Source organism: Molossus molossus, unplaced genomic scaffold (genome assembly GCF_014108415.1).
Source record: "Molossus molossus isolate mMolMol1 unplaced genomic scaffold, mMolMol1.p scaffold_m16_p_10, whole genome shotgun sequence".
NCBI lineage: Eukaryota > Metazoa > Chordata > Mammalia > Chiroptera > Molossidae > Molossus > Molossus molossus.
Genome location: NW_023425345.1, coordinates 22,103,825 through 22,248,003, shown reverse-complemented (window position 1 = coordinate 22,248,003; position 144,179 = coordinate 22,103,825). Strand labels below are relative to the sequence as shown.

The 144,179-nt window shown below is 40.3% G+C and overlaps 3 protein-coding genes and 1 non-coding gene across 4 annotated transcripts; 3 read left to right on the top strand and 1 right to left on the bottom strand.

Annotated features, from left to right (window-relative positions):
* Positions 1-33,140: 33,140 nt before the first annotated feature.
* Positions 33,141-33,269, top strand: LOC118624868. The gene has a single exon (XR_004958530.1). It is a non-coding gene; the product is annotated as a small nucleolar RNA SNORA30/SNORA37 family (small nucleolar RNA).
* Positions 33,270-46,516: 13,247 nt separating this feature from the next.
* Positions 46,517-66,007, top strand: FOXJ2 (forkhead box J2). The gene is made up of 11 exons (XM_036251381.1): positions 46,517-47,571; positions 53,279-53,625; positions 54,814-54,888; positions 56,128-56,196; positions 56,380-56,520; positions 56,969-57,167; positions 59,839-60,243; positions 60,654-60,755; positions 61,300-61,509; positions 62,097-62,195; positions 63,285-66,007. The coding sequence occupies exons 2-11, from the start codon at positions 53,293-53,295 to the stop codon at positions 63,371-63,373; spliced, it is 1,722 nt and encodes a 573-aa protein (XP_036107274.1). The 5' UTR covers positions 46,517-47,571; positions 53,279-53,292; the 3' UTR covers positions 63,374-66,007.
* A 2,732-nt stretch (positions 66,008-68,739) lies between these two features.
* C3AR1 (complement C3a receptor 1) lies at positions 68,740-79,204 on the bottom strand. Its single transcript, XM_036251382.1, has 2 exons — positions 79,143-79,204; positions 68,740-70,731 (listed from the first exon to the last, which is right to left on the bottom strand). The coding sequence occupies exon 2, from the start codon at positions 70,719-70,721 to the stop codon at positions 69,270-69,272; it is 1,452 nt and encodes a 483-aa protein (XP_036107275.1). The 5' UTR covers positions 70,722-70,731; positions 79,143-79,204; the 3' UTR covers positions 68,740-69,269.
* A 30,934-nt stretch (positions 79,205-110,138) lies between these two features.
* On the top strand, positions 110,139-121,263 carry NECAP1 (NECAP endocytosis associated 1). Its single transcript, XM_036252900.1, has 8 exons — positions 110,139-110,243; positions 114,963-115,063; positions 115,221-115,325; positions 116,013-116,094; positions 116,931-117,039; positions 117,133-117,316; positions 119,017-119,119; positions 119,449-121,263. Exons 1-8 carry the CDS (start codon positions 110,149-110,151, stop codon positions 119,495-119,497), a joined length of 828 nt encoding a protein of 275 aa, XP_036108793.1. The 5' UTR covers positions 110,139-110,148; the 3' UTR covers positions 119,498-121,263.
* The last annotated feature ends 22,916 nt before the right edge of the window (positions 121,264-144,179 follow it).

The window sequence follows — 144,179 nt, the reverse complement described above, 5'->3', positions numbered from 1 at the left end:
GTTCCCATAACCTCCTTCTTGGTATTGACTAATTTGCTAGAATGGCTCACATAACTCAAATTGTAAAAGAATGTAACTCAGAAACAACTAGATGAAAGAGATGCATAAGGATAGGTATGTGGCAAGAGGTGTGGAGCTTCCGTTCTCTCTCCAGGTGTGCCACTCTCCTCACATTTCCATGTTCACTAACAAGGAAGTTCTCTAAACCCCATCTTTAAGTGCTTTCCAAAAGTCACCTCATTAACATAACATAAGACACGTTTTTCACTCTCAACACGTACTAAATTCCAAGAGTTCAGGAAGCTGTGATTCAGGAATTATGGATGAAGACCAAATAAATATGAAAAATATATGTTGGTCGGATGAATCTGACCCAAATCACAATATCACAACCATTTTTGTCAAACCATCACATTTGTCACATGATCTACTGCCATAGTCTTCTTTTTTAAATATATATTTATTGATTTTTTTAGAGAGAGAGGAAGGGAGAGATAGAAACATCAATCGGCTGCCTCCTGCACGTCCCCTACAGGAGTTGAGCCCAAAACCCTGGCATGTGCCCTGATCGGGAATTGAACCAGGACCTCTCAGTCCATGCCATGTTTCTCAGTCCACTGAGCCACACCAGCTGGGTTGCCATAGACTTTTAATCAGTTTTAATGACTTCATTCTTATTCTTCTTATTTTATTTTTGTTACAGATGTTTCTCCTTTTTTACCCCATTGAAACCCTCCTTCCCATCCCCCCCTGCCCCGTCCCCAACTTTGTTGTCCATGTCCATTGGTTATGAGTACATACATGTGCCCTGGCCGGTTTGGCTCAGCGGTTAGAGCGTCGGCCTGCGGTCCGGAGAGACCCGGGTTCAGTTCCCGCTAAGGGCACGTACTTCGGTTGCAGTTTGTCCCCGGCCCTGGTTGGTCATGCGGGTGGCAGCCACTCGTTGTGTCCCTTCACGTCGATGTTTCTCTCACTCTCTCTCTCTCTTCCTCTCTCTCCCTCCCACTCTATCTGTACAAAAAATGGAAAAATGTCCTCGGGTGAGGATAAAAAAAAAAAAAAAAAAATGAGTACATACATGTAAGTTCTGTGGTTTATCTCTTCCCTCCCCCCAACCCTTCTGAGGGTTGTCAGTCTGTATACTTCCATGTTTCTGGGTTTACCCTACTCCTCAGACTGTTATATTCATTATATTCCACAAATAAGTGAGATCATGTGGTATTTGTCTTTTTCTACTTGGCTTGTTTCACTTAGGATAATACTTTCCAGGTCCCTCCATGTTGTCTCAAAGGATAAGAAATCCTTCTTTCTTATAGCTGCATAGTACTCCATTGTGTATATGGACCACAGCTTTTTTATCCATTCGTCTACTGATGGATACTTGGGCTGTTTCCAGATCTTAGCTATTGTAAATAGTGCTGCTATGAACATAGGGGTACATATATTCTTTCTGATTGGTGTTTCAGGCTTCTACGGGTATATTCCTAGAAGTGAAATCACTGGGTCAAATGGAAGTTCAATTTTTAATTTTTTAAGGTAACACCATAATGGTTTCCATAGTGGCTGCACCAGTCTGCATTCCCACCAGCAGTGTACTAGAGTCTCCTTTTCTCCACACCCTCACCAACACTTGTTTGACATTCTTATTCTTCTACAATTCACTTTTTCACAGAGGTACCAAAACTGTATCTGTCCCCTATCTCTTCTTTCTGCCTTATTGTCTACCGCTATTCCCTTGATTCACTAATCAGCAACCATATAGAAATTTTCTATTTCTATATCAAGTTCATTTCTGATGAAGGGCCTACCTGGAGATGTTTACACAAGATCTTCAAATGTCCAGTTCTTCCTTGCCGTTCAGGTCTGAGCTCAAAGCCACTTTCTCAGACAGGCCTCTTTGTCCGGCTATCTATCTATGTTCCCTTCCATACACCCACCATTTATCACATTTTCTTATTTTAATTTTTTGCATAGATCTCATCATTATCTGAAATTTTTTCTTTGGTTATTGTCTGTTCCCATTATAACAGGGATCTTGTCTACTGACATATTTGTCTCATATACTTAATGTCACTATAAGTTGCATGAGTTCATTAAATATTTTGGATATTAACACTTTATCAAATGTATCATTGGAGAATATCTTCTCCCATTCAATAGATTTCTTTTACATATTGTGGATTTTTTTTCAGTGAAAAAGCTTTTTAGTTTGATGTATTCCCATTACAAAATTGTTTTTTGCTTTTGTTGTCTTTGTCCTAGGAGACATACAAAAAAAGAAATATTGCTAAGAATGACATCAAAGAGTTTCTTCTTCCAGGACTTTTATAATTTCTGGTCTTAATTTAAGTCTTTAATCCATTTTGAGTTTTTGTATGGTTTGAGAAAGTGGTCCAATTTTCCCATCACCATTTACTAAAGAGACTGTTTTTACTCCACTGTATATTCTTAACTCCTTTGTCATAGATTAACTGATCATATCATTGTGGGTTCATTTATGGCTCTTAATTCTGCTCCATTGAGCTATGTGACTGTTTTTGCACCAGCACAATACTTTTTAAATTACTATAAATTTGTAGTATAGTCTGAAATCAGGGCACAAAATACCTCCAACTTTGTTCTTCTTTTCAAGATTGCTTTGATTATTCAGGGTCTTTTGTGGTTCTATATAAATTTTAGGCTTATTTGTTCTAGTTCTGCAGAAAATGCTATTGGTAGTGATTGCACTGACTCTCTAGATGGCTTTGGGTTGTATGAACCTTTTAATGATATTAATTCTTCTTATCATGAGCATGATATATCTATATATCTATATATCTATATAATTTTTTTTAGAAAGAGATGAAAGGAAAGGGAGAGAGAGAGATAGAAACATCGATGAGAACATGGCTGGTATGGCTTACTGGTTGAGTATCGACCCGTGCACCAAGAAGTCGCCAGTTAGATTTTCGGTCAGGGCACATGCCCAGGTTATGGGTGTGATTCCCAGTGGAAGGCATGTAGGAGGCGACCAGTTGATGTTCTTTCTCATCTATGTTCCTATCTCTCTCTCCTTCTCCTTTCTTCTCTCTCTAAAGTCAATATAGAAAAAATATTTTTTAAAAAAGAGAAACATTGATGAGTGAGAATAGCATCAACATTGATCAACTGCCTTCTGCATGCCCCCTACCGGAGATCAAGCCCACAACCTGGGTATGCGCCCTGACTGAGAATCAACCCAGTGACCTCTTGGTGCATAGGTCAACACTCAACCACTGAGCCACAGGGATTATATATTTTTCTTTGTGTCTTATTCAGTTTCTTTCATTAATGTCTTACAGTTTTCAGAGTCCAGGTCTTTCATCTTCTTGATTAAATTTATTCCTAAGTATTTCGTTCTTTTTGATGCAATTGTAAATGGTATTATTTTCTTAGTTTCTCTTTCTGATAACTATTAGTGTACAGAAACCACAACAGATTTCTGAATATTAATTTTGTATTCTGCAACTTTGCTGAATTTATTTGTTAGTTCTAATAGTTCTTTGGTAGAATCTTTAGGGTTTTCTATATATAGTATTATGTCATCTACAAATAGTGATGCCTTTTATCAATTTAGATGCCTTTTATCACTCTCTCTTTTTTTATTTGTCTGATTTCTATGGCTAGAATTTCCAGTACTATGCTGAATAAAAGTTGTGAGCATGAGAATATTTGTGTTCTTCCTGATCTTAAAGAAAGAGATTTCATAAAACAAAGAACTGGTTTTTCAAAAAGATAAACAAGATTGATGGACCCTTAGACTCACCAAGAAACAAAGAGAGAGAACCCAAACACACAAAATCAGAAACGAAAGAGGAGAAGTAACATCTGACACCACAGAAATACAAAAGATCGTTAACAACTACTATGAACAATTATATGGCAACAAATTCGACAATCTAAGCAAAATGGACACATTTCTAGAAACACATAGTCTCCCAACACTGGACCGGAAAGAGAGAGAAAACTTGAACAGACCAATAAAAACTAAGAAAATTGAAGAGGTAATCAAGACTCTCCCAGCAAACAAAAGCCCAGGCCTGGATACCTCACGGGGGAGTTTTACTGAACATTCAAAAAAGAACTAACACCCATTCTCCTCAAACTATTTCAAAAAATTCAAGAAGAAGGAAGACTTCCAAACTCATTTTATGAGGCCTGCATAATTCTAATTCCAAACCCGGGAAAAGACACTACAAAGAAAGTAAACTACAGGCCAATATCCCTGATGAACATAGATGCCAAAATCCTGAACAAAATACTAGCAAATTGGATCCAGCAATACATAAAAAATTTATTCACCATGACCAAGTGGGATTCATCCCAGGGATGCAAGGCTGGTACAATATTTGCAAATCAATAAATGTGATACACCACATAAAGAAAATGAAGAATAAAAACCACATGATCACATCAATAGATGCTGAAAAAGCATTCGACAAAATCCAGCATCCATTTCTGATAAAAACGCTCAGCAATGTGGGAATAAAGGGATCATATCTCGACATAACAAAGGCCATATATGAAAGACCTACAGCCAACATCATACTCAATGGGCAGAAATAAAAGCATTTTCCTTAAGAACAAAACAGGGATGCCCACTTTCGCCACTCTTATTTAACATTGTACTGGAAGTCTTAGCCACAGCAATCAGACATGAAGAAAAAATAAAAGGGATCCAAATTGAAAAGGAGGAAGTGAAACTGTCATTATTTGCAGATGACATAATATTATACATAGAAAACCCTAAAGACTCCATCAAAAATCTACTAGACTTAATAAATAAATTGGGCAAAGTTGCAGGATACAAAATTAATGTCAAGAAATCGATGCCATTCTTATACACCAATGATGAACTCACAGAAAGGGAAACTGAAAAAACAATCCCATTTACCATTGTGGCAAAAAAACTAAGATACCTGGGAATAAACTTAACCAAAGAAATAAAGGAACTATTTGCAGAAAACTACAGGACATTGAAAAAAGAAATAGATGAAGATATAAAAAAGTGGAAGCACATACCTTGTTCATGGATTAGAAGAATTAACATCATTAAAATGTCCATATTACCCAAAGCAATCTATAGATTCAATGCAATCCCCATCACAATACCAATGACATATTTCACAGAACTAGAACAAATACTTCAAAAGTTCATATGGAACCAAAAAAGACCCTGAATAGCCACAGCAATCTTGAAAAAGAAGGACAAAGTAGGTGGGATCACAATACCAGATATCAGGTTATACTACAAAGGTACTGTATTCAAAACAGCCTAGTACTGGCATAAGAATAGGCATATAGACCAGTGGAACAGAATAGAGAACCCAGAAATGGACCCAAGACATTATGATCAATATTTGACAAAGGAGGCAAGAGCATACAGTGGAGTAAAGACAGCCTCTTTAATAAATGGTGTTGGGAAAATTGAACAGTTGCATGCAAAAAAAATGAAACTAGACCATCAACATACACCATACACAAAAATAAACTAAAAATGAATAAAGACTTAAATGTGACCTGTGAATCCATAAAAATCCTAGAAGAAAATGTAGGCAACAAAATTTTGGACATCACATGCAGCAGAATTTTCACTGATACATCACCTAAGGCAACAGAAACAAAGGAGAAAATGAACACATGGGACTACATCAAACTCAAAAGCTTCTGCACAGCAAAAGAAACAACCACCAAAATGGAAAGGCAATCCACTCTATGGGAGAGCATCATTGTCAATGATACATCAGATAAGGGGTTAATTTCTAATCAATATAGAGTGCTCATACAACGCAACAAAAGAAAGACAAAGAACCAATTAAAAAATGGGCAGAGGAGCTGAATAGATACCTCTCCAGACTGGACATAAAAATAGCTAAGAGACATATGAAGAAATGCTCAACATCACTAATAATCAGGGAGATGCAAATTAAAACAACAATAAGGTATCACCTCACACCTGTCAGAATGGCCGCCATCAACAAATCATCAAACAAGTGTTGGGGAGGGTGTGGAGAAAGGGGGACTCTAGTACACTGCTGGTGTTAATGCAGACTGGTGCAGGCACTATGGAAACCATTATGGTGTTACCTCAAAAAATTAAAAATTGAATTGCCTTTTGTCCCAGTGATTTCACTTCTAGCTTGAAACACCAATCAGAAAGAATATATGTACCCCCATATTCACAGCAGCACTATTTACAATAGCTAAGATCTGGAAACAGCCCAAGTGTCCGTCAGTAGACAAATGGATAAAAAAGCTGTGGTACATATACACAATGGAGTACTACGCAGCTGTAAGAAAGAAGGATCTCTTATCCTTTGAGACGACATGGAGGGACCTGGAAAGTATTATGCTAAGCGAAACAAGCCAAGCAGAGAAAGACAAATTCCACATGATCTCAGTCATTTCTGGAATATAATGAACATAACAGTCTGAGGAATAGGGTAGACCCAGACACGTGGAAATAGGGTACAGACTGACAACCCTCAGAAGAGATAGTAGAGAGGGGAGGGAAGAGATAAACCACAAAACTTATATGCATGTACGCATAACCAATGGACATGGACAACAAAGCCGGGGACGGGGTGGAGAGTGTCAATGGGGTAAAAAAGGAGAAACATCTCTAACAAAAATAAAATAAAATAAAATAAATAATAAATAAATAAATATCCATTAAAAAAAAAGAAAGAAAGAGCTTTCAGTTATTCACTGTTGAGTATGATGTTAACTGTAGGTTTGTCATATACAGCCTTTATAATGTTGAGATATGTTTCCCCTATACTCAATTTATTGATATATTTTATCAAGTGCTTGTTCTGCATCTATTAATTAATTATCTGCCATGACGAAGAAATTGCCTGAGCTAAAGTCGACCTTACTCCTACTGAGATGATCATATGATTTTTATCTTTCATTTTGTTTGTGTGGTATATCACATTGATTGATTTGTGGATATTGAACCATCCATGTATCCCTGGAGTAAACCTGACTGGAATTCTTATTTTACTGAAATAATGATTATCCTCCACTGTCACACCCTTGTGAAAAGGTACGGCTTCCCTGAAAAAAGTGGACATTCTTATATCTGGAGAAATAAAGGTAGGTCCACAAAAAAGAAAACCAGAACTCTTACACATATGTATAAGGAAACTAGACCCTGCTCCCTTGGACTTTGAGTATAAATGTATGTAAGGATTCAACCAAGAGGTACAAGGTGAAGTTGGCCTTGACAAGTGAAACCAGGCCAGCAGCTTCTCAAGAAGGCAGTTCTGTAGTGAACTATCTCACTAGAGGAGAACTCTCTATTACTCATAATTCTTGTAATATTTTTTTTCTTTCTTTCTTTCCTAGTTTTTGGAAAGTCTTGCAATAACATTCCAGGCTTATCTCAACTGTATTAAATATTAGGGTATTTAACCAGAATTTTAAAAAAAGGAAATCACTCCGCATGTTCCTTCCCTTAGACTATACAAAGATGGTAGCTATAGTCTTTAGCAATAATTTACAAAGGAAACATATTTTTTTGTTTTTCAGTTCACTTTCCCTACATTCCACTGCAACCTCTCTACTAGAACTTTCATTGCAAAAGACATGGGTGAACTAACTGCAAAATCAGTGACCTCCTTAGCTATTATCCAACACAATCTCTATTCATTATTTAAACTAATGAATCCTCCTAATCTTTTTTGACTTCCACACCATTCTCTAGATAATCTTCAACTTTTCTAACTCTTAAGTCTACTTTTTTTCCCCCATTGGTTCTCCCCTCAATAAATGATTCTTAAATAATGGGTTCATCTTTGATCAGATTCTCAGTGGTTTCAACCTTTCCAACAAAAGAAGATGATTTCCAAATCTATGGGTTTTACTCCAAACATTCTTTTGAATTCCAGATCATATTTACAATTGGGTGCTGTGAATCCAATAACTGTAAGTACTTCAAGCCTAAATGCCCCAAACTGATCTTTCAAAGCTGCTTCTGCTCTTCCTCCTGTAATTGAATTGCCCACTTTGGCTAATGGCATTAATAATTATCTAGTTCCTAAACTAAAATTATTGGTTCTTCTGTCACTTTCACCTTCTACCTTGTCAAGTCCTTTCAAGTCTGTTTTTAAAAAATGTTCTCCCATACCAGACTAGTTACTGAAAAAATCAGTCTTGTTTTGAAAAGGGTGCTGTGACATAAGTGAAGAATGAAGTTGATCCCCTTCCTCACATAATACATAAAAATTAACTCAAAATGGTTCACAGATCTAAACCTAAACTTTTCTGACGTGGTTAGACAAAGTCTTTTTTTTTTTTTATCCTCATCCGAGGACGTTTTTCCATTTTTTGTTCAGATAGAATGGGAGGGGGAGAGAGATAGAGGAAAAACATCGACGTGAAAGAGACACATCGAGTGGCTGCCTCCCACACCACCCAGCCAGGGCCGCGGACAAACTGCAACCGAGATACGTGCCCTTAGCGGGATCCGAACTTGGGTCTCTTGGGCTCGCAGGCTAAGTACAAGTAACAGCCCTGGCCGGTTTGGCTCAGCGGTTAGAGCATTGGCCTGCGGTCCAGAGAGACCTGGTTCCGGTTCCCGCTAAGGGCATGTATCTCGGTTGCAGTTTGTCCTCAGCCCCAGTTGGGGTCGTGTGGGTGGCAGCCACTCGATGTGTCCTTTTCACGTCGATGTTTTGCTCTCTCCCTTCCACTCTATCTGAACAACAAAAAAATGGAAAAATGTCCTAGGGTGAGGATAAAAAAAAAAAAAGTACAAGTAACAAAAGAAAAATTAGAGAAAAACTTCTGTGTTTCTCTTGGCCAGTGTGGCTCAGTGGATTGAGCATCTTTCCGTGGACTGAGAGGTCCTGGTTCGATTCCAGGTCAGGGCACATGCCCAGGTTGTGGGCTCGATCGCCAGTAGGGGGTGTGCAACAGGCAGCCATGCAGTGTTTCTCTCACATCAATGTATCTCTCTCTCTAAAAAATCAATAAAAACATATTTTTGAAAAAATGACCCATCAATGGAAGCAGCTGCAAATGGTTACTGGGCATCTTTTTGGGTGATAAAATGTTCTAAAATTAATTAATGCTTGCTCATCTCTATAGATAATCCTTGAATTATAACACTTTAAGTGAACTGTGTAGTATGTGAACTATATTTTAATAAAGGTGTTATTTTATTTATTTATTTATTTATTTATTTATTTATTTATTAATCCTCACCGGAGGACATTTTTCCATTTTTTGTTCAGGTAGAGTGGGAGGGAGAGAGAGGAACAGAGTGAGAGAGAGAAACATCGATGCGAAAGGAACACATCGAGTGGCTGCCACCCGCACAACCGACCAGGACCGGGGACAAACTGCAACCGAGGTACATGCCCTTAGCGGGAACCGAACCCGGGTCTCTCAGGACCGCAGGCCGATGCTCTAACCGCTGAGCCAAACCGGCCAGGGCTAAAGGTGTTATATTAAAATAAAAGTCTCCCAGATGGTGTGGCTCACTGGTTGCTCATCACCCATGCACTAAGAAGTTGCCGGGTTGATCCCTGGTCAGGGCACATGCTCTGGTTGTGGGCCCAATCCCTGGATGGGGACATGCAAGAGGCGGTAAATCGATGTTCTTTAATCTTTCTTCAATAAAGAAAAAATAAAGTCTTTAATAGTAAAGAAAAAAAAAGTCCCTTAAATCTGTCTTTTATTAAAAAGATTTTTTTTCTTTATTGATTTTAGAGAGAAAGGAAGGGAGAGGGAGATAGAAATATAGATGAGAGAGAACATCGATTGGCCACTTTCTGCATACCCCACACTGGGGATCAGGTCCACAACCTGGGCGTGTGCCCTGACCGGGAATTGAACCAGTGAACTCTTGGTGCATAGGTCAATGCTCAACCATTGAGCCAAACTGGCTGGGCTCTCTTCCATTCTTTTTTTTTTTTTTTTTGAATTTTTTTTCTTTATTGATTTTAGAGAGAGAGGAAGAGAGGGAGAGGGAGAGAGTGATAGAAACATTGATGAGAGAGAACATCGATTGGCCGCCTCCTGCATGCCCCTCACTGGGAATCGGGCCTAAACCCTGGGCATGTGCCCTGACCGAAAATCGAACTGGCGACCTCTTGAGGCATGGGTCCACGCTCAACTGCTGAGCCACACCAGGTGGGCTGTCTTTTATTTATTTATGCGCATAGCTACTGCCTCAATTTATAGTGAATAACAAGTCTCAGTTTCTTTAATTTCCCCAACCCTCTTTCCCCATTATATACCTCTACATCAATGGATAAGCAAATGCAGTATATCATTATACCTTTTAATACAGATCTATTCTAAACAAAACATGCAACATGTGAACTCTAAAGGATAACATTTACAAATATAACCACATAAAATTTTAAAAATTTTATTGTAATAAAACATCAAAAATTTTTAATTTATTGATTCTTAGAGAGGATAGGGGGAAGGAGTGAGGGAGAAACATCAATGTGAGAGTAAAATATTGATCGACTGCCTCCTGCACACCCCTGACTGAGGATTGAGCCCACAACCTGGGCATGTTGCCCTGCCTGGGAATTGAACTGGCAACCTTTTGGTGCATGAGATGACACCCAACTAACTGAGCCATGCTGGGCAGGGCAAACATCAAACAATTTTAAAAAAGCCCTGGCCAGTTTTGCTCAGCGGTTAGAGCGTTGGCCTGCGGTCCGGAGAGACCCAGGTTTGGTTCCCGCTAAGGGCACATACTTCGGTTACAGTTTGTCCCCGGCCCTGGTTGGTCGTGCGGGTGGCAGCCACTCGATGTGTCCCTTCACATCGATGTTTCTCTCTCTCTCTCCCTTTCTCTCTCTTCCTCCCATCTCTCTCCCTCCCACTCTATCTGTACAAAAAATGGAAAAATATCCTTGGGTGAGGATAAAAAAAAAAAAAAATTGGCAAAATGTGTTCAACTCATATGACAAAGGCTTAATTTTCATAATACGGAAAGAGCTCTTTTAGAGTGATAAAACAAGTGAACAGTAAAAGACAAAAATAGACCAAGCACAGGAATAAGCATTCATATAGGAAAAATCAGTAATGGCCTAAATGAAGACATCCAAACTTACTAACAATAAAATAAATGAATCCTAAGCGAAACAAGCCAAACACAGAAAGTCAAGTATATGATCTCACTTATTTGTGGAATATAATGAACATAACAGTCTGAGGAATGGGATAGTCCCAGAGACGTGGAAGTGGGGTACAGACTGACAATCCCCAGAAGAGGGGGTGGTGGGGGAGAGATAAACCACAGAACTTACATGCATGTATGCATGACATGAACAATGGACATGGACAACAAAACTGGGGACAGGGCAGGGAGGGAGGGGGAGGGGGGAATCAGTGGGGGGAAAAGAGAAACATCTGTAACAAAAATAAATAAAAAATAAAAATAAAAAATAAATAAATAAATGAAAATAGCCCTGGCTGGTTTGGCTCAGCAGTTAGAGCAACGGCCCATGGACCAGAGAGACCTGGGTTCAGTTCCCACTAAGGGCACGTACCTTGGTTGCAGTTTGTCCCCGGCCCCAGTTGGGGTCGTGTGGGTGGCAACCAGTTGAACTCTCTCACATTGATGTTTCTCTCTTCCTCCCTCTCTTCCTCCTGCTCTATCTGAATATAAATGCAAAAATGTCCTTGGGTGAAGATTAAAAAAAGAAAGAAATGCAATTGTATATAGACTTGAAAACATATCTAGGTATACATTTATATTCAAAAAGTAATATTTTTTCATTGTAAAAAATGCAAAAATACACAAATGTGCTATTTAGTTTTAATATAAACCATGTTAAAACCTTTGAGGGCATATACGCATATATGAATACACATGTTACATATATACACACACATTTAGATTAATACATACGCATGCACTCTGTATATCTGTATATTTTTGTAAGTGGCATCATATAAATACATATATAATTTCACTATTGTGGTATTTTTTTACTCAGCAATAAAACATGGACAGTGTTTTACATTCATGCTTTTAGATATGCTGCACAGCGGTCCCCAACATGATAGGGGTACCACAACTTATTGTCCATTTAGGTTGCTTTGCTATTGCGAATAATGCTGCAATAAACATTGTTTTGCATTTATCCTTGTGAACTTTTGAGTATTTAATGGGAAATATTTGTAGATAATAGAATTGCTAGTTCAAAGGTACAAATATTTTAAATTTTGAAAAAAATTTCAGATTTTTCTCTCCTAAAGTACTATTTTTTATTCGTACCAATTGTATAAAGAGTGCTTTTTTGTGGTTGTTATATTCCCAACACCAAATTGAATCTTTTTTTTTTTTTATCCTCACCCAAGGACATTTTTCCATGTTTTGTTCAGGTAGAGTGGAAGGGAGAGAGAGGAACAGAGAGAGAGAGAGAAACATCGATGTGAAAGGAACACATCGAGTGGCTGCCACCCGCACGACCAACCAGGGCCGGGGACAAACTACAACCGAAGTACGTGCCCTTAGCAGGAACCGAACCCAGGTCTCTCAGGACCGCAGGCCAACGCTCTAACCACTGAACCAAACGGGCCAGGGCCCAAATTGAATCTTGATCATTCTTTTTAATTTGTCCAATCCTAGGTAAAAGTAAGATATTATTTCTGTGTTGATTATCAGTGAAGTACAGTATATTTATATAAGAGCATGTTTTTGTTGTAGCTGATATTTGTGTAATCTGCCTCCTCATGGAAGATACCAACCATTACTTTTTAAAAGGCAGCGGTGGCCCTGGCTGGTATGGCTCAACGATTAGAGCGACGGTCCTTGGACCAAAGAGTCTTAGGTTCATTCTGGTCAAGGGCACACACCGCGGTTGTTATTCGTCCCCTGCCTTGGTTGGGGGTGTGGGGGAGGCAGCCAGTCAATGTGTCTCTCTCACATCAAAGTTTCTCTCTCTCTCCTTCTCTATCCCTCCCTCCCAATCTATTTGAAGATAAATAAAAAAATGTCCTCAGGTGAGGATTAAAAAAAAAAAGACAGTGGTAAAAAGTATTGCTAGAATGATCTCATTCTTGCCTGGCCAGTGTGGCTCAGTAGTGAAGCATCGACCCAGGTATTAGGAGGTCGCTGGTTTGATTCCCAGTCAGGGCACATGCCCAGGTTGTGGGCCAAATCTCCAGTGGGGGGCATGCAGGAGGTTCTCTTTCATTTATGATTTCTCCCTCTCTCTTCCTCTCTAAAATCAGTAAAGAAAAAGAAAAATTAAAAAGAAAAGAAATCTTAAAAAAAAAAAAGAATAAGCATGCTTTGTTTTGTAGTAACAAATAACAGTGAAAAGTATTTTTAAACACAGATCAGATTATATCACAGTTATGCTCAAAACTCTTTCATAATTTGCTGCCCACAGAGTAAAATTCATATTGATTAATAACGCACTTAAGACATCATACAATTTACCTCAATTTCCATCCTCTTCATTTACTCCTATCTAATCTGGTCACGCAGATTACCTCTAGACTCTTTTTATTATTATTTCCTCTGCTTGAAATTTGGTTATTTACCCTTTCTGCCTGTTGCCATACTTTCAAGTCCTCTCTCAAATGTCCCTCCACTTGCATTCTTTTCAACCCTCAGAAACAATTATGTTCCCCTGAATGCTTACACAGTAGCATTTGTTTTTTACAATTCTGTTATAGGACTGATCATAATCTTGCTATGTATTATAGTTGAGTGCAAACATTAAATCCCTTTGTTTTCTTCCAGCACTCAGTAGAGGGCCTAGAATCATAAAGTTTGCAGTTGTCCAGGGAGAAGGATTGTAGGCAATAATATCACTGCAGAGTATTGGAGACGGAAGCACAGGAGACATGGGACTCAAAGTCCAGTGGGGACATCACATAACATTGTGCAGATTATGTCTGCACACCCCAGATTAACATTCACATCAGAGTTCACGTGAGTGCTCCCTGGTAACCTGGTGGTGCAGAGCTTCCTGTCAGCACAGGGTGGGGGCGGGGACTTGGGGAGAGAAACAAAATTCAGGAAGGAGGAAGAGGTGTGGCAGTGTGTCCGGGAAGGCTTCCTCTTTGAGAAGGTAAGTTGAGAAAGACCTGAAAGCTTTGTAGTAGTTGCCCTGACAAAGTAGGAGGTAGGGAGAGAGGAGAAAATAGTCTTCTAGGTTTGAGAAAGGGCTTGATCCTGCAGAAATTTCAGCATAGCTGAACAATAGAGATGAGAAGAAGCTAGGAAGTAGCAGGGATCATATCACAAATGGCCTAATATGTCAAGTTAAGGAGTTTGAACTTTATTCTGAGTACAACAGAGGACTAGTAGATTAAAAATATTAATAACATAAGCAGATTGGAATTTTTTTTTTTTTCATTTATCTTCCCATACAGCTGGAGGGAGGGAGAGAGAGAGAGAGAGAGCAATATCGATGTGAGAGAGACACATCCAGTGGTTGCCACCCACGCAACCCCAACCGGGGCTGGGGAAAACTGCAACCAAGGTACGTGCAGCAGATTGAAATTTTCAAAAGATTACTAATTGTACTAAAACTAGTTAGAGGTTTTTATACTAATAAGTGACGATGATTTGAATCATACTGGCAGTGAGCTCAGAATATCAGGTATCAAAACGAATTAAAAAACACAGCTAATATAAACCTCTGTTTTTGAGTAAATTTCCTTGAGAGGTAGATGTTATGATTTCTTGTTTGATTTTGTTTTTCCTAAACTACAGATGAGAAAAATGAGACACAGAAACAATGTGACAAAGCAAGAAAAATAATACAGAAGCTAACCTTGGGGTTTTTATTCAGTAAACATTTATTGAGCAACTACTCTATATTGGGCCTTCTTGGCACAATTCTCTGTATACTCACAAAGAGATATCATGTTGTTAATCGCCTAAACCCATTGCTAAACCTCTAGATATGTGTTATCTGATCATAGATAAGTGCCTTTCTGCAGGCTGGTGGCCCTTCCTGTAGGAGAGTCATTAGAAAATATTTCAGCTAATCTCAGTTTGTTTCTCCAGAACAAAAGCAAGGTTACATATTCATTAGAAGATCAGGTACTCACTAACTTGGTATTTGCTCCTCTTTAGCATTCTTGACCTTGGAGTCTATTGGTTTTAGAAAAATAAGCTTATGTTTATCCACTACGAGAAGCCTGTGTGGGTTGACCTTTCCCTTTCTTTTTCTCAGGTTGGAGTGAATTCTGCTTCCTCAGGCCTGGCACAATTTTCACTAAGGGGATCTTCATGTTTAGGACTTACTCATTTTCATTTCTAATTTTGTTTCATATCACTTTCTCTCTCCTGCTTGACTATTCTATTATTACCACCACTTAGGAGCCATAGATATAACACTTTATTTTTTGTATTTTTATTTTTTGGTACGTGCCCCTAGCGGAAACCGAACCCAGGACTCTCTGGTCCACAGGCCGAGGCTCCAAACGCTGAGCCAAACCGGCCAGGGCCATAGATATAACACTTTATAACCTAAGAACAAAAGATATTTGGAATGATGGGTAGCAGACAAAGAGAGGTATCTGGGAGAGAACATAAGCAAGAAAAGGGCAAAAGTGAGGGAGGTTCACCCCAGCCCCGCCCGCAGGAAGTACAGAAACCCCCACAGATGAAGTCCTCTCGCTGCCGGAAGACCCTGGTTCCTGGTTAGGATCCAGAATTAGATTCTGCAAATTCTAAAAATTAGATCATCTCTAAAGTTCCTTCTGGTTTTAAAACTTTGGAACTCTTGTAAGAGTTCACCAGCATATCTACTCACAAGGTTGATTTGAAAGAGAACTAAATAATTATTTACTACAATTAGGGCTGAGAACTTGAAAGTCAAATAAATCTGGAAATATTAATTTAAATTTCTGGGACTTCCTACAGTTCCTTCAGCAGATTCTCGTAAAAGTTATCCATAACATTAGCAAACTTTTGCCTCTAAATTTTGGTTCCTGTTATAATCCAAGCATCATACATAAGACAAGAGTATTAGCTAGGGAATTTGTATAAGTTGTGCAATGTGTTTTGCAGAAAAGTAATTTATTCTTCATATGAGGTATAAAAGAAGCAGGTATAGTTGCCAGGTTTAGCGAAAATAAACAAACAGAAAGCCATTAAATTTGAATTTCAGCCCTGGCCAGTGTCCTCGGTTGGTTGGTCATCCCCACGCACTGAGAGGTTGCTGGTTTTATTCCCAGTTGGGGCACATGCCCAGGTTTCGGGCTCTATCCCAGGTGGGGGATGTGCAGGAGGCAACCGATCAATGTTCAACTCTTACATCAATGTTTCTTTTCCTCTCCCCTCCCTTCCTCTCGCTCTAAAAATCAATAAAAATGTTAAAATATATTTTTTAAAATTTGAATTTCAGATTAACAATGAATAATTTTTTTTTTATCCTCACCTGAGGACATTTTTCCATTTTTTGTTCAGACAGAGTGGGAAGGAGAGGAAGAGAGAGAGAGAGAGAGAAACATTGACGTGAAAGGGACACATCGAGTGGCTGCCACCCACACAACCCAACCAGGGCTGGGGACAAACTGCAACCGAGATACACGCCCTTTGTGGGAACCAAACCTGGGTCTCTCTGGACCACAGGCTGACGCTCTAACTGCTGAGCCAAGCCCGCCAGGGCAACAATGAATAATTTTTAAGTATAAATACAGTAGTCCCCCGTTATCCATGGTTTCATTTTCCTTAGTTTCAATTGCCTATGGGCAACTGAGGTTCAAAAAAATGAAATAAAAAATTCCAGAAATAAGCAATTCATATTAAAGAACATTGACACACATGCCCACAACGTGGGCATGTGCCCTGACCCGGCATGGAACCCACAACCTCTTGGTACATGGGTTGACACTCAACCACTGAGCCATACCAGCTGGTCATGTTTTCATTGGTTTTTTAGAGAGAGGGGAAGGGAGAGAGAGATTGAAACGTCAATGTGAGAGAGACACATTGATTGGCCGCCTCCTGCATGCCCCCAACAGGAGATGGAGCCTACAACCTGGGCATGTGCCCTGAGTCCATGGGACAATGCTCAGTCCACTGAGCCACATTGGCTGGGCACAATTCATAAATACGTTTTTTTTTATTAATTTTTCAGAGAGAGAGAAAGGGAGAGAGAGAGAGAAACATCGATGTGAGAGAGATACATGGAATGGCTTCCACCTGCACAACCCCAACCAGGGCCAAGGACAAACTGTAACTGAAGTACATGCCCTTAGCAGGAACCAAACCCAGGACTCTCTGGTCTGCGGACCGACGCTCTAACCACTGATCAAAACCGGCCAGGGCGATCATTTTCTTTTTTTAAAAAAATGTTTTTTATTAACTTCAGAGAGAGGAAGGGAGAGAGAGATAGAAACATCAACGAGAGAGAGAGACATCGTTCAGCTGCCTCTTGCACACCCCCTACTGGGGATCAAGCCTGAAACCTGGGCATATGTCCTGACCTGGTGTAAGGGACGATGCTCAACTAACTAAGCCACACTGGTCAGGCTGATATTGATAATTTTCAATCCATATGTTGATTATCCATAGAAAAGTTAAATCTCAGTCACTCAGCATAGTTCTGGTTCATTTTTCCCTGCTGTTCATCTGTTTTAGCGATAGAAATGAAAAAATAAATTCAGTATTGGATGAAACATGATTAGAAAGGGAAATCTGTTAGAGGACACTGAAAAATGAATATATTATTGTTTAGTCATACAATAGCTTCCATGGGCACAAAAAATGGTCTTTATATTGGGCAGCTTCAGATATTAGAAAGAATTTATTGTATAAAGTGAAAGGCTTATTACAAATTGTATGACCTGGCTGAGTTATGCTTTATGCTTCCGATCTGCAGAATGGTGATAGGCATTGAGTTGTTAGGAGGATTAAATAATAGATGTTAAAGTTCTTTGAAAATTGTGAGGAACTGAATTGCTATTGCTGAGTCCCACACAATGTAGAAAGTGAGGATTCTTAAACCAGAGGTCATGCAATAGCTCATCCTGTCAGACTTTCCTCAACTTATATGTAGGGAGGGAAATCAATGAGTGTCATTTACCCAGGAAAATGACTTCATCACTTTCCAGGGTAATCGCTTAACTTCTAATCTGGACATTAGGCAGCCTATTTTTATATCCTGTTAAGACAGTTATGTCAATTTCAGTTCCTATTTGTTTTCTGAAGACTGCCCACGCCCCTGCTCCTCCAATGGCTGTAATACACACACAGCTTCATATTCTCCATCAGGTTGTGATGCCTTCCTTACAATGAACTTGTACCATTGTTCCTTCCAACCCACAGATGCTCCTCCTTAACGCACCAGCCTAATAACATGAAGTAGATTTATATATGCCATACCATTTTGCATACAGTTTTACATTTCCAGTGTAAAATCTAACATGTAAAATTTGACTACTTTGGTCACATGTTTTTTAATCCATTAGCCTTCAAACTGTTTTTGTTGTTGTTGTTGCTGTTGTTTGAAAGATCTACTAACATCCCCACCAGAGTGGTACAGTTATTAGAGTTGATGAACCTACACTGACACCATTATTACCCAAAATCTATAGTTTACATTAGGGTTTAGTCCTGGTGTTGTACATTCTATGGGTTTGAATAAAAGTATAATGACTTCCATCTAGTATTATAGTATCATACAGTGTAGTTTCACTGCCCTAAAAACCTCATCAGGTTTTATGCTTGACCTCGTCAGGCCTGCTGCACTCCTCACCCATTTTTAATGATGTACTTTTTCAGATCTTAAACTTTCATGTGTTTTCTTTCTTAAAGTTGTTTTTCTTATGAATATAAGAAAAAGGGTTTGCTCCCTTTTCGTTCCCACCTTTCTTTTTACTGCTTTCTTCTACTTCACAAAAGCAAAGTTAATCTCTAACTCATTTTGAATTGTTATTGTGGTGCAATAGGCACAATTTGAGAGTGCATAGCTCCTGAGGGAGAATGCTATGCCAGTCAATGTAGCACTGATGGCCAATAAAGGGGCAGCACCATGTTATATCCAGTGCTACTCAAAGTGTGATCATCCACGGATGGGTAACATCATCATCATCTGGGAGCTTGTTAGGTAAGCAAATTTTCAGCTTCACCCCAGATCTGCTGAGTCAGAATCTCTGCAGGGTGGGACCAAGAAATCTGTTTTAACAAGCTTCCAAGTGACTCTTTTTAAAAAAAATTATTGATGAGAGAGAGAGAGAGAGAGACAGATGCACTTATTCATGCATTCATTGGTTGATTCTTATATGTGTCCTGACCAGGGATCAAACCTGCAACTGTGGCAGATTGGGATGGCGGTCTAACTGAGCTACCTGGACAGGGTCAAGTGACTCTTAATTGTTCTAAACTCTTAAAGGTTTAATTTTTTTATGAGCTTTTTTAAAATTTTAATTTGTATTGATTTCTTATGGAGAGAGAGAGATAGAAACATCGATGTGATATACCCCCCACTGGTGATCGAGCCCGCAACCCAGGCATGTGCCCTGACCAGGAATCAAACTGGGACCTCTCAGTCCATGGGACAACACTCAATCCACTGAGCCACACCAGCTGGGTTAAACTCGTAAAGTTTTAGTAAGTTCTGATAACCCACTACTATCAGACCAGCCTAAACTCGTAGTTTTAAAAGCATCAACTGGTAAAGAAATCTTTGACTATCTCCCCTTAAATAGTTTATTTATTTATTTTTCTAAAATAATTTAGATAGTCTCTTCCTTTCTCTATGGTTCCTTCTTTGGGCCTTTACTTATGTACCCCATCATACCCCAATCCTGAGACAGCTTTCCTTTTTTCTTTCTCATCTTTTGCCTAAATGCTCTCAAGCTTACTCTTGTCTCTTGAGGGTTTTGGCACTTCATTGCTGGTACCATGACAACACTTTCTGGACTAACTAATTACACCGCTTGCCTAACCTGAGAGAGAGCTATGGCAGAGTCTCATTTCCAACAGTCACAAACCCATAGTACTAGGAAGGATGCCTCAAAGGTACGCACTGCCACCTGGTGGCCTGCCGCTAAAGACATCGGGCAACACCAGATGTTATTAGCAATAGCAATTGGCCTGAAGGTGGATTTGCAAAAGCACTAGACTTGGTGGAACCCATAGTGTTAGCTTCCTCTTATTTGGTAATAGCATTTTCTCTGGCTGAAAATATCTTCCCAAATTAATTTTTCTCAAAATTCTTTGCATCTTTTGGACTCCAGCATAAATGCCACTTTTTCCATGATCCCCTTTCTGATCTTCCAAGTTAAGAGTATCTTACTTCTCTAAGAGTACTACAGTGTAAGTTCAGCATTTCGTTTGTACCTCTTATAGAGCTTCTCACCGACTATTCCAAACTATTTCTCATCCTCTAGTGCTTCAAAAACTCATACCCCAATCTTGAGACAGCTGAATATTGCACTCATCTGCTGACCACCTGAGGCACTTTCCTGGAAATTAAAAAAAACCTGATTCATTCTCTTAGTTATACTCCTACTGTTATCATTCTTGGTGACTTCATCATCTATGGAAACAATTCATCCCATACCCTGGCCTCTCGGTTTCTCATCCACTCATTTCCAACCATCTTGTTTTCCAGTCCACCTCAGTAATTATTCCCATGGAGACACTCTCACCCTGGTCATTAATAATAAATACACTCCTTCTAAAACCTTTGTTTCTTGCATCTCACACTGATCATCACCTCATTTTCAACAATTTGATAAAGTAGAATCCCTAAGCTATTAACCTTATAAAATGTTCACTGCCTATCACCCTTCTTCGGTTTTTACTTTCCATATCACCCAACATAAATTCTTTGATTCATCATGCTAAACACTCATCTGCATAAACTTGCAACTCACTGGGAAAACCCAACCTTCAGTTATATCTAACTCTACTCTGCTTGCATGCACTAACCATATAACTAAAAAGAGCTAGCTGGAGAAAGATCCTCAAATGTGCTAACTGGTCTCACATTAAATTAAGATAATCATCAAAAGTGGGCTCTTAGTAGTGTTCTGCAAAAGCTCTATTTTCCCAAATCAATTCACCCCCTATTCTCCAAAAAAACAATTTAACACCTTTTCCTCTCCTCAATTTTCCAAGATCTCCTCTTCTTTTTTCACTCTTAGCTGACAATCTCATTTCTTATTTCATATGAAAACCTAGAGAGAGGAATTTCTCATGTTCCTATTCCTAATTTGACTATCAGTATCCACACACTCAAGTTGCCTCCTGTTTAAATGGATAGCTTGTCTCCTGCTCTCAACTCAAGACCTGCCCCTTCAATAGAGAGCTGGATCCCTTTCCCTCTCCCCTTACTCAAGAATTTTGTCCTACAAATCACTGCAAAAGTACACATCTAAGCAAAATACAGAGAAGTTCATGGCCAAGCAAAAAAATAAAAGGAGAATGAGGTTGAAGAAAAAAGTTCTAGGAGACTGGGGAAAGGGAGAAAAATTGTTAGAAATTTGTTTAGTGTCCAGTTGATTTGTGTATTTTTGTTATCACTTAATTTGTAATTTTTGTTTCAGAAGAAAATATTCATGTTGTATAAATTTCTGATATCCCTTGATGTAGAGACTGATGGGGAAAGTATGATGGGTTTGATTTTTATATCAAATCATCAGGCATGGAGAAATATCTCTTAGAAATGTTAAAATAAATACAATGCTGTTTATTTATTTATTCATTCATTTATTTATTAATCTTTACTCTAGAATATTTTTTCCATTTATCCTCAGATAAAGTGAGAGGGAGGGAGGGAGGGAGAGAGAGAGAGAGAGAAACACAGACTGGCTGCCTCCCGCAAGTCCTCGGGAGGAACCACAACCAAAATACGTGCCCTTGACCAGAATCAAACCTCTGATTCATTGGTCTTCATGCCAATGCTCTAACTGCTGAGCCAAACTGGCCAGGGCAATACTGTATACTTAAAATACAAAAAAAAAAAAAGAGAAAAGAATTTTGCCTTAAAAGTATCTCTCTTATATCATTAAAATTTCCCCTTCTACCAAATCCATACCATAATGTCTTAAAGACTTCCCCTTAGATAAAGACAAAATTTAGAAGAGTGGACGGTTCTGGCATGGTAAGATTCTAGAGGATAATCTTATAACACCTATGAGAGTCTATTTCTTTTTATTTATATTTTATTTTATTTATTTATTTTATATTAATTTATTTTTGTTACAGATGTTTCTCCTTTTTTCCCCATTGACACCCTCCTTCCCATCCCCCCACCCCGTCCCCAGCTTTGTTGTCTGTGTCCATCGGTTATGCATACATGCATATAAGTTCTCTGGTTTATCTCTTCCCTCTACCCACCACCCCCTTTTCTGAAGGTTGTCAGTCTGAACCCTACTTCCACATCTCTGGGTCTACCCTGTTCCTCACACTGTTATGTTCATTATAGTCTACAAATAAATGAGATCATGTGATATTTGTCTTTCTCTGCTTGACTTGTTTTGCTTAGGATAATACTCTCCAGGTCCCTCCATGTCATCTCAAAGGATAAGAGATCTTTCTTTCTTACAGCTGCATAGTACTCCATTGTGTATATGTACCAAGAGTCTGTTTCTTAAGCAGAGTGGAAGGTATCAAGGTGTTCATTTTAAGAATGCTTACCTTTTTCACAAAATGGTGCTGAAAGCAAAGAAGGAAGTCCCTTGCCTTTCCTAAAGTTGAAGCCAAAGTGAAGACTTTGAAGGTCAAGTAGGCGGTGCTGAAAGGCATCTATACACTGTGGCTCCAAAGCCAGGTCAAAAATCCTCCAAAGAACGTCCCCATGAGAAACAAGCTTGATTACTGTGCCATCAAGAAATTCCCCCTGACCACCAAGTCAGCCATGATGAAGACAGAAGACAATAACACACTTGTATTCATTGTAGATGTCTAGACCTCCAAACACCACATCAAAAAGACTGTAAAGAAGCTCTGTGACAGGCCCTGGCTGGTGTGGCTCATTTGGTTGGTGGGTTATCTCATGCACCGAAATGTCGTGGGCTCGGTTTCCAGTCAGGGCACATACTCGGGTTGTGGGCTTAATTCCCAGGTGCATATGGGAGGCAACCAACTGATAGTTCTCTCTCAAATCAGTGTTTCTCTCTCTCTCTTTTAATCTCCCTTCCTCTCTCTCTCGAGTCATTGGAAACATATCCTTGGGTGAGGATTAAAAAAAAAATTGAAAAAGTTCTATAACATTGATGTGGCTAATGTCAACATCCTCATTAGGCCTGACCGAGAGAAAAAGGCAATCCAAAGATTGCTTTGGATGTTGCCAACAAAATTGAGATAATCTAAACTGAGTCCAGCTGGCTAATTCTAAATGTAAATTTTTCACCATAAAAATTATTATAATACACACATATATATTCTTTCACAGAAATGAAAAATAATTCTTCTCTTGATCTTAAGTTCTTCTAAGGATGAGCACCTCATATCTATGCTCTCTTTAAAGTAAAATTTCTTGGCGCTCTCTCTCTCTCTCTCTCTCTCTCTCTCTCTCTCTCGCATGCCAGTGACTTTTCCTTCCTCCTCTTCTCACCCAGGCCCATTACCTTTGCCTTTCTCTCTCCTAAACTCCAAGCCCCACCCCCCTTAAATGTTTTTCTTTATTTTTTATTTTTTTGAGAGAAAGAGGAAGGGAAAGAGAGATAAAAGCATCTATGTGAGAAAGAACCATCCATTGGCTGCCTCCTGCACATCCCCTACAGACCCGTAACACGGACATGTGCCCTGTCTGGGAATCGAACCAGGACCTCTCAAACCATAGGACGATGCTCAATCCACTGAGCCACACTGTCTGGGCCAAGGGCCCTTCTTTTGCCCCTGTAATTTGTTTCCTTTGCCTGTTTCTTCCACAGTCACCTCTGTAACTTTCTAAATACACTTTCTCTTATAATTTGGAAAAAAAATAATAAAGTAACACTTCTCCAATTCCTTAAATCATTCTCTATTAAACTTTCTCCAGTAAAGCTTTTGCCCCGTCTGGTCTACTTGAGCTACTCCTGTCAAGGTCATCAACAAACTTCACCTTTCCAAATCAATCAGTTCTGTTCCTTTTTCACTCCATCACTTAAAAACATAAAATTCATCACTCCCTCCTTATACAAATAAATTTCTTCCCTTGGTTTTTGATATACCAATTTGTTTATCTTACTGAATTTTCTCAGCATGTCTAAAGGCTGAGTGTCTCCAAGGATCAATCCTTAAAACTCTTTTCTACATACACTCATTCCCTGGGCTCTTGTCCAGCCTATGGCTTTATTTATTTATTTAAATAATTTTTTTTGTTTGTTTTTATTGATTTTAGAGAGAGAGGAAGGGAGAGGGAGAGAGATAGAAACATCTATGAGACAGAACATCGATTGGCCGTCTCCTGCAATGCCCCACTGGGGTTTGGGCTCACAATCTGAGCATGCCTTGCCCGGGATTCAAACCAGCGACCTCTTGGTGCATGGGTTGATGCTCAACCATTGAGCCACACCAGCAGGGCTAGTCTATGGCTTTAAATACCATCTCTCTCCAATTTAGATCTGGTCTCTTAGCTGCAGACTCGGATGTCTCCACATGAAGATCAATGGGAATCTCAAACCCAGAAGCACTCTAGCCTCCTGGTCCACTCTTCCACTCGTTTTCCCTCCTCAATTACACAAGCCAAAAATAGAGAAACTAATATCAACTTCTGTATTACCTTCAAGTCCCATGCCCAATTCATTAGCAGGTCTTGCCTGCTGAATCTGTTGCTTCTACTACCACTGTTACCACCACCTTTGCCCAAGTTACCATTATGTCCACCAGTACAATAGCCAGTAACTGATCTCTCTGCTTCTACATTTGTCCCCATACAGTCTTTCTTCAACCAACAGGAACAGTGATCTCCTAAAAACATTAATCTGCTTTTATTTCTTCCCTGGACAAAATCTTTCTAGTGGCCTTCCATCATATATAGAAAACAATGTAAATATCTCCTCATGGAATACTAGGCCTTACATGACCTGCCTCTGGGCTGCGTCCCCAAACCTCATTTCCCAACATTCTTCTTGATGCCCCATACTTATTTCTTGCTGTTGTTTGAATGGTCTGCCAGCAAAATGCAGCCTACCATTTATTTTATGTTGTTGTTAGTTTGTTGTTTTAACTTTTTATTTTGAGATAATTACAGATTCACATGTAGTTATAAGAAATAATGTAGAAATATTACATATGCATATAAATAATACAGTGATCTCATATACTCTTCGCCTAGTTATCCAATGGCAATATATTGCACAACACAGCACAATGTCACAACCAGAAAATTGATACTGATAAATCTACTCATTTTATTTTAATTTTACCAGTCTTATATGCACTCATTTGTATGTGTAGGTTTTGTTCTATGCAATTTTATCACAAGCGTAGATTCATTCATATGACCACCGTTACGGTTAAGATACAAAACAGTTCTATCAGAAGGATCCTCCCCCGCCCTCCCCAAGAATATCCCTCAAGTTTCCCTTTTTTTTTTTTTTCTGTTTTAATCCTCACCTGAGGATATTTTTCTATTTATCATCAGATAGAGTGGGAGGGAAAGAGAGGGAGAGAGAGGGACATATCAACTGGTTGCCTCCCACATGACCACAACCAGGGCTGGGGATGAACCACAACCAGGGTACATGCCCTTGGCCAGAATCGGACCTGCGACTCTGGTCTGAGGGCCAACACTGGCCAGGGCTCATGTTTCCCTTTTATAGTTGGTCATCTCTCCCCTAATCCCAACCAGTGGCAACCATTAATCTTTTTTCCATCTCTATAATTTTGTCATAAAAAAAGTGTTATATAAATGGAACCTATCTTAGTTTGGGCTGTTATAACAGAATACTATAGACTGGGTGACTTAAACAACAAACAGTTCTCACAGTTCTGAAGGCTGGACGTCCAGGGTCAGAGTGCCAGCATGTTTGGGGTTGTTGAAGGTCCTCTTCCTGGATTACAGACAGCCATCTTCTCATTGTATCTTCACAATGTGGAGAGAGAGCAAACTAGCTCTCTGGCCTCTTCTTATAAAGGCACTAATCTCATTCATGAGGGCTCCATCCTTATGATCTAATTACCTCCCAAAGGCCCCACCTCCAAATGCTATCACATTGGGGATTAGATTTAAACATATGAATTTTGGGGGACACAAACATGCAGTCGATAACAAGATCATATAATATATAAACTTGTGAGATTGTCTTTTTTTTCACTCAGCTTAATTCCCATGAGATTCATCCAAGTTGTATGTAACAATAGTTTGTTCCTTTTTATTGCTGAGTAGTATTCTATGGTATGTATGTACTATAGTTTGTTTTAGCATTCATCTGTTAAAGGACAATTGGGTTGTTTCTAGTTAGTTCTCTACTGTAACAAATAAAGCTGCTGTGGCCCTGGCCAGGTAGCTTAGTTGGTTAGAGCACCATCTAATACACCAAGGTTGCTGGTTCGATCCCCAGTCAAGGTACATAAAAGAATCAACCAATGAATGCATAAATAGGTAACAGAACAAATCAATGTTTCTCTTTCTCTCCAAAATCAATCAATAAATAAAAATTTTAAAAAGGTGCTACAAACTCTCAAGTATGAGTTTTTTAATAATTATGTTATTTCTCTGGGAGTGCAATTGCTGTCATATAGTAAGTGCATGTTTTATAAGAAACTGTCATATTCTTTTACCAGAGTGACCGTACCATTTTACATTTCACTATTAATGTATGAATGATTCAGTTTCTTTGCCTCTTCACCAGCAAATGGTGTTATTTTTTATTTTAGGCATTCTGATAGGTATGTAGTTATATCTTATTAGGTTTTATTTTGCATTTCTCTAGTAGCTAATGATACTGAGCATCTTTTCCTGTGCTTATTTGTCTGTATATCTTCTTCAATGAAATGTCTGTTCATGTCTTTTGCCCATTTTTTTTAACTATTGAGGTTTTTAAACAATTGTTTTATAGAGATATAACTCATATACAATAGAATTCACCATTTAAAGTGTATACTTCAGTGGTTTTCCTTCTAGTATAGTCACAGAGTTGTGCAAACAACACCACAATCAATGTTGGAACAATTTCATACTATACACATTAGCTATCACTCTCCAGTTTTCCCCAAACTCCCAGCCCTAGACAACCACTGATCTACTTTTTAAAAAATCAATATTTAATGTTTTAAAATTGATTTTCTAGAGAGAGGAGGGGAGAGAGAGATAGAAACATCGATGTGAGAGAGAAACACTGGTTGGCTGCCTCCTGTACATTCTCTACTGGGGATCGAGCCCAAAACCTGGGCATGTGCCCTGACCGGGAATCCACTGAGCCACACCGCCGACTGGGCCTGTTTTTTAAAAAATCCTCATCCAAGTATATGTTCTTAATGATTTCAGAGAGAGAGGAGGGAGGGAGGGGGAGAGAGAGAGAGAGAGAGATCAATGTGAGAGACAAACATCAACCAAATGCCTTCCATATGCACCCTGACTTGGAATTGAACCCACATCCTGGGTACGTACCCTGATCAAGAATCAAATGCACAACCTTTCAGTGTACAGGACAATAATCCAGCCAACTAAGTCATATGGGCCAGAGCTCTACTTTTTATCTTTATAGATTTGTCTATTCTAGACATTTCATATAAATGAAATCACATGATATATGTTCTTTTGTGACTGGCTTCTTTTACACAATATGTTTTCAGGTTCATCTATGTTATAGCATGTATCAGTACTATTATTTCTTTTTATTGTTAGATAATATTCCATTGTATAGATATATCACATTTTATTTATGCAATCATCAGATGGTTGACATTTGTCTTGTTTCCACTTTATGAAAAATACTGTTATGAGCACTCAAGTATAAGTTTTTGTATGGACATATGTTTTCATTTCTCTTGGGTATACACCTAAGATTGGAATTGCTGGGTCATATGGTGATTCTATGTTTAACCTTTTAAGAAATTGCTAGACTATTTTCCAAAGTGTCTGTACCATTTTACATTCCTACTAGCAGTGTATAGCATTCCAATTTCTTCATATCCTTGCCAACACTTTACAATGTCTGTATTTTCAATTATAGACAACTTAATGAGTATAAAGTAAGATCTCACTGTGGTTGTGATTTGCATTGTCCTAATAGCTAGTGATATTGAGCAGCTTTTCATGTGCCTACTGGTCATTTGTATATCTTCTTGTGGGAAGTACCTACAGAGCTCCTTTGTCTAGTTTTTAATTGGGTTATTAGTCTTTTTATTATTGAATTGTAGTAGTCTATATATTCTAGATACAAGTTCTGTGTGTGTGTGTGTACTTGTCAAAATAATCTCCCATTTTGTGGGTTGTCTTTTCACTTTCTTGATGGTATCTTTTGAAACACGTTTTTTTTTTTTTATCCTCACCCGAGGACATTTTTCCATTTTTTGTTCAGATAGAGTAGGAGGGAGAGAGAGGAAGAGAGAGAGAGAGACACCGAGTAGCTGCCACCCACACAACCCAACCAGGGTTGGACACAAACTGCAACCGTGGTACATGCCCTTAGCAGGAACCAAACCCGGGTCTCTCTGGACCACAGGCTGATGCTCTAACCGCTGAGCTAAACTGGCCAGGGAGAAACACAAGTTTTTTTTGTTTTGTTTTGTATTGTTTTAATCTTCACCTGAGATTATTTTTTCATTTATCTTCAGATAGAGCAGAAGGGAGGGAGGGAGAGAGAAAGAGAGAAAGAGAGAGAGAGAGAGAGACATTGATGTGAGAGAGACTCATTGATTGGTTGCCACCCACACGACCTCAACCGGGGCCTGGGAATAAATGCAACTAAGGTATGTGCCCTTGGCTGGAACCAAACCCAGGACTCTGGTCCACAGACCAACGCTCTAACTGCCGAGCCAAAGTGGCCAGGGCTGAAACACAGGTTTCTATTTTTTCTTTATTGAGAGAGGTTCCAAGAGAGAGGAAGGGAGAGGGAGAGAGAGACAGAAACATCGATGAGAACATCAATTGGCTCCCTCCTGCATGCCCCCCACTGCAGACTGGGCCCACAACCTGGGCATGTGCACTGACCGGGAATCGAACTGGTGACCTCTTGGAGCATGGATTGACGCTCAACCACTGAGCCATACTGACTGGGATTATTTTAATTTAAAAAAATTTTTTTATTGATTTTTTTAGAGAGAGAGGAAGGGAGAGAGAGATAGAAACATCGACGTGAGAGAGAAATATCAATCGGCTGCTGCCTACACGCCTCCTACTGGGGATTGAGTCCACAACCTGGGCATGTGCCCTGACTGGGAGTCCACCTGGACCTCTCAATCCATGGGACAAAGCTCAATCCACTAAGCCATACCGGCTGGGCAAACTTCATTGTTTTATATATGTCTATCCAGTTGTCTTTGCACCATTTATTGAAAATACTATTCTTTTATTTTATTTTTTTTTTATCCTCACCCGAGGACATTTTTCCATTTTTTGTACAGATAGAGTGGGAGGGAGAGAGAGGAAGAGAGAGAGAGAGAGAAACATCGACGTGAAAGGGACACATCGAGTGGCTGCCACCCGCACGACCAACCAGAGCCGGGGACAAACTGCAACCGAAGTACATGCCCTTAGCGGGAACCGAACTGGGTCTCTCTGGACCGCAGGCCGACGCTCTAACCGCTGAGCCAAACCGGCCAGGGCGAAAATACTATTCTTTTGAACTGTCTTGGCATTCTTGTTGAAAGTCAGCTGAACATAGACACATGGGGTTTATTTTAGGACTCTAGGTTCTATTCCAATGATAATGTCTAACCTTGTCAATATGTGGTTTGTAAATATTTCTTTGTAGCCTGTCTTTTCACCATCATCACCAGGTCTTTTGCCAAGTCAAAGCTTTTAATTTTGGTGAGGCTCAGTTTATGTTTTTCTTTTTATGGTTTATGCTTTTGACATCAAGACTCTACATGTTTTTGTAAATAAAGTTTCACTGTAACACAACCATGCTCATTTGTTTCCATAATGTCTGCGGCTACTTCAACTTATAAAAGTGGAGTTGAGCCCTGGCTGGTGTGGCTCAGTTGGTTGGAGCATTGTCCCATACACCAAAAGGTCACCGGTTTGATTACCAGTCAGGGTACATACAGGTTGTAGGTTTGATTCCCAGTTGAAGTGTATATAGGAGGCAACTAATCAATGTTTCTTTCACATTGATTTATGTCTCTCTTTCTCTCTTCCCCTTCCTCTCTCTCTAAAGTCAATTTAAAAAGAAACATATCCTTGGGCAAGGATTTAAAAAAAATAAAAGGGGAGTTGAATAATTGTAACAGAGACCATAAAGCTTAAAATATTTACCATCTGGATCTTTATAGAAGAGTTTGTTGACCACTTGCTCTAATGTGATAAGCCTTAGGGCCTTTCCATATGTTATTCCTTCTGTCTGAAATATTCTTCCCTCAGATCTTCTCATGACTGGGTTCCTATGATCACTCTGGTTTCTGCTCACACTCATCTTAGAGAGGCTTTCCCTGACCATATGATTAAGAATATTCAACCCTGCCCCGAATTCTACCATTTATGTGCTTATCTTGCTTTATTTTTCTTCATAGAATTTATCATTTTTTTCAGTAGACTATAAGATCCATGAAGATACTCCCTAGTATTAAGTGAGCCTGTCTTATAATAGCACTCAAGAAATATTTGAATGAATAAATGTCATAGAGAACTATCCCATCTTTCCAGATAAAATAATCCTATTTATTTCCCCATAAGTTATTTTATTAGGGGAATAATACTTAAATAAAATAACAATATGTCTGATTCCCACCATGATTTGTATAAGTGATATTTATGTGTCATTTACCTCCATGGTATGCCCTAACATATCAAACTGAGGAGTTACATAGGGCTAGATTGCAAGAATGATAAAAAGTATTTAAATTTGTTTTCTAACTCTTAATTTCTTTCTGATCTCCCCTTGAACCTGAACTGAAATCCAGTGGGTAGATAATAATGTAAGTTATCTTTTTCACATGATAATCAACTGCTCTTGATCCCTTGAGATCTGAACCTCTTGATCTGTCTACTAGGAGAACAAGGTAGAACAGAGGAAAGAGAACTTTGGTATAAAAACATTGGTCATAGGGCAGTTCTAGCACTCACTAGTTGTGTAATCTTAATAACTTATCTCAAGATCTTACACCTTGATTTCAAATATCTGCCTCACAAACTAATGTATGTAAATAATAATAAATTCCTATTATTTAACATCTTCTATATGCCAATATGAGATGCTAGTCACTCAAGATACCAGTTAATTCTCAAAGAACAAGCTTATTTAATGTCTGTCTCTGTGTGATCATGTTGGTAAACCTTTGACTTTAGGCAATACATGATTTAGCTACCAGATGATGTCTACCCTACCCCTATGTCATTCCAAAAGCTCATATATTACTTAAAAATATCTTTCTGTGGATATTCATCACAATGTTTTGCAGGTTATATGACCCACACTCTAGACTCTGCTCTATAAGAATAGCTCTTATTATTGTACATATTCATATATCACTTGATATTACTCTTCACACTTATATGCCATGGCCCTTTTCAAAGAGATTCCCTCAAGATCACTTGTGTATACTTTAACTGAGGCCTGTTTGCAGTTACAATGCTGAACATGGGTGTTTTGTCATTCTTATCATTCTTGATAATAAAGCACAAAACGCCACAAATGGCAAATACTAATTAAATGTGAATAGAAGTGTGGGAAGGTACATAGTCTGTTGGCTACAATAGTCTCTCCCACCACCACTTATGTATGCATGTCATATGTTATCAAGACAAAAGTTTAGGGAGATGATATGTATTATGATTATTAATATAACCATGACAAAATTTGATTTCAATCTGACATACGCTCTTAATACTCACATCGTGCTTGTTGCTCTCCATCTCTCTGCTATACTAAGAATTGACTCTCCCTCCAATTCCTCTTCAAGGTACTGCTGTCTGTAAATTGTAATTGGCTAGTTATTTATTTACTCTACTTAAGCTCCTTAAGAGGCTGTGACTTAGGCCCCTAACCAATGGGCACACCAATAAATACTTGTGAAAGAAAGTAAAACCTCATGTAACTCTGATGTTGTCTTAGATGAACTCAGTTCTGGGGTCCTTGACAAAGCTCTTTCCATTTGTTCAGTAGCCAGTGCAAATAATTTTATCAACTTAAGGTTCTGGGGAAAGACGAGGGAAAGAGCTGAATATGTTGAAAACAGAACCTCTGCACTGAGTCATTGCTCTGTCAACAACTAGCACAGTGTCCCCATTAGCAAAATAAGCAGGGACAAGATTAGGTGATCCTGTTGTTACAAAATTCTGCAATTTAATGTGGCTTATTTTGTCATATAAAATTTAAAATTTTTGAAATAAGTCCCCTCCTCATAGTTTCACCTTAGCCTATACTGCTTCCATGAGCTGGAGTAAAGTGGGGAATCGTGATTTTGCTTAACCATTTATCAAGTCTGAGTTTGTTTCCTCCTCTACCAGCTCTCCTGGTTTGGGTGGACAGTTTTGAGGATCAGCTGAGATACTGCTCTATGTTGAAGCACCAGAATCAATTCCTGAGTTTATCTGGAGGAGGAGAATTAGGATAGACCATTCCTTTTACTATTCCACAGCCTCCTTATTACTTTTTCCTTTTCCTTTCTCTCTATAACCTTCCCATTCCCAGTTTCACCTCTCTCTTTTCCTCTGCTACTTCTTGTCTTCTAGGTCATCATTTGGAAAAAAGCAAACAAATCAAAAGCCAAAAACAAAACAAAAAACCTCCACAACTATTTGAACTGAAATAAATATACTTTTCTTTTAAAAGTGAGATGCTCGCCCTGGCCAGTTTGGCTCAGCGGTTAGAGCATCAGCCTGCGGTCCAGAGAGACCCGGGTTCGGTTCCCGCTAAGGGCGCATGACTCGGTTGCAGTTTGTCCCCGGCCCTGGTTGGTCGTGTGGGTGGCAGCCACTCGATGTGTCCCTTCACGTCCACTCTATGTGTCCCTTCATGTGGATGTTTCTCTCTCTCTCTCTCTCTCCCCCTCCCTCCCACTCTATCTGAACAATAAAATGGAAAAATGTCCTTGGGTGAGGATAAAGAAAAAAAAATTTTTCTTAAAGTGAGATGCTCTAGCACTGTCACAGGTCCTCCCCCAGGCAGTGGGACCAGGATTTGGTAGCTGGTGTTGAAAGAAAACCCTTGATTGCATCCTTGCCCTGGGACTGTGCCAGTGGCAGCTATCACTCAATGGCACAGAGTCTATTCTGTAGCATCTTATTCAACATTGTGCCTTTCTCCTGTTGCTCTAACCAAAACAAACAAACAAACAAAATAAATAAATAAAAGTGAGGTGCTACTGACTGGCTGGTGTGGCTCAGTGGTTGAGCATTGATCCATGCACCAAGAGGTCACCAGTTTGATTCCCAGTCAGGGCACATGCTCAGGTTGTGGGCCAAATCCCCAGTGGGGGGTGTGCAGGAGGCAGCCAGTTGATGTTCTCTCTCATTGATGTTTCTATCTCTCTCTCCCTCTCACTTCCTCTCTCTAAAATCAATAAAGAAAAAAAATTTAAAAAAAAAAAGAATTCAAACATTTAAAAGTGAGATGCTACTTGGTTATTTGTAAAATTAACTCTGATAAAATTTTCATAAAAACCAATAGAAATTCTAAATTTAGTCAAATATTAAATGGGGACAAAATTAATAACAATATTTTGCCAAAGTAAGTAAGCACTTGGGCTTACTCTCTCTTTCTCTCACACTTCAGGAATAAAGAACTGAATGAATCCAGCATCGAGTGAAGGAATGAATCCTAACTTTCTAAGAAGACTCCAATTTCCATCTTGCAAAAACCTACAAATCTAATCTCACCTGCATCGCACTTAAACTCCTGGTAGACATCTTTCAAGACCAACACAGTTCCCTCTTCCTTAGTCCAGTTCCCTCTGCCTGGATCATTCATCTACGGCTCCCTCACTTCCTTCAGGTCTCCCTGGTAAAAAGATTCTTCCTCAGAAAGGACTTCTCAGACTCACTTCTTTGCTTTCCCGCAATTTAATATACCGGTCTCCTCCCCGTTCCCTACTTTATATTTCCTTCTTAAGATTTATCGTCTGGCATTTTATTATATATCCATACATTTTCTTGTCTGTCCTTTCCCTAGTGAGCTCCGGGAAGATAGGGTATTGTCCACCTGTTCCCTGTGGGGTTCCCAGCACCACGGGCAGGGCTTTGGTCGCCGGAGGTGCGCAGGAAATCGAGATTCTCTCTAACACCCCGAGGCTACTTGCTAGCTTCTCCAGGGCCGCAGGGCCCCTCTCCCTGGGCTCAGCCCGACACTCATCACCACCCACCTCTACCGGAGCCCAGCTCCGACGCTCGTCCTCCCGCCTGCCGGCCACTGGGGCAGCGCAGCGCACCCACCACCCGGACAGGCCACTAGGGCTGGGCCCTGCGACTCCACCCAACCGCCCAACTCCGGGGCCACCCACACCTCTGCGCTGGTTCCAGGCCACCGCTCCCGGGACTGGCAGTGACAGCGCCACCGCGCTTCAGCCGGCCCCCTGAGCAGCCGTTAGCCCCGCGCTGCTCCGAAATGCCAAGGATTCCGTTTCGAATGGTCCGTTGACCCGGTGGAGAAACGTGACTCGGCTTGTCCGGCGCCCTTCGTCAGCGAGACGCACGCGCCCCCTGGGGTCGCAGCGAGGGTGCGGCTCGCGAGTCCCGGCCCCGCGGCCCCCGCCCGGCTTCTCGCCCGCACAGCGAACTGACCACTGCGGCCGCCTCCTTCCGGCCCCCGCGGCGCCCCCACGGGCATCTTCGGGCGAAGGAGCGAGGAAACCTTTGTGGGGAAACAGTTCTGGGCCCCACCATCCTGAGCGTCGCTGTTGAGAGGGTGTTGGCATTTCTGCTTTAAGAGATACCCGCTCCCCCCGTCGTTTCTCCCCCAACCTCCACTCCCGCCTCCCCGAGGTAGTGACCCAGGTGTCGCGGCCGGGTGGGCCGGGTCGGGGCTGAGAAGGCCAGGGGGGAATTCCTGGTAGTCCTTGGACCCAGTAGCTCTATTGTGATGCAGAACCCAATGCTTTTCCCTCCACCTCCTCAGTTTGGGGCTTAGGAGGTCGCCCTCTGCAGCCTCCTGGGTGCTGTCCAGGGGAGGGGAGGGCCCCGACAGACACAAAGGTGTTTTGAAGGGATTGTTCTCTGAACCTAATTGTTTGGTGCCCCCGCCATGAGAGCTTGGCCTTCAGTAAAGGGTTGAGTCAACAGTGACTTTTTTAGAAAAGTCTACACCGCACTTCTCAAAAGAGAATATCCCAGTGAACAATACACACATGAAGAGGTGTGCAACTGAATTGGTCGTCAGGAAACTCCTAATTAAAACCACATGAGAGTCCACTGGATGCCCACCAGAAGGGATAAAATGAAGGAGGCAAAAGAATGTCAAACGCTGGAGGGGACTTGGAGCATCCCGAACTCTCATATACTGTTAATGGGAGTGTAAATGGATAAATTGGTGCAATCGCTTTGGAAAACTAGCAATATTTATAAAACATAACATATTCCTACCCTATGACTCAACAATTCCATTTGTATGTATATACTCAATAGAAATACATACACATATAACTCGAAAAATGGGCATTAGAATGTTCATCTCAGCAGTATTCATAATAGCTCCAAACTGGAAACAATCCAGATGTTCATTAAGAGATGAATGGATAAGTATATTGTGGTATATTCATACAATGGAATAAAAGACAATGAGAGTGAATGTAGTACAGCAACATGCGACTATATGGATGAATTTCATAAGACTGAGTGGAAGAAACCAGGTGCAAAAGAACATATTGTGCATGCTCCGTCTGGGGAGCACACCCAAGACTTTCCTGACCACCTTTTATTACCCCCATCCCCCAGACACCTTACCTTTGCCTTTCCCTCTGGCTCCAAGGGCCCTTCTTTAGCTTCTGTAACTTATTTCCTGAGCCTATGCAGTCCAGCTGGCTTATTTATACCTTTATAACTTTCTGAATAAACTTTCTTTTATTGGAGGAAAAAAAGGAGCATATTGAATGATTTTATTTTTATAAAAGTCAAAAACAGCACTGGCCAGTTTGGCTCAGCGGTTAAAGCGTCGATTAAAGCGTTGTCCTGCTGTCCAGAGAAATCAGGGTTTGGTTCCGCTAAGGGCGTGTACCCTGGTTGCGTTGGTCCCAGCCGTGGTAGTGCGGGTGGTTGCCACTCGATTTGTCCCTTTCATATCGATGTTTCTCTCTCTTCCTCTCTCTCCCTCCCACTCTATCTGAACACAAAATGGAAAAAGGTCCTCCGGGGAGGATTAAAAAAAAAAAAAATCAACTAATGGTCCCGCCAGTGTGGCTCAGCAGTCGACCCTTGCACCAAGAGGTCGCCAATTCGATTCCCGATCCGGACACATGCCCAGGTTGTGGGCCTGATCCCCAGTGAGAAGCATGCAGGAGGCGGTCAATCGATGTTCTCTCATCCATGTTTCTATCTCTCCCTCTCACTTCCTCTCTCTCTAAAAATCAATAAAGCAGCGGTTCTCAACCTGTGGGTCGCCACTCCTTTGGAGGTCGAATGACCCTTTCACAGGGGTCACCTAAGACCATTGGAAAACACATATTTCCGAGGGTCTTAGGAACCGAGAAACAGCTCCTCTGTCTGTCTCCAGGTGGGTCCACCCACATGCAGATACGCCCACATACAACATGAGGAACTGTATTAAAGGGTCGCAGCATTAGGAAGGTTGAGAACCACTGCAAGGAAGAAGAAGAAAAAAAGAATCAATCAACTAATGAATGCATAAATAAGTGGAACAACAAATCGATATTTCTCTCTGTCTCTCCCTTCCTCTTTCTCTAAGATCAATAAATAAACAAAAAAGAAAAAATCTGGACTCAGAAAAATAGTGCACATTTGTGCTGGGAAGCAAATAATTCCATAATTTACAGTGTAGATAGTATCTCTCAACACTCAAATAGTAAGTCCTTCCTGGCTGTGAATCTCAGATTGTAGGTTAAAGACTTTATTTTCCATCCACTGCATGCAGAAGATATCTTTTCATCTAATACCATCTATCTTTTCAATCTTTATAGGAAGGCAGGTTGACAGGAAATCTGCTTTCAATTTTAAAGGCCTCGGGGTATTAAGGAGACAATGGTAGCATTTTCACAGGCAGTAGATTCCCAGGTGGGTCTGGGAAGCATCTCTATATCTCAATTGATGGCTGGATTAACTCAGGTGGTGAGTGTAAAACATTTTTCGAGGATCATAAAATTGGCATAGGAAAGGTCTGGCATGTTTAGAATTTGTCCAGCATTGTTTGTAAACGTCTTCTCATTTTGGTTTGGTTCCAGTCACCTACTGTGTATCTGACACTGCCAGGCACCAGAGACAGAACGATGAATAAAAAACACTCTCTACACAAGGTATTTGTATATGATTAATGCCCTTCCTTCAGACAAATCTTTACAGTTCTCTTCACTTCCACCCAACCTCGCCAATTATTTTATGGTGTCTTTAGGAACCCACCAGCTTGGATACTGCAATCCAGGGCCATCCTTAACTTTCCACATGAGAGCCTGTTTCCCTATCCTTCCCTCAAGGCAGGGTTGAACCCCACGTGCTTTTCCTTTCCTCTGTCATTCATTCTTTTAAGTAACCTAAGTAAATGGCAAGTCAGGGACCAAAGGCTCATACGAATTTAAATTTTCACGTATATTCCAGAAAGTAAGGGTACACGCAGACTTCGTTGAGTAAACAGGAAACTATCGATCCCATGCAGGAAATGACCTTCTTTGAGGGCAACCAAAGTGCCGCAGATTTTCCCCTTTCTCCCTTCAGTTCCCTTTGAAACTCATTTCCGGGTTTCAATCAGTTTGGTCCTTCCCCACAACAACACGGTCGGGCTGGTTCTTCCCAGTCCCACCCTTGACATCCCAGCGAGAACGGCCAAGAGGCTCTTCTTTCTAGTGGACATTTTCATGCTTCGTTTCACATCACTGCGAATCTCAACCAATCGGTAGTTGGGGTAGGAGGTACCAAAATAATCTTCATTTCCTCCCCAAATAGCCACCCCCAAGTTGCGTCATCTTGATGGATTACTGAGATAGCCAATCAACAAGCAAACTTGGGCCCAGCCTACCTTAAACCCAATCAATTAAAATGAAGAAGAGGAATTGGGGCGGAGAATGGAAGTCTTGCCCCTCTTTTGGAAATGGTTTGGAAAGGTGCGTCCGGCCCTCGTGAACTTATGATTTTTTACTAGCGATCACTACATACTGTGTATCTCAAACACCCCAGTTGTGACTCCGTTCGACCCCCCCTAAGATGAGCCCTACCCCTCACATCCCCCCTCCTCCCCAGTTTAGTAGAGCACATCCCTACCCTGAGTCCTCGGGGAAAGAACCAAACCCCAGTGCCCGGTGCTTTACACACTCCTCCCCGTGCGGGTAGAGTCGGGGGAAGGAGAGACTGCAGCGCCTGGCGCCAATCTTTCCATTCAGTGCGTCTCTCCTTCCTTCCCCACGTTCCCGGGTCGGAGCTGACACGGGAGTGGGAGGAGCTGAGTGTCAGCTCGGCTACGGGAGCGGCTAACGCTTCTTAAGGTGGAACAGAACTGTTAGGTGGCTGGGCCTCAAAACAACTGGCGTGACATCCTCCTGCTTCTCAACCTCGCTTCCCACGGTTTCTCATCTCTCTCCCCCTGCCTTAGTTTTAGTTTTGTTTTTAACAAGAATAAACAGGTTAGGTAGAGGATATAAAGTTAAATTAATAAAACTTAAAATAATACACAGTTAATGTAAAGGAAATACAGACACCTGGAGAGAACTTTTCCCTTAGAATTTAATCCCTTCTGCTGTGTTCTATTCTGAGATGGCCTTTTAAAGTAGCAGCTAGGGGTTTTCTGACGTGCAAATGTAATCTCAAATTTTGCCTGATAACTCTCTAAATGTGTATTCCGTTTATTCTCTCTTTACTAGATATGACTACAACCATTAAGGAAGCAAGGACCTTGTGCCAGTGCTGAGAGTACCTCCTATCCTTTTACCACCAGTCCCATGTAGCTGGCAGAGTGGAGGTGTTCTATTTCCTGGGCTTGCAGTCTTGTCTCTGGCTCAGTCTTCTAATTTGTAAAATGAGGATAATAATACCTACCTTCTAGATTTAGTGTGAAAAAACAGAAGATGAAGAGTAAATGAAAACATGATGTAATCTGAAAGGTGTAAACAAACATTAGATAATATTATAAATACAAAGCATATAATAATAGCAAAGATTTACATTGCCCTTACTGTGTTCCAGCACTTTTAAAAACAATTTATTTAGCCCTGGCCGGTTTGGCTCAGCGGTTAGAGCGTCCGCCTGCGGTCCTGAGAGACCCGGGTTCGGTTCCCGCTAAGGGCATGTACCTCGGTTGCAGTTTGTCCCCGGCCTTGGTTGGTCGTGCAGGTGGCAGCCACTCGATGTGTCCCTTTCACGTCGATGTTTCCCTCTCTCCCTCTTCCTCTCTCTCCCTCCCACTCTGTCTGTACAAAAAATGGAAAAATGTCCTCGAATGAGGATAAAAAACAAAACAAAAAAAAAAACAACAAAAACAATTTATTTAGTAAAACTTCAGACACATACAGAAGTCGAGAGAATAGTATTCAAAACCAAACCAAACAAAAAAACGTGTTGTAATAAGCAACAATGGACCAATCTTTTATCATCTATGCCTTTCTTCCCCATCACTTGATTAATTTGAAGCAAACTTCAGGAATTTCATGACTAAATACTTCCATATATATTTTTAAAAGATAAAGATTCTTAAAAACTAACAACATTTCATGAGCACATCTAAAATATAACAATAATTCTTTTTTTTTTAATCCTCACCTGAGGATGCTTTTGCATTTATCTTCAGATAGAGTGGGAGGGAGAGAGAGAGAGAAACATCGATGTGAGAGAGACACATGGACTGGTTGCTACCCACATGACCCCAACCAGGGCCGGGGACAAGCTGCAATCAAGGTGCGTGCCCTTAGCGGGAACAAAACCCTGGACTTTCTGGTCCACAGGCCCCCCTGGACTCTCTGGTCCGTAGGCCGATGCTCTAACCACTGTGCCAAATCTGCCAGGGCTAACAATAATTCTTGATATCACCACAGTCAGGTCTGAAATTCAACCAAGTGCTTCATAATATTTGTTCCAGTTGTTTTGTTCAAATCAGGATTTCCCAAAAATGTCCACTTATTGTATTTGATGGATATGTTTCTGATCCATATATATTGCATTTGGTTAATACATGTTTGTTTGTTTTTAATATTTTTTCTTTATTGATTTTAGAAAGAGAGGAAAGGAGAGAGATAGAGAGAGAGAGGGAGAAATAAACCTCAATGAGAGAGAACATTGATTGGCTGCCTCCTGCATGCCTCCCACTGGGGATTGGGCCCACAACCTGGGCATGTGCCCTAACCAGGAATTGAACTGGCAACCTCTTGGTGCATGGGTCGATGCTCAACTAGTGAGCCACACTGGCCAGGCTTAATATATGTTTTAAGACTCTTTCAATCTCTAGGTTCTTCTTTCCTTATACACTTATTTAAATGAATTACATGCATGAAGTCGCATGATCCCCCCACAACACTATAAAGTAGGAACTATTATTATCCCCATTTTACCATGAGACACTGAGTAACTGAGCAGTTTAATGACTTAAGTTCTCAGTTACTGAGTGCTAAGCAGAGATTTGAATACATGAATGTTATCCACTATACTATGTTTCATATAATACACAGATCTTTAATGCTTCCAAAATGTGTATTGTGCTATATTAGTCACCAATATTATGAAGAAGTACTTTGCTCAAGGTCAATTAACACTCATGAAGAATTTTATTATATGTTCCATTATACAGAAGGGTGGATCCTTCTCTACTGATTCTTTAAAAAATTATTTATTTATTTATAGATTTTAGAGAGAGAGAGAGAGAGAGAGAGGAAGGAAGAGGGAGAAAGAGGGAGAGAGAGAAACATTGATTCATTGTTATTTATGGCTTCATTGGTTGATTCTTTTTTTTTTTTTAAATTTACATTTATCTTCAGATAGAGCGGGAGGGAGAGAGAGAGAAACATTGATATGAGAGACACACGTCAAGTGGTTGCCACACACACACACACACACACACGACCTCAACGGGGGCCAGGGGACCTCAACGGGGGCCGTGGACAAACTGTAACTGAGGTGCGTGCCCCTAGCGGGAACCAAACCCAGGGCTCTCTGGTTCGTGGGTCAATGCTTTAACCGCTGAGCCAAACCAGCCAGGGCTCATTGGTTAATTCTTGTATATGCCCTGACCGTGGATTGAACCTGCAACATTGGTGCATTGGGAAAACACTCTAACCAATTGAGCTATCCATCCAGGACCTGTTTCCATTATTTTATTTTATTTTAATTTATTTATGTATTTATTTATTTATTCTTTGTTTTTGTTACAGATGTTTCTCCTTTTCCCCCCATTGACACCCTCCTCCTCATCCCCCCACCCCATCCCCAACTTTGTTGTCTAGGTCCATTGGTTATGCATACATGCATATAAGTTCTGTGGTTTATCTCTTCCCCCTCAAAACCCTTTTTTCTGAGGTTTATCAGTCTGTACCCTACCTCTATGTCTCTGGATCACTTTTGTTCATCAGTTTATTTAGTTCATTATATTCTACAAATAAGTGAGACCATGTGGTATTTGTCTTTCTCTGCTTGGCTTGTTTCACTTAGCACAATACTCTCCAGGTCCCTCCATGTCATCTCAAATGATAAAAAATCTTTCTTTCTTACAGCTGCATAGTACTCCATTGTGTATATGTACCACAGCTTTTTTTTATCCACTCATCTACTGATGGTCACTTGGGTTGTTTCCAGATCTAGGCTATTGTAAATAGTGTTGCTATGAACAGAGGGGCACTTATTCTTTCTGATTGGTGTTTCATTCTTCTTAGGGTATATCCCTAGAAGTGAAATCACTGGATCAAATGGCAATTCAATTTTCAACTTTTTGAGGTAACATCATTGTGTTTTCCATAGTGGCTGCACCAGTCTGCATTCCCACCAGCAGTGTACTAGTGTCCCCTTTTCTCCACACCCTCGCCAACACTTGTTGTTTGATGATTTGTTGATGGCGGCCATTCTGACAGGTGTGAAGTGATACCTCATAGTTGTTTTAATGATTAGTGACATTGTCTATGTCAGTTGTCTGATGATTAGTGACATTGAGCTTTTTTTCGTATGTCTCTTGGCCATTTGTATGTCCTGTTTGGTGAGGTGTCTATTTAGGTCCTCTCCGTTTCCATTTTTTTATAGTTACAAATAATGCTGCAGTACTATCCTGTATATATCAAATAATTTCTTGAACTTTTAATTTTTCTTTATTTAAATTTAAATTTAATTTAATTAAAAAAATCTTTATTGTTGAATATAGAATGTATTACAGATGTTCCACATTTTTCCCCCATTGACCCCCTCCTCCTGCCTTTTCCTACACTACTGTCTGTGTCCAGTGGTTATGCATATAAGTTCTTTGGGTTATTTCTTCCCACCACCCCCCCAACCCCTTTCCCTTTGAGGTTTGTCAGTCTAGCAATGAATTTGTACTTCTTAATCTCTTCACCTTTTTCACCAATCCCCCAAACCCCCCTCCCATTTGGCAACCAACAAAATGTTCTCTGTATCTATGAGAATGTTCCTGTTCCACCTGTTTATTTTGTTTGTAGATTCCATTGTTGATAGATATGTATTCATTGCCATTTTGTTTGTTCATATATTTTATCTTTTTCTTCAAAAAGACTCTTCATCATTTCATATAATAACGGTTTGGTGGTGATGAACTCCTTTAACTTTTTCCGGTCTGGGAAACTCTTTATATGGCCATCGATTCTAAATGACAGCTTTGCAGGATAGAGTAATCTTGGTTGTAGGGTCTTGCTTTTCATCACTCTGAATATTTCTTGCCACTCCCTTCTGGCCAGCAAAGTTTCTTTTGAGAAATCAGCTGATAGCCTTATGGGAACTCCCTTGTAGGTAACTAGCTGCCTTTCTCTTGCTGCTTTTAAGATTCTCTCTTTGTCTTGAACCTGTTGCATTTTGATGATGATGTGTCTTGGTGTGGGCCTCTTGGGGTTCATCTTGTTTGGGACTCTCTGTGCTTCCTGGACTTGTATGTCTGTTTCCTTCACCAAGTTAGGAAAGTTTTCTGCCATTATTGTTTCAAACAGGTTTTCGATTTCTTGTTCTCGCTCTTCTCCTTCTGGCACCCCCAAGATGCAAATGTTGGCACCCTTGAAGTTGTCCCAGAGGCTCCTTACACTCTCCTCATTTTTTTGGATTCTTTTTTTTTTTTTTTTTTGCTGTTCTGATTGGGCATTTTTTGCTTCCTTAAATTCCAAATCGATGGTTTGCTTCTTGGATTTACGTACTCTACTATTGAATCTGTGTAAATTTTTCTTTATTTCAGTTAATGCCTCCTTCATTTCTGACTGTGCATCGATAATTTCTGACTGGTCCTTTTTTATGCTCTTGAGGCCCTCACTAAGTTCACTGAGGTTCTCACTGAGTTCACTGAGTATCCTTATAAGCAGTATTTTGAACTTAGCATGTGTTAGGTTGCTTATCTCCATTTCGCTTAGTTCTTTTCTTGGGGTTTTGTTCTGTTCTTTCATTTGGGACCTGTTTCTTTGTCTCCTCATTTTGGCTGCCTCCCTGTGTTTGTTTCTGTGTATTACTTAATGAGCGGTATGGGGCTAGCTGAGACCAGATGCTGCTCGTTTGAAAGAATTTAGGAAAAACCTGAAGCAGGATCCAAGACAGGCCAATCCTATGGTTAAGCAAGTGGCAGCAGCTTGGATGGGCCTGAAAGTTGGGTGGGGCGGGGCGGGGCCTTAGGGAGTCACCAGGGCGGGGCTACCAGTGTGAGCCAGGTTGCTGGAGTCCCAGATATAGTGACCGTCTGCTGCCCCAGGGAAGGGCTCACCAAAGGAACAAAAGCCTCTGACAGCACGTTTGTCTCAGAGAAAGCCCCCTCTCCAGCCCTCGCTCCAGTGCCAAACAGCTCAGTTCTTCCCTGTATGTCTCTGGTGCCCCTCGTGCTGCCTCCCCTACAAGCTTAGAGGAAGTGAGTCCGATAAGTTCGTGCGTGGGACCTTTAAGGAGCTGCCTGGTGCTCCAGCCACTTCAGCTTCCCTGAGCTTCAGTTCCTGCTGGTTTTTCCAGCCCAAAGTTATGGGGACTTCTCTTCCTGGCACTGGAACCCTGAGCGGGGCACCTGGTGTGGGACAGGGACCCCTCAGTCCTCAGGAAGGACCTTCTCAGCCGAGGTATCCTGATTTTTATCCACCACATGTGGGTGTGGGACCAGCCCATCTCATCACCGGCCCTCGGGTCTCCACCCCTCCTACTAGTCTGGATGTGGCTGCTACTTTAATTTTGTAGTTGTAGGACTTCCATTCAGCTTGATTTCAGGCAGTTTTGAGTGATGGTTGTTCTGTAGTTTAGTTGTAACTTTGATGTCTTAATTTTTCTAAATTTCCAGAAAAAGAGTCTAATCCTTCCTTAGCTTTTTCATTTTTATTACTTTTACCTTTTTACCCCTGCCCCCCAAATTTCATATACATACATAGAAAATGTCAAAAAGTTTGAGAAAAGAGAAACTGCCCTGGCCTGTTTTGCTCAGTGGTTAGAGCATCGGCCTGCGGTCCAGAGACCTGGGTTCGGTTCCCGCTAAGGGCACGTACCTCAGTTTCAGTTTGTCCCCGGCCCTGGTTGGGTCGTGCGGGTGGCAACCACTCGATGTGTCCCTTTCACAGTGATGTTTCTCTCTCTCTCTCTCTTTCTTCCTCGCTCTCCTTCCCACTCTATCTGAACGAAAAATGAAAAAAAAAAAAATGTCCTCGGATGAAGATAAAAAAAAGTTTCAGAAAAGAAACATTTGATGCCAAATTATCTATTTGTGTGTGTGTGTGTGGGGGGGGGGGGGTTGAGTTAAGGTTTCAAAGGGGGTCGTGTTCCTGGATATTGGAAGGATGGGGAGAAAGAAAAGGCTCTATAGGCTTTCACTTTCTTTAAGTTTAAGAGTTAATTCTGACAGCTCTGGACAATGGAATAGATAGAAATTAAGAGTTGGGTATTTAGAGTCATTTGGATTTGTTCATTTAAATCCTGACTTTGCTACTTATTATCAATGTGAACTTAGACATAGTCAATATCTCTTAGTCAGAGTTTCCGTATCTGTAAAATAGTTATAATAACAGTGCCTTATGGGACTTCTAGAAGAATTAAATGTGATCACCCATGCAGAGTGCTAAGCTCAATGCCTGGCACATTGTAAATATAATGTAATTTTATATATGTATAATTTAAATAAAATACAGTATCATATGTTTAGCCAGAGGACAAAAGACTAATATCTAAATGTGAAATGTAGCTATCAAGCTGTAATCTGAGTATGCAGTCTTTTTTGAACAATTTAAATATTTCAGATGTTTTTGCTTTCATGCTATTTTATGTGATAGAAAGTAAAGTAGATTTAGAAAAGTTTAATAGGCTAGAGGAAGAAATATATAAGAATCTTCAGAGAAATACTATGACTCCAGGAGGAAAAGTGGAGGTAGATTCTCTGGTGTGGCATCTTCTGTCTTTGGGCGGGGATTACTCTGTAAGGGGTAGAGAATAAGAACATTCTACACTCTGTGACCAGGATAAGATATGTTTTAGGATTTTCAAGCGAACTGAACAGTCATATTTTGTGTACTGTACAATTTAAAAAGCAACCCTTATTGGGTAGGCAAGGTGAGTATCAAAGTCCTCTCTTTGGTTCCATAGAACAAGGGCTTTGCACAAATTTAAAAAGCTAGGTTTTCTTATGTTTACTTCAGAGTTTTCTCAGTTACATACTCATTTATCCCTTTATACTCACTTATTCAACAAGCATTTATTGAACTCCAGGATGATTTCAGGGCAATATATTAACTTCACCCTTATCCCCTTAATCCCTTATACACTATCTCAGGGGAAAGAGAAGCCCATCAGAGATATTCCTGAGAAAAATGGAGATGTTCATCTGCATATGGAACACAACAGAATGAAAAAAGGTCAGCGAACCAGAATTAGTGACAAATTGTTATTGACAGTTCGTGTATGGTGTGAACGAGGGAACCTCCGGACAGAGAGCAGTGGGTCATCACCTGGGGTGGATGGCGAGCTGCAGCAGCGAGGTGTCCAGGTGGCGGCTGGAGGGGAGTGAGGGGCGGCGCTCGTGCGGGCTGGGAGCAGTGGCGGCGTCCACCCGCAGCCCGTGTGCAGCGGCGCCGCTCTCCGAGGCTCGGCGCCGGCCGCTCCTCCTTAACCCGCGCGGGAGGCGGTGGCGGCGGCGGCCGGGCGGGCGGGGGAGGGGGAGGGGCTGGGAGTGCGGCGCGGAGGCCGGGGAGGAGCCGGGGCCTGCAGCGGAGCCGAGCCGAGCCGAGCCCTGACACTGTCCGTCCGCCTTCTGGCTCCGGGGAGCCCGGACTGGCCGGTGCCCGAGAGGTGGCAGCGCGGGGAGCCCCACGCGCAAAGTGAGCGGACCCGACGGGACGGGGCTAGAGGAGGCGCTGCCGCCACAGTAGCCAGTGACCGGGGTGCGGAGCCGCGGCCTCCCGGACCCTGCTGCCCAGGCCCGCCGAGGAGAGCGGGGAGTACGAAAACCCCACCCTCTGGGGCACCCCAGGAGCGGAGGCGGGAGCGGGGCCGGGAGCCACCTCCCTCCCCGTGGAAGAGAAGACCCTTACCATCCGGGCGAGGGGAAGAAGAGACCCTTATAGGGGCGAGTCCCACGGTCTGGAAGGCGAGGAAAATCCCCTTGCTGGCCCGGGAATAGACCTGCAGAAGTAGAAAGGGGCGATCCTTCCAAGGAAGCAGAGTGAGCCCGCCCCGGCTTGCCTCCGCCCCTCCAAACACACTCGCAGCACTTCGGGACTTTTGGGGCTAAGAGAAGGGGGGGGTAAGCCTATGGAATAGGCACCCTCCATCCTCTCCAGTACTCACAGAAGCAGAGGACACTCCAGGGAAAGAAGAGGAATCGACTTTCAGCCTTTCGGGAGAGGGGAGGGACTCTCCCCTCAACTTCCTTGTACCTAGACAGTGGAACAGGGCAGAGCCCCTCCGCTCAGATCTCTAGCAGACCGGAGGAGCCCTCTACTCTTGAAAGATCCAGTTTGGGGGGGAGGGGGACTCCCCCAAGGGGGAGGAGACAGCTCCTGGTTGGGAGAGGCTCCTCCCCTCCTCCCCGGCGCAACTGGCAGAGTGTGGGGGGTGTGCCACCTTCCCCAGGTAGGACCTCCTTCTCCTCCTCCCTCCGCTCCTTATCCTCAGGGGGCCCAGATCCCCTCCCCAGCTTGGGAGGCTCAGCTAAGTCCGGGAAGAGCCACAGAGGATGAGACTCTTCATCTGCCTTTGAAGAGGGGAATCCCTCCAACCCCAAACTCCAGTACCAGGTGGTTCCCTCCCTTTGGTGGGGGAACCTTGGAGACAGGTTAGTGCATTCTTTCATCTTCTCTTGGTCATCTTGAGGCACCAGTAGGTGTAGGGGTCTGAGATGGTGGCTCTTGGGTTTTATTATTGGGGAAGGTAGAGTGATAACTCAGAGAAACGTGTTCTGAAGGAGCTTCTGGATTTGAACCTACACCTTGCTGTAAAGGCTCTGAGGAGTGGGACCTTTAGTGTTTGGGGTCTAATGGGATGGGATTCATCTGAGGTCCCTGGGGAAGTGTATTTTTCCATGCTGACAGCAAAGGGATATCAGAAAATGCCTGCATTTTTGGAATCTATCTATACTGTGTAACAACGCTTGACACATCCCAACCAGACCACCCCCCATCCTTGGGGCCCTTTCCCCTGGACAGGGAGCCCTGTCACCTGGAGAGTGGGCCCTCACTACTGACGGTGGCATTTCATGACCTGACCTTGTTTAAGGCTTCTGCTGGTATTACATCTTATCTGTAACCTTAGGTGAGCTTTATGCCCACCAGAACTGCTCTCCCCCACCACTGTGATTACTGCTCCTTTGACAAGAAAAGCAGTCTGTCCCCACTCACTGTACCTCAGACACCAAGAAACCTGTCGTGATATTCACATTCCTGGCCCGCAGCATGCATCTACCAGTAAAATCCAAAGGGAAATGGGAACTCCACATGTCTTGAGATAAGAAGAAAGGGCATAGGGGAATGCCAACTTCTGGGTTGAAGTTGTTCCCTAACACTGACCCTGTAACCGCTGCCCCAGTCCCCGATCCAACTCCTGTCCTTTGCTGGCAGTTCCTCAGGAAAAATCAGATCCTGCATAGGAAGAGGGAAGTGTTCTGCTCAACCTCCTTTCAGTCTTCCATCTAAATACACTGGCAACCAGGGAAATGTGACCTCTGAGGAGTTACCTTCCCTAGAAGCACCTAATAGTCTCATCTTCTCCCTTCCTGTTTCTTGTTCAGCTCAGGGTCTCTGGAACCTTGTATTTAAGTTTTCTTTTGTAAGATAGGAGTTGGAATCATCAAAGTCCAGAATCTTTAGAAAATGCAGGAAAAATGTGCCAGGAAATCTTTCTAGCTGGGCCCAGGTTTAGTAGATCTCTGCCTTTTAACCTGGGGTCACAAAGTGGGTGCCTGCCTTCCTGCCTTGCCAGTAGGAAATATCTTCTGTAAGGGGTATTACACCCCACAACAAGGCCAGGTGAGAGGCATTTATCTCTGTGTTTTTATGTATCTTCTTTCTCTCTTTGTCTGGTCTGTGGATGGGCTGCCTACATCCCTAAGTACATCCACTTGATCCTGGAATCCTGTTAATAGTGGTATAGGAGTATAGGAGACAGGGCTGTAATCCAGGTTTGTATGGCTGTGCTTTAGAATGATGTGCATATGTTTCTTAATTCAGGTGAGTGTGGCTCTATCTTATCTCTGACTGTGTTTCGGGTGGGTATGTTCCTGGAGACAGGTACATGTGTGCTTTTTCGACCAAGCCTCCAATTACCTAGAATTATATGTTTCTGGTAGGCCTCTAAAAGCAGGTGCCCTTATGCAAGGACCCGGGGAGGGTCCTGGTAAGGATGCCCAGCCAGGAGGAAAGGCTTGGCCTCCCCTGGCCACCGAGAGCCCTAATGAATGAATGGCTGCGTGAAAATCATCCCAAGCAGCAGGACAGCCTACTTTCAGGCTGGGACCACTTCTTATGGGACTAATAAGAGGGAGCTTCATTTCTGGTATCTCTGGTCTCAAAAGCATGAGGATCTTTGGCTCTTAACCCTAGAATTCCTTCCCTAACTTTTGAAAAGAGATAGCTTTGGTGTAACAACAGTTTATTTCTTACAAAGGACTTTACCAGATGCTGGAATGCAACTTGTTGAATGGCTCAGAGTGAACAGCATCACAACACCTCCAGGTGTACCACCACCACACAGCTCCACTGGCCCTGCTTGCTCTGGGTTTCCCTAGTTCTCTTTGCCTCTGTGGAATCAGTCAGAAGCACATGGCTCTGGGGCTGAATTCACTATGATATAGAGAGTGCTATTTTTTAGATCCTGTTTTATGACCAGACCTAGTCACCCCTAAAAAAATAAAAGGTGATAATTCCGCCGTCCTTGGAGTTTACTCGGTCCTGGCATTGGTTAGTGCTGGAGTGATACTGTTTGTCCCCAAAGGAAAAGCTTGAGATTCTGACATCCTAGAAATATTGCAAACTCAGTGCAGGCTTTGCAGTATGAACCACTGTAGGCTTTCTGCTTCCAGTCTTACTTCTGTGATCTGACAGTCTGCTAACTTGTAATTTCTAATATTTTTCCCCACCCCCATTCAAGTGCTTTAAGAATATTAACTCAAGGTAACCCTCACAACAACCCTATGTAGGTACTATTATCATCTTTATTTTATAGATGAAGAAACTATAACACACAGAGGTTAAGTAACAGCCAGTAGGTAGTGGAGCCAGGACTGAAACCCAGGCAGCCCAGCTGGTAATTGGTAATGTGGTTAACTTACCCACTGCTCTGTTAGTTTTGGCATTATGTACAAAGCAGGAAATTATCACTCCTTAATACCCGACCTTGGCACCCTGCAGCGAACAATGACTGGCCTTGCAGATAAAATGGGAAGAAAACTGTGCCTAAAATTTTGTATCTTACATGTCTCATCCAGGATCAGTCTTCTACTCCAACAGAATGTCTTTCTGTTTTTCTCTGCCTTTCTCCCAGTACTGTAGTCTTCATTAGACGTCCTGTGGATGTGATGGAGCCTGCCCTTTGGCTGCCTTTCCCAGTTTCTATGGGTATTTCCTTTCAGTCTTCCAGCACGCAGAGAAGAATGTGGCCTGACTCAGGTTCTGCCCAAGCCCAGTGGCACGAGGCCCACCTGGAGAGAGAGGTCTGGGTAACTAGGTTGGTTGGACTGAGAAATGGAAGTACTTCTTGCTTGCCTTTCTAATAATAGCCCTGAACATTAGCCTCATGCCATTATTTTGGGGAGCGTGGAATGTGTGGCAGCCACGAGCTCATTAAGCTTCATTCACTTCCCTCCAGGGATGAAGCTTTGGCAGTGTTTATGACTTCATCCCTTTTATTAACAGGGGAAACTGAGGCATCAAGACTTCAGGGAGCAGGGGGTGGTTAGGGACACTTAGTGAGTCAGTATCCAGGTTGGGATCGGAACGGAGGAACCTCAGTCTCTGAGCTTTTTCACACTGGGCTGCCCTTCAAGAATGGGGAAGTGACAGGCGTGAGGAAGTGGGATGGGTTGAAGGAGGATGGTGCTGAAAGATCAGAAGGACCTTTTGCTGCAAGCCTCTTGTAGCTGGTTGGACTGGAATATATTTTGAGTGCTGGGGCAGTATCTGGAGGGCTGGCTGGGAGGGTGCTGGAGAAAGGTTAAATTTAACCTCAGTGTCCTCACCTGGTGCTGGGGTAAGGCTAGGGAAGGGCATAGAACAACCAGAGTGCTTCCATTTCCGGAAGTCACAGTGATTGGCATGCACCAAATGGGTTCTGTAAGCCCTCTTACCACTTTAAATCTACTTTCATGCTCCTGTTCGATGTTGGTCGAGGTTCAAGCGAAATATCTACTAAAGGCTTCTGTATTCTTAAGATAAGATTTTCTAGGGATCTTTAGCAAGAGATCATAGGAAATAGGGTTAATTTACAGATCTCCCCTCTGGTCATTGAGAACCTGCTTATTGTCATATTATTGCCCAGCTGGGATAATCCAGCTATGGGACCCGGTTACTGCCCAAAGAGCCCTGCTTTACTCCAGATGCTGTGGTGCTTGGACTTAGTATAGAGCTAGGAGGTCTGAGACTTTCTGGAACCTATTAGTTTCTAAGTTTCCGTAATGTCGGGGATAAAAAGGAGGGTGGGTGGTGTGAGAGAAGATAAGGATTAAAGGAAAACCCCTTTATGAAGGTGTTTATAAACATGACTTTTTTTCCCTTTCTCCTGTCAAGCAGTTCTTGGGTTGCAATTGGGTCTCTGGCGGCCCAGGCCCCTGAGGCATTAAGGTGTTTCCTTCAGCCTTGTGGAGTGGGTGTGTTGCTGGTGACAAGCTCAGGGCAGGGTACTTGTGTGTCTGTGCAAAGAGTGCGTAGGTGGGGACCTCGGGGGAGAGGGAGATGAGCACCAGGGCTGACCCTTAGGAGAAAGGGGTAAGTGTCAAGGGCAGAAGAGTCACTGACCAGGAGAGTGACTGAGAGCCTGAAAATGTGTTGGAGTCAGGAGACGAGGAGACAACCATAGCTGGGACTGAGTTTTGAATGGCAAAGTGTGTGGATCTGTGTGTAGTTGTGTGTATATGCTTGTGCATAGTATCTGTGCGTGGATTTAGAGTTTACACACACAAAATGTTTCTGTCCAGGATTCTGCAATCGGAGGCCTGCTAGAGGAATGCCCTGGTGGGACGGTCTGCAGGGACAGGAGGAAGAAGTACTAGTTGGAATCTGGAGGCTATGCAGGCACAAACCTGTTAGACAGCAAGTGCTTAGGGGTTGTTGGCATCAGCTCTAGGGGAGTGCCAAATGGCTACCAAGTGGTTTCTGCCAGCCTTTCTAGACCCTTCAATACAGATGTCACCCATCGTTCTTCTCCTTCCCCCACCAAGACGTCACTCCAGCTACACCTCTCTGCCAGTAAGAGCGCCCAGGCTGTGTGGGTGGCAGCAGGGCGTGCAAACATCAGGCGTGGGCGGTTTGGCTGCGCCAGGAGTTTGCATGGAGGTGCAGCAGAGTGCGTGCCTGGCTGGGAAGGAAGGAGAGAGGAGGAGGGCCGGAGAAGGGGAGCCAGCTCTTAGCCCCAGAGTGGCTATTTTTAGCCAGGCTATCTGATTGTTACCGGTGTGCACTCAGCTGGGTGTCTCCCTGGCTCAGTAAAGCCCAGCAGGCTGAGAGGTGGGAGGTCCTTGTTGATGACTTCTTCCTGGTGTAGGTGTCTGTGGGCGGGAGCTTACAAAGGGGTAGCTTTCAAGGTGTGAGGGCAGCTGTACTCAGGATCTGTTGCCTCTGTGTGTGACTTTGTGCTCTGTTGGTAACGTATGCTATATAGCTAATTGTGATCTCTGTTTATGTGTCTGTCTTACATCTGTTCTTTGCTGATAGTCATATGTAATTTATGATTGGTATAGATCTCATTTGCCTCACAGGCACATGTGTGTGAGCTAAAAAGGGCCAGTGCTCAAATATATATAATGTGAAACATCTTGTTGATGTATGCTTCATTAGTGCGGATTTCTGTTCAGATCGTTTTGCTTTACACGTTCACTTGTGCTCTCTGTAGATGTCGTATGTGTCACATAATTGAAGAATAGACTTTGGCAGATTTTTCCTGCTATTTAAGTGTACTTAAAATTTTTTTTTCTACATACTTTAAAAGTATTATGTTGTAGGGCTTTCAGTAAGGAGAATAGAGGGAATAGCTCAGTTGGGTGGGTGGTTTGATGTCACTTTTAGTCCTGCAAGAAGGGAGAGACCTTTTGGCCATGTTCCACATTAAGATGTAGAATAAGTACCAGTCTGTCATCTGGTAGATGATTGGTGAGATATCCGTTTGCAGGACCATATGGAAGGCTGTCTCATAGAGAAGTCTACCTACTAAGGGAATTATAGAAGAAACAAACTACTTTCCTTAAAGCACTAGGACTTGAGTATTACTTTCCGCCAGTAACCAGAGGTGACACTCATTTTTCTGTTTTCCGATTCCTTTTGTCTACTTCTCTGTAGAGCCCAAAAGAACCATGGCTTCTGACCTAGAGAGTAGCCTCACCTCCATAGACTGGCTTCCGCAGCTGACTCTCCGAGCTACCATTGAGAAGCTTGGGAGTGCCTCCCAGACTGGGCCTCCTGGGGGCAGCCGCAAGTGTCCACCAGGCTCACCCACAGACCCTAATGCCACCCTGAGCAAAGATGAAGCAGCAGTCCACCAGGATGGCAAACCACGATACAGCTACGCCACCCTTATCACCTATGCCATCAACTCTTCTCCAGCCAAGAAGATGACCCTCAGTGAGATTTACCGCTGGATCTGTGATAACTTCCCCTATTACAAGAATGCTGGCATTGGTTGGAAGGTGGGATGGCTTCTATAACCAGAGATTATTTTCAGCCTTTGACAACCTTTTTATCTACTTTTGTTTCTTCTTGTAATCTGATCCTTTTGACCGACCTGTCTCAGACATGTGGTATATACTTCCATCTGGTACATCAGGGAAACTCCAGTGATACTGAGCCTCTAAGTATAGTTATGGGGATAGTAGGGTGTTGTTACTCAGAATAACTGCTTAGCTTCTGATTCCTCAAAAAGGAGATCCATTAATTTTACAGATATTTATTGCCACTCTACTATGTTTAAGACACTGTGCAAGGCATGGCGTTGCTCCTTCCTACATAGTGGTAGGAATCTCATCACATTTCCAAAGCTTCTTTGCACATAGTCATCATCTTTTAAAAATTGTATACCCAGAAAAAAATATTTAATTAGGTCCTTCACCAACAGCTCATCCAACAAGCAAGTAATGAGAGAATGAGTCGTTTGGCAGGAGATAAAAAAAGAAGAGACTCCTCTTCCAAGCAAACAAGGAAGACTGATGTTCTCAGTCTTTTGGAGTACCAATTAATTGGCCAATTGCAGAGTAGAATGGCGATTTAATGTAGTTCTCTCACTGTATGAATCACCAGTTGATATGAAAACCAGATGATGAGCTGAAGACTGTTGAAAGCATTTAGTTTTTCCCCATATTCATATGGCCCTGCCAGCTACCAAAATCCCCAACACATTTACACAATATTTCTTTCTCTCAAATGTGTCCATTCTATGGGCTGTTGACAAAACAAGGTGGACTGTGCCTTTGTTTGACTCACGGTTTAGATTTGTTATTGTTTTTATGAATAGTTTTAAAACATTGTGCTTTTATGACAGAATGATATAAGAACTGGGAAAATGTGATTTTGAAGCATTTATATACCTGTTGTCAATTGAGTGGAAAGATTGAAAAACTATATAACCAGCTTTCCAGAAGCACAGGTAGTCAAATTTGTAGTCACTACTGCTCATCAATACAATTTCTGCATTTTTCTTAGCTCATTGCTCTTGCTATCTTATAGATAATCTCCTCCATCGGTAGAGTAGAGAGGTGCTAAGTCTACCATGATACTTGAACTTTATTTTGTATTATGTCCTTTTGTGTCCTCTGCGTCCTATTGGAAAATGTTCTGCTTTGCGCAATGGTCAAATCTAACTTGCCTCTGTGCTTCCCCAGAATTCAATTCGGCACAACCTTTCTCTCAACAAGTGTTTCCGGAAGGTGCCCAGACCTCGGGATGACCCTGGGAAGGTGAGATGCTGCCTGCTGTAAGCACTGACGGGAGGAACAGGAAGGAGAGGGCAGCAGTTGATAGCCCAGACTGTTGTGGTTGTTTTAATTACCCAGAGGAGGAAATCGTGTTAATTAGAGAAGCAGCTTTATTTTTCCTCAATGGGAGAGCTTGGTAATCAAGCTTGTGGGCCTCCACTAAAATGAATGACTAAGGACGATTGTGAAATCTTTTTTAAAAAACTAGAAATATTTATGCCCGGCCAGTGTGGCTCAGTGGATTGAGTGTTGTCCCATGGACTGAGAGGTCCTGGTTTGATTCCCGGTCAGGGCACATGCCCGAGGGTTTCGGGCTCGATACCCAGGGAGGGGCATGCAGGAAGCAGCCGATCAATCTTTCTCTCTCACATTATTGTTTCTATCTCTTTCTTCCTCATTCTCTAAAAAAAAAAAATCAATAAAAACATATTAAAAAAATAGAAATATTTGCCCTGGCGGGTTTAGCTCAGTGGTTAGAGCGTCGGCCCACGGTCCAGAGAGACCCGGGTTCGGTTCCCACTAAGGGCACGTACCTTGGTTGCAGTTTTTCCCTGGCCCCGGGTGGGGTTGTGTGGATGGCAGCCAGTCACTGTGTTTCTCTCACATTGATGTTTCTCTCTCTCTCTTCCTCCCTTTCTCCCTCCCATTCTATCTGAAGATAAATGCAAAAATGTCCTCGGGTGAGGATTTAAAAAAAAGAAGCATTTATGTTAAAGTTTACTTTGCTGCCCGTTTTATTGTGTGGCACTCTTTCTAGATGTAAAAGGTGGGCTTAATAATCTTTGTAGCAACTTTTCTATGATTTTTATCTTTAAAAAGAAGGGATAGGTCATTCTCTTCATTTGTCAGATGTGGAAGCTAAAGTCCAGGAGAGCCTTGCCTCAGGTCACGTGAGGGGAGGGGCGTGCCTGGCATTTCCAGCTCTTTGCACTAGATACCATTGTTCTGCCCTCCAGAACAATAGAGGTCTGTGTTTGTACCACAGGGGTATCTCTGATATACTAGCTTTTAGGACAAATTTACTCCTCAAAATTAATCAGTATTCTCAGGCTTTTGTGTGAATTTCCAGTCATATTTCTTTTCTTTTTCTCTTTTTGGGGGGGGCAGTCCCAGTCATTTTGCTTAATTTATGAGGAAATACTCTCAAATATCTACTTTTCCAAAGGTGATAATTTTCATAGAAAATGATTTTGTGCTTTGTGGTGCTGGTTCTTCTTCTAGGGCTCTTATTGGACAATCGACACCTGTCCTGACATCTCCCGAAAGAGAAGACACCCTCCAGATGATGACGTAAGTCCCCACCTCGTGGAGAGATGTCATTTCTGAGCCAGCTGCTCCTTCCACATTCTTTCCTGAGTTTTCAGTCCTTTCACATATCTGGGGCAAAGGGAGAATATGAGCAGAGGTGAAACCATGGGTCTTGGAGGAAGTTTAGCTTCTACTCATGGATTTCTATTCTTTCACAACCCTCAGCTGTCCCAGGACTCACCAGAACAGGAGGCAAGCAAGAGCCCCCGGGGAGGTGTTCCAGGGAGTGGAGAAGCCTCCCTGCCTCCTGAGGGGAACCCTCAGATGTCACTGCAGAGCCCCACATCTGTCACCAGCTACAACCAGGTAGGAAGGAGAGATGGCAGGGAGCTGAGGGGCAGATAAATGGATGAGTGGGTGGGTGGGTGGTTGAAAAGAGTCATTTATCTGTCAGTTGAAAATTATGTATTGAGTTTCTGTGATACAGTAGGCAGCAAAATTGGTAAAGAAAAGGAAAGCAAAGAGGAAAGCTGAGAGCAAAGAACGAGTGGGGGAGAGAGAATGAGGACAGAAATTTGAGAATGATTAGAAAAAAAGGGATGAGAAGAAGGGAGACAAAAATGTATCAGAGAAATAAGTGCATGGATGTAGCATAGGGAAAGGGCAAGAGGCTATGTCAAAATAAGAACATATACTCATTGTTTGAAAAGTTGGTGGAGGATGAAGACAGGCAGGAGCGCTTAGGGACCATTAAAGGGTAATATAAGTCCCTCATTCGGGATGTGGATCAAATCTTTCTTACCTCTGTTTGCAGGGCACAGGATCTGTGGATGGTGGAGCAGTGGCTGCAGGGGCTCCAGGTCGAGAAGGTGCTGAGGGTCCCCCTCCCTTATATAACACCAACCATGACTTCAAATTCTCCTACGCAGAGATCAATTTTCAGGATCTGAGCTGGTCCTTCCGCAACCTCTACAAATCCATGCTGGAGAAGTCCTCTTCCTCCTCTCAGCATGGTGAGTCTGGAGTTGGGATGGAAGCATGTTGTCCTTATATTTTTGAATAGGTGGTGGCATTCTCTTGTCTCCCTTCTTTCTTATTTTTAACATAAGGAGAGGTTGATCACTAGTCAGGGGAAGCATGCCATGCATCAATACTCTTTGGAGCCCCAGCCAGGTGGCTCAGTTGGTTGGAGCACTGTCCATACACCAGAAAAGTTGTGGGTTTGATTCATGGTCAGAGTATATACCTACTTTTCGGGTTCAATCCCAGTTGGGGGCTCATACGGGAGGCAACCGATGGATGTTTCTCTCTTCATCCATTTCTCTCCCTCTCTCCCCCCCTTCCTCTCTCTCTAAAAAAATCAATAAAATCATATCCTCGGGTGAGGATTAAAAACAAATAATTAAAAAATCTGTTTGGTGTTGAGCTCTTTTGGATTAGTTTTGAAGGACGCTTGTTTCAACATGTGGTCTAGGTTATTAGCTTCAGAAAGTGAGTTGGAAGAATCTCTTCTAGAAGGAAGGGCAGTGATTTTACAGCTGCAAGCTGGTCATTTAGAGAATGACCACTAGGGGGCAGCAGTTCCCTTTCCTTTAGAGTTAGTAAACCACACACCCTAAGAGTCCATGCATTTCTTTGTGAGAACAATTCAATTTTATTTTTTAGCATATTTATATTTGTCCATTTTTATTAGAAAAAATTTCAAAGAGATGGAAAAATAGAGAAAATAGTGTTATGAACACGTTTTCATCTCCCAATTTAAACAGTTGCCAATATTTTGTCAGGCTTGCTTCATTTACCACTCAGCCTTTTTTTGCCCCCATCATCATTTATTCCCCCATACCCTCTTTTACTTCCATCCATCCTTTTTTCTTTAATTAGAGCAATTTGATGCCATTCCCAAACATGTCATCTACCTGTAAATAGCATTTCAATATGCATCCTTAACAATAAAGACTTTTTTTGTTACTTATTTCTATTATCACTCCTAATACAATTAATGATCCTTTCTAATACAAGTTATATCTTGTCCATACTCAGTTTCCTGAATTATCAACTGAGAATGATTTAAAATCCTTATTGGGAGGTTCCTTGAGAAGAGGATCTGGTTCAGCCCTCTACAATTCCTTTTTTTTGGTTTTATTTTTAAAGAGAACAGTTTTAAAAAGTATGTTTTTATTGATTTTAGAGAGGAAAGGAGAAGGAGAGAGAGAAACATCAATTGGTTGCCTCCTGCATGTATCCCAGCAGGGGATCAAACCCAAAACCTGTGTATGTGCCCTGACTGAGAATCAAACCGGCAGCCTTTTTTTTTTTTTTTTTTTTTTTAAGGGAGAGAGAGAGAGGTAGAAACATCGATGTGATTGGCTGCCTCCTGCACACCCCCTACTGAGGATCAAGCCTGCAACCCGGGCACATGCCCTGACCAGGAATCGAACTGGGACCTCTCCATCCATGGAATGACACTCGATCCACTAAGCCACATTGGCTGGGCAAACTGGCCACCTTTTGGGGGCATGGGACGATGCTCCACCAACTGAGCCACACCGGCAAGGGCTTGTTTTGTTTTGATTTTAAAGAAATTAGAGGTAGAAGTTAAGTCAAGACTTTAGATGAGTCATCAGATCTTCTTCTATACTGTGGCCTTGTGTAGACAGCAGGAGACTAATGGAATGATTAAAAGTAGTGAGGACTCACTTTTTGGAAAATTTGTATTAATTGTCATGCATTTCTATTTTTATGTGCAAGGGGATTCATATGTAGAGTTGTATTCCAAGATTATACCATTTGTATGAAAAATGAGTCAGGTGATTTGTTGATTGGAAAGGAAGAATATGGAGGGCTCCCAGAAACAAAGTAAAAAATTAGATTGAGCCCTGGCCAGTTTGGCTCAGCGGTTAGAGCGTCGGCCTGCGGTCCGGAGAGACCCGGGTTCGGTTCCTGCTAAGGGCATGTGCCTCGGTTGCAGTTTGTCCCCAGCCCTGGTCGGTCGTGTGGATGGCAGCCACTCGATGTGTTCCTTTCACGTCGATGTTTCTCTCTCTCTCTCTGTTCCTCTCTCTCCCTCCCACTCTACCTGAACAAAAAATAGAAAAATGTCCTCAGTTGAGGATAAAAAAAAAAAATTAGATTGAGAAACAAAGTAAAAAATTAAATTGGTGAGGACAGCACAGGGTTCACTGAAGTTTAATGGGGGCTGAAAGCTCCAAGCCTCAATTTCTAGTTATTTTCTGCCCAGTCTCTTCGAGAAATTCTTCCAAACTTATCCACTCCTCATTGAAGCTCCATTTATTGGTAGTGAATACAGTAGAAGGGTGTTGAGACAATAAGGAGGAGAGAATAGATGCCCCATGGCTTTGTTTTATTAATGATTTGCTTTTTAAACTGTTCCTGAGGTCTGGTGTCTTTTGGAACTGTGATTACAGGCCTATACCCAAATCCCTGCACAAAAACGTGAAAAGATATATGCTGACCTTTTGCTAAAATTTCAGTGGTTACTGTCAAGGCCCTCCCTCCTTCTGTTTTACCTACCAAGTGGCCAATGGGATCCCTGCTGTCCCAGAACACATTTATTTTTGAAGTCTGTGGTTTCTGTCTGAGGCCACCCACCTCAACCCAGTGGAAATCCTGTTGAGTGAAAAATGCATCACCCAAGCGACTTGCCTGCTTCTTTCCACCCTGCAGGCTTTTCGTCTCTCCTGGGGGACATGCCACCCTCTAACAACTACTACATGTACCAGCAGCAGCAGCAGCCACCACCTCAACAGCAGCAGCCGCCGCCACAGCCACAGCCACAGCCCCAACAGTCACAGCCACAGCAGCCGCAGGCACCAGCCCAGGGCCCCTCAACTGTAGGGGGTGCTCCTCCACTGCACACCCCAAGCCCAGATGGTTGTACCCCACCAGGGGGCAAGCAAGCTGGGGCTGAAGGCTATGGGCCTCCCTCTGTGATGGCCATGCATCCACCCCCACTGCAGCATGGAGGCTACCATCCTCATCAGCATCATCCCCACTCCCACCCTGCCCAGCAGCCGCCACCACCACAGCCACAGGCACAAGGCCAGGCTCCTATTAACAGTACTGGTTTTGGTGAGTAAGGAGGGTAAGGGAGATGCTAGAGGGGGGTGAATGACCTCCTTTTTCTGACTCTGGCTTGCAGGTGCAATTGGCAAGGAGGTAAATACCTGGTCTAGCCTCTCCTCCATGAGAGCTCATCTGAGCTAACAGGCGTTGCTACTTTATCTTATAGAAATTGTGGACAAATTGGGATTGTTTTGCATATTCTCCTGCCTATGAGCTGGACTGTTAAAACCTAAAGTATATATAGCTTTACTCATCCTAAATCCCCAGGGAGGGACATTCTAGCTCTGTCTTGGTAATGCAATTAATAATCTGTGTAGATGCAACAATGTTACAGGTAGTCAGTCTGCTAAGAGTTAACTGCCATTTTACATTTACTCTATTCTCTCACGTGCCCCACTTTGCTCTCTTCCTCATAGCCTTTCCTCCTGACTGGTGCTCCAATATCGACTCCTTAAAGGAAAGCTTCAAGATGGTGAATCGACTTAACTGGTCCAGCATTGAGCAGTCACAGTTCTCAGGTTAGTGGTGACTGGAGAGAGGAGGAGTCCAGTGTAAGTGGACAAACCCAAGAGAAACCAGGACAGAAGGGATGTTTAAGTGAAGTTTGATGATTGAGGATTTCATTGTTTTCTGTCCATATTTAACAGGGTGGATGATATGGATATGATTTGCAAATTAAGTTTCATAAATTTAGCCTTATTTCAAAACATGACAGTGGTTCATTCTAGCCAATTCTGTCTCTGGGAGAGGGAGGCTCTCAGGAATTCAGAAACCCTGGACCAGTAGTTTGTCACCACTTGCTGACTGTGACCATGGCTAATTTCTCCAGCTACTTTGAAATTGTGTTTTGTTCATCAGTAAGATAAAAATTATAATGTGAATTTAGTAACAAACAAATAGAAGAGTTTGAAAATGTAGAGCTCTAACGGATGCCACTTATAGTAGGAAATGCATTAATCCGTGGTGCTGGTTTATGATGTGGTTGGATAGTGAGATGGGATAGATCCGGGAGGGGCTCTGGGGCCTCTGCAAGGTTAGCTCTTCTTGCTTCTCTGTTTGTAGAACTGATGGAGAGTCTGCGGCAGGCAGAGCAGAAGAACTGGAGCCTTGACCAGCATCACATTGCCAATCTGTGTGACTCCCTCAACCACTTCCTTACTCAGACTGGTCACGTGCCCCCCCAAGGGGGCTCCCACCGGCCACCAGCCCCTGCCCGTATTGATGACTCCTGTGCCCTCACCAGTGGCAAACAAGAGCCAGCCCTGAACCAAGGTACGAACAAAGCAAGTAGCCAAGGAGGCGGAGACTCTAAGGAAAAGGGAGGGGGAGGAGGGAGGCCAGAGAGAATGGGGGAAAATTATCTAATGGGCAATGATCCAAACTGAGCAGTGGGACGAGTTTGTTCACCACGTGGACTGAACATTTATCTGTAAAGTCCTATACTGAAGAATGCCAAAGACATAGACCACGTGATTCCTGGGCGTGGAAGATAAGAATTACATAAGAAGAGGGAGGAGGAAGTCTCCATTCCAGACTGTGTCTCAGTAACCCATGCCTGAATCATATCAGTCGAAGTCTTGATTCAGCGACATGAGAGAGATTCAATGATCCGTTTTCAATATTTGTCATCCTTCTAATAGCTATGTTCTTTCACTTTTCTAGTACCAGGTCCTTTCTAGCCTAAGTGGTGAGGACTGATAGTTTCTGCAGAAAGCCTTCATGCCTGTGGGAGCTGCAGAACAGAGCAGGGAAGGGGGAAGATATTAAAGGGAGGAAGAGGACTGTTTTTCCCTGTCTATTGGACCTTGCTTTGTTGAGTAGAATGATCCCACTCAAGTAACTCTTTTCTTGTTTGGCAGTCAACTCTTATGGGCACCCCCAAGCCCCCCACCTTTACCCTGGCCCGTCACCAATGTACCCAATCCCCACCCAGGACTCAGCAGGATACAATCGCCCAGGTAAGAGCCAGGAACTCGGTTCACTGTCAGTCAGACGCTCTCTTTCCTGGTCAGGTATTTTACTCTCTTCCGTCCCTGGGCCTGCGTTTCCTGCACCTCCTGGCAGGAGTGAGCCTTCCTGATTCTAAAGGCCGGGAGTGTGGGCCACCAGCTAGTGAGGTGCATGTCATGGGAGACTAAAGAAAACATATTTACTTTAAAATTATCTGGTACCTGTGATAATGAAAGGCAGTAAAAGCATGAATGTAAACAAAGATAGATATGTAGAACATTTATGTCTAGCTTTAGAAGCTAGGTGAGAGACATACTCAGGCAAATAAAGTGAACATGGTATGCAAAACATAAAACATAGCTGCTTTGTGTCCATGTCTGCTTTCCTATCGCCTGATAGCAGGGATCTGGGATGGAACTATCTCCAATGGTAGGAGTGCCAGGGGAGACCCAAAGTTATCGTACATGGTACAAAATGAACTATTTCACCTTTAAATCCATTTTAGAAAAATTACTAATATTCCGCCAAGCCACAAGTGTTCTCAATTTTGGGAATGATATCTGAATCTTTGTTCATGTACTCCTTATCCATATAATAGATATACAAATTTATATACTGCTGTTTCAAATAATAGTACATCGGTATGTTGTTTGTCATTATTACATAGTCTGCATAAGTGTAACAGCTGCAAACTGTTATATTGGCATGGAAGCTAGTTTGCTGTAGTTTATTTCCTCATTGAAGTAGTGACCGGCAACAGAAATAACTCAGGGCTGATAAGAACAATAGTTTCACCCAGCATTCCTCATGGTGTTTGGGGTGCTGAGTACTGGACATCTAAATCAGTGGTTCTCAACCTGTGGGTCGTGACCCCTTTGGGGTCGAACGACCCTTTCACAGGGGTCACCTAAGACATAACAGTAGCAAAATTACAGTTATGAAGTAGCAACGAAAATAATTTAATGGTTGGGGGTCACCACAACAGGAGGAGCTGTATTAAAGGGTTGCAGCATTTGGAAGGTTGAGAACCACTGATCTAAATGATAGAATAGCTTCCCATCTACTCTCCTTTTCATCTCTTTCTCTCTTCCTGACAGCACACCATATGGTCTCTCGGCCACCGGTTCCGCCTCCTGGTGCCAATGAGGAGATCCCTGATGACTTCGACTGGGACTTGATCACTTAGTGCATCACAGAGTGTGACTCTCAGCCCAGGGCTGGGTGGTGAAGTCTGGCAGTGGGGAAAGAGCGGCCCCAGCCCATCCCTTCTCCCCTTGCCTGTATATAAATATATATCTTCTTGTTTTGTTCTTTCTCTGTCAGAGAAGCCACCGCAAGATGCTGCCGAAGATAACCCCTCTCCTGCCTCATTCTTCCTCTTTCTTCTTGCTTTTTTCCCCTAATTCTTTTATTATTATTCTTATTATGTTATTATTATGATTATTGGTTATATGCGGTCCTCTGTCTCCTGTCCCTATACCATCAACCATGTGCACCCCTTGCTAATTTAAAATCATCTGGCTGGAAGGTGAGGCTATAACTGTAGAGAAAGGTTTCAAATTCGGATTTACCTTTCTCTCTGAGAAATTCAATGCTAATCACACCTTCCGGCTCCAAATTGTTTTCTGTTCTTGTTAATATTCAGTCCAGGACTGGAGAGGCCACATTATCAAGTAGAAGAATCCCAAGCACTGCTTGGCAGCCATGACTTTGCAGGTTTTACTCAATGGTGCTAATTTTGTCCTCTGAGCTCTTCCTTGTCCCTTTATATCTTCAGTCCTACTTCTGTTGATCCTCATTTCTTACTGAGGGTAAGAGTGATGGGGGTGGTGCCAGAAGGTGGCCAGAATCCTAGTGGAATAAGAGGCCTGGGTTGGGTGGAATAGAATACTGCAGCGGGGTGATGGAATGTGAAACATTCAGGAGTTGGTATAAATACTGTGTCAAATCGACGTCAATTGGCTTGTCCCTAGGCCATTCTCTAAGGGAGACAGGGCGGGTCTGAGCCAGACACTGCAACTACAGTAGGGATGAGGATGACTGTTCAGCATAGGGTCAGCTTTCTGGAAATGTTTTCATTGTAACCATTTGGCTTTTTAAACATAATTTTCTCTGAAAGTTAACTGTGGCTCTTATTAGCATTTACAAATTATTCTTCAATCTCTCTTTCCCATTGAGCAAATATTATATTGTCTTCCTTTGGTTATTTGCTCAATTCTTCTGCTCATCTTATTTTCTCCCCTCACTTTCTGGCATTCTCAAGATAGAAAAGTAACCCATTATCACTCTTAGTTTTATCACGTCCTAGGACAGGATGGGAATCTCTTTCCCGCTGATAAGAGCAGAGCCAACCCGAATTGGTGGTAGGAGGGTGGGGAAAGAAAAACAAAGCTGGCGTAGACATGGGAAGGAACTATTTCAGTTTTTTAACTATGTAGGCAAATGTTTCTGTTGGAATCCAGACCACTGGGGCTGAAACTTTTGCAGTTGTCTTTTGAGGGGGTGAAGGAATTTGGTAGTATGGAGTAAATAATTTAGATGGAAGAATTCAATGAGGACCAAGGGAGACCCCCAGAAAAAGGTATAGGGATAACTTATCTCCTTTAACAAGGAGTGGCCATGATTTATTGCTGCAAAGTACTTAGTGTATATTTATGTGAATTGTTGAATTTTAGTTATGGGTGGGAAGAACAGTTTTACTTCTGTTTTTATTTCACTGAATGTTTAGTTTCTGAAAGCTACAGGACAAAACGTAAGGAACGGACAGGGCCACTCTCTGTGATTTCTGCTTTTTGTTCATATTCTTTTATTTACTGATGATTTCCAAAAGATTTAGCTTTCCACTCTCCTGTTTCCCCCCTCCTCCACCTCTTCCTTTCTTTGTAAGGGGGTTATATACGAGAGTTTGTTGAAGATGTCCAGTGAGGCTGAAGTAACGGGGCAAGAAAGGGCAGTTGACTGAAGAGCACTTTATTTCTTTGAAGTTCTTTGTAAGAGTGGGGGTGTGAGTGGCTTGAATCCCCCGTTGTATTGGAGGGCAGTTAGTGGGGTTGAAGTATCACATGATATTTCCCATTGTGGAAAGGAGAATTTCTCATAGAGGGTGGCACAATGCCTTTGCCCAGTATTGCTATTTTGGGCCTCTCTTTCTTAGTCCTTCCAATCAAGGTGTCACCTGCACACAACTTCCCACCTGTTCTCCCTAAGATCCCCCCTTTACATATCACCCCTATTTTGTAAACCCCTTTTCTACTCAGATCCAGACAGGGTTTGCAAGGGTAGACTAAATCATACATGTAAATGTCCCTTGTTTATAATTCATCTGTGTCTTAAAACAAAAACAAAAAACTAGTCTCATTAAGAACTCTGGTGGGCTGTCAGAGTAACTGAAGTTTGGGGCTAGGGCTGGAGATTGGCCATCAGGTCTTTTGGGACTTAAGGTCCCCTCCACTAAACTCAGCCTTGCTCATAGGCACAGGACAAACCTGACCCTCTTTGGGCCTCAGTTCCCCACCCCTCTCTATGAAATGGAAGAATACTACTTTTTCTTGTTGGTTCAGCATTGCTGGACTGGAAGTATAGTCGTTGTTGTATTGGGTGATGTGTGCAAAACTGCAGAAGCTCACTGCCTGCAAGAGGAAATAAGGGGGAAGGTGGAGGAGAGGGACAGATACAATAACTTGGTATAGATCCACCCATCCCTGCCTTCCTCTCTTCAACCCCTATGTTTCTGGTTTGGTGAGTCCTTCCTACCATTCATAATGCTTTGCATTGGTGCAGGCTGGGAAGGGGGGTATGGTCTCACAATTGTTGTTGTTGTTTTTTGCATGCTTTCTTAATAAAAACAAAGAAGAATGTTTATGGTTTTATCTTATTGGTGCCAGTCTCAAATATCTTTTTGCCAGGTAGGAAGGGAAAAATGTGAAGCATTTATTTTCAACTGGTCTTTTGCCACTCCCTCAACTCACATCACAGGGTTTGATTAGTTGACTATTTTGGGGGGGAAGACTGATGAGAGAGAAGAATTTAAAGCATGACTTTAACATTCTGTTTTTCTTTTTTTACTTATTTTTTGTTATTGTTGAAAGTATTACAGATGTCTCCCCTTTTATCCCCCATTGACCCCTTCCTCCCCACTCCCACCCCCCTCCTGCTTTCCCCAAACTATGTCTGTGTCCATTGGTTATGCATATATGCATATAAGTTCTTTGGTTTATCTCTTCCCACCCCACCCTCACTCCCCATCCCTTTGAGGTTTTTGATTCTGTTCCCTACATTCCGTTTTTTAAATGCTATTAAAGATAATGAAATAGCCCTGGCCAGTTTGCTCAGTGGTTAGAGCATCAGCCTGCCTGCAGACCAGAGAGGCCCAGGTTCAGTTCCCACTAAGGGCACATACCTTGGTTGTGGTTTGTTCCTGGCCCTGGTTGGGGTCGTGTGGGTGGCAACCACTCTATGTGTCTCTCTCACATCGATGTTTCTCTCTCTCTCTTCCTTCCTCTCTCTCCCTCCCGCTCTATCAGAAAATAAATGCAAAAAATGTCCTGAGGTGAGGATAAAAAATAAAATTTTTTTTAAAAAGATAATGAAATATTGTTGGGAGAGACAGTCACCCTCTGTAGTTGGACGTGTGGACAAGGCCATCTTGCTTTCATTCTGGGATAGTTTAAAGATGAAAGATATGCCCTGGCCAGTTTGGCTCAGTGGTTGGAGTGTCAGCCTGCGGATCAGAGAGTCCTGGGTTCGGTTCCTGATAGGGGCACGTACCAAAAGAAAAAAAAAGTAAAGATGAAAGATACTACAGTTTGGGGAGGAGTTGGGTCTCAATTGAAGACTTCCTGTGAGTATTTACAGAGTTTTTCATCAGCAATGAGGAAATTCCAATTGTAGGAATTTTTCAGATTACATTTCCAAGGTAAATGGTACTCTAGAAGGAGTCCAACAATGCCAACTATTGAATCTTTGTAACTATGCCAAGTTCATTCATACTAATGTCCTATATACTAACCTCAGGAGTTTGGGACTTATACCCAGGGTCTTGTGAGATGTGCTGGGATTTCCAGAAGCCTAGCCAGTTGTTATTATTGCAAGCCTACAGCTACTCACAGTAAGATTTATTTGATGCATATCTAGAAATTATGAGATATTCTGAGTGTCACACAGTTAAAAGAATCCATGAATCTCTGAGCCTTGCAAGGAACCACAAGAAAGCAAGCATTTATTCCTTCAAATATATAAGCAGATTAAAATAAAAATTAACATCGCAAATGCACATTATATCAGATATTACCTCACAAATGCAAGAATTTCTAGCTATTTGACATTTCCTGTATAGCATATGTAACAAATTTGTAGTGCAGACCCTCACCTCAACAATTGTAAGTCTAAAACTTCTCGTTTTCTGTCTTTAGATTAAATTATTTTATTCAGTTTAGATGAAGCTATGTTGAAGTACAAACAAGCCTGAAATTTTAGAAGTTTAACACATATAGGTTTATATACACAGAAAAGGAGAAGGTGGTAGGAATTGAATAATGTTTTTATAAAATGAAAGAAGAATAGAAGAAAAGCTATATAGATGAATGGAGAGAGAAAGTGGAAGAAAATGTGTGGTCATGAATTAAAAGTATGGTTAATGAATATGGGGACTCTGGGTAAACAAAAAAATATGAATATGCTCAGATGAAATTCTTTATCTTGCAAAACAAGAAGTCATTTTATCATGTCTACAAAAACAATCAGCATAAGACCATGACTTTGAAATATTGCAAATATCAGAAGAACCATCTAAAATTGTTACAAGGGTTATCTCTGAGAAATGGGAGTAGGAAGAGGGAGTGGTCGGGCCAAGTGTGGCAGGAAACTTCTCATATTTCATTATAAACCTTCAATCTCTTTAAACTATGTGTATGTATTACTTCGATAAAGTTTAATTAAAAAACCTAAAGATACTTTCAGTAATTATAACATGAAAGACGCACACCTAGAGTCATGTTTTAATAAGTTTGATGGTATTCCTGGAGGGTACTTAAGTCATTTTTCAATGATTCTAAACTTTTGAAATTAGAGGTTAGTCTAATGTGAAAGAAAACTTAGAGGCAGGGGAGAAGTAAGGGAATTAAGGAATTTAAGACAAGGAGTGGGAGGTAGATGACTCTATCAATAGGCAGAAAGAGAAAACAAAAACAAGAGCACTCCTCAAAGGGCAGCTTACATTCCAGATCCTGAGTAAGTTGTTAGATGCCTTAGTAGTCTGTGTTTACATGAGATGCTTAAGTTGCAATAACGGAAACTTGGAATTATGTCCTGTATCCATGAGTATTTCAAATAGGAAGCATCTGGCATTGTATTCTGCTCCAGACTCAGTCTATAAATCCTTATTTTTATAGACCATTTCTTCTTGCACCTTCTTTAAAATTTTGTTTTATTTCATTAAATTTATTGGGGCAACATTGTTTAATGAAGTCATACAGGTTTCAAGTGTACATTTCTATCATATATGCTCTGTATATTGCATTGTGTGCCTACCACCCCAAATCAAATCATGTTCTGTCACCATATTTGGCCCCCTTTACCCTTTGCTACCCCCTACCTGACCTCTTTATTTAAAACCATCTCCACCACCACACCAGTACAACAATAAAGCCATAGAATAAATGATCATCTTTCACTCAGAGCTAGAAGAATTGGTTTTAAAAATGAATACGGAAGGGAATTTAGATATACTAAATAGAAAACTTAAAGATGGAAAGAAAGATCATTTTACAACAGACTAGATTCTCATTTATCTCAGGCGGTTTAGTTTGGGATAGAAATAGACTAATTTGTGCATTGTCCCTCAAATATAGCATTAATCAGAAACAAGAGCTTGTTTACAAGTCAGGTGTTGGACTGAAAAGTTTCCATGTGATGCTGATGTCACTAGTCTGGGACCACATTTTGAAGACCTCTAATTTGAGTCTTTGCTGTTTTCTAAAATCCCTGCTCACCATGTCCCTCATCCTCTTAGAAACATGTCACACGTGGTGAATACCTAAGAAGCTCTGCTTGGATCATGTGCTTGGGTCAAATGCTCCATGTTGTCACACAGCTCTACTGCTACTGTTTCCTTCCAAAAAGACTTTGCTTTGGGTACAACTGGTAGAATGTGTGTGATCCTCACTGAAAGCTGCCTCCAGAATGCCCTGCACGGACTGCCTTGCTTTCTTTCTGAAATCTTTCCCCATCAAGGCATAGAGGAAGGGATTGAAGCAACTATTGGCAGATGCTAGAGCAATGGACACATGGTCCCAGGATAGCAGAGCTTCCCCAAAGGGAGTCTCTGAGTCAATGAACAAAGAGAGGACTCCAATAATGTGGTATGGGGCCCAGCAGACAAGGAAGACAACCACCACCACCACGGCCACTTGGAAGGTTTTGCTTCTTGTCTTGGTGAAGCGACCCCGTCGCATTCGGAAGATAATGAGGCTGTAACAGGTCACCATGGCAATAAAGGGCAGCAGGAAACCCATCACTAGCCTAGTCATGGTTATTACCACCAGGGGTGTTGGAGGTTGATTGTCATATTCAAAGAAGTCTTCAGTATCAAACTGGTCATCTTTTGGTGGCTCAGTTGAGTATAAGGCATTGCCAGAGGAACCAGTAGAGAACAGCTCTAAATCCGCAGAGAGGAAAGCATCAGAGTTATTCAGTGGATTAATTCTGTGATCTTCAATGGGAAGGCCAGAGGAGATTGTAGAGGCCTCAACATCTGGTTTAATTACATTATAATATGAATGCTGATTAGATAATCTAGCTGAATCCACAGGGAGTGAATCTCCAGGAGGTCTTTGAAATGTCTGAGAATGGAGGAGAGTGGTAGCTGTCCGAGGATCATTTGTTTGTAAAGGGAAAGCATCTAATCTATCATCCATTTTTCCAGGCAACCAAACATTGGGGTTGTCAAGAAACTCATTTTCGAGTTGATCAAAGGTGATGTCTAAATCATTCAATGAGTTATCGGCATCAAAATTGTAACCACACATATTTTGGTTGTTTATAGTAAACATTTCTCGGTATATGAACACAGGTATACACATTACAAAAGCTGCCACCCAGATACATCCACAGATAGTGAAGGCTGCCCTCACATTGCGGTGATTCTGGCACCAGATTGGCTTGAGTACCAAAAGACAGCGGTCCAGGCTAATGGCGGTCAGCAGGAAGACGCTGGCAAACATGTTGAGGATGATGATAGAGGGAATGAGCTTGCATAGGAGCCAACCATAAGGCCAGTGTCCTTGGAGTACCAAGTGAACCAGGGAGAAGGGTAAGGAGAGGCAGCACAGGAAGTCTGCCAGCGTGAGATGGAGAAACCAAACTGTGTTCACTGTCCACTTCATCTTTAGGCCAGCCACCCACAGCACCATCCCATTGCCTGGCAATCCCAATAAGAAAGTGAGGCTGAGAATGACCATGGACAGAATTATTTTGGGTTCATTCCAGGGCTGCGAGTGTACGTCAGTTGAATTGGTCTCATCAGAGAAAGACTCCATTGTTAAACTTCTGCAAAAAGATGAACAAACGTGTTTAAAGTAATATTATCTTTTTAAAAAATAAGTATCTTAGGAATTTAATCTTCCCACATAATAATGTAGACCCGCACAGGCCCTTGTTCTGTTTCAGTTTGTATTCCTTGATTTCACATTGGATCACACAAAACATTCTGATAGACCATTTAAAATCTACTGTACCAATTTAAATGTGCATCAAAATAATATCCTCATCTGGAAGTTTATATCAATGTAAATTTCTCCTTTTTCTTGCACTCTTTTTTTTCTTTATTGATTTTAGAGAGAGAAGAAGAGAGAGGGAGACAGAGATAGAAACATCGATGAGCCCTGGCCGGTTTGGCTCAGCGGTTAGAGCGTCGGCCTGCGGTCTGGAGAGACCCGGGTTCGGTTCCCGCTAAGGGCATGTACCTCGGTTGCAGTTTGTCCCCGGCCCTGGTTGGTCGTGCGGGTGACAGCCACTCGATGTGTTTCTTTCACATTGATGTTTCTCTCTCTCTGTTCTTCTCTCTCCCTCCCACTCTACCTGAACAAAAAATGGAAAAATGTCCTCGGGCGAGGATAAAAAAAAAAAAAAAAGAAACATTGATGAGAGAGAACATTGATTCGCTGCCTCCTGCATGCCCCCCCCACTGGGGATTTGGCCCCCAACCTTGGCATATTTCCTGACCAGGAGTTGATCTGGGACCTCTCAGTCCATTGGATGACACTCAAACCACTGAGCCACACTGGCCTGGCCAATCTTTGGATCTTTTATATACTGTGTATATGTGTGTATATACACTTGTACATCTGTATATATATTTTTTGTTATGTAAAATTGAACAAAATTAGATCAATTGTGCATTTGGTGCTTAAATTTTTTAAATTGTGGTGAAATACATGTAACATAAAATTTACCATCTTAATAATTTTTCTTTTTTATACTTACTCGAGGACATTTTTCGATATTTTGTTCAGATAGACTGGGAGCGGGAGAGAGAGAGAGAGAGAGAGAAACATCGACGTGAAAGGAACACATCGAGTGGTTGCCACCCACATGACCCAACCAGGGCCAGGGACAAACTGCAACCGAGGTACGCGCCCTTAGCGGGAACCGAACCCGGGTCTCTCTGGACTGCAGGCCAACGCTCTAATCACTGCGCCAAACCAGCCAGGGCTTCTTGCACTCTTAATCTCTCATTCTCCACTGATTTCTTTCCTTACCTATTATTCCCTTTTAAAAACAAACAAATGAGTCTAATGGACAAACAAACAATAACTATTATACCAAGGGTTCCCAACTTTAAATCCATGAAAGGACTTTGAGAATCTCCCGCACCCCTCAAATAATACGGAAAAAATTTTAACTACATATTTTCATTTCCTTGAGGATGAAAGGTGCATCCATTCTCTGTACCAGATTTTCAAAGGACTCACCAGTACAGAAAAAGGTCCTAGACTCAATTACGTCTTTTAGATACAACCTTGGCTTTTCCTTTTGCTGTTCAATTTCTCAAAAGTTGCTTACTCTCTTGACATTGATTTTTCTCACCACCCATCATTTCTTTCTTGCTTATTTGTTTTATATTGAATATAACAAAAATAATAGTTTTATTGTTACAGAAGGAGAAAACATATATGAAAAAAAATTGGAAAATGTAGACAAGTATAACAAAATAAAAACATCATATTCTACCAGTTATTAATTACTACTTTAACATCTTAATTTACAACTTTTGGATCTTTTTTCCCTTCATATTTATTTTATTTTTTAGAGAAAGAGGAAGGTAGAGAGAGAGAGAGAGAGAAACATCAATGTAAGAGAGATAAATCGATTGGCTGCCTCCTGCACACTCCCTACTGGAGATCAAGCCCCCAACCTTGGCATATTCCCTGACCAGGAGTTGACCTGGGACCTCTCAGTCCATAGGATGACACTCAATCCACTGAGCCACACTGGCCTGGCCAATCTTTGGATCTTCTATATGCAATATATATATGTGTGTATATACACTTGTATATATATTTTTGTTATGTAAAATTGAACAAAATTAGATCAAATGTGCATTTGGTGCTTAAATTTTTAAAATTGTGGTGAAATACATGTAACATAAAATTTACCATCTTAATAATTTTTCTTTTTTATCCTTACTTGAGGACATTTTTCGATATTTTGTTCAGATAGAGTGGGAGGGAGAGAGAGAGAGAGGGAGAGAAATATCGACATGGAAGGGACACGTCGAGTGGTTGCCACCCACACGACCCAACCAGGGCCGGGGACAAACTGCAACCGAGGTACGTGCCCTTAGCGGGAACCAAACCCAGGTCTCTCTAGACTGCAGGCCTACGCTCTAACCGCTGAGCCAAACCTGCCAGGGCTACCATCTTAATAATTTTTAAGTATATAGTTCAGTAGTGTTAAATATATTCACATTATTGTACAAAATCCTGGACTTTTTCACATTGCAAAACTGAAACTCTTTACCTCTTCGATATTCCCTTCCTCTCTCTCCTTCAGCCTCTGGCAACCCCCATTCTATTTTCTGTTTCCATGCAACTGACGATGTACAGGTAGAATCATATAACATTCAGCCTTTTTGTCTCTAACTTATTTCACTTAGCATAATGTCCTTAAGATTCATTCATGTTGTAGCATGTGTCAGAATTTTCTTCACTAGTAAGACTAAATAATATTCCGTTGTATATAAAAGGCCACATTTTGTTTATCCATTCATCTGTCAATGGACTTTTTAAAAAAAAATATTTTTTCTTTATTGGTTTTTAGGGAGAGAGAGAGAGAGATGGAAACATCAATGAGAGAGAATATCGATTGGCCACCTTCTGCATGCCGGGCACTGGGGATTGGGCCCACAACCTGGACATGTGCCCTGACCAGGAATTGAACTGGTGACCTCTTGGTGCATGGGTCAATGCTCAACCACTGAGCCACACTGGCTGGGCTGTCAGTGGACTTTTGAGTTGCTTCCACCTTTTAGCTATTGTGAATAATGCTGCTATGAATGTGGGTGTAAATGCATATTGTTTTATAAACTGATCTCTTTTTTTTCAGTCTTGTCTCCACAATATACAGTATAATTGTACCTTAAAGAATACTCAATCTTTACTCAATTCTTCCAACTGTCCCAGAAATTTTTTTTATAGCTGATTTGCCCACAATTATATCCAATCTAGGATCACACTTGCATCAGGATGTTATGTTTCTTAAGTGTCTTAATTTAGTCTAGCTTTTCTTCTTCAAAGATACTGGCTTGTTCTGGAGTCTGTTGTTCTTATCACTCCTCAACCCTGTGTAAATTGTCTTCTGCTCCTATCACTTCACTAAAATTACCTCTAAATAACAAATACAAGCATCTTTTTTTCTGTCTCCATCCTCCAGAATATATTATGTATCATTTGATAGCTTAACTCCTTAACACTCTCTTTTCTTGGCCTCTGTGACATTACTCTCCCCTAATTCTGAACATTCCTAAAAATGTACCCTACTTTATTCTTTTCCTAAACAGCTCACTATTTCATGTTAATGGTATTTTCTGTAGCTTGGCTAATGCAATTTACTTCTATCTGCAATTATGTCTTTTACACTAACCTCCTCTTTCCCCCACCTTTAATCTCTACCTATTAAAATCCTAGTGATTTTTCAAGAATTTCTCCTTTCATATTCAGTTCAAATATTAAATTTTTCTTGTAACTTCCTCTAATAATCCCAATCAGAAATTACTTCTTCAGATTCTTAAATCTGTCTGTGTGTGTGTGTGTGTGTGTGCACGCGTGTGGTTTGAACCTCTTTTCATACTCTCTGTGCAATGATACATTTTATCTTGCATTGTAATTATTATAGTGGCTATCCTATTTGTCATTCTGGCCTTAAATTTCATGACAGAAAAATAAATCTTGTTCCTAAAAGCTTGTTCCACAGAATTTAGCACAATGCCTTATATGTCGTAAAGATTAAATATTACTTGAATGGATGGATGTTCCTTTGGAAGGTTTATTTTTTTCTTTTTTAACTGAGTTTAGAATTCTAATTTTAGCCATTTAATTCAGTAAGTATGCTGTCTCTTCTAACTTCCTTTTTGTTTTCCAGTTTCCAGTTCTTAGTGGCTAAAACAGCATTTTATGTTTCCCTTTACAGAGGCCCAAAATATTTTTGTGACTAAGAAAGAGTTCTGCTGAGTTAACCGAATGTTATCATGGGTCTTAAAAAATTAGCAGAAGTAAGAGTAACTGAGTCAACAAAAATAATAATTAGAAAAAGTTATTCTCTTTCTCTTTTCTATAGTCTTATCTACTCAAATATTCAAGTCCTGTCAGGGTCCCTTCCTGCCTTGTTGTGCATGGCAGCAACCCTGGTCCCCTGTTCTACTCTAACACGTGTATTCATGCGTAGGCCCATAAAATACTGAGAAAAAGATACAGTCATAGATTGCTAGGGTGGAAAATAAACTTAGCAATCATCTATCATTGTCTCTATTTTTATTTTGCAGTTTTTGACATTGATACTCAGCAAATTAGTTGACATTTACATATATGTAACTAGGAAGGTTCACAGATCCTAGGTCCAATGACTGTCAGGCTGATACTCTTTTCACTACAAAAAATCATATAACTGTGGTGCCGCCACTGTGAAAAACACTATAGGGTTACCTTAAAAAGTTAAAAATTGAACTCCCATTTGACCCAGTGATCCCACTTCTAGGAATATACCCTAAGAAACTTGAAACACCAATCAGAAAGAATATATGTACCCCTATGTTCATAGCAGCACTATTTACAATAGCTAAGATCTGAAAAATACCCAAGTGTCCATCAGTAGATGAGTGGATTAAAAGCTGTGGTACATGTACACAATGGAATACTATGCAGCAGTAAGAAAGAAAGATCTCTTATCATTTGAGATGGCATGAAAAGACCTGGAGAGTATCATGCTAAGCAAAACAAGCCAAGCAGAGAAAGACAAATATCACATGATCTCACTAATTTGTGGAATATAATGAACTAAACAAACTGCTGGACAAAATTAACCCAGAGACATAGAGGTGGGGTACAGAGTGACAAGCCTCAGAAGAGGGGGTTGGGGGGGGAGAGGTAAACCATAGAACTTACATACATGTATGCATGACCAATGAACATAGACAACAAAGCTGGGGATGGGCCCTGGCCAGTTTGGCTCAGCGGTTGGAGCGTCGACCTGCAGTACAGAGAGACCCGGGTTCGGTTCCCGCTAAGGGCATGTACCTCGGTTGCAGTTTGTCCCCGGCCCTGGTTGGTCGTGCGGGTGGCAACCACTCGATGTGTCCCTTCACATCGATGTTTCTCTCTCTCTCTCTTCCTCTCTCTCCCTCCTGCTCTGTCTGAACAAAAAATGCAAAAATGTCCTCGGGTGAGGATAAAAAAAAAAAAAAAGCTGGGGATGGGGCGGTGGGAAGGGGAGGAGGCTGTCAATGGGGGAAAAATGAGAAACATCTGTAACAAAAACAAATTAATAAATAAAAATAAATATAAAAAGAATAAATAATATTTTCCATAATTGAAAAAAAAGTTTTGTCAACTTTATTTTTTCAAAGAACCAACTTATGATTTCAAAAAATGTTTCTGTTTTCTATTTCATCTATTTCTTCTCTGATTTATATTATTTTTACTCTTCATTCTTTGCATTTAGATTGTTCTTTTTTTGCTTTAATAAATAAAACTTTTATAAATTCCTTTTTTTATTACAGACCTTAAAATCTAAATATTTTTAAGGAATTGATTTGTCTGAATCTTATAAATTACAATATAATTCAATTTCATACATGTTCACTTCAAAATATTTTCTAATTTCTCTTATAATGTTTTATTTCACCCACTGATTACATAGAGGTACTTTATTTTTCCAAATGTTTGTTAGCTTCTCAATGTCTTTTTGTTATTGATTTCTAATTTGTTTCTATGTGGTAACGAGACATACTTTGCAAGATTCCAGTCCATTGATATTTGTTGAGACTTGTTATATCGTCTAAGATATAGTCTGTCCTGGAGAATATTCCATGTGCATTTGAAAAAAATGTGGATCTTGCTTTTGTTGGGTGAATTATTCTATAAATGTCATATAGGTCTAGTAGATAATATTGTTCAAGTCTTCTATATCCTTGTTAATTTTCTTTATTTTTTTGTTCTATCAATTACTGAAAATGATCTATTGAATCCTCCAACTCTCATTATTAAATGTCATATTTCTCTTTTCAAAAAAAAAAAAAAAAGCCCTGGCCGGTTTGGCTCAGTGGTTAGAGCGTCGGCCTGTGGTCTGGAGAGGTTCAGTTCCTGCTAAGGGCACGTACCTCGGTTGCAGTTTGCCCCGGCCCTGGTTGGTCGTGCGGATAGCAGCCACTCGATGTGTCCCTTTCATATCGATGTTTCTCTCTCTCTCTCTTCCTCTCTCTCCCTCCCACTATATCTGTACAAAAAATGGAAAAATGTCCTTGGGTGAGGATGAAAAAAAAAAAAAAAAAGCTGTGGTATATGTACCCAATGGAATAGTATGCAGCTGTAAGAAAGAAAGATCTGTTATCCTTTGAGATGGCTTGGAAGGACCTGGAGAGTATTAAGCTAAACAAAACAAGCCAAGCAGAGAAAGACAAATATCACATGATCTCACTAATTTGTGGAATATAATGAACTAAACAAACTGCTGAACGAAATTAACCCAGAGACATAGAGGTGGGGTACAGACTGACAAGCCTCAGAGGAGGGGAGGTTGGCGGGGGAAGAGGTAAACCACAGAACTTACATGCATGTATGCATGACCAATGAACATAGACAACAAAGCTGGGAATGGGGCAGGAGGGAAGAGGAAGAGAAACATCTGTAACCAAGACAATAATAAATAAAAAATAAATTAATTAAAAAAATACTTTCCTAAACTGTACTAATAACACACTCTCCATAACACAGTGCAAGAGTGGTGGTTCAATCTCCCGTGAACTGGGTAAAATGCAGTGAACATTTAAATAAAATTTTAGAATTAATTTTGAGATGGTCCTCTTTTGGTGTACTATTTTTAGGTCAGAGAATAAGTGAAAAGTAAAACTCCCACTGCCTGTGGAATAAAGTATCCAATATTCTCCCCCCCAAAAAGAATCAAACTGAAAAGCCTTTGGTATTGTTAACAAAGGGGAAGGTACCACGAGCTGCACAAATCGAAGTATTAGAGACCAACAAGAGCAAACTTCCAATATAAAGCAATTGAGTAATCTAGCCTAAGATATTTTATTATTAAAACAAATTTTTTCTTTATTGATTTTAAAGAGAGAGAGAGATAGAAACATTGATGAGAGAGAACATCAATTGGCCGCCTCCTGCATGCTCCCCACTGGGGATTTGGCCCACAACCTGGGCATGTGCCCTGACTCTGAATCGAACCGATGACGTCTTGGTACATGGGTCAACTCTCAACCACTGAGCCGCACTGGCCAGGCTAGCCTGAGCTATTTTATTTTATTATTATTATTTTTTTATCCTCACCTGAGGACATTTTTCCATTGTTTTTTTTTTGTTCAGGCAGAGTGGGAGGGAGAGAGAGGAACAGAGAGAGAGAGAGAAACATTGACGTGAAAGGAACACATCGAGTGGCTGCCACCCACACAACCAACCAGGGCCGGGGACAAACTGCAACCGAGGTACGCGCCCTTAGCGGGAACCGAACCCGGGTCTCTCCGGACCGCAGGCCGACGCTCTAACCGCTGAGCCAAACCGGCCAGGGCTATTTTAAATATCACATAGTATTTGTCTTGAAATGAAAGTATATATAAATCAGAATTGTGAAGTCTTTCAGAACAAAATCACTTTTTACGATTCTCCAAATGTTTGGACTTAAGAATACCTCTACATTTAAGATAGAGAATTTAAAATTTTATTTTTAACACTGAATTGACTAACAGTAACTAAAGATAAGTAAAATTTGCAACTAAAATTCAACTATAATAGGAAAAGTAGATTCCAGAATCATATACTAATGATAGGGTAACAGTCAGTAGCAAGAAGGAATAAGTAACAGGATAAATAAAAATAACAGGGAAATGGGATAAGAATATATATACATATATGTATATATAAATATCTCTATATAAGATAGGCAACCAGTGACTTGAAAAACAAAACTATTGAAGAAAACTGAAATCAAAGGTCAGGAGAATCAGAGCAATCTAACAGAGGGGAAAATGACATAAAATGCACTATTAGTTCAGAATGAATATAATAAGGGCAAAGATAAATAGAATATGGAATATTTAGAAGAAGAAAGATGCACCTGGGGAGAAAACAAAGGATATGTAAGTTGGGAAGGAATAAGGGGACATAGAAGATAATGACCCTCCTTTCAATCATCATGCAGAATGAGCAAAACAAAGTAAGTGCAAGTCAACTTACCAGAAACCTGAGACAGTAGCTGAAGGCTTCAGCAGCGATCTGGAGGCCTCCAAGAGTTCTGTGTGGTCCTCACACTTAACCACAATCAAGTCATGAAGTATGTTTAGGAAATTTGCTGAGCTCTTCCTCTTTTCGTTGTGTTGATAAATTGAAACCCACATTTTTGTCTACTATTTGACTTCACAGGAAGAGTTCCAAAGTCATTTCTAAATGTATTAGATAAGAAATGTAAAAAAACAGAAGCGAGAGGGCATAGCTTTCTGCAGGACAGAGCATGGTGAGAAAGAGAATACTTACGTTTGTATGCTATTCACTTTGTGTTTGCTTTTGTTTTGTTCTAGAAACACACCAAAATGACCCTGTGGTATGTGAGGGTGGAGATGGAGAATGATTGACAGGAATGACCTGCACAACTCCATGTAATGAATCTCAGATAACATCTTTCAAATGCTTAATAAGTGTAAAAAAATGTGCCCTGCCAAAATAAGATAAATTAAACTATGTTCTTATTTCTTGAGAGTCTCAATCTAGTAGACACACACACACACACACACACACACACACACACAACTATAATATAACTCAAACTATGACAATATAAACATAGGAGTAAAATAGTAGAGCACAACAAGTGAGGGTATATTTAGCCTGGAGCAATCTAGGAAAGTCTAAGGTAGAAATAAGATTTTAAAAAGTATAGGACTTCTATGTCCGGCCAGAGTGGCTCAGTGGATTGAACATCCCCTCCCATGAACTGAAAGTTCCCAGTTTCATTATCTGTCAGGGCACATGCTGAAGTGTGGGCTTGATCCCCAGTAAGGGGTATGCAGGAGGCAGCCAATTAACGTATTCCTCTCACATCAATGTTTCTATCTCTCTTTCCCTTCCTCTCTCTTTAAAAAAGTCAATAAAAAATAGTTGTTGTTGTTTTTTTAATTTTTTTTTTTTTTTTTATCCTCACCCGAGGACATTTTTCCATTTTTTGTACAGATAGAGTGGGAGGGAGAGAGAGGAACAGAGAGAGAGAGAGAAACATCGACGTGAAAGGGACACCTCGAGTGGCTGCCACCCACACGACCAACCAGAGCTGGGGACAAACTGCAACCGAAGTACATGCCCTTAGCGGGAACCGAACCTGGGTCTCTCCGGACCGCAGGCCAACGCTCTAACCGCTGAGCCAAACCGGCCAGGGCTGTTGTTGTTTTTTAAAGTATAGGACTTCTATAGGCAGAAAAAGATGACAAACTGGTTAGAGTGTTTAAGTAGAGCATAATGAGAAGGGGGTGGGTGGGAGAGTACTTTAAGCATTGGGGTACAGACAGGAGTCTGGGGAATTTGATTGTGTTTCATTAGGCAAGAGTGCAGAAGATTGAAGCAGAACCTTAAGCAATAATTCCTGCTTAAAGTATACATCATAAGGAATTCTCACTCACATTATTCTTTTACATGTATGCATATGAAATAAGGTTTATTTGGGTCAAAAGTACTTGAACACTCTTGCCTGTGGTAAGGGCTTCAGTCCATATTAGTTAACTTATTGTCCAAACAATAGGATCTGCTCCTCTTTTGCTTGTCGTCAAATCACTGTGGAACATTTTTGAGGCAGAAAGACACAAGAAAAATGCCAAGAGTTGAGTTTTATTGTTTTATCTAATTAATTATTAAGTAGAAAGTGAGTATTTTCATTGTTATTATCTAACTACCAGAGTAATACATACTTATAAAAAATTAATTGAAATACAGAAGTATAGAAGATAAAAATATAAAAGATTTTATTTCCAATTTTACTGCCTGGGAGTAACTATTTTAAGGTTTCTTTTACATCTAGCAATCTAGAATTCTCCCATTTGATCAGGGTTTGAAGCTGAACGGGCATTTCAAGCAGGGGGAAAACATGAGCACATATGAAAGTGGGGGTGAGCCCAACATGAATGAATGACATATAAAGTGGTTTGGCTGGAGTAAACAGGACACACTAAGGAGTAATGAAAGACAAGCAGAGGGCCTGGGTTAGAATCCCAGCTCCGTCACTTACTAAATGTGTGACTGTACAGAAGTTATGAAAACTCTGTGTTTTTATTTCCTCACCTGCAAAATGGGGGTTGTGTCAAATATTATCCGTTGATACTCAGGCCCATTCTCTCTTTCCATACTGTCTCTGGACTGGAGGCCTGGGTGCTACATTTCATAGATCTTCTCTTCAGTGAGGTTCTGAGAAGGCTCTGCCAGAGGGGCATGGTCATGTGCTGTTGGAAAGTGAAAAGAAAATCAGTGCATTTGATTCTAGAACTTGGTTTGTGCAGAGGGACTGCAAATCTATTTTTAAAGTAAAAGAACAAAAACTGTATAAGAGAATAAACATTTAAACATTAAAATAAAACACATACAGAGAGATTGAAAGAGGAATCATTTAGTTTTTGGTTTCTTCAAAGGCAGAAAACTCTGGTGGGCTCCTACACGGAAATGCCAGGTGTGGCCCTAGCAGGTGCTGGTAACTGTGGGCTCTAGCAGGGTAGTAGTTGCAGCAGCAGCCACAGGCCTGTGAGTTCCTAGATTTCTGCTAAGCAGCAGCAAGAGCCCCAGTCTCAAAGACAAGTACACACTTGCCCATTCTAGGCAACTTGCTTTTCCAGTTTTTTCTTCCAATTTTAGGGAAGCAGTCTCTTGTAGTTATATTATTTTCTCCTCATTTATCTCTCTAGTTCTTCCAATACTTTTGTATCCAAATTCTTGTATTAAATGCCCTGTTCGAAATACCTACAATGCTTTCTATATCCCTGGCTGGGAAATGACTAAATCAAATATTTGATGTACCTACTCTATAGAATTGTTAATGTAAATAAATATATGCAAAGCACTTTAAACAGTGCCTGCATTCAATAAATGTTAGCAATTATTATGTCAAAAAATGAATGTGGCTTCCAGTTACCTATTAGATAAAAACTAGTTTCCCATCATGGACATGCAGCAAATAGTCTACAGAATGTTCCCTTCCCAGTCACATCCTTTCTGTCAAATCAAATTGCAACCCATGGCCCTCAAGGATGCATATTAGACATACTCTCTGCTCCCTACAGCATAGCTGCTTAATTATGCAGATAGTTATAGTAAAACCAAGTAGAAATACAAATTGAAGAACAAAGTTGCCCAGAAGCTAAAGTAATTCAGCTAAAAAGTAAATAAAACAAAAACTGTATAATAACATACTATTCAATGAAATTATAATGATAAATATCCAATACACTTATGCTTAGATCTTGAAGAAATCAGCCATATTTGGCATGAAAAATCATTCAGAATCTGAGTGGTTTAAAGAAAATTTAACTCACTCTCTTCTTCTATTAATTTGCTGGTTATTGATTTTCTATTATAGTATGTATCCAGGACAGCCAAGGAAGGGAGGCTAGAGGGGAAGTAAACTGAGCTTAATTAACACTTTTTGTGAGTTTAGTTACATAAAAATGAAAGTAGACAAAGATATGATGCTTCAGTTTGTGTTTATCTAACCTAATGAGAAACCGTAGACATTTTATTCAGGGGACAGAATTCAGAACTATTGAGGGGTGGATGGCTGTCATAAATTTTGTAGGTCTAGATAAATTTTTGATTGGTATTTTAGGTTAGCTATCCTATTTGTGAATTATTTAGACAATGTCTTCTTCATTTTTTTCTTCTTTGCCTTTCCTTCCCCATTTCATGTCCAGTAGCATGTGTGTAAAAGAATGTGGTGTTACACAAACATACTGGGTTAGAAAACCACCCACTTTTTCCATTCTGTGGAGGGAAATACCCTACAGTTCTTCATCTCCAGTGTGTTTCCTTTTCTTTCACAAGTTGACAGCACTTCTTACACTGGTAATTAAAACGTGTGTAAGCAATTCTGTGACACCAGCTGCATTTCACACAGTTTAACTAATTTCAAACACATCTAACTGGACATAGTGTCAGATACCACATTATATGGGCTCAGTCCCATAAGACTGTTTCCCACTTCAGATGCCAATCTCAACTAGTAGGTCCCCAGGTTACCCACAACTTCTGCCCAACTTGGCTACAAAGTAGAGGATCCCATGACCTCATCCCCCTTAGATCTGATTATTCACTGGAGTGGCTCAAAGAACTCAGGGGGACATTTACTTACATTTACCAGATTATTAGTGGATATGATAAAGGATACAGGTGAACAGCCAGATGAAGAGATACATAGGGTGAGGTCTGGGAGTGTCCTGAGCACAGCTCTGTCCATGTGGAGTTGAGGTTACACTACTCTCTCGGTGTGGATGTGTTCACCTGTACCTGGAAGCTTTCTGAACCCTGTACTTTTGAGATTTATGGAAGCTTTATCATGTAGACGTGATAAATTATTAACTCATTTTTCAGGCTTTTTTCCTTTTCAAGAGAATGGAGAGGGGGGTACTAAAATTTTAAGCTTCTAATCATGGCTTTGTTTTTCTACTGACCAACCAACCCTCATCCAGGATCCATCTGGGAGCCCACCAGAGTTGTCTCATTAGAACAAAAGACACTTCTATCATTCAGGAAATTACAAGGCTTTCAGGAGCCCTGTGCCACGAACCAGTGTCAAAGACCACGTATTAGAACAGAAGAGGCTCTTGGTGCTTATTAGTTAGGAATTTACAAGGTTTTTGGAACCCTCTGTCAGGAACAGGGAGCAGAGACAAGGATGTCAATTTCTTATTATAAATCACAATATCACACATACCCGTTTCAGGTGAAATAAATGCTCCTTCTAAATCTCTTCAAGTCATTTTACATTGAGCACATTTGTCAGCCATGTAGGGGAAAATGGTGTTGAAATGGTAACTCCATTTTAGTTATCTTCTCTGTTGGATAGCTTCTGAAATACTAATAATGAATGTGTCAATGTTTATATTTACCTAAACAAGCATAATTCTTATTTTAAATGTAAATTAGTGTTAATAATAGTAATAACTTACACACTGAGGGCTTATCTACCAGACACTGTGCTAAGTACTTCATTGACCACGTTACTTAACTCTCACAACACTCCAGTCATGAGATAGGTGCTAATATTAGTAACTCATTGTAAAAAAGTACACTGATGGTACAGTTGTCCAAGTTCATAAACTATGTAAATGGCAGAATTAGAACCACACAGTTGGCTTCCAGAACTTATGCTCTTTGCCACTATGTTCTCTGTGAATGCTAATACAGTAAATTCTCCACCTTGTTTTATGTATGTCTCTGTTTAAGGATACCTTAATTAACATATATTGTTGAACCATTAACATTACCTCTCCACCAACAACAGTATAACTCATGTCTGAATGAAATTGATCTAATATATATATTTTTCTCCACAAGGCACATCACAGCCCTCTTGTATTTAGGAATACTACACAGCACTTCAGCACTATGATTGGAGGCTATTTTAAACAGCAAACACACACACACACACACACACACACACACACACACACGAGGCACCAAAATGCAAAACAAGCAAACAAACCCCAAACTAACACTAAAGGACACTTGCTTATGTATGAGAACTGAAACAGGAAGGCAAAGCATCACCTTGTTTGACCTCAGCAGTGTGAATACAGGTCTAGGGACTCAAGTTCTTTTGTTACCCTGTGCAGGTCTAGGAAAAACTGGAGAAGCTCAGTGAATGTTGATTTGTGGTTTCAAATACATTTTAGTGAACAGGCAAATTCGCAAATATGGAATTTATGAATAATCAGGATCTACTGTAATTGCCCAAACTCTTGGATATTCTAGAGAAGTTGGAGGGAAAAAGAATGAATTACTAAAGCAGAATTGATTATTGGTTAAAAACCTGGGCTTAAATACACTTACAGCCATGCCTGCCAATGTGACAGTGGACAATTTAATTGATCATACTGCATCAGTTTCTTCACCTGTAAAACGAGCAGGGTAATTATAGTACCCATCTCTTGTGAGGACTAATAATAAAATGTACATAAGCATGTAGAACAGCACTCAGTACTTAATGTTAGGTATTACTATAATTCAACCATAGGCACAGGAATACTAATACATCCAAACATTTAAACATAAGATATAGGCAGCTGTTTGTTGGTATTAGAAATTTAGGTTTTGAGAGAATTCAAGATGGTGGCGGAGTAGGTAGAATCTATACCCACCCCCTTCCAGGACCAAACTAGAAGTACAACTAAAATATAGAGCGATCAACCTGAAGAACCAACTAAAGGCCAGCTGAAGAGAAAGCTTATAACCACGAATTTATAGCAGACACCACATCAAGACTGGTAGGAAGTGCAGAGATGCAGAAAGGGCTGGCCCTGCTCCTGCTGTGGCAGCTGAGGTTTTGCAAGGATATCTCAGTTGTGAGGGGTGTCCCCTGAGAAGTATGGGGTCCCAGGACCAAGATGGGTTCTCAGACCCAAGCTGGGCTCCCCAGCCCATAGCACCAGAGACTGGAAAAGGCATCCACATAGTATCTGGCTGTGAAAATCAGCAGTGTCATCTGCCAGTGAGAGAGTCTGCTAGAAACTCAAGCACCCTTTTAAAGGGCCAATGCACAAAAATCTCTTTTGCAGCCACTCACCCTGGGCTCCAGTGGAGGGAGAATAAAGCAGACTAGAGTCTGTGAGGAGAGACTGGGGTTTATGTCTCTGGGGAGAGAGCTAAGGAGACAATAGCCAGGATCCCCTGTGCTGAGTCACTCTACCACATGCAAACACTATCTTTCTTGGGTGGAGCACATCCTTCCCTGCCACATTAGCATGGAGGAAAGAAACGGCCCCAGTCCATGGTTTCCCTGTTGACCCACACTTCCAGAGCTTCCATCCTGCTAAGGAGTCAGTGGCCTGAACTGGGGTATAGAGAACTAGGTGGACTCAAGGTGTGTCAGTGACTAAGCTGTGTGGCTTAGGGACTGGGGCAATTCCCCCCACTTTTCTGTGATCCTGACCGGTGCCTCTCATTCACAGTAGATCTGCTAACTCACTTTCCAAACTCTTACCCTCTTACTCTCTTCACTCTTGGTGGCTCCACCTTGCTGAGGTCTGGACAGAATCTTGGGTAGTCTGAGGTGTGGCTCTGGGTAGAAGCTATACCCTCCAACTTCCCTGAAACCTGACCTGCCCCTCTCCTTCTCTCAGCTCCAAGTACTCCCTTCCTGCTGAGATTGGGATCCTGGAGAAAACTGGGACAGAGTGAGTTGTATGGCTCAAGGAGAGCAGAAATTTTTCCCTCACATGCCCAACTGGTGTACAGCTTTCTCTTCATATGGCCAAATCTTGGTCTGTATAGCCCTGATAATCTCTGTTGCCCTCACCCTGATGAATTCCTGAGACCTCGCCCCACCACAAAGATGTGTGAGTACCCAGTGAGTGGCAACTAGATTTGATAGACCCTGGGGCATTTGCTGAGTGGCACAGACCCAGCACTGGCACCAAGACTGAACCCATATAGATCTGGAGAATACCTCTTGCCCCTGCCTGGTGACTCACTGAGAACCTATGGCATGCAACTCTAGTGCTCTTCCAGTGACTGAGCCTAAAAGGCATCTGGCAGGTGGAGACAGGTGGAGGTGAACCTCAGTGTTCCTAGGGACATTTGTTGACCTGCCCCTGGGCCCAGTGCTGGTAAAAGTGAGTCTTGGTGTGCAGCTTGATCCTTTCTGCATACACTCAGGCCCAGAAGAGGCAGCCACAAATTGTAGATTGTTTGTAGCTCCAACCAGGTTGCCCAGGGCCAGTCATAAGTAGTGTCTGACATTGACCTGCACCAGAGTCCCTCTAAGAGGCCCCAGAACCAGCATACCCAGTGGCTAGCTTCAGATAACATCAGAGCAGGATCCAACTAGTTTCACAAACGGCATATCCAAAGAAAGATCTCGGCAGGCACCAGATGTGCTGAGGCAAATTATGCTCTGAGTGGTCAGCACCTGTGCAGCAGCTTGTACACTGTGCTCAAGGTTGATTCTCACAGTCAGCCAGCCTGAAGGCTGACCCCACACATGAAATGGCCAATAGCAATCAAGACTCACTTACAATAAAAGGACTCATACACCCCACACAAGGATCATTTCTGGAGTTTCCAGTGCATGTGATCAAGGAGACTGTGCTGGGGGGCCCCAGAGGACACCTACCACAGAAGGCCCCCATACCAAGACTGGAAATCAAAGCAGATCTACCTAACACAGAAACAAACACAAAGAGGCAGCAAAAATAAGGAGACAAAGAAACATGCCCTAAATGAAATAACAAGAGAAACCTCTACAAAAAAAGCTTAATAAAGGGGAGGCAAGCAATTTACTAGATATAAAGTTCAAAACAATGGTTGTAAGAATGCTCAAGGAATTTAGGGGAAGAATGAATGAAATCTATGAGAACTTAACTAAAAAGACTTCTGGTCAAGATGGCGGCATAGGTAAACGCAGTATCACCTCCTTCCATAACCATATCAAAATCACAACTAAACTGGAACACAATCATTTTTCAGAACCACCTGAAATCGAGCTGAATGGAAGTCCTACAATTATGAAATTAAAGAAGCAGCCACATCGAGACTGGTAGGAGGGGCAGAGGCAAAGACCAGCTGGTCCCATACCTACGTGTGGCAGATAAAAATTAGGAGAGACATCTCAGCTCTGAAGGTCCTTTCTGAGGAGTGAGAGCTTCCCATCCCACACCAGATGCCCAGCTCAGGGCTCCAGTGCCAGGAGGAGAAGTCCCCATAACTTCTGGCTGGAAAAACCAGCAGGAACTGAGGCAGAGGGAGGCTGCAGTTGCTGGAGCCCCAGGCAGTTCCTCTTAAAAAGCTTGCACACTAACTTACTCAAATTTGCTCCCTCTAAGCTCGAAGGGGAAGCAGCTTGAGGGGCACCAGAGACATACAGGGAAGAACTGAGTTGTTTGGCCTCTGGACGAGTGCTGGAGAGGGGGCTTTCTCCTGGACAGACATGCTGGCAGAGGCTGATGTTCCTTTGGTGACCCATTTCCTGGAATGGCAGACAGCCACTGTATCTGGGACCGCAGCAACCTGGCTCAAACTGTTTGCCCCATCCTGGTGATTTCCTGAGGCCCTGCCTCACTCAACTTTCGGGCCCACCCAAGCTATTTCCAAAGGCTTTACATGAAATTGGCCTGTCTTGGATCCTGCTTCAGAATTTCCTAAAATCTCTCAAACAAGCAGCATCTGGTCTCAGCAAGCCCTATACCTCTTGTTAAGTGGCCCCAGGCCTAGCACTACAAGCAACCAGCCTTAGTTCACAACTTGCCTTTGACTGGGCACCTCCAAGCCTAGCAAAAGAAGCAGCCATCTGCAGATCACTTTGTAGCTTATTCTGGGTGGCCCTGGATAGAACACGGGCAGTGGCTGACCTTGCCCCAGAGCCAGCACACCCAATGGACAGTTTCAGACCACATTGAAGCACCATTGCCCGACCACTGCCCCTAGTAACACACTCAGTGAGTGAACTCAATGGGTACCAGAGCCCCGACGAAGTAAGTTTTGCTCTGTGTGATGGGCCCCTACACAGCTGATCCTCCAAAGTAGTTAGAGGCCAGTGGTCAGTGGGCACAGCCAGTACTTACAGCTGATCAACCTGAGTAAATCCCTCCCATTGAGATACCAACAGCAATCAAAACTCAATTACAACAGAAGGGTGTATAGTTCATGTCCAATAGCCTGGGGTCTGGCGCCAAGCAACTTGCTCGACCATTACTTACCCAACCTTAACCCCCGCCCTGTTTCAGGAACTGTTTGCCTCGGGCCTATAGATTAACCCCAGCCCTGTTCCAGGAACTGTCTGCCCCGGGCTTATAGACCAACAGCCTATTACGCATCAGGCAGATATAAACTTCGCAGACCCCAGCATCGGGCGTGGCTTCTAGGACTCGACCCCTGGAGTCTGTGAACCCGCCCAGAGTGTACCCGAAAAAGCCTGATCTGGTTATTTGGCTGTTTGGCTCTCCAGTCTCTTCTCATCTTTTCGGCTGTGCCCCGATTCCTTACAGTTCACACTAGGGGTGCACCTCAAGGGACCAGCTCAGCTGATCATGGAGGCTGTGTCACTGGATCCTACAGGACACCTACAATAATAGGCTACCTTACAAAGCGTAGGACACATAGCAACTCTACCTAATACAAAACAATCAAAGGGAAGAAGCCAAAATAAGGAGACAGAGAAATGTCTCAAATAAAAGAACAGAACAAAACTCCAGGAAAAGAACTAAACAAAATGGAGATAAGCAATCAATCAGATGCAGAGTTCAAAACACTGGTTATAAGGAACTTGGTGAGACATTCTAGGAACTTAGTGAGACCTTCAAGGAACTTAAGGAAACCTCCAAGGAACTTAGTGAGAACTTCAACAACATAAAAAAGGACCAGTCAGAAATGAAGGATGCACTAACTGAAATAAAGAATAATTTACAGGGAATCAATAGTAAAATAGGTAAAGCCAAGAAACAAACCATTGATTTGAAATATAAGAAAGCAAAAAACACCCAATCAGAACAGCACAAAGAAAATCCAAAAAAATAAGGATAGTGTAAAGAGCCTCTGGGACAACTTCAAGCATGCCAACATTCACAACATTGGGATGTCAGAAGAAGAGCAAGAACAACAAATTGAAAACTTATTTGAAACAATAAAGACATAAAACTTCCCTAACTTGGTGAAGGAAACAGACATACAAGTTCAGGAAGCACAGAGAGTCCCAAACCAGATCAACCCAAAGAGGTCCACACCAGGACACATTATCATCAAAATGCCAAAGGTTAAATACAAAGAGAGAATCTTAAAAGCAGCAGGAGAAAAGCAGTTTATTAACTACAAAGGAGCTCCCATAGACTGTCAGCTGATGTCTCAAAAAAAACATTACAGGCCAGAAAGAAGTGGGAAAACATATTCAAGGTGGTGAAAAGCAACGACCTACAACCAAGGTTACCCTATCTTGCAAAGCTATTGTTTAGAATCGATGGACATATCAAGAGTTTTTCAGACAAGCCCTGGTGGTTTGGCTTAGCAGTTAGAGTGTCAGCCTGCGGTCCAGAGAGACCCGGGTTCGTTTCCTGCTAAGGGTGCATACCTCAGTTGCAGTTTGTCCCCGGCCCTGGCTGGTCATGCAGGTGGCAGCCACTCGATGTGTCCCTTTCTCATCGATGTTTCTCTCTCTCTCTCTTCCTTTCTCTCCCTCCCACTCTGTCTGAACAAAAAATAGAAAAATATCCTCGAGTGAGGATAAAAAAAAAAGTGTTTCCCAGACAAGAAAAAGCTAAAAAAATCCATCATCACCAAACCAGCATTATATGAAATGTTGAAGCGTCTCCTTGAAGGAGAAGAGGAAAAAAATATGAACAATAATATGGCAATGAACACATAGCTATCAACAATTGAATCTACAAACAAAATGAGCAAGCAGAACAGAAACAGACTCCTAGATACAGAAAACTTTTTGTTGCTTGCCAGATGGGTGGAGGCTAGGGGGGGATGGATGAAAAAGATAAAGGAATTAAGAAGTACAAATTGGGCCCTGGCCAGTGTGGCTCAGTGGTTGGAGCATTGGCCTGCGGACCAGAGAGTCCCGGGTTCAGTTCTTGCTAGGGGCACATACCAAAAAAAAAAAAAAAGGAGAAGTACAAATTGGCTGTTAGACTGATGAACCTCAAAGGGACGGGCGCAGGGAGGGGGTGATGAGATAAACCAAAGAACTTCTATGCATATATGCATAACCAATAGACACTGACAATAGTGTGGGAAAGGCAGGAAAGGGTGGGATTGGGGAGGAGGGTGTCAATTGGGGTTAAAGGAGAGACTTCTATAATACATTCAACAATAAAGATAATTTTTTTAAAAAAAGAGATAACTAAAGAGATAGTAAACAAAAAAAATTTAATTGAAAGCATAAAAAAGAACCAGTCAGAAATGAAGAATATAATATTTGAAATAAAGAATACACTATTAGGGATAAACAGTAGGTTGGATAAAGCTCAGGATCATATCAGTTATTTGGATGACAAGGTAAAGGAAAATACCTAATCAGAGCAGCAAAAAGACAAATAGAATAAAAGAAATGAAGATAGTTTACGGAACCTTTGTGACTACATGAAGCATAAAAACATCCACATCACAGTGGTGCCAAAAGGAGAAACGAGAAAACAAGGGATAGAGAACCTATATGAAGAAATAATGACTGAAAACTTCCTTAACCTGGTGAAAGAAAAAGACACACAAGTCTAGGAAAGATAGGTGTCCCAAACAAGATGGACCCAAAGAAGTCCACACCAACACACATCATGATTAAAATGGCAAAGGTAAAAGACATAGAGAGAATCTTAAAAGCAGAATGAGAAAAACAATTACCTAAAGGGAGCTTCTAGCTGACTTCTCAAAATAAACATTACAGGCCGGAAAGGATTGGCGTGAAATAATCAAAGTGAGAAAAATCAAGGACTTACAACCAAGACTACTTTGCCCAGATGTCTATCGTTTAAAATTAGAGGAAAAAATAAAGAATTTTCCAGACAAGAAAAAACTAAAAGTGTTTGTTACCACCAAACCAGTATAACAAGAAATGTTAAAGGGTTTTCTAGAAGAAGAGGAAGAAGAAGAGAAAGAAAAGGGGAGAAAATTCAGAGGAGGAGGAGGCAGAGAAGGAGGAACATAGTTATAAAGAATAAAATGGCAATAAATGTGTACTTATTAATAATCACTTTAAATGTAAATAGCTTAAATGCTCCAATCAAATGGCATAGGGTAGATGAACAGATAGGAAAATAAGACCCATATGTATATACTGTTTACAAAAGACCCACCTCAGAATGAAAGATACATACAGATTAAAAATAAAGGGAAAAAAATAAAAAAAGTAAAAAAAAGATATTTTATGCAAATGGTTGGGAAAAAAGCTGGAGTAGCAATACTATATATAACAAAATAGACTTTAAAACAAATGTTGTAGTAAGAAACAGAGAAGGACACTATATAATGATAAGGGAGCAATCCAATGAGAGGATATAACCTTTGAAAACAGTTATGCACCGAATACAGGAGCACCCAAATATATAAAGCAAATATTGATGGACATAGGAAGAGATGGACTATAATACAGTCATAGTAGAGGAATTTAACACTCCACTGACATCAATGGATAGATCTTCCAGACAGAAAATCAACAAGAAAACAGTTGCTTTAAAAGACACACTAGAGCCCAGCCAGGGTGGCTCAGTGGTTGAGCATCAACCCATGTACCAACAGGTCACCAGTTCGATTCCTGGTCAGGCCACATGCCCAGATTGTGGGCCAGGTCCCCAGCGGGGGGCATGCAAGAGGCAGCCAGTCAATGTTCTCTTTCATTGATGTTTCTAACTCTCTCTCCTTCTCCCTTCCTCTCTCTCTAAAAAAATCAGTCAAGAAAAAAGAATGACACACTAGATAAGATGAATGTAATTGATATCTTTGGAGCCTTTTACCCCAAAGCAGCAAAGTATACATTCTTTTCAAGTACACATGGAACATTTTCTAGGATAGACCACATGTTAAAACACAAAAGAAGTCTTAATAAATTTATGAAGATTGAAATTATATCAAGCATCTTCTCTGACCATAATGCTATAAAACTATAAATCAATCACAAGAAACAAAACTGACAAACACTCAAAGATATGGAGGCTAAATTACATGTTACTAAACAATAAATGGGTCAACAATGAGATTAAGGAAGAAATCAAAAGGTGCTTTGAAACAAATGAACATGAGAATGCAACCACCCAAAATCTATGAGACACAGCAATTTTAAGAGAAAAGTTCATAGCATTACAAGCCTACCTTAAGAAACAAGAAATACATAAAATAAGCAACCTAACTTTACACTTAAAGGGATTAGAAAAAGAACAACTGACAAAGCCCAAGGTAAATACAAGGAAGAAAACAATAAAGATCAGAGAAGAAATAAACAATATAGATTATATATATATATATATATATATATATATATATATATATATATATATCTCAATGACTCCAAGGGCTGGATTTTGAAAAGATAAACAAGAATGACAAACCTTTACCCAGACTCATCAAGAAAAAAAGAGAGAAGATCCAAATAAATAAAATCAGAAATTAAAGAGGAGAACAACTGATTCCATAGAAATACAAGGGATTGTAAGAAAATATTATGAACTACTATATGCCAACAAATTGGACAATCTGGATGAAATTGATAACTTTCTAGAAATATACAATCTTCCAAAAAATGAATCAGGGAGAATCTGAATAGACAGAGTACAACTAGTGAAATTGAAGCAGTAATTAAAAAAAAAAACTCCCAACAAACAAAAGTCCTGGACCAGATGGCTTCACAGGTGAATTTTACCAAACATTCAAAGAAGAACTAACACCTATCCTTAAACTATTCCAAAAAATTCAAGAGAAGGGAAAACTCCCAAGATTATTTTCCAAGGCCAGCATTATTTTACTAATTCCAAAACCATATAAAGACATTACAAAAAAAAAAAAAATTATAGGCCAATATCTCTGATATACATAGATGATAAAATCCTCACCAAAATATTAGCAAACTGGATCCAGCAATACATTAAAATAAACCATGCACCATGATCAGATGGGATTTATTCCAGGGATATAAATATCTGCAAATCAATAAATGTGATACACTACATAAAATGAAAATCACATGATCATATCAATTTTGCAGAAAAAGCATTTGATAAAGTCCAGTATCCATTTATGATAAAAAACTTTCAGCAAGATGGGAACAGAGTAAACATACCTCAACATAGCAGAGGCCATATATGATAAACCCACAGGCAATCTCATACTCAATGTGCAAAAACTAAAATTGTTTTTCTTGAGATTAGGAACAAGACAGGGATGTCCGCTCTCACTACTCTTATTTAAAATAATACTGGAAGTCCCAGCCACGCAATCAGACAAGAAAAAATAAAAGATATGCAAATTGGAAAGGAAGAAGTAAAACTGTTATTATTTGCAGATGACATGATACTGTATACAGAGAATCATAAAGATTCTACCCCCAAAACTACTGATAAATGAATTCAGTAAAGTATCAGGATACAAAATAAATATTCAGAAATTAGTTGCATTTCTATACACCAATAATGAACTATCAGAAAGGGAAACTAAAAAAATAATCCCATTTACAATTGCATTAAAAAAAATCTTGGAATAAATTTAACCCAGGATGTAAAAGACCTGTACACAGAAAATTATATAAAACACTAGTGGAAGAAATTGAGGAAGATATAAGTAAGTGGAAGCATATACCATGTTCATAAATAAGAATAATTAACATCATTAAAATGTTCATACTACCCAAAGCAATCTATAAATTCAAAACAATTCCTTTCAAGATACCAATGGCATATTTCACAGAACGATAACAAAAATTCAAAAATTTATACAGAACTAAAAAAGACAGTCAAATAGCCAGAGCAACCTTGAGAACGAAGAACAGAGTTGGAGGAATCACACCACCTGATATCAAAATATACTACAACGCCATAGTAATCAAAACAGCATGGTACTGGCATAAAAGCAAACACATAGATCAATGGAAGAGAATAGAAAACCCAGAAATAAAACCATGCCTTTATGGTCAATTAATATTTGACAAAGAAGGCAAGAACATCCAATGGGATGAAGTTAGTTTATTCAATAAATGGTGTTGGGAAAATTGAACAGGTACATGTAAAGAAATCAAATCAGACCACCTTCTTACACCATACACAGGAATAAACACAAAATAGATAAAAGACTTTTAGGTTAGGCTTGAAATCATACAAATCCTGGAAGAAAACATATGGAGTGAAATCTTGGACATTTCTAGTAGCAATATAAAATATATATATATTTTATATAGCTCCTTGGGCAAGGAAAATAAGAGAATAAATAAACAAATGGGACTATACCAAACTGAAAAGCTTTTGCACAGCAAAAGAAACAATAAAAAAAAAAAAAAGACAACTCACTAAATGGGAGAACACATCACCAATACATCTTATAAAAGTTAATATCCAAAATTCATAAAGAATTTATAAAACTCAAACCCCAAAGATTCCACCAAAAATCTACTAGACTTAATAAATGAATTTGGCAAAGTAGCAGGATACAAAATTAACATCAAGAAATCGACGGCATTCTTATACACCAATTATGAACTCACAGAAGAGAAACTGAAAAAACAATCCCATTTACCATCACAGCAAAAAAGTTACGATCCCTAAGAATAAATTTCATTAAAGAAATAAAGGACCTATTTGCAGAAAACTACAGGTCATTGAAAAAAAGAAATAGAAGAAGATATAAAAAAGTGGAAGCACATACCTTGTTCATGGATTGGAAGAATTAACATTATTAAAATGTCCATACTACCCAAAGCAATCTATAGATTCAATGCCATCCCCAACAAAATACCAATGACATACTTCACAGAACTAAAACAAATACTTCAAATGTTCATATGGAACCAAAAAAGACCTCGAATAGCCACAGCAATCTTGAAAAAAAAGAACAAAGTAGGAGGGATCACATTACCAGATTTCAGGTTATACTACAAAGCCACTGTAATCAAAACAGCCTGATACTGGCACAAGAACAGGCAGATAGATCAATGGAACAGAATAGAGAACCCAGAAATGGACCCAAGACATTATGCTCAATTAATATTTGACAAAAGGGGCTAGAGCATACAGTGGAGTAAAGACGGCCTCTTTAATAAATGGTGTTGAGAAAACTGGACAGCTACATGCAAAAAAATGAAACTAGACCATCAACTTACACCATACACAAGAATAAACTCAAAATAGATAAAAGACTTATATGTGACTCATGAATACATGAAAATCCTAGTAGAAAATGTAGGCAACAAAATTTTAGGCATCAGATGCAGCAGAATTTTCACTGATACATCACTTAAGACAACAGAAACAAAGGAGAAAATAAACACATGGGACTACATCAAACTCAAAAGCTTCTGCACAGCAAAAGAAACAACCACCAAAATGGAATGGCAACCCATTCTATGGGAGAGCATAATTGCCAATGATACATCAGATAAGGGGTTAATTTCCAATATATATACAGTACTCATACAGCTCAACAAAAGGAAGACAAAGAGCGCAATTAAAAAATGGGCTGGGGAACTAAATAGACACCTTTCCAAACAGGACATACAAATGACCAAGAGACATATGAAGAAATGCTCAACATCACTGATCATCAGAGAGATGCGAATTAAAACAACTATGAGGTATCACCTCACACCTGTCAGAATGGCTGCCATCAACAAATCATCAAACAAGTGTTGGTGAGGGTGTGGAGAAAAGGGGACTCTGGTACACTACTGGTGGGTATACAGACTGGTGCAGCCACTATGGAAAACAATATGGTGTTACCTCACAAAATTAAGCATTGAACTGCCATTTGACCCAGTGATCCCACTTCTAGGAATATACACTAAGAAGCCTGAAACACCAATCAGAAAGAATATATGTACCCCCATGTTCACAGCACCATTATTTACAATAGCTAAGATATGGAAACAGCCCAAATGTCCATCAGTAGATGAATGGATAAAAAGCAGTGGTACATATACACAATGGAGTACTATGCAGCTATAAGAAAGAAAGTTCTCTTATCCTTTGAGACGACATGGAGGGACCTGCAGAGTATTACCCTAAGCAAAACAAGCCAAGCAGAGAAAGACAAATATCACATGATCTCACTTATTTGTGGAATATAATGAATATAACAGTGTGAGGAATGGGGTAGTACCAGAGACGTGGAAGTGGGGTACAGACTGACAATCCCCAGAAGAGAGGATGAGAGGGGGAGAGATAAACCACAGAATTTATATGCCTGTGTGCGTGAACAATGGACATGGACAACAAAGCTGGGGACAGGGCAGAGAGGGAGGTGGAGGGGGGTATCAGTGGGTGAAAAAGGAGAAACACCTGTAACAAAAAGAAATTAATTAATTAAATTAAAATAAACAAATAAAAGAATTTGTAAAACTCAGCACCAAAAATACAAGCAATTTGAGTTTAAAATGTGCAAAAAAAAAAAAAAAGGGCAAAGAACCAGAATAGACACTTCTCCAGAGAGGACATACAGATGGCCAATAGACACATGAAAAGATGTTCAACATCACTAATCATCAGAGAAATGCAAATTAAAACCACAGTGAGATATCACCTCACACCTGTCACAGTGGCTATTACCAATAAATCAACAAACAAGTGGTAGCAAGGATGTGGAGAAAAGGGAACCCTTGTGCACTGTTGGCAGGAATGCAGATTGTTGCAGCAGTATAGAGTTACCTCAAAAAATGAAAACGAACTGCCTAATGGCCCAGCAGTTCTACTTTTGGGAATTTATATGAAGAAATATAAAACACTAATTTAAAAGACTATATGCACCCTATGTTCTTTGCAGCATTATTTACAATATCCAAGATTTGGAAGCAGACCAAGTGCTCATCAGTAAATAAGTGGTTAAAAAAAGCTGTGATACATTTACACAATGCAATATTAGTCATCTGCAAAAAAAACCCCCTACAAAACAGGGAATCTTACCTTTTGTGACAGTGTGGATAAACCTGGCAAGTATTGTGCTAAGTGAAACAAGCCAATCAGAGAAAGACGAATACCATATTATTATATGTGGAATCTAATGAACAAAATAGAAACAGAGTCATAGCTGTCATAGAGGAGGGAATAGGGGGGCTGGGTGAAAAGGGTGACAATATTAAGAAAAAAAAACCCCAAACCTTTGCTTATCAGAGTGGGTCAGTTGGTTGAGCATGCCCTGTGAACCTAGAGGTTGCTGGCTTAATTCCTGGTCAGGGCACATACCTGGGTTTCAGGTTTGTCACTGGTTAGGGCGGGTGTGGAGGGCGACTGATGGATATTTCTCTGTCTTTTTCTCCCTTCCTTTAAGCATGTCCTTGGGTAGGGATTATGAACAACAACAAGCCCAGCCAGTGTGGCTCAGTGGTTGAGCATCAACCCTTGCATCAGGAGGTCATCATTTGATTTCCTGGTCAGGGCACATGCCCAGGTTGTGGGTCCAATACCCAGTGTGGGGCATGCAGGAGGTGGCCAATTGATGTTCTCTCTCAGCGATGTTTCTATCTCTCTCTCTCTAAAATCAATAAAGAAAAAAAATAAAATAAAATGAAAAACAACAACAAAAAACCTCATAGACAGACAGCAGTATGGTCATTACCAGAGGAAAGCAGGGATGGGGGAAGGCAGGAGAGGGTAAAAGATGAATAAATGGTGATGGAAAGAGACATAACTTGGTGTGGTAAACACAAAATATAGTATATTATAGAACTGTACACCTTAAACTCATATAATTTCATTAATCAATGTAACTCCAATAAATTCAATTAAAAATGCAAAAGAAAAAAATGCAAGGTTTTCCTTTCCTGACATTAATGTGTTTGGAAGAACAAGTTAATCATTTTTCTGAATCTCAGCATGATTTTTTAATACTCCCTACCTAGGCAAAACTGTTGTGAGAAATAAATGAAATATTGAATGTGAAAGCATTTTGTAATTTTAAAAGTATATATAGATATTAGGTAATTTTTAAAAACTTTTTTATTTATTCATTTTTAAATTTAATTTTTATTTATTTTATCCTCACCCAAGGACATTTTTGCATTTATCTTCAGATAGAGCAGGAGGGAGAGAGGGAGGAAGAGAGAGAGAGAAACATCAATGTGAGAGAGACACACCACCCACACGACCCCAACCGGGGTGGGACAAACTGCAACCCAGGCATGTGCCCTTAGCAGGAACTGAACCTGGGACTCTCTGATTTGTAGGCTGACACTCTAACTGCTGAACCAAACTGTCCAGGGCTAATTTATTTAGAGAGAGAGAGAGGAAGGGAGAAGGAGAAAGAAACATCCATGCGATTAGGTAATATTATTATCATTATTTTTATATAGAATGTTTATTGTTGAAACAACTGACAACTTAGCTGCTTCACAGATCACCTTTTATTTTTATTTTTAACTCATCTTTATTGTTGAATATGTTACAGATGTCCCTCCTTTTTTTCCTATTGACTCCCTCCTCCTCAATCCAGCCCCCACTCCTGCCTTCCCCATACTATTATCGGTGTCCATTAGTTATATGCATATATGCATAGAAGTTCTTTGGTTTATCTCATCCCACCCTCCCCTTCCCTTCCCTTTGAGGTTCATCAGTCTAACAACCAATTTGTACTTCTTAATTCTTTCATCTTTTTCACAGATCCCCCCAGCCCCCACCCATCTGGCAAGCAATAAAAAGTTCTCTGTATCTAAGAGTCTGTTTCTGTTCTGGTTGCTGATTTTGTTTGTAGATTCAATTGTTGATAGTTATGTATTCATTGCCATTTTATTGTTCAAATTTTGTTCTTCTTCTCCTTCAAGACCCTTCAACATTTCATATAATACTAGTTTGGTGGTGATGAACTCCTTTAGCTTTTTTTTTTTCTGGAAAACTCTTGATATGGCCATGGATTCTAAATGATAGCTTTGCAGGATAGAGTAATCTTGGTTGTAGGTCATTGCTTTTCATCACCTTGAATATCTGTTGCCACTCCTTTCTGGCCTGCAAAGTTTCTTTTGAGAAATTGACCAACAGTCTTATAGGTGCTTCCTGAACTTGTATGTCTGTTTCCTTCACCAAGTTAGGGAAGTTTTCTGTCTTTATTGTTTCAAATAAGTTTTCAATTTCTTGTTCTTTCTCTTCGCCTTCTGACACCCCAATGCTGTGATTGTTGGCATGCTTGAAGTTGTCCCAGAGGCTCCTTACACTATCCTTATTTTTTTGGATTTTTTTTGTGCTGTTCTGATTAGGTGTTTTTTGCTTTCTTATATTTCAAATCAATGGTTTGTTTCTTGGCTTTACCTATTTTACTATTGATTCCCTGTAAATTATTCTTTATTTCAGTTAGTGCGTCCTTCATTTCTGACTGGTCCTTTTTTATGTTGTTGATGTTCTCACTAAGTTCCTTGGAGGTTTCCTTAAGTTCCTTGGAGGTTTCCTTAAGTTCCTTGAAGGTCTCACTAAGTTCCTAGAATGTCTCACCAAATTCCTTATAACCAGTGTTTTGAACTCTGCATCTGATTGATTGCTTATCTCCATTTTGTTTAGTTCTTTTCCTGGAGTTTTGTTCTTTTCTTTCATTTGGGACATGTTTCTTTGTCTCCTCATTTTGGCTGCTTCCCTGTGATTGTTTCTATATACTAGGTAGAGTTGCTATGTCTCCTAGGCTTTGTAGGGTGGCCTATTGTTGTAGGTGTCCTGTAAGAGCCAGTGGCACAGTCTCCATGATCACCCACACTGGGCCCTTGAGGTGCACCCCTAGTGTGAACTATACACCCTTCTGTTACAATTGAGTCTTGCTTGCTGCTGGCATGTCAATGGAAGGAATTTACTCAGGCTACATATCATTTTAAAAATTTTATTTTTAGGCAAGCCAGTGTGGCTCAGTGGTTGAGTGTTGACCCATGAACTAAGAGGTTGCCAGTTCAATTCCTGTTTAGGGCACATGCCCAGGTTGTGGGCTAAATCCACAGTTGGGAGCATGCAAGAGGCAGCCAATTAATATTCTCTCTCATCGATGTTCCCATCTCTCTCTCCCTCTCTCTCTAAAATTAATAAAAAATATATAAATACATTATATGTTGAGGTATATATTTTTAAAAAGTGTATATAATGAATATGTACATTGTTTGTTTGATTTTTGCCCCAAGAATTGAACCAGTGACCTTTTAGTGCACAGGATGCCTAAGCAACTGAGCTACACTGGCCAGGGCATATAAACATTTTTACTACTAATAAAATGACCACCCAAATTGACTTATCATCCAATTTTATTAGTAGAATGCTGCCAGTATCTCTCAAGCACCCTCTGTGCCCACCCTGATCTCCCTCCTGCACCCTCCCACTCCAACCATACATTATTGAAAATTTTGTGTTTATCATCTCACATTTTGAAAATGGCTTTACCACCTAAACATATTTTCCAAAACTGTACAATTTACCATTTGTCCATTTTGGAACATTATGCAAATGAAAATTTTTTGTTGTTAACTTACTTTTCCTCCACTCAACATCATGTTTGTTTTAAAATCTATTATTCATGATGATGCACAAAGCAAGTAGTTTATTTATGTTCACTATTATACTATCCCATTATATAAATGAACTGCAATTGATTTGTTTTAATGCTGAACATTTATTTCCAATGTATTTATAAATTATAAACAATGCTGCAATAAAATTCTTGTGTGATTTTGCCAATTACTACAGCCAGTCCTTCATCTCTGTGGGTTCTGTATCTGCAGATTCAACCAATTGCAGACTGAAAATATTTTTTTAAATGTTATGTTGTTATTGACATGTACTATGAAGTTAGGCTTATGATGGTTGCATCTGTGCTGAATATGTACAGACATTTGTCTTGTCATTATTTCCTAAACAAAACAGTATAACAACTATTTACATAGCATTTACATTGTGTTAGGTATTATAAATGATCTAGAGATAATTTAAAGTATATGGGAGGATGCATGTAGGTTATATGCAAATACTATGACATTTTATATCAGGGTCTTGAGAATATGAGGATTTTTGTATCCTCAGAGGGTCCTGGAACCAATACCCCATGAATACTGTACATCCAGTGCCTGGCTGTTCCTAGTGTATATTTGCAAAAGTTGCTATCTTTAAGGTCTGTGATAAAGCATAAATACAGAAAACAGCAAGATATTTACCAGAGGGAAAGAGGGTTTGGGGGAGGTAAAAGAGGTGAGTAAATGGTGACAAAAGAAGACTTGACTTGGGGTGGTGGACACACAATACAATATACAGATGATGTATTATAGAATTGTACAACAGAAGCCTATATAATTTTGTTAACCAATGTCACCCCCAATAAATTCAACTATAAAATAAATACTAAAAAATAAAATGTTTATTATTTGAATTACAAAACTAATACATGCTCATTGTAAAAAATCAAATGTACACATGCATAAAGTTAAAAATTAAAATTCTCCATTTCTTCTCTCCCCAAGGCCATTTTGCAGGAGGTGACTGCTATTAAATATAGGTGTGTGTCCTCAAAAATTTGCTGTGTATATGTAAATACATGCATATATTTTGTTTTTTGTTTTTTATAATTTCACACATTAATTTTAAACATACACAAAATTGCCCTGGCCGGTTTTGCTCAGCAGTTAGAGCATCGACCAATGAGTCTCGCATTCCATTCCAGTCAAGGGCACGTACCTTGGTTTCATTTTTGTCCCTGGCCCTAGTCGGGTTTTGCAGGAGGCAACTAGTTGATGTGGTCCTATCACATTGATGTTCTGTCTTTTTCTCTCCCTGCCTCCCACTCTATCTGATAATAAGTAGAAAAATATCCTTGGGTGAGGAATAAAAAACCCCACAAAATTCTGTATCTCACTTATATCACTCAGTAACTTAGCAGGTCATTTCTTCAGTATTTAATTTTAATCTCTTGGAAACCCATTCTCCATTTTATCATTACAAATATTTAAAACAGACAAATAAGTATACAAAAATATAATTAATATCGGCTTTATCAAGTTGTAGCTAATCAGCTTTATTAAGGTCTTAATATTTTGCTATATTTAGTTCAGGTATTTTTTATTACAAAATTTTTTTTTCTTTATTGATTTTAGACAGAGAGAAAGGGAGGGGGAGAGAGAGAGAGATAGAAACATCGATGAGAGAGAACATAGATTGGCTGCCTCCTGCATGTCCCCCACTGGGTATTTGGCCCATAACCCAGGCATGCATGTGCCCTGTCCAGGAATCAAACCGGCGACCTCATAGTGCATGGGTAGATGCTCAACCACTGAGCCACACTGGTTGGGCTAGTTCAGGTATTTTTTAAAGATATATACTCCTTCCTTATTTTTTTAAATCTTTTTCTTTTTCCAGAAATATTCACTTTTCTTTATTTTTATTTTTTATTTATTTTTTATCCTTACCCGAGGACACCTTTACATTTATCTTCAGATAGAGCAGAAGGGAGAGAGGGAGGAATAGAGAGAAACATCGACGTGAGAGAGAGACATCGAGCGGCTGCCACCCACACGACCCCAACCGGGGTCCAGGACAAACCGCAACCAAAATAGGTGTCCCCAGCGGGAACTGAACCCGGGACTCTTCGGTCCGCGGGCTGACGCTCTAACCACTGAGCCAAACTGAAGATATAATCACTTTTCTATACTTTTATTACACATGTGTGACTCCATAAGCAATATGTAATTTTCTTTTCATGTTTTGAAATTTTATATGAATAGGTCTTAGTTTACTCTTACAAGTTATTACTACTATTTTAAGAGTAACATAAAGGCGGGTGTAAGATTAAAAAGTTTTTTTTCTTTCCCTTTTCCCAGAAGTAACAGCCTCTGTTAAGAGTCTCAGCTATAGCCTTGGCTGGATAGCTGAGTTGGTTGGATCATTGTTCCCATACTCTAAGGTTGTGGGTTTGATCCCAGTCGGGGCATATACAAGAAGCAAACAATTAATGCATAAATAAGTGGAACAACCAATCTCTCTCTCCTATCCCCCCTTCCTATCTCTCTCTCTCAAATCAATAAATAAAAATTAAAAAAAAGAAAAGTCTTGGCTATAGTTCCATAACTATTTTATGTCTATGAAACTTAAATATTTTATATTCAGGTTTTATACAAATGACCTAATGTTATACTTTTTCTTCTGTACCTTACAATTTTCACTCATCAATTTACCTTTTCATATGAGAACATATAGACAAATCTCAACTTTTAACAGACACACAATACTGTATCGATAGATGTACCACTTATTTATGGAATTGATCAATTCCAGATTGATGGGTATTTAGATTATTTCCATTTTTAAGTACAAAAGTATTGCAATGAATATTCCATATACCTTTGTGTACTTGTGAAGCTATATTTAAGGTTTATATTAAATAAAAAACAGATGTGCATACAAAGCTGTACAGATGTGCTATTTTTGAACCAGTATCTTGGATGCTTCCTGTATTAGATAGTGTGGTGTGCTGAAGAGTGTTAGTTTGTAAATCATAAGTCCAGTTCTGGCTGCATTATCAACTCTCCTTGGACAAATTATTGAATAAGTTCAGGGTTCAAACCTGTCATGCAAAATATGAGATGTCATCTACAAGGGCAGTAAGGTCCATTTTAAGTAAGAAAGATCTGTAAACTATGATTCAATCTCATTACAATTTTTTATCACTACATTTGTGTCTACCTCAGGATTCAGTGAAATTATTCCTTAATAAGTACCATTTTATGATGGATAACAGTACTCTAAGCAAAAAAGTAAAAGCTGGGAAATGTGTTACTATTTCATATTACTACTATTTCATATACATACTACATATGACATGTGGAGATAAGTCAAGAAAACCATGACTTTTATTATCATGTTTAAATTATATACAGAGGTAATTGAGATTTGAGATGGATGAGGCCCCATAATTTCCAACAAAGGTGCTTTTGTTGAACTTGGTTAAGTCACATATACTTAGAAAGTCAAACATATGAGAAAATTAGCTTTATTTCTAGAGAAGTTTATCTATTTTCCTGCCTAGAACTTTTGAATTGTGTAGCTACTACCCCCTAGTGGTGGATAAAGCTAAAGTCCTGCCAAGATATTTAAATTTTTCTTTATTGGGAAAGAACAAATTCTCCCTTAGGATTTTCTATGTATATAATGATGTCATCCATGAGTTTATTTCTTTATTTCCAAACTGTAAACTTTTTATTTTTCTTTCTCTATTGTACTGCTTGGGATCTCTAGGACGATATTTTACAGAAGTGGTAAGAGCATAACATGTGCCTTGTTCTTCATCTTAGCAGAAAAGCATTCAACACTTAACCATTAAGCATGATGTTAGCTGTAGATTTTTCATACATGTTTTTTTGTTGTTGGTTTTTTTTGGTACATGCCCTTAGCGGGAACTGAACCCGGGTCTCTCTGGTCCGCAGGCCAACGCTCCAACCGCTGAGCCAAACCGGCCAGGGCTTCATACTGTTTTTTATCAGAATGAGGAAGTCCTCTTCTATTCTTATTTTGCTGAGAGTTTTTAAAAAGTCATAAGTATTGAATTTTTTCATATGTTTATGCTTCTGTTGAGATAATTATGTACATTTTCTTTATACTGTTAATATGGTGCATTATACTTACTGGTTTTTGAATGTTAAATTAACCTTAAATTCCTAGGAAGTTAATCCCAATTTGTCATGGTGTATTGTCCTTATTACACATTGTTGGATTTGATTTGTTGATATTTTGTTAAGAATTTTTGTTTATGAGGAAATATTGGTCCAAGGTTTTCTTGTAACATCTTTGTCTGGTTTTGGTATCAAGGTAACGATTGTCTCCAATTTAATCGAAAGGTGTTCTTTCCTCCTCTATTAGAGAGTTGTATAGAATTTATATTATTTCCTTTTAAAATGTTTGATCAGCAATGAGAAGGTTGGCTGAACCAGTTGGGAAGGTTTTGTTATGAATTCAATATCTTTAATAGATATAGATATATTCAGATTTTCTGTCTTCTTGGATTATTTTAGGTAGTTGTGTACATCAATGACCATTTCATTTAAGTTATTTATTTATTTATTTATTTATTTATTTATTTATAATCTTTATTGTTGAATGTATTGCAGAGTTCCTCATTTTCCCCCTATTGACCCCCTCCTCCCCACTCCCACCTCCCTCCCGCCTTTTCTCACAATATTGTCTGTGTCCAGTGGTTATGCATATAAGTTTTTTGGTTTATTTATTCCCACTCCCCAACCCCCTTCTCTTTGAGGTTTGTCAGTCTAGCAATGAATTTGTACTTCTCAATCCCTTCACCTTTTTCACCCATTCTCCCAAACCCCCTCCCATCTGGCAACCAACAAAATGTTCTCTGTATCTATGAGAATGTTTCTATTCTGCCTGTTCATTTTGTTTGTAGATTTCATTGTCAATAGATATGTATTCATTGCCATTTTGTTTGTTCATATACTTTATCTTTTTCTTCAAAAAGACCCTTCAACATTTCATATAATAACAGTTTGGTGGTGATGAACTCCTTTAACTTTTTCTTGTCTGGGAAAGTCTTTATATGGCCATCGATTCTGACAGCTTTTCAGGATAGAGTAGGTTGTAGGTTCTTGCTTTTCATCACTCTGAATATTTCTTGCCACTCCCTTGTGGCCTGCAAAGTTTCTTTTGAGAAATAAGCTGACAGCCTTATGGGAACTCCCTTGTAGATAACTAACTGCTTTTCTCTTGCTGCTTTTAAGATTCTCTCTTTGTCTTGAACCTTTTGCATTTTGATGATGATGTATCTTGGTGTGGGCCTCTTGGGGTTCATCTTGTTTGGGAATCTCTGTGCTTTCTGGACTTGTATGTCTGTTTCCTTCACCAAGTTAGGGAAGTTTTCTGCCAGTATTGTTTCAAACAGGTTTTTGATTTCTTGTTCTTTCTCATCTCCTTCTGGCACCCCTAAGATGCAAATGTTGGCACTCTTGAAGTTGTCCCAGAGGCTCCCTGCACTATCCTCAATTTTTTGGATTCTTTTTTCTTTTTGCTGTTCTGATTGGGTGTTTTTTGATTCCTTATATTCTAAATCGATGGTTTGCTTCTTGGCTTTACCTACGCTACTATTGAATCTGTGAAAATTATTCTTTATTTCAGTTAGTGCCTCCTTCATTTCTGACTGTGCATCCTTCATTTCTGACTTGTCCTTTTTTATGCTGTTGAGACCCTAAGTTTGCTGAGGTTCTCTCTAAGTTCATTGAGCATCCTTATAAACTTTGAACTCAGCATCTGTTAGGTTGCTTATCTCCATTTCACTTAGTTCTTTTCCTGGAGATTTTTTCTGTTCTTTCATTTGGGACCTGTTTCTTTGTCTCCTCATTTTGGCTGCCCCCTTGTGTTTGTTTCTATGTATTACTTAACGAGAGGTATGGGGCTAGCTGAGACCAGATGCTGCCTGTTTGAAAGGATTTAGGAAAACCTGAAGCAGGATCCAAGACAGGTCAATCCTATGGTAAAGCAACTGGCAACAGCTTGGGTGGGCCTGAAAGTTGGGTGGAGTGGGGCCTCAGGGAATCACCAGGGTGGGGCAACCAGTTTGAGCCAGGTTGCTGGAGTCTCAGATATGGTGGCTGTCTGCCGCCCCAGGGAAGGGCTCACCAAAGGAACAAAGGCCTCTGACAGCACGTTTGCCCCGGAGAAAGCCCCCTCTCCAGCCCTCGCTCCAGTGCCAAACAGCTCAGTTCTTCCCTGTATGTCTGTGGTGCCCCTTGAGCTGCTTCCCCTCCAAGCTTAGAGGGAGACAGCTTGATAAGTCCATGTGCGGACCCTTTCAGAAGAGCTGCCTGGGGCTCCAGCCACTTCAGCCTCCCTGAGCCTCAGTTCCCACTGTTTTTTTCAGCCAGAAGTTATGGAGACTTCTGTTCCTGGCACTGGAACCCTGAACAGGGCACCTGGTGTGGGACGGGGACCCCTCAGTCCTCAGAGAGGACCTTCCCAGCCAAGGATCCTCCTGATTTTTATCTGCTACACATGAGTGTGGGGCCAGCCTGTCACGCCTCTGCCCCTCCTACTAGTCTTGATGTGGCTATTTCTTTAATTCCATAGTTGTAGGACTTCCATTCAGCTCAATTTCAGGTGGTTTTGAATAATGATTGTTCTGTAGTTTATTTGTAACTTTGATGTGGTTGTGGGAGGACGTGATACCGCATTTACCTATGCCGCCATCTTGACCGGAAGTCTCCTAAGTTATTTATTTGTTGGTATTAAGTTGTTAATAATATAGAGATGTTAACTTTCACTTTTCATTTGATACCTTTCTATGCTCTGACTTTTTTGCCATGTGTATAGGGTCCTGAAATTGGGGAATTTGGGGAAATGTTCAAACTAATAAGTTAAATGATTATATTTTAAATACGATTATTGAATTATTCAAAAGTTATTGCCTACTATGTAAAAGGAATTGTGCTATGTGCTGAAAAAGCAAAGCTCTTGCCTTTGTGGAGTTTATGGTTTAGCAGGAGATATTTGAAGTATTAGGTACAAAAATGAGGTATAATAGAAGCAAGTGGAAGCATTAGAGAAAATTCATCTAAAGATCCCAGCAAAGTCACAGAAGATGTATTGTTTGAGCTGATATGTGAATGTATCAGTTCACCAAATTGACAAGTTAGGGGAGAGTGTTTAAGGTAGAAGGTTTAAGGCATGGAAAGGTATGAAGAACATGGACAATTTAGGGAATCAGAAGTAGCTGAGGAGTACTAAAATTTTAAGTGAAAGTTTGCTTTTGTTTGTTTTGTTTTAAATCTTGGATCTTTTTCTATTGCTTTAATATCAAGGTTTTATATGTATAGGTATATCTAGTGCAAAGCATACCACGGTAATGGATATGCCATTAACCATGTCCAATTGATATTCATGTTGTTTCCATTTTTTCATTATTACAAACAATATTATAATAGACATTATACATACATTTTTGTGCATGTAAGAATTTCTCTAAAATGCCCATTAGTAGATTTGTTAAATTGAAGGTTATGTGCAATATTTTGATCAATTATGCTAAATTTTCCCTCAAAAATGCTGTACCAATTAACACTCTTTTTTTTTTTAAATTTTTTTTTTTCTATCCTCACCAGAGGACATTTTTCCATTTTTGTTCAGATAGAGTGGGAGGAAAGGAGGGAGTGAGAGAGAGAGAGAAACATGGACGTGAAAGGGACACATCGAGTGGCTGCGTCCCACACAACCCCAACCTGGCGGGGACAAACTGCAACCGAGGTACGTGCTTTTAGTGGGAACTGAACTCGGGTCTCTCTGGACCGCAGGCCAACGCTCTAACTGCTGAGCCAAAGTGGCCAGGGTTGTCTTTCTTTCTTTCTTTCTTTCTTTCTTTCTTTCTTTCTTTCTTTCTTTCTTTCTTTCTTTCTTTCTTTCTTTCTTTCACCAATTAACATTCTTGCCAATAGTATAGGAGAATAGCCAATTCTCCACATCTTTGCCTGGGATAGATATAATTCTTTTTGAATTTTAAGATATCACTTGTCTACCTAGATAAATTAGAAACAGGTTAAGTGATGAAGATCACTGCTGTTATAGTCAGACAGACTTGTTTTGCCATTTGCTATGTGTGCTAATTAAATGGTTTTAAGTGATATTGTTGTGGCACGTTTACATTTGGAGAGTATAGAAACATATTTTATAGAGAGAGTTCAGTAGCCTTTTATCATTATAACTGAATGGGAACATATAGCCATTAACTACTTCATTATGCTTCCGGTGCTTGTCAGGAATTAGTTTGATCTCACTTAAATGTTTAACAGGTCAAGTTTTCCATAACCAGAATACACAACTGCAAGTGCAGCATATGACTTCAACAGGTGCTGCTGTGGAAAGTACGAGAAAATAGGGTGCTGTTCAGTAATCAGCCTGGGCATTTTTAACGTTCAGGCTCTGATATGTTAAAATCCACTATGCCCAGGACTGGATCATACATTTCCTACAAGTTGGGTTTTATCAATGGTGGATTTCTGCCAGAAAACGACAGTCAAGAAGTGAGTTTGGGAAGAAACAAAAAAACCGCCAGATTTCAAGAGCATTCCTGGTACCAGCCGGAAGCAAGATGGCGCTTTCCCCTCATTACCTCCTGGGGATGGAGATTTTCCTAAACGTGAGTTAAGCAGGAGGACTGCATCTTTGCCATTATCCAAGATGGTGAGTCGCGCGGCTTCACCGTTTCCAGGTTTCAATATGGCGTCCCCAACCCACACCGCCGGAGGTTACTCTCCGGAACCAATTTAAACTGGAGCGGAAGTAGCGTAAGCGGAAGTTGTCGCGTACCGAAACTCCCCGCCCTCGTACCGCCCCTGTTTCTACGCCCCGCCCCCAGTGGCGCGGAGAGCACAGCCAAGATGGCGGCGGAGGTGGAGTACGAGTCTGTGCTGTGTGTGAAGCCCGACGTCAGCGTCTACCGGATTCCGCCCCGGGCTTCCAATCGCGGTTACAGGTACAACCTCCGAGGCGCTGCAGCCCACGCCTACCCGGTCGGTTTCCTGCTCAGGTGGCACACTGCTCGTCCAGGCCAGTGCCTCACCTCTGGGTTGTCACCTTGCTGGCCTCCCCACCTGGGCTGCCCTGCTGCTCTTCCCCCACTCGTGACTGCCCACATCTTTGTTTACGCCGCTTTAAAAAATATATTACCGTCCTGCATTCTCCCATCCCACCGCCCCCGGACCTTCAGAGTTATCGGTCCGCTCCCCATCATCCCGATCCAGTTCTGCCTGCTCCATCGCCAGTCACCTTTCGTTCCCTCCCTCTTCCCTGCGCCCTTCAGTTTGTCTCCCTCCCCCAACCCCCATTTCCAGTACTCCGTGCACATCTGTGGATAATCATTGTGTTCTTGATCAATCTCTCTGATTTCATTGTGCCGTTGTCAGTCAGTCTTGCCACCAAATATCATCATCAGTTTCCTTTCCAGATCTTTTGCCAGTGGGCAAAGGTCATTATGATCATAGGTTTTCCAATGGTTGTCCATTTTCTTTCTTTTTAATATATTTTCTTGACGTTTATACAGTATTTTCTATCTTCTCCCCTCCCTCTCTACTTAACCTCTCCTATAGCTTTTCCCTTCAGAGTTAATATAGCATTTTCTCTGTAGGACTAACTAATCACCTTGCTATTCAATGACAGGGTCTGAGGATGCTGTAGGAAATCATGAAGTCAGTAGTGGAAAGAACTAACGTGTAACTCAGTGGGTTACATGTTTAAAAAGTATGACTATGAGCCCTGGCACTTTAACAACTGTATGACTTTTGGACAAAGTTCTTAACCTCTCCAGCCTGTTTTCTCATCTGTAAAATGGAAAAAAAAAAAAGTTGGTGATAATAAAACCTGCTGTAGTTATATACCTCACAGTTTTGGGAGGGTTAAATGAAATCATATAATAAATGTGAAAGAATTTAGGATACAGTAAAGCAGTATATGAATATATGATGTTATTTTTATTCCTCTTTCTGATCCATATCATCATCATGATTTTCTCCTTGGCATTTATTATCACCTTGGCTAAAAAGTTATCCTCTCCATCAGCCCATTATTTTGCCTTTGTAGCAGAGGTTCATTCCTCATGAATCAATATCTTTGTGCTTGCTGACCTGTGCATAAACACCGTGAGTTGTACCCTTTTGTCAAACAGACAAGTCCTAATTTCAAGCTTTCAAACAGACCCCAGATTGTGCATGAATAGGAATCTACTTGCTTTTTGATGGTAGTACTATGTATGTGACTCATCTGAGACATCACTTTTTTGGGGAAGCCATGCTGGACCCTTCCATTCAGGCTTAGGCTTGCGCTCTGTGCTTCCATAGCACCTACACTCCTCTCTATCACAGTGCTCTTCCTTCTGTATTGTAATTGATTGTGTGGTCTCCTGTATCTCCAGACTAGACTGGGAGCACTTGAGGTCTTTTTAACTTTACAGTCTCAGGGCCTAGCACATAGTGGACACTCTGTAAATGTTGACTGTAAGATGAAATTAGTAATTTACACTTAATCACACAAATTAGTGTTGATTGAAAGTGTTAAATAAGGAAAATAGCTCAAACCTTTCAACTTCTTTTACTTCAAGCTTTGTAAAAGACCCACTTTCTCTCACTCATCTGCATTCTCTACCTTCATTTCCTGGTTTATCCACAGCCTTTATCCATATGACATTTAACTGCACTGAGTCATCTAAGCAATTTCTTTCTTTTTTTTTTTTAAGTTGGTAGTTTAGTTTGTGTCTCAATCACAGTGTGTTTCTTTGTTTTATTTTTAAATTTTTTTTTCTTTATTGATTTTTAGAGAGAGAGAAAGGGAGAGGGAGAGAGAGATAGAAATATCAATGAGAGAGAACATCGATTGGCCACCTCCTGCATGACCCCCACTGGGGATCCGGCCCACAACCTGGACAAGTGCCCTGCCCAGGAATCAAACTGATGATCTCTTGGTGCATGGGTCAGTGCTCAACCACTGAGTCACACTGGCTGGGCAAAGCATTTTCTTAATTTTACTCTTTACTCTTAGTATAGTGAGTGAGTGGAGCAGAAGTACGTTTGAATTATGACTTATTTGTTTGCTGGGTTACCTTTGGCTAGTCACTTAACTCTTTTGAGGTTTAGTTTCCTCATCTATAAAAATGGATGTAATACTAATTACCTTGCGAGGTTCTCTTACTTAATTTTCACTAGAGTGGGCATAATGACTGACACATAATAAATGCTGGTAAATATTACTTTTCTGTCTTGTCCACATAATCTTTCTTTGTTGTGTACTAGAATCCATTTTACATTATGAGCATGATTTATTCTCCAGGGTACCATTAAAGGAAAAACTGGGTGTTGTAGGAAGCAGAAGAAATTCTTTCTTTTAGTGATGAATAATATCAGAGGGAATAAATGACTTTTTTAAAAAATTCTTCACTTAAGGGTATTTTTCTTTTTATCATTAGATAGAGTGGGAGGAAGGGAAAGAGAGAGAGAGAACCATCAATGTGGTAGAGCCACATTGACTAGTTACCTCGCACACAGGGGACGAACCGCAACTGAAGTACATGCCCTTGACTGGAATCAAACCCACAACTCATTGATCCATGGGCCAGCACTCTAACCGCTGAGCCAAACCAGCCAGGGTGGAATAAATGACTTTGATTTACCTGCTGTAAGCTTTTTCTTTCCAAATTCTCATTGACCAGACAAATGGATGATTTAGGTTGATGAGAAACTATAAATAATTAGAAAATGGTTTCTCATCCTATAAATTTATTTCTATTCTTCTCTAAATTAATATTACATTCTATAACATGCTTTAATGTAATGAAAAGAATGCTGGACTTTGAACTTAGGCATTATTAGTTACTGTATTATTATCCTTTCCTTTAGACTCAGAGAGAGAGAGAGTTGATGGGGTTTTTATGCCTATTTCATATGACTGATGTAAAGATTTATTGCTAAGGTAAATAAAAATTTGTGAGGTCAGTTTAGAATATTGTCAGAAGACCAGCAAAACCAAGAATTCTTCAGGCTAGGTCTTGAGAGTGGGAGAGGAACCAAGACTGAAGGCTGAGGGAAACTGCTGCCATGAATATCCATTCACTTATTTGAAATTTGTTAAGTATTGACCACTAGACACATATGATAGATAAGACAAGGAACCTGTCCAAAGAAACACATCCACTAGGCTGGTTCCTAATATTTTCAATAGCCATTTCATTATATCTAACTCTTTGTAGTATGGTAGAATAAGTAACAACTCAATTAAAAATTAATAGTTGGGATCTCTAGAGCACTCTAATCAGGATCAGATTCAGGTACTTGAGGGTCTTTGAGAGCAGGGCATCAAGAGAGAAGGGCATGACAAGGATTTATCTTAAAAATCCTGTAACACCTGTGCATGGATCAACACTCAACCACTGAGCCACACCAGCTGGGTAGAAAAATAATTCTTTTAAAATAAAAGGGTGATTGTGTCACACCTCTGCTTAAAGCCTATAAAGGCTCTTCTTTTACTCAGAGTAAAAGCCAAAGTTTTTGTGTGTTTTTAAAAAAGATAATGTTCTTATTACTTTTTTGGAGAGAGAAACATGGGCCGCTTCCTGCATGCCCCCTACTGGGGAGGGAGCCCACAATCCAGACATGTGCCCTGACAAGGAATTGAACTAGTGATCTTTGGTGCATTGGATAATGCTCAACAAACTAAGCCACATAGGCCAGGGCAAAGCCAAAGTTCTTACAATGGCTTATAAGGCCCTGCATGACCAGGCTCTCTCTTAGTTTTCCCATCTCATCTCTTTATTCTCATTACAGTGGTCACCTTGCTTGAGGGCAAACATTCCAGGCAGGCTCCTACCTTAGCACCTTTGTTCTAACTGCCTCCTGTGCCTGGAATGCTTTTTCACAGTTATCTGCATGGATAAGTCTCACTTCACATTTTTGCTCACATTTCACCTTGTTAATAAGGCCTACTCTGACCACTCTCGATTGCTGCAGCCTGTTTACTCTCCCATCACCCTCCCCATCCCCCTTTGCTGCCTGTGTTTCTTTCTTTTTATTTATTTATTTTTTATTGATTTTTAGAGTGAGAGGAACAGAGAGGGAGAGAAAGATAGAAACATCAAGGAGAGAGAACATTGGTCGCCTCCAGCATGCCCTCTGACTGGGGTTTGGCCCACAACCTGGGCATGTGCCCTGACTGGGAATTGAACTGGTGACCTCTCGGTGCATGGGTTGATGCTCAACTACTGACCCACACTGGCCAGGCTTGTGTTTTTTTTACCTCAGTACTTATCACCTGCTAAGACACTAGTTATTTTACTTATGTATTATGTTTCTTTTTTATTGTCTGTTTTCTATTAGAATGTAAGCCTCACAAGGGTAGGGGTTTTTGTTTTGTTTGCTGTTGTATCACAAACACCTAGAATAGTGCTTGTAAATATTGGTTGACTTCAATGAAAGGTATTATTGAACTCCAGAACCCTCTAATAGTAACATTGTCTTCTATTTGTTTTGGACAGTGTGTAACAGGAGGCATCTTATAAAGGGGATTATGAACTATTCTTGATTATTTAATAGGTAGAATGTATAAGTAATCCAGGACAGGAAAATAGAAATATGACAAATGTTCTGCATAGGTTGTTAGTATACTAAAGACATGGACCTGAGGCCTGAGGCTTCCCATTTTCCTATCGTAGGGCATCTGATTGGAAATTAGACCAACCTGATTGGACTGGTCGCCTCCGAATCACTTCAAAAGGGAAGATTGCTTATATCAAACTCGAGGATAAAGTTTCAGGTAATTTATGGTGGTGAACCTCTAACATCCTAAGGATATTGTTTTGGTGTACTTTTGTAAGTATCTTCACATTGGGGACTAAAATGGAAACGCTTGTTAAGTGGAGTTTTAGATTTTTGCTTCCTTTGCTCAAAGACGTCTTTTTCTTACCTGTCAGGGGAACTCTTTGCTCAGGCACCAATAGAACAGTATCCTGGTATTGCTGTGGAGACAGTGACAGATTCCAGCCGCTACTTTGTAATCCGGATCCAGGATGGTACTGGTAAGTGATCTGAGATTGGGAATGGGATGAGATTAGGAAAATAGTTGATGCACTTCAATGAAAATGTGTCCTGATTGCATTTATTTTACTTCAGTTTACTAAATTTTTCCTCCCCTTTTTCCAAAGTTAACTATAGTTTCTAAAGAAGGATTAACACATTATTTGTAATAGATATGTACACAAGTTCAAGACGTAATTATTAGCAGGCAGATGTAAATAACTCAAAAATGAATTTCTAACAAAAGAATTTACACATATTGCCATATTGGTTGTTTGTGGTGGGTTTTGGTGGGACTATCTTAAATCACCTGTATCTGGAGCAACCATTATCTTTTCTCTATAGTCAATATCAGAGGTTGGCAAACTTTTTCTGTAAAGAGATAGTAAATATTTTAGGTTTTGTGGGCCAAGTGGTCTCTATTGCAGCTACTCAGTTCTGTTATAGTATTAAAGCAGCCATAGATAATATGTAAACAAATTGGCATGGCTGTGTTCCAGTGAAACTTTATTTACGAAAACAGGCTATGGCAGCATGTGGACTATGGGCTTTATGTAGTTTGTGGACCCCTGGTCTGGGGGAAAATGATTCACATTCCTAGCCTTCAGGTAGGCTAACTGTTATATTTTCATTGGGTAGAATTTGCCATAGGGACACTCCTATTCTGAGCATTCCTGTCTTTTCTTCAGGGCGTAGTGCTTTCATTGGCGTCGGCTTCACAGATAGGGGTGATGCCTTCGACTTTAATGTCTCCTTGCAAGATCACTTCAAGTGAGTGAAGCTCATCTTTAGTTACCAGGTTAAATGGTTTTGGGAAAGCTGCTTCTCAGTTGACTGGGCACTATTTCTTTTACCTCTTGTTTTGTTTATTTGGTAAAGTAGTTTATTATGAATATAAATTTTCCTGTTCACTCTGTTTCTTTACATTATTTTTGCATCTGTTTTACTGTTTCCTTATAGACTGGAATATGTTTTTGATTCCTTGTACAATGGTTTGAGATGATGCTTTTGTATATTATGCCTCTGGGGAATTAGCTGTTGTTTTTGGTGGCCGAGAGAGGCATATAGTAACAGCAGGGCGGTATGTAAGATATGTGGGGAATTAAGTGCCAGTTTTGTTACTTCATGTAACTGACATATTTTGTGCCTATTGTACCATTTTTGCAGCCCACCTGACTTTGGCATAACTGTAGAAAGCACTGTGTACACTGTCAGCTTTCTGTTTCAAGGCAGGAATACTACTACTTTTCTGCCTCAGGACTCTGAAATTGTGGAAGGTCACTCAGTTAGCACAGGGGAACAACCTGTAAGAACTGAGGAATTAGCACCCCCTCAGTGGCACCCCTCAACCATGGGGGATGAAAATGAGTGGCCAAATGCCCTCTGTTGGAGGGACAAGTTTCATACATATTCTGTTTGGTTCCTTGGTGGTATTGAGCCCTAGTTGCTCTCTTTCTTGGCTTTCCTTTTTTCTTTCTCAACTCTTCATGTTCCCTCACTTGGCTTTCTGGAATCCTGTTTTACATAAATTAGCTACACTCATATTTGTGTGTCAAACTTTGCATTGAGGGAATCTCAAATTAAGAAAACTTACTCTTTTGCTGAAGGTGGGTAAAGCAGGAATCTGAGATTTCCAAAGAATCTCAGGAAATGGACACACGTCCCAAGTTGGATCTGGGCTTCAAGGAAGGACAGACTATCAAGTTGAGTATTGGGGTGAGTCTGGTTTTTTTTCCCTCCCTTTCTGTATTTTCATAAGCCTGTGACTTCTCTTTTTCTCTCTCGCTCTCCCTCTTTTTTCTTTTATAGAACATTACAACCAAGAAAGGAGGCACTTCTAAGCCCAAGACTGCAGGGACTGGAGGCCTAAGCTTACTCCCACCCCCTCCTGGAGGCAAAGTCACTATTCCTCCACCATCCTCCTCAGTTGCCATCAGCAATCATGTTACTCCACCACCCATTCCAAAATCTAACCATGGAGGTAGTGATGCAGGTAAATCTCTCTATTACTTTTAACTTTCAGAAATAATTCTTTAGGCTGTAACCAGATAACACCTGTTTGCCAAGGAGAGTGTTGATGTTTTTTCTATTAAATGGCACTTGGTACCAAAAAGGTGATTCAGGCAGCCTCTATCAAGGGATCAAAGCTTTTCTGGTGAACTGAGAGTAATGGTATCTGGTAGATTTTTTTGCAGAAAATGGGTTGATATTAAAAAGACTGTTACTTTCATTGTATGTTGGTTAGATGCTAATAGGCCTGGGAGTCAGATGGACCAAATTTTCAATTGTGACTGCTACTTTATATCTGAATGTGCTTGGTAGCATTACTTAAGCTCTTTGAGTTTTAGTATCCTTATCTGCAAAATGGAGAAGTAAAACTACTTCAGGATTATGAAGATTAAATGATGGACTACACCTAGCACAATAGTAGCCATTCAGTAAATGTTATTTCTAAATCCTTTCCATTTCTTCAGGAGGGCAGTTACGAGGAAATGAGACATCTGGGCTTGTGAATGCATTTTGTTCTTTCTTACTGTCCGGTGGGGAAAAGAATGGATATAGTTATTTACATTTAAAGAATGAGAACATTAGAATTCAGAAAGGAATTTTCCTAAGACTAGCGAAACCAGATATTATAATGTGTGTTATAATAAGTGTCACTGGAAGGCTAGGGATAATAGCTAAGATTTTAAAAAGTTTTTTTTTTTAAATTAAACTTTAAAAAAAATTCTCCAAGGGTATGTTTTTATTGATTTTAGAGAGAGAGGGAGAGAGAGAGAGAGAGAGAGAGAGAGAGAGAGAAAGAAACACCCATAGGATAGAGAAACATTGATCGATTGCCTCCCATACACACCCTAACTGGGGATCAAACCTGCAACCTGAGTGTGCTCCCTGACCGGGAATTGAACCTGTGACCTTTCAGTGTATGGGATGGAGTACCAACAAACTGAGCCACTGGGGCCAGGGCTTAAACTTTTTACTTTGAGATAATTGTAGATTCACATGCAGTTGTAAAAATAATGCAACAAAATTCCTTGTATCCTTTACTCAGTTTCTTTTAATGCTAACATTTTGCAAAACTAGTCTAATGTCACAACTAGGAAATTGACATTGATACTAATTACTGATCTTATTTTGATTTTACCAGTTTTATGTGTTCTCTTTTGTATATATGTGTGTGTTTAGTTTTGTGCAGTTTGACTGTGTGTAGATTCCTGGATCCGTCACCTGCTCGGCCTACAGAACAGTTCTGTTACTACAAGGATCCCTTGTGTCATTCTTTTATAACGACATCTTCCTCCTAGCCTCTTTTCTTCTTCATCCCTCCTATCCCAGTTTCTAATCTTTATTCTCCATCTTTGTAATTTTGTCACTTCAGAAATGTTATGTAAATGGAATCATATAGTATATAACATTTGGGATTGGCTTTTTTCACTTAGCATAATTCCCTTGGGATTCATCCAAGCTGCTGTGTACATCAGTAGTTTCTTCCTCTTTGTTGCTGAGTAGTACTCCATGGTGTGGATGTACCACAATGTGTTTAACCATCACCCATGTAAAGACATCTGGGTTGTTTTCAGTTTTTGGCTATTACAAATAAAACTGCTGTATATAGATTATGTGAACATAAGTTTCCATTTCTACAATTTTTATTATGTTTATCTTTTTTTTTTTTTCTTACCTTGTATTCAGATATCCTTTTAGATTTGGATTCTCCTGCTCCCAACCCCACACCAGCATCAGCTCCAGTTTCTGCAAGCAATGACTTGTGGGGAGACTTTAGCACTGCATCCAGGTACGAGCATGGTGAAAACAACACACTCTCAGTCAGAGTATAGATGATATGGACAGTCAGATGAAATCTTTGATCTGGTAAAATAGGGCATTTGTAGGTCATATAGAATCTTTGGCAGGAATTCTAGGTAAGGAAGTATAGGAGTGCTGGAGATGGTGAGGTAAAAATGTAGGATGAAGTTAGAGATATCTCAGGCCTTAGTAAGTAGAAAGGATTACTGTGAAATAGAGTCAGAAATTCTGGGCAGCGATTCCTTTGAAACTTAAGTAAAGAATGGAGTAGCTATCCTAATGTTATGCGTTTGGCTTTCTCTCTGTTTTGTCTTGCAGCTCTGTTTCAAACCAGGCACCACAACCATCCAACTGGGTCCAGTTCTGAATACCATTAACAGGACATTAAGGACAGACTTGAAGAATAAGATGACCTGAGGGCACCAATCTGTGAGGGAAGTTAGGAATCCCTTCTCTCCCCAGAACCAGAATTACTGGACAATCTTTTTCATAGCTTCTCATTGCGCTCAAGCTGATTTATGTCACTCCCCTGTGTTGTTCCTTATTGTGCAGTCAAGAAAGTATCTCTTATCTCCTCTTCACAGACAGGGGAATAGTAGGTCTTATCATACTTGTGGCTGACTATGCAGGGCTCCATAGGCCCTGGTCTCTGTGAGGGGGAAATGACCTCTAACATATGCAGAATTTATCTCCATCTTTTAAATTCTTTAAATATTTCAGAATCATCTCATGACCCTTGTGTCCCTCTTTGTGAAGCCCTATTTAGCAATTTCAGGGGAGACAAAAGCCTTGAAACTTTCTTTTCCATTCACCCAAGACAGAAAATAGACAGACTGACCTCAGTGTTTACCAACACAGAATTTTAATAGGGATAGGAGTGAAGAAGAACCTGTGTCTTGGTTCTCTGCTATATATCCTCCTTCAAGTTCATCCTATTGAGTGAACATCCAGTGCAGGATGCAGTTCCATCACCCTCGCATGTGTTTACGCGTCTCTTCCTGTGATAAGAGGGTTGTGTTGATGGCATCTCCACTATTCTTTTGTTGCATAGTACAACATCTTTGATTAGTGGGTGTCTCTTGGATAAAGGAGGTTCAAGGAGCTGTGTTTTCCAAGTTATATTCTAGAGAAGTGTTTACAGTAAGTTCTCACTTAACATCTTTGATAGGTTCTGCAACTTTAAGCCAAACCACTTACAATAAAACCAGTTTTACCGTAGGCTAATTGATAATAAACACAAATTAAGTTCCTACAGTATCTTATCAACAGCATAACAAAACGAAGTTATTAAAGGACCTGTACTTCTTGCAGCTTCATCTAGATTGCTGTATTTTTACCTGAAGTTGAGGGGTTAGAATTTTTAACCTGATTTGTAGAGCAGAGAGGTTGAAAGTACTAAACGCTTGTTCAGTGCCCTCATGCCTTGCTACCTGTGTATCTGGCCCCTTTCCATAAACGTTTTTCAATCCATCTAGCTCTTCAATAGAAAAGCTGCAATTGCATGTATCATTTATGAAGGAAGCTGGAGAGTCACCGCTTTAGCTATCATAGGTTTTCCCCAAATGACGGCTTTGATACCCACACCCAGGGTATCTCCAAGGCTCTCCCACCACTTTCCCTCTGCCCCACCATTCCTTTTACAATGCTGTGAAGAGAGTTCCCTTTCCTAGATAACTGGCCACTTTCTATTTTGTTTGTTAAGGGACAGTTTTGAGGATGAAATGAAAAGATAACATTTCTTCCCTTAGTATCTATTTGGATGTATGTATTGTGGCTGAAGGGAGCCCTTATGTTTATTTTCAAAGTATATTCTCTCTCCTGGATTTTCTTCTTGACTCCTTTTAACTTCGGGTCCATTTCTTTTCATTGCCTCCCCTTCCAGGCAGCTCTATTCTTACAGAGCCATGGCAGGGCATTTTAAAATTCCATAGAAAACACTAAAAGGAAAGTCAATAGAATCACTAGTGACTAACTATTGGGAACCTATTTTCTCAATTTTCCTCCACGTTGTGTTCTTTGTATTCTCAAGATGATAATATATTATGTATTTGAATTGCTGAAAAGTTGATAATGAAGTTTAAGATAAATGTATATAAAGCATATGCTGTACTGGTGCAATAATGGTAATTAAAAATATGGAAAAAGATCTCTTTTATTTTTTAATTTGCCTCTTTCATTACCTTTTTTTTATTTAATTGCTCCTATATGAATGGACCAGTAGGTAATAAAAGGATATTTTATAGCTATTCTTTTTTAAGAAATAGGGTCTCTTAAGGAATTGAAGCTACACTTCCGCTCATAGTTCTGAACCCACATAGCACTCCTTACAGAGATTATTTATATTAATCATTTATTTGCTAGCACTGTTAATTTCATTTGCTTCAAATTATCTTCATGATCTAGGCCACCTCTCACATCTCCGAACTATAACCAGCATAAATTAAAGGAATCAGTGTAAGAGATAGAACTAAAGTGAGTCATAGACTTTGAAAGCTAGAGGATCTTGGAGTTCACATTCAGTGGTTATTATAGGATATGAATCACAATGATTTGGGTGCTTGCCTTTTTTTTTTGGTAGAGTAACGTACTGCTCTCTCCATACATTCTGATATTCCTCCATTTGATCTCTCTAAGGATAGGAGTTAGATGGCTTCCCAATTGTGGCCTTTCTTACGTTTCTGATATTGTGAGGCACTGTCATTGATAGAACTGTATTATAATCCTCAGATTTTGTTTGGGGGAAAAATAATTATTTTTTAACCCAACCCCTTTAGTTAGTTGTACATTGACGTCTGCCTTCATGGTTACAATGTGAACCTTGATTACTCCTCACTTCCTCCATTCTGATAACCTAGTTAGTCACTTGCCTGTAGTTTTCTTAGCTCCAGTTCAGTTTATATGTTGCTACCAGAATATTCTTCCCAAAACCAAGCCCTGCTAATGCCCTTTCCTCTCTGCTCATTGCTTTTAATGAATGATTTTTCTTTGCTTACAGAGTAAAGTTCAAATACCATTTCATCCTCCACTCTCAGTTTTCCCTTTCACTCAAAATACGCTCCAGCGAACCAGGGTACTAGCCATTGTTCAAATGCCATTGGCACTGAGCACTGAGTGCTTGCTAAAAATTCCCTCTGTCTAAACTGCCTTTCCCTCTATGCCTGCCTGTTGAAATCCTTCCCATCCTGTGAAGCTAGCGTAAATCCTACTTCATGAAATGTTACCTATCCTCCCACTCTGAAAAGTGAGCTCCCTTTCCTTTGGGTTGCTGTTGAAGTTCTCTTCCTTATTAGTTTGTAAGGTCTTTGAATACAAGGATTATGTCTTCATTTTTATCTACTCACTGTACTTCCCATATGCCTTTCTAGATAGTAGATGCTCAATAAATACGTGTTGGATTAACAGTGAAGAGGGACTAGAAATCAGTAAGTTGGGCATTTTCCTTTACTCATTCTCATTTGATTGTTCCTAGTTACATGACCTAAGTATTTCTCATATGCTTTGTCATAGTTGTAGAAAATCTCATTTATTTGCCTCAGATTCAATCATTAGGGATCTAGAAAGCTGTGGAGAAGACAGATTTTACTTTGTTATATAGACCCCATGGCCTGGGAAAAGGAAAACTGGATATCATTTAGCATAGCTGCTAATAAATTTGGTAGCTTACTGTTTCCTTTTTTCTTTTTAATTCTCACCCGAGGACATTTTTCCATTTTTGTTCAGACAGAGTGGGAGAGAGAGGAAGGAAGAGACAGAGACAGAAAGACAGAGAGAGAAACATCGGTGTGAAAGGGACACATCAAGTGGCTGCCTCCCCCACGACCCCAACCGGGGCTGGGGACGAATCGCAATGGAGGTACGTGTCCTTGACCGAAATCGAACCCGTGACCAGCCAGGGCCTTACTGTCTCCTTTTAATGATCACAATTGGCTAAAGATTGTATTGCACTTTGGTTATGTTCTGGTTATTTTCTAGCTTTCTAAAATCATTTTTGTCATTGCCTCTTAACTGTACATGAAGAAATAACATGGTTTGTGTCTATAGAACTCAAACTCAAGTGCTTTCCATCAATCATGTATTCTGTAATGAGAAAGAAAGGAAAAAGAGTTACCTTTATTTGCAGAACCCTTAACTCTGGGGGATGCATAGGTTTGTGATGGTTTTCACAGCAATTTTTTTTTTTTTTTTTGAGAAATTTAGCCTTATTTATTAGGAAGTGTTTTTAAAAAATATATATTTATTTTTTAATTACAGTTGACATACATTATATTAATTTCAGGTGTACAACAGTGTGATTAGACAGTTATATAACTTACAAAGTGATCACCCTGATAAATCTAGTACCCAACTGACACCATATATAGTTATTACAATATTTGACTATATTCTCTATGTTGTACTTTACATCCCCATGACTATTCTGTAACTACCAATTTGTACTTTTTTTTTTTTATCCTCACCCAAGGACATTTTTCCATTTTTTGTTCAGATAGAGCGGGAGGGAGAGAGAGGAAGAGAGAGAGAGAGAAACATCGATGTGAAGGGACACATCGAGTGGCAGCCACCCTCACGACCAACCAGGGCCGGGGACAAACTGCAACCGAGGTATGTGCCCTTAGCGGGAATCAAACCCGGGTCTCTCTGTACCACAGGTCGACGCTCCAACTGCTGAGCCAAACTGGCCAGGGCCCAATTTGTACTTTTTAAAAAATGTTTATTTGTAATATTATTATTTTTTAGAGAGACAGGAAGGGAGAGAGAGAAACATGGATGTGAGAAACATCCATCGACTGCCTCCTGCACACCCCACACTGGGGATTGAGCCCACTACCCAGGCATGTGCCCTGCCCGGGGATTGAAACAGAACCTCTTAGTCCATGGGACGACACTCAGTCCACTGAGCCACACTGGCCCAGCCAATTTGTACTTCTTAATCCCTACGCCTTTTTCATTTATCTCCCCCTCTCTCCCCTGCCCTGCCCCGTCCTCCCTCCCTCCCCATCTAACACTTATCAAAATGTTCTCTGTTTATGAGTCTGTTTTTGTTCTGCTTGTTTGTTTATTTTGTTTTTTAGATTTCCACATAAAAGGTTTTCACAGCAATTTTATGGTCTGGAATTATTTTAAAAATTTGCAAGAATTTTTATTTTTGGTCACCTTTTGAAAGCTATCAAGATATAGGGATGGTATCTTTAAAAAAAAAACTCTGGCAGCCCTGGCCACTTTGCTCAATGATTAGAGCATCTGCCAGCAGACAGAGAGGTTGCAGGTTTGATTCCTGGTCAAGAACCTGGTCAGGGTGAGTGCCTGGGTTGCAGGTTTGATCTTTGGCCTCAGTCGGGGCAGCCAATGTATGTGTCTCTTTCACAGCGATCTTTCTTTCTCTCTCTTTCTCTGCCCCCCCCCCCCCCATGTAGAAATCAATGAAAAAATATCCTCAGATGAGGATTAACAACAACAATAAAATAAATAAATAGATGATCGATGATTAGATAGATAGATGATAGATAGGTAGATAGATAATAGATAGGTAGATAGATGATAGATAGGTAGATAGGTAGATAGATGATAGATAAAGTAAAATAGAATAAAGCTCTGGCTTACCTGAATTGTCTACATCTGAGCCGGAAGTAAAATAATTGTTCTTGTGACCTGGTGTTTTGTCCTGTCAATCTAAGGATGTGGTAATCCCCTCAGTTAAACACAATAATGCCTTAAGATTTAGTGTAGATTTTTAAAAATTTGTTTTTTAACATTATGTGTACTCTGCCACTAAACCTATAATAGGAAAAGCCATTGAAGCACTTTGTGTGTGTTTTATCTGGCTGCATATCAGCCAGAGGCCACTAGAGGGCGTGCTCCTTGCAGCAACTAGCACAACTAGGAAATACTGTTTGTTCATTCTTCCTGCAGACCTGGGAAGCATTTAAAAAGAAAGACATAAATGAAGACTGCCAGGGGACATTTTGTCTGTGGAGTCTAAACATGCATCTGATCCAGAGTTTGTTGGGAATGTGGAAAAACATGTTTGGCTAGGTAAAGAATGAAGTATAGAATAATTCTTAAATATTTGAATGGGGAATAAAGTTATTAATGACATCCAAAGCCCCACCAAAATAGATGATTAATGGACAGTAAGGAGTAATGGTTTTGAGCATGGATTTGGGAAGAGGCAGATTGCCTTGGTACAGAATTTTGCTCTGATACTGTCTTTTTTCTTTGTTTAATTGATTTTAAAGCGAGAGGAAGGGAGAGAGACAGCCAGAAACATTGATGTGAGAGAGAAACATCAATTGGTTGCCTCCAGCACGTGCCCCAACCAGGGATCAAATGCAATCTGAGTATGTGTGCTGACCAGGAATCGAACCTGTGACCATTTGGTACATGGGATGATGATCTAACCAATTGAGTCACACCGGCCAGGGTACTTATTGTTTTTTTGACCTTGGGTAAGTTATTTAAACTTTGTTTGCTTCAGTTTCCTCTTATGCAAATTGAAGATAATAGTTGCTACTTTATAAGGTTATTGTGACAAATAAGTTAAAAATTTAAAGTGCTTAGAACAGGACTTCATGTATCATAACCTCTATGTTAGTGCTACTACTGCTGCTTGGCTCAGTATTCTATTTCTGGCTTTCAGGATGTGCAATAAGATAGTAAGTATAAGGGCAAAATGATGGGAGTTTCTTTCATTTTAAAAAAAATATTTAATTTTTATTGAGATATAACTGACAACATTATACACATTTTGGTGCACAGCATGTTGATTTGATACATTTATACATTTATATATTGCAATCATTACCACCATTGTGTCAGCTGATATTTATCACATCACATAATTAATTCTTTTTTGTGGTGGAAACAGTTAAAATCTAGTCTGATCAACTTTAAAGTTTACAAAAGAATATTGTCTATAGAGACTATGCTGTTTGTTCATCACAATCCAGGACTTATGTATCTTCTGGTTGCAAGTTTGTACCCTTAAGTCACATCTCCCCATTTCTCTCACCCCCAGCCCCTGGTAACCACCAATCTATTCTATGCTTATGAATTTGGCTTTTTTAGATTTTACCTGTAAGTGAGATACAATATTTATCTTTCTGTGTCTGATTTATTTCAACATAATGCCCCAGAGATCCATCCATGTTGTTGCAAATGGCAGGATTTCCTTTTTTCTCATGGCTGAATAACATTCTTGCATACACATACCATATTCATTCATTGTAAATGGACACTTAGGTGGTTCACCTATCTTGACTATTGTGAATAATACCAAAGTAAGCACGGGAATGTATATACTTCTTTCATATCCTGTTTTCATTTCCTTTGGATATATACCCAGGGGTGGAATTTCAGATTATATTATAATTTTATTTTAAATTTTTTGAGGAACCTGTATATTGTTTTTCATAGTGACTGTACCAGCTTGCATTCCCACCAACAATATGCAAGGGTTCCCTTTTTTCATATCCTTGCCAACACTTATAATCTCTTGTCTTCTTGATGATAGCCATTCTAACAGGTATGAGGTGATGTCTTGTGGTTTTGATTTGAATTTTGCTGTTGACTACTGCCTTTGAGCATCTTTTCATGTGAATGGGCCCCAAGCACCACTCCTGCCACTCTGGACCCATCCCTAGGATTCAGAATGGAGTCTGTTTCTTGCTCTCCTCTTCTGGGACTGTAATGGTGTGTAGATTATTTGTCTTAATGGTTTCCCATACGTTCTGTAGGCTTTCCCCCCTTCATTCTTTTTTTTTTCCTCCCCTGATTGGATCATTTCAATTGATCTCTATAATAGATCACTGATTCTGTCTTCTGCTTGGTTGAATCTGTTATTGAAGGTCTCTATTGAATTCTTCAATTTAGTCATTGTATTAGTCAGCTCCAAAATTTCCGTTTTGTTCTTCTTATGTTCTATCTCTTTGTTAAACTTCTTTTTTTCTTGAATTGTTTTTCTGATATCATTAAATTGTTTACCTGTGTTTTCTTGTATATCTCTGAGCATTTTTATAACAATTATTTTGAATTCTTTGTCAGGTAATTCCTAATCTTCATTTCTTTGGGGCCGGTTACTAGAGGTTTGCTGTATTTCTTTAAATGTTTTCCTGATTCTATATTATCCCTGTAGTTAGAGCATAGTTGCTGAGTACTTGAAGAAACAGTCACCTCTTCCAGACTTAAGACTGACTTTGGTAAAGGAACGCTTTCACCTGTGGGTGGAGGCATGCTGGAGCACACCTGACGCCAAGTCTAGCGGTGCAGGGCTCCAAGTGCTGGAGTGTGTAGTTGCACTGGGTGAGGGGTGAGGTGGAGGGCAGAATGTGTCTTTTACTCAGGTTGTTTGATCCACAGCATCAACCACTAATTCTTGGTGAGTACTGCCAGGGGTCTACAGAGACTGTAAGGGCTTTTGGGGTCCTCACAGTGCTTCCAGATCCAGCGTTAGGGACCACAGCAGGCAATGATAGTGGCTGGAGCTGGTGGTTTGTGCACACTTTGCTGTGGGGACCAGCTGCAGGTGCCTGTGAACTGGCTGGGGCAGACACTCTGTAGCAGTAGGGTCTAGGGATGCAGCTAGGGCTGGAGCCAACTATGAGCTCACTGGGGTTCAGTGCGGGGTTCCTGGCTATTGGTGTGTTCTCTAGTGTTTGCATATTCTCCCCCTCTGGTGTGGGCCCTGCAGTGGTGGCTGGTGATAGCATGCAAGTGCACAGCTAGGGAGGCTAGCCTCAAGTGTTTGGAGTCAACTGCTGGGGTCTGTGCGGGCATCTTGCATGTGTGCAGATGCAGAGGCCTGAGCTAGCTGCTGCTGTGGTTCAAGGGCTCTAGTGAGGGTTGAAGTGGGAGTGTTGCAGGGAGTGGGGAGGAACTCATGTAGATGACATCAGCAAATGTGAAAACCTGTGTAGGGTGAAAGCTGGTGAAATTTACCATGGTCTGCTACAGCTGTTAGTTTCTGCAGTGGGGAAATCTGCTGAGTTTATATGCAGAGCAGGTCAGTGAACTGGCTGATGGTAGCCCCAGCTTTTCTTCCTTGTTCCTAGCCATCTCTATGTGTCTCAGCCTTGCCGGTATGGATGGGGTGAAAGTGAAGTGGAGCCTTCTTGAAGTGCCTCAAAAGGCCGAGGAAGCTGATCACTCATCTCACTCTTTCTTTCTCAGTAAGGGGAACTCTTTCTAGATGGATAGTTCCCTCTTGGTGCTGAGCAGTGCTGGCAGTGGAATGATGAAGGCTAAATGAAGCTGTCTTCCTCTTTTCTTGTGTGGTTATTCTCAGGGGTTTTGTTTTATTGTGTTGCTATAGTTTCTTAAGTGGACCCCACAGTTCTTCTAGAGCTTCTTTTGTTCGTAGATAGTTGTCTGATTGTTGATCTTTTTGTGGGGACAGAGACTGCGGTCTCTTAGGTAACTATTTTGGTGCCACTGAAAAATGATGTATTCAATTCCTTTATATTGCATGGAACCAGATATTCCAGATTCACCTTGTACTTTCCTACTGGGTTTTCTTATCTCAAGCCCAGGGAGAGGTAATGCTGATGGGTAGTCTCTTTCTAGTTTCACTTTCACTTAATTTACAGTTTTACAAGAATTCTGAATTAGGCAGAGGTCTTTGTTCCAACTCTTTGCTTGGTGTTTGTCCGAGGTCTTGTTTTATCTCCTTTATGTGCATTTAAATCCAAACTGTTAGCCATTATTGAATCTCCCACTCAGGTGAGATGACTGAGTTCATGATAACTCGGTGCACTTTCACCTCTTGTACCATGTTCATGTATTCTGAATCTGTGAGGATCCAATAGCAAGCTAAGAAAATTTCTCAAGAATAGAATGGTTACGTGCTAAAAGGGCATGACTTGCTCTGAAAAATCTTAGAAGCCTCCTTTGGATTGTACTACTAGGTTTTGCCTTGAACTCCAATCAGCATGGATTCGCCAAAGAGGGTTCAAGCACCACTGGTTTATTTATTGCAGCCTGGATTGCCTGGACAGCCTTTTCTTTATGTCACTAAATCCTGGAATGTTTTCAGTTTTCTAGTAACTAATCTGTTTGAACACCCAAATGTGAAATATGTTGCCTTCAAAATCCAAAGAGACTCATATGATAACTTGTTATTTTGGAAGAAATATTTATTTATTTTTATTATTATTTTAAATAAACACTTCTCTAAAGGTGGTACAGAAGAGCTATCTCTTCCATTTGTGAACGAACACTCCAGTGTATCCTGCAAATGTCATTTTTATGAACGTAACGTGCATAACTACTTCCCTAAATATAGTACAGAAGAGCATATCCATGAACTCCCAGAAGTAACACTCTTTTCAAGATATCCTGAAAGTATGTATCACTTAAGTAAATATCTTTAGTATATGTGCTTTCAGACAATTTTCTAAATGCTTTCCTCATGGCATCTCTATGCTATCATCAATGGAATGAGCCAGCATGATTTCTTGTGAAATAATGAGGTGTTTTAGTTTTCTGGAGTATAAATTGTAGGGCAGAATAAAAGAGTTATGTAGATCTGAGGCAAGATGGTGAAGGTATGCTGTTGTTTCTGATAGAAGAAAAAGCAAATTAATTCTGATTTTTCTTAAATGGAAGAAAAGATAATCACAATGGTAATAGTATATACTAAGGACCAAAGACTACTTTGATTTGCTCTAGACCTCACATCTGGAATATAAGCTAAAATGGGAGTCACCACCTAACTAAATTTATGATAATTTACTACCATTCTTTGTGATCCATCTACATTAGCAAGATGGGTGAGTTAAATCAAGAAAATAATAGGAATGTGTGGAGGATGGGTGAAAAAGGTAAAGGGATGTTAAGCATCTTTATATCTGTCTGTTGACCATCTGGGATCATGTCCTCTGCCCATTTTAAAACCAGATTGTGTGTGTGTGTGTGTGTGTGTGTGTGTGTGTGTGATGTTGAGCTGCATGTGTTCTTTATATATTTTTGATATTAATCCCCTATTAGATATAACATTAGCAAATATTTTCTCCCATTCAGTTGGTTGCCTTTGTTGTTGTTGTTGTTGATGGTTTTCTTTGTGGTGCAAAAGCTTTTTAGTTTGATGTAGTCTCACTTGTTTATTTTTGCTTTTGTTGTCTTTGTCCTAGGAGACATATCCAAAAGAATATTGCTAAGACTAATGTCAAAGAATTTATTGCATATGTTTCTTCTAGGAGTTTTATGGTTTCAAAACTTACATTTAAGTCTTTAACCCATTTTGAGTTTATTTTTGTTAATGTTGCAAGAAAGTAGTCTAGTATTTTTTGATGTCTGTCTAGTTTTCCCAACACCATTTATCAAAGAGACCGTCTTTATCCCATTGTATATTCTTGCCTCCTTTGTCATAGATTAATTGACTATATAGACATGAGTTTATTTCTGCCATGCTCATTAAAAAAAAAATTTCTTTTCCTTTATTGTTTTTAGAGAGAGAGGATAGGAGAGGGAGAGAGAGATATAAACATCGATGAGAGAGAACATCGATTGGCCACCTCCTACATGCCACTTGCTGGGGATCGGACCCACAACTTGGGCATGTGTCCTGAGCAGGAATCAAACTGGCGACCTCTTGGTGCATGGATCGGTACTCAACCTCTGAGCCATACCAGCCGGACCATGCTCATTTTTAAATTGGATTTTTTTTTTTTTTTTTTTACTGAGTTGTATGAGTTCTGTATATATTTTGGATTTTAACCTTATCAGATATATGCTTTGCAGATGTTTTCTTCCAATCTGTATATTGCCTTTTTATTTTGTTGATGATTGCTTTTACTGTACAGAAGCTTTTTAATTTGATTCAATCCCACTTGTTTATTTTTGCTTTTGTTGACAAATAACAATACTGTATTATGTACTTGACAGTTGCTAAAAGAGTAGATCTTAAATCTTAACACTACAGACACACACAAATGATAATTATGTGAGGGCATGTGTTAACTTTATTGTAGCCATTTTGCTACAAATCATCACTTTGTACACCTTCAACTTACATGTTATATGTCAATAATATCTGAATAAAGCTGGAAAAAATAATAAATAAGGTGTGCTCTCTCTTTTATGTGAAATCCAAAGAAGTTAAACTGGTAGAAACAAAGTGGAATGGTGGTTGCCAAGGACTGGGTGTTTGAGGAAACAGGGAGATGTTGGTCAAAGGGTACAAACTTTTACCTCTAAGATGAATATGTTTTGGTGATTTCATGTATAGCATGGTGACAACAGTTAACAATACTGTATAGTATAACTGAAATTTTCTAAGACAGAAAGTTATAAATGTTCTCACCACCAAAAAATGGCAATTATATGAAGTCATGCAGGTTTACTACACCTATTGTAATAATTTCACAATATATATGTGTATCAAATCATCTTCTTATACACTCTTAACTTACACAATGCTATATTAATTTTGTCTCAAGAAAGCTGGAAAAATAGAATATAAATAAAGGATGATTAATTATGCTAATATATGATCAGGAGCTTAGACAAATTTTGGCAAAAAATAATATGATATTTCCCCCCAGTTTTACTGAGAAGTAATTGCCATATATCACTTCATAAGTTTAAGGTATATAGCATGGTGGTTTGATTTCCATATATTGTGAAATGATTACCACAGTAGGTTCAGCTAACATCCATCCTCTCATTTAGATACAATAAAAAGAAAGTAAAGAAGAAAAAAGAAAAGGAAAAAATTATCTTTGTGATGAGAACTCTTGGGGTTTACTCTCAACAACGTTTCTGTATATCACAGAGGAGGTCCACTGATGTAATTGCCAACTTAGCTTTCCTTCCTTCCTTCCTTCCTTCCTTCCTTCCTTCCTTCCTTCCTTCCTTCCTTCCTTCCTTCCTTCCTTCCTCTCTCACTCTCTTTCTCTCTCTCTCTCTCTCTCTCTCTCCCTATTACTCCTTCCCTCCCTCTCTCCCTTCCTTCCTTCCAATTTTTAAAAATTTTATTTTTGTTATAGATGTTTCTCCTTTTTTACCCCTTTGACACCCTCTGCCCCATACCCCCGCCCTGTCCCCAGCTTTGTTGTCCATGTCGATTGTTCATGCATACATGCATAAAATTCTGTGGTTTATCTCTTCCCTCCCCCCACAACCCCGTCTTCTGAGGGTTGTCAGTCTGTACCCTACTTCATTGTTTCTGGGTCTACACTATTCCTCAGACTGTTAGGTTCATTATATTCCACAAATAAGTGAGATCATGTGGTATTTGTCTTTTTCTGCTTGGCTTGTTTCACTTAGGATAATACTTTCCAGGTCCCTCCATGTCATCTCAAAGGATAAGAGACCTTTCTTTCTTACAGCTGCATAGTACTCCATTGTGTATATGTACCACAGCTTTTTTATCCATTTATCTACTGATAGACATTTGGGCTGTTTCCAGATCTTAGCTATTGTAAATAGTGCTGCTACAAACATGGGGGTACATATATTCTTTCTGATTGATGTTTCAGGCTTCTTAGGGTATATTCCTAGAAGCGGGATCACTGGGTCAAATGGAAGTTCAATTTTTAATTTTGTGAAGTAACACCATATTGTTTTCCACAGTGGCTAAACCAGCCTGCATTCCCACCAGCAGTATACTAGAGTCCCCTTTTCTCCACACCCTCGCCAACACTTGTTTGATGATTTGTTGATGGTGGCCATTCTGACAGGTGTGAGGTGATACCTCATTGTTGTTTTAATTTGCATCTCTCTGATGATTAGTGATGATGAGCATTTCTTCACATGTCTCTTGGCCATTTGTATGTTCTGTTTGGAGAGATGTTTATTTAGCTCCTCTGTCCATTTTTTAATTGGGTTCTTTGTCTTCCATTTGTTGAGTTGTATGAGCACTCTATATATATATTGTAAATTAACCCCTTATCTGATATATCATTGGCAATGATGTTCTCCCATACAGTGGGTTGCCTTTCCATTTTGATGATGGTATCTTTTGCTGTGCAGAAGCTTTTTAGTTTGATGTAGTCCCATGTGTTCATTTTTTTCTTTGTTTCTGTTGCCTTAGGTGATGTATCAGTGAAAATTCTGCTGTGTATGATGTCCGAAATTTTGATGCCTACATTTTCTTCTAGAATTTTTATGGATTCACGGGTCACATTTAAGTCTTTTATCCATTTTGAGTTTATTTTTGTGTATGGTGTAAGTTGATGGTCTAGTTTCATTTTTTTGCATGTAGCTTTCCAGTTTTCCCAACACCATTTATTAAAGAGGCTGTCTTTACTCCAATGTATGCTCTTGCCACCTTTGTCAAATATTAATTGAGCATATTGCCTTGGGTCCATTTCTGGGTTCTCAGTTCTGTTCCACTGGTCTATATGCCTGTTCTTTTGCCAGTACCAGGCTGTTTTGATTATAGTGGCTTTGTAGTATAACCTGATACTTGGTACTGTGACCCACCTACTTTGTCCTTATTCAAAATTGCTGTAGCTATTCGGGGTCTATATTGGTTCCATATGAACGTTTGAAGTATTTGTTCTAGTTCGGTGAAATATGTCGTTGTTATTTTGATGGGGATTGTATTGAATCTATAGATTGCTGTGGGTAATATGGACATTTTAATGATGTTAATTCTTCCAATCCATGAACAAGGTATGTGCTTCCACTTTTTTATATCTTCTTCTATTTCTTTATTCAATGTCCTGTAGTTTTCTCCAAATACGTCCTTTACTTCTTTGGTTAAGTTTATTCCTAGATATCTTAATTTTTTGCTGCAATGCCAACACCATTAATAAAGAGGCTGTCTTTACTTCATTGTATGCTCTTGCCTCCTTTGTCAAATATTAATTGAGCATATTATCTTGGGTCCATTTCTGGGTTCTCTGTTCTTATCCACTGGTCTATGTGCCTGTTTTTGTGCCAGTACCAGAGTGTTTTGATTATAGTCACTTTGTAGTATAGCCTGATATCTGGTATTATGATCCCACCTACTTTGTCCTTCTTTTTCAAGATTGCTGTGGCTATTCGGGGTCTTTTTTGGTTTCATATGAACTTTTGAAGTATTTGTTCTAGTTCTGTGAAATATGACATTGGTATTTGGGATGGTTTTCTGGGTTCCTTTTCTGTGAGTTTATCATTGGTGTATAAGAATGCCATCAATTTCTTGACATTAATTTTGTATCCTGCTACTTTGCCAAATTTATTTATTAAGTCTAGTGGTTTTGATGGAGTCTTAGGGTTTTCTATAATATCACGTCTCTGCAAATAATGACAGTTTCACTTCCTTCTTTCCAATTTGGGTCTCTGTTATTTTTTCTTCATGTCTGATTGCTGTGGCTAAGACTTGCAGTACTATCTTAAATAAGAGTGGCAAAAGTGGGCATACCTGTTTTGTTACTGTTCTTAAGGGAAATGCCTATTGAGTATGATATTGGTTGCAGGTCTTTCATATATGCCCTTTGTTATGTCGAGATATGATCCCTCTATTCCCACATTGCTGAGCATTTTTATCAGAAGTGAATGCTAGATTTGGTCAAGTGCTCTTTCAGCATCTGTTGATATGATCATGTGGTTTTTATTCTTCATTTTGTTTATGTGGTGTATCACATTTATTGATTTCAAATATTGTACCAGCCTTGCATCCCTGGGATGAATCCCACTTGTTCATGGTGAATAATTTTTTTTATGTATTGCTGGATCCGATTTGCTAGTATTTTGTTCAGGATTTTGGCGTCTATGTTCATCAGGGATATTGGCCTGTAGTTGTCTTTCTTTGTTGTGTCTTTTTCTGGTTTTGGAATTAGAATTACGCTCATAAAATGAGTTTGGAAGTCTTCCTTCTTCTTGAATTTTTTGAAATAGTTTGAGGAGAATGGGTGTTAGTTCTTTTTTGAATGTTCGGCATAACTCCCCCGTGAAGCTATCCAGCCTTGGGCTTTTGTTTGCTGGGAGAGTCTTGATTACCTCTTCAATTTCTTCTGTTGTTATTGGTCTGTTAAAGTATTCTGTCTCTTCCCGGTCCACTTTTGGGAGACTGTGTGTTCTAGAAATTTGTCCATTTTACTTAGAATGTTAAATTTGTTGCCATATAAGTGTTCATAGTAGTTGTTAAAGATCTTTTGTATTTCTGTGGTGTCAGTTGTAACTTCTCTTCTTTCATCTCTGATTTTGTGTATTTGGGTTCTCTCTCTTTGTTTCTTGGTGAGTCTAGCTAAGGGTCCATCAATCTTATTTATCTTTTTGAAATACTAGCTCTTTGTTTCATTGAGCCTATGAATTGTTTTTTTTTCTTTCGGTCTCTATGTCATTTATTTCTGCTCTGATCTTTACTATTTTCTTCCTTCTACTTGCTCTGGGGTTTTCTTTTTGTTTGCTTTCTAATTCTTTAAGTTGTGAGGTTAGACAGTCAATGAAAAATTTTTCTTGTTTCTTGAGGTAGGCCTGTAGTGCTATGAACTTCCCTCTCAGAACTGCTTTCGCTGCATCCCATAGATTTTGTGTTGTTGTGTGTTCATTTTCATTGGTTTCCAGGAAGTTTTTAATTTCTTCCTTGATCTCCTTGGTGACCCATTCATTGTGTAATAACATGCTATTTAGCCTCCATGTGTTGAAATGTCTTTGCATGTTCTTGTTGCAATTGATTTCTAGTTTCATGCCATTGTGATCTGAGAAGATGCTTGATATGATGTCAGTGTTCTTGAACTTGTAGAGATTTAGTTTGCATCCTATCATGTGGTCTATCTTTGAGAATGTCCTGTGTGCACTTGCGAAGAATGTGAGTTCTGTTGTTTTGGGGTGTAATTCTCTGTAGATATCTATTAAATCCATTTGGTCTAGTGCTTCATTTAGAGTCTCTGTTTCCTTGCTAACTTTTTGTCTAGAGGATCTATCCAGTGATGTCAGCGGGGTGTTGAAGTCCCCTGCTATGATTGTATTGCTGTCTATTTCTCCTTTGAAGTCCTCCAGAGATTTTTACTATATTTTGGTGCTCCTCTATTGGGTGCATATATGTTTATCAAGGTTATATCTTTCTGTTGGATAGATCCTTTCAATATTATGTAGTGGCCTTGTTTGTCTCTAGTTATGGCCCTCATTTTGAAATCTATTTAATCAGATATGAGTATTGATACTCCAGCTTTTTTTTCCTTTTTGTTTGCTTAGAAAATTTTTTTCCATCCCTTCACTTTCAACCTATGTGAGTCTTTTGTTGTGAGGTGGGTCTCTTGTAAACAACATATAGATGGCTCATGCTTTCTTATCCAGTCAGCAACTCTGTGTCTTTTTATCAGAGCATTCAGTCTATTAACATTTAAGGTGATTATTGATATGAAATTTTTGAATGCCATTTTTGTTTAGTGTGGTTTTAGTTTTCTTCCTATTTCTTTTTTTTCTTTTAATTATTTTTATTAATTTGGTTTTTTTTATTAATTAATTTTTGTTACAGATGTTTCCCCTTTTCCCCCCACTAATTCCTCCCTTCCACTCCCTCCCTGCCCTTTCCCCAGTTTGTTGTCCATGTCCACTGTTCATGCATACATGCATATAAGTTCTGTGGTTTATCTCTCCCCCACCACCCCCTCTATAGGGGATTGTCAGTCTGTACCCCACTTCCATGTCTCTGGGACTACCTCATTCCTCAGACTGTTATGTTCATTATATTCCACAAATAAGTGAGATCATATAAAACTTGTCTTTCTCTGTTTGGCTTGTTTCACTTAGGATGATACTTTCCAGGTCCCTCCATGTTGTCTCAAAGGATAAGAGAACTTTCTTTCCTACAGCTGTGTAGTACTGCATTGTGTATATGTACCACAGCTTTTTTATCCATTCGTCTACTGATGGACACTTGGGCTGTTTGCAGATCTTAGCAATTGTAAATAGGGCTGCTACAAACATGGTGGTACATGTAATCTTTCTGGTTGGTGTTTCAGGCTTCTTAGGATATATTCCTAGAAGTGGGATCACTGGGTCAAATGGAAGTTCAATTTTTAGTTTTTTGAGGTAACACCATATTGTTTTCCATAGTGGCTGCACCAGTCTGCATTCCCACCAGCAGTGTACTAGAGTCCCCTTTTCTCCACACCCTCGCCAACTGTTGTTGTTTGATGATTTATTGATGGCAGCCATTGTGACAGGTGTGAGGTGATACCTCATTGTTGTTTTAATTTGCATCTCTCTGATGATTAGTGATGATGAGCATTTCTTCATATGTTTCTTAGCCATTTGTATGTCCTGTTTGAAGAGGTGTCTATTTAGTTCCTCTGCCCATTTTTTAATTGGATTCTTTGTCTTCTTTTTGTGGAGTTGTTTGAGCACTCTATATGTATTGGAAATTAACCCCTTATCTGATATATCATTGGCAATTATGCTCTCCCATACAGTGGGTAGCCTTTATGTTTTGATGATTGTATCTTTCGCTGTGCAGAAGCTTTTGAGTTTGATGTAGTCCTATGTGTTCATTTTCTCCTTTGTTTCTATTGCATTATGTGATGTGTCAGTAAAATTTCTACTGCGCATGATGTCTGAAATTTTGTTGCCTACAGTCTCTTCTAGGATTTTTATGGATTCATGAGTCACATTTAAGTCTTTTATCCATTTTGAGTTTATTTTTGTGTAGGGTGTAAGTTGATAGTCTAGTTTCATGTTTCTGCCAGTAGCTGTCAAATTTTCCCAACACCATTTATTAAAGAGGCTGTCCTTACTCCACTGTATGTTCTTGCCACCTTTGTCAAATATTAATTGAGCATATTGCCTTGGGTCCATTTCTGGGTTCTCTGTTCTGTTCCACTGGTCTATATGCCTGTTCTTGTGCCAGTACCAGGCTGTTTTGATTACAGTGGCTTTGTAGTATAACCTGAAATCTGGCATTGAGATCCCTCCTACTTTGTTCTTCTTTTTCAAGATTATTGTGGCTATTTGAGGCCTTTTTTGGTTCCATATGAACTTTTGAAATAATTGTTCTAATTCTGTGAAGTATGCCGTTGGTATTTTGATGGGGATTGCATTGAATCTATAGATTGCTTTGGGTAATATGGATATTTTAATCATGTTAATTCTCCCAATCCATGAACAGGGTATGTGCTTCCACTTTTTTATATCTTCCTCTATTTCTTTTTTCAATGACCTTTAGTTTTCTGTGAATACTTCCTTTATTTCTTTGGTTAAGTTTATTCCTAGGTATCTTAATTTTTTTGCCACAATGGTAAATGTGATTGTTTTCTTAGTTTCTCTTTCTGTGAGTTCATCATTGGTGTATAAGAATGCCATTGATTTCTTGACGTTAATTTTGTATCCTGCTACTTTGCCAAATTCATTTATTAATTCTAGTAAAGTTTTGATGGAGTCTTTGGGGTTTTCTATGTACAGTATCATGTCATCTGCAAATAATGACAATTTCACTTCCTCCTTTCCAATTTGGATCCCTTTTATTTTTTCTTCCTGTCCGATTGCTGTGGCCAAGACTTCCAGAACTATGTTAAATAGGAGTGGCGAAAGTGGGCATTCTTGCCTTGTTCCTGTTCTTAAGGGAACTGCTTTTAGTTTTTGCCCATTGAGTATGATGTTGGCTGTAGGTCTTTCATATATGGCCTTTATTATGTCTAGATATGTTCCCTCTATTCCTACACTGCTGAGCATTTTTATCAGAAATGGATGCTGGATTTTGTTGAAGGCTTTTTCAGCATCTATTGATATGATCATGTGGTTTTTATTCTTCATTTTATTTATGTGGTGTATCACGTTTATTGATTTGTGAATATTGTACCAGCTTTGCATCCCTGGGATGAATCCCACTTGGTCATGGTGGATCATTTTTTTGGTGTATTGCTGGATCCGATTTGCTAGTATTTTCTTCAGGATTTTGGCATCTATGTTCATCAGGGATATTGGCCCGTAGTTTTCTTTCTTTGTTGTGTCTTTTTCTGGTTTTTGAATTAGAATTATGCTGGCTTCATAAAACGAGTTTGGAAGTCTTCCTTCTTCTTGAATTTTTGAAATAGTTTGAGGCGAATGGGTATTAGTTCTTCTTTGAATGTTCGGTAAAACTCCACCGTGAAGCCCTCTGGGCCTGGGCTTTTGTTTCCTGGGAGAATCTTGATTACATCTTCAATTTCTTCTGTTGTTATTGGTCTGTTCAAGTTTTCTATCTCTTCTTGATCCAGTTTTGGGAGACTTTGTGTTTCTAAAAATTTGTTCATTCACTTAGATTGTCTAATTTGATGCCATATAATTGTTTATAGTAGTTGTTAACGATTTTTTGTATTTCTGTGGTGTCAGTTGTTACCTCTCCTCTTTCATTTCTGATTTTGTGTATTTGGATTCTCTCTCTTTCTTTCTTGGTGAGTTAGCTAAGGGTCCATCAATCTTGTTTATCTTTTCGAAAATCCAGCTCTTTGTTTTTTTGATCTTTTGAATTGTTTTTTTGGTCTCTATGTCATTTATTTCTGCTCTGATCTTTACTATTTCCTTCCTTCTACTTTCTCTGGGGTTTTCCGTTTGTTTTCTCTTTCGTTCTTTAAGTTGTGAGGTTAGATAATCTATTAGAAATTTTTTTTTTCTTTTTTGAGGTAGGCCTGTAGTGCTATGAACTTTCCTCTCAGAACTGCTTTCGCTGCATCCCATAGATTTTGTGTTGTTGTGTGTTCATTTTCATTGGTTTTCAGGAAGTTTTTTATTTCTTCCTTGATGTCTTTGGTGACCCATTTATTTTTTAATAACATAACTAAACATGCTATTTAGCTTCCATGTGTTCAAATGTCTTTGTATGTTCTTCTTGCAATTGATTTCTAGTTTCATGCCATTGTGATCTGAGAAGAGGCTTGGTATGATTTCAGTGTTCTGGAACTTGTACAGATTTAGTTTGTGCCCTAACATGTGGTCTATCTTTGAGAAGGCCCCTGTGCACTTGAGAAGAATGTGAGTTCTGTTGTTTTGGGGTGTAATTCTCTGTAGATATCTATTAAATCCATTTGGTCTAGTGCTTTATTTAGAGTCTCTGTTTCCTTACTAATTTTTTGCCTAAAGGATCTATCCAGTGATTTCAGCGAGGTGTTGAAGTCCCCTGTTATGATTGTATTGCTATTGATTTCTCCTTTGAAGTCCTCCAATAGTTTTTTAATATATTTTGGTGCTCCTCTATTGGGTGCATATATGTTTATCAAGGTTATATCTTTCTGTTGGATAATCCTTTCAATATTATGTAGTGGCCTTCTTTTTCTCTAGTTATGGCCTTTATTCTGAAATCTATTTTATCAGATACGAGTATTGCTTCCGCAGCATTTTTTTCTTTTCTGTTTGCTTGGAAGATTTTTTTCCATCCCTTCACTTTCAATCTATGTGAGTCTTTTGTTGTGAGGTGGGTCTCTTGTAAACAACATATAGATGAGTCATGCTTTTTTTTTTTTTTTTTTTTTAATCATCCTCACCCGAGGACATCTTTCCATTCTTTGTTCAGATAGAGTGTGAGGGAGAGAGAGGAACAGAGAGAGAGAGAAACATCGATGTGAAAGGGACACACCGAGTGGTCGCCACCCGCACAACCAACCAGGGCTGGGGACAAACTGCAACCGAGGTACGTGCCCTTAGCGGGAACCGAACCCGAGTCTCTCCGGACCGCAGGCCGATGCTCTAACTGCTGAGCCAAACCAGCCAGGGCAAGTCATGCTTTCTTATCCAATCAGCTACTCTGTGTCTTTTTATGGGAGCATTCAATCCATTTACATTTAAGGTGATTGTTGACATGTACTTATTTATTGCCATTTTTGTTTAATGTGGTTCTATTTTTCTTCCCATTTCTCCTGCTAATTACAGCAGTCCTTTTAACATTCCTTGCAGTGCTGGTTTGGTGCTAATGTATTCCCTTAGCCTTTTTTTTTTTGTCTGTGAAGCTCTTTATTTGACCTTCTATTTTGAATGATAGCCTTGCTGGGTAGAGTACTCTTGGATTCAGATCATTGTTTTTCATGACCTTGATTACTTCATGCCATTCCCTTCTGGCATGTAGTGTTTCGTGTGAGAAGTCAGCTGTGAGCCTTATGGGGTTTCCTTTGTAGGTAACCTGTTGTTTATCTCTTGCTGCTTTTAGAATTCTCTCTTTGTTTTTAATTTTTGGCAGTTTGATTACTATGTGTCTTGTTGTGGGCCTGTTTGGGTTCTTCTTACTTGGGGCTCTCTGTACTTCTTGAACTTGAATGTCTTCTTCCTTCACCAATTTAGGGAAGTTTTCTGTCCCTCTTTCTTTGAATATATTCTCTAACCCTTGTTCATTTTCTTCTTCTTCAGGGACTCCTATGATGCAAATATTATTTTGTTTCCAGTTTTCCCACAGTTCTCTTAAGCTGTCTTCCTGTTTTTTAATCGTTTTTTCCTTTTGGTTTTCTGATTGGTTGATTTTTTCTACCCTTCTAATTCACTGATCTAATCCTTAGCTTCCTCTACTCTGCTTTTTAGACCTTCCAATGTGGTTTTCATTTCTGATATGTCATTCTTCATTTCTTCTTGTTGGTTTTTAATTTCCAACTGGTTGATTTTCAACATTTCTATGTCTTTACTCATGGTGCTCATATCCTTACACATGCTGTTGAGCTTCCTCAACATCATGGCTCCAAATTCTAGTTCTGTTAGCTTGCTTAACTGCACCTCATTTATCTCATCTTCAGTAGAGGTCTCTTGTTCTTTCATTTGGCTTTTGTTTCTGTTTTTCACCATTTTGGCTGTCACAGTGGGCTTTGGAGTCTGCCAAATTTTCCTTGGGGGTGTTGATATTCTGCTGTTTGTGGCTCCCTCTCCTGGGTTTGGATGAGCCAGGGAGGACCCTCTTTATTTATTTATTTATTTTTTATCCTCACCCGAGGACATTTTTCCATTTTTTGTTTAGGTAGAGTAGGAAGGGGAGAGAGGAACAGAGAGAGAGAAACATCGACGTGAAGGGACACATCGAGTGGCTGCCACCCACACGACTGACCAGAGCCGGGGACAAACTGCAACCGAGGTACATGCCCTTAGCGGGAACCGAACCCGGGTCTCTCGGGACCGCAGGCCGACGCTCTAACCGCTGAGCCAAACCGGCCAGGGCGGAGTACCCTCTTTAAACACCACCATCAAGTCTTAGCTTTTCTGGTTAGAGTTGCTAGCCCAGGAATGGTACAGTTATCCTCTAGCTTTTTTTGCCTGGAGGCTATTAGTAGAGGTAACCTGAAGACCCTTGGTTTCTGAGTTTCTTGAAAAACTCCCTCATGTGCTCAGTGTAAGAGGATTTCCTGAGGGTGGGGCAGATGCTGGTTGTTAATGGACCTCAATTAGCATTTCAATGGCCACCAGGTGGGGTTGAACTTCTGACGGTGGGGCCTCCGCCTCTCCCCAGGGCCCTGGGAAGGAGTAAAATGACCACAGTCCTGCGTGGCTGCACTCAGCAAAAGCTCTTAGCACCCTCCAAAACCTGAGTGTCCCCACACAGATCCAGTCTAGTCTGTCTTCCCTCTGCCGGAGCCCAAGGTGTGTGGCTGCTGCCAATTTAGCCTCTGTCCGGACTCTGGAGCCACCTGGGACTTTTAACCTGAGGGCGCTGCTTCCAGCCAAGGGCGGCCACGGCTGTGGCACCAGCTGATGGCGTTGCAGTTATCAGAAGACCCAGGACTAAGCTGTGGTAGCGGGACACTGCTGACGTGGCAGCAGCTTCCAGCAGAGTCCCCTGGTCCCAGAGAGTCTGTGCGGCACCAGCCGAGAGCTTAGTACGCAGAGTTCGCAGGACTCAGCCGAGGTCGCAGCCGAGGCAGCAGCAGCATCTTCCCGCTGAGTCCCCTGGTCCCTGCCCAGGCCGCTGCAGACCGTGGGCTCCTGGCACCCTCTCGCGTCCTCACAAGCCTACCAGGATTGAGTCGGTGTCCCTGGTTATGTGGTCCTCCAAGGTGTCTTTCGGTTACCCCTTCCTGACGATTTGCCTTTATTTTCGTTGTAAATCCAGTTTGGTCCTTGGAAATGGTCTGTGTAGCTCCATTCACTCCGCTGCCAATTTTTAGATCCTCTTCCTATTTCTTCTACTAATTACAGCAGTCCTTTTAACATTTCTTGCAGTGCTGATTTGGTGCTAATGTATTCACTTAGACTCTTTTCTCTGGGAAGCTCTTTATTTGACCTATTTTGAATGACAGCCTTGCAGGGTAGAGTAGTCTTGGATTCAGGTCCTTGTTTTTCATGACATTGATTACTTTATGCCATTCCCTTCTGGCCTGTAGTGTTTCTGTTGAGAAGTCAGCCGACAGCCTTATGGGGGCTCCTTTTTAGGTAATCTGTTGCTTATCTCATGCTGCCTTTAGGATTCTCTTTTTGTCTTTAATTTTTGGCATTTTAATTACTATGCGTCTTGGTGTGGACCTGTTTGGGTTTTTCTTACTTGGGGCTCTCTGTGCTTCTTGAACTTGAATGCCTTCTTCCTTCATCAATTTAGGAAGTTTTCTGTCACTATTTTTTCAAATATTTTCTCTAACCCATGCTCATTTTCTTCTTCTTCAGGGACTCCTATGATGTGAATATTCTTACGTTTCCAGTTGTCCCACAATTTTCTTAAGTTGTTTCCCCCCCCCCTTTTTTTTTTAATCCTCACCCGAGGACACTTTTTTATTTTTTGTACAGATAGAGTGGGAGGGAGAGGAAGAGAGAGAGAGAGAGAAACATCGACGTGAAAGGGACACATCGAGTGGCTGCCACCCGCACGAGCAACCAGGGCCGGGGACAAACTGCAACCGAGGTACATGCCCTTAGCGGGAACCGAACCCGGGTCTCTCCGGACCGCAGGCCGATGCTCTATCCGCTGAGCCAAACTGGCCAGGGCTGTTTTCCCCTTTTTTAATTGTTGTTTCCTTTTGGTTTTCTGATTGGTTGATTTTTTTTATACCCTGTGTTCTAATTCACTGATTCGGTCCTCAGCTTCCTCTACTCTGCTGTTTATACCTTCCAATGTGTTCTTTATTTCTGATATGTCATTCTTGATTTCTTCTTGGTGGATTTTAATTTCCAATTGGTTGATTTTCAACATGTCTATGTCCTTACTCATGCTGTTGAGTTTCCTCAAGATCATGGCTCTGAATTCTAGCTGT

Bases quoted from the DNA above. Each gene is read 5' to 3' on its own strand.
- FOXJ2 (XM_036251381.1), top strand. From the start codon at position 53,293: ATGGCTTCTGACCTAGAGAGTAGCCTCACCTCCATAGACTGGCTTCCG. The intron at 60,244-60,653 runs GTGAGTAAGGAG...TCTTCCTCATAG, and splicing joins TATTAACAGTACTGGTTTTG to CCTTTCCTCCTGACTGGTGC. The intron at 60,756-61,299 runs GTTAGTGGTGAC...CTCTGTTTGTAG, and splicing joins TGAGCAGTCACAGTTCTCAG to AACTGATGGAGAGTCTGCGG.
- C3AR1 (XM_036251382.1), bottom strand. From the start codon at position 70,721: ATGGAGTCTTTCTCTGATGAGACCAATTCAACTGACGTACACTCGCAG.
- NECAP1 (XM_036252900.1), top strand. From the start codon at position 110,149: ATGGCGGCGGAGGTGGAGTACGAGTCTGTGCTGTGTGTGAAGCCCGAC. The intron at 115,064-115,220 runs GTAATTTATGGT...CTTACCTGTCAG, and splicing joins ACTCGAGGATAAAGTTTCAG to GGGAACTCTTTGCTCAGGCA. The intron at 119,120-119,448 runs GTACGAGCATGG...TTTGTCTTGCAG, and splicing joins GACTTTAGCACTGCATCCAG to CTCTGTTTCAAACCAGGCAC.